Here is a 140,739-nt window from a genome sequence, read left to right as displayed (position 1 = left end):
AAAAGGCAGTTGAAAAATTAAAAACGGGCATCAACAAAAATATAGCACATTATGAAGAGAATTCATAATTCACTGCTGTAGAAAACACAAAGAACTGAAAAGCAAGAAAAAATGGTACAAAATGCCAAATTAAATGATGAAGGGATCAATGAAAGGCAAATGGGGAGGAAGGTGTGAATGTGTGTTAAAATGGAGAAATACACAGTCTTAGGAAGATTGCAATATAATAAAAAAGAGAAGGGACTGTCTTAGTTTGAGTGGTTCTAACAGATAACCACAGACTGGGAAATTTAAACAACAGAAATTCGTTTCTCATAGTTCTGGAGACTGGAAGTTCAAGATCAGGTGCCTGCAGATTCACCTCTTGGTAAGGGCTCTCTTCCTGGTTTGCAGATGGCTGCCTTCTCATTATATCCTCATGTAGCAGAGAGCCTCCTTCTTGTGTGTCTTATAAGGGCGCTAATCCTGTCCAGAGGGCTACACCCTCATGATTTAATTACCTCCCAAAGACCTCTCCTCCTAAATACCATCGCATTGGGGATTAGGGTTTCAACAAATGAATTTTTAGAAGACACAAACATGTAGTCCATAACAGGAATCTAAAGAAGTGATGTAAACAGAATTAAATGGTAATTTTCCTGAAGAATCTGTCCCTGCCACTTTCAGCATGTGGGCAGAGTGGACTTACCTAAGCTAAGTTTGCTGACCACAGCATGCTGGTGATTGGAATTGACAGACTGTCTGGGGCAGGGGTGTGTGTGGTGGCGGTGGGTGGGGGATGACTGTATTTAAGATTACAGGGACCTGGTGAACTAATCTCATTTTATCCTGAAATGTGATTGTCACGTCACCCACAAGGGCCCTGACACTTCCCAGGATGGGCACGAGCCCAAGTGTTTAGCATTCCCTTTCTTTTTCTTTCTCCTCCTTTTGCAGACCCAGAACCTCTGACCACAATGCTCATTAGGGCTCTGATTTTTATTGTTGTTCAAAGGTTCTACCTACATTTTCATCTCTGGTTTGTGCCACATGCGGTAAGGACTTGTCAGGATTCAGTCTCCTCAAGGTCTGCCCAGCCCCTGCCCACCTGACCCCTCTGTTCTCTGGATTGGGAAGAGGTCTGCATCTTTTTTCAAAAGCTGCAAAAGCCTTGCTGTGAGGAATACCTGGCATCTGTTCCTTCTGACGCTCATTTTCACTCGTGTGTTCTGCAAACAGATCTTACTGCTGACAACGCTTTCGTACAGTCACTTCAATTTCCCTTGTCGGCCAGAGTTTTCCAAGCTATCTGAGATTTCCCATAACACTGGGGTCATTGTCTCACAATGTCCTTTGTTCCGGTGATGTGCTCTCCAACAGGATTGGAAGTTGGGTATTTCCTTCTGAAGCCAATGGGGCTCAGCCTGGTGTTTCCTTACTTTTTATTTTCTTTCTTTTTAATGTTTTTTTGTTTTTTTTTTTTTTTTTTTTTTTACTTTTTGAGAGACAGAGTTGGGGGGGGGGCATGGGGAGGGATACAGAGAGAGAGGGAGACACAGAATCCAAAGCAGGCTCCAGGCTCTGAGCTGTCAGCACAGAGCCGGAGGCTGGTTTCGAACCCACCAACACTGAGATCATGACCTGAGTGGAAGTCGGACAACGTAAGTGCAACCGACTGAGCCACCCAGGCACCCCTCCCTACTTTTTCTTTGGCTTCCTCAAGGGTAGAAGAAGTAGATACGGTGAGAAGTGGGAACCTGAGTCTATGCCTGAGACTCAGGAGAGGAGCAGCGGGTCAGAACGGTCACCTCTGTAGAGTCAGCTTTAAAGGGCTCCAGGAAGGAAGGGACCAGCAGGAGGACAAAAGCTGGAGGGCCTCCACTGGGCGCCAAGACTGTGTCCAGTACAGGTCCTGGCGACCGGGGCTTTTATCCCCACCCCTCCACCACCACCACCACCCCCCCCCCCCGCCCCCACACACTCCGCCAATCTTCAGCTGAGGCTCCGGGCACGTCACAATGGGACTTGGTGCTAGTCACCATCCCCACCTGACTCCCGCAGAGAAGTCATCCTCTGCCCGAAGAATAACAAGACTAGAGGGCCGATTTGCTCTTTCGGACTCTCCCGCGCTCCACCGGAATTCTCCATCTTTCCAGGCCTAATACCGGCGCTCCTCCTCCCCACCTTCCCCGCCCGGAAGGCAATGCGGGCACCTTTGAGCCCTGGGGAGACTGGAGGGGCGCCTCCATCCTGCCTCCGCCAGCCAGTGCACTGGCCTTCACCTTCCTTGGTCCTGGCGGTTTTCGTGCAGTGTCTCTAGTGGACCCTTCAAGATTTCAAGCCCGAGGAAGCCTGGCTGGCTCAGTCGGAGGAGTGTGCTACTCTTGATCTCCCGGGTCGTTAGAACCCTACGATGGGTGTAGATATTACAAACAAATAAGCTTTAAAAAATTATTTTTTCAAGACGAGCCAGGTGCGGAGGCGACGTGGGGGCCTCCATCCTCAACAATGGGCGATTGGGGCCCACAGGTGACCGTCTGCTCCCTTCTCCGCCCCGCCTCTGGGGAAAGGGAGATCGGTAGGCCGCTACGCCTTGGGAGCGGCCTCTACCTCCTAGACTTCTGGCCGCCAGCGTCTGGGTTGAGAAGGGAAGTCGATGCGCAAAGTGGGAAGGGGGTTCCCAGTCACTTCGATGTGGCGAACACCCGTGTTCAGGGCCGTATCACTCTCGCCCAGGCAGAGGTGGGCAGCTAACTTCTCTCTTACCCTCCCCTTCCCTGCGCCCAGGCCTCCCCGCCTCCCCAGAGCAGAAGCCTGCGCTCCGCGGGTGGAAGCGCGCCCGGGGCCAGGCTCCGGCCTCACCCCCAGCGGCGTCCGGCCCAATCCCCTGCTCGTCCCAGCCTCGCTCCACTCTTGGCGCCTCCAGCCGGAAAGCGTGGGGGCGTGGGGAGGAAGGCTGGGTAGAGTCCTGCAGGCGGATCGTGTGGACCCCTTCTTTTTTTTTTTTTTTTTTTTTTTTGCATCTAAACGGTTTCGTGCGTCCTTGAACCTTCTCTCCAAGGTTCATTTCAGGTTTTCTTTAGGGTGCTTGCGGACCATGGACGGTGTCTGCGGAGTATAACTGAGCCTCAAACGGTGTTTACCTCCAAGTTGGACTGCTGGTCCCAAGCAACCGGAGTCGGGGATGACCCTGACCTTGCGTCTGGTTCTGTAACTCCCACCTTCCCGGGGTGGGCTTTCCTTGATGGGATCTGAACCCCCACCAGTGGCGCAGGGACCCAATGCTGGGCGGGTGGTCCTTGATACTCTGCCGCTAAATTCCCCGGAGGAAATCCCCTTCCCTTTCACTGAGGTGATTGGCTTGAACTCAGTGGGTGCCACGTAGGGTCCCAGGGTCTGATCCGAGGTCGCATCTGCGAGGGGAGAGCCCGGGGCAGAGCGCTTGGCTTCTGGAGAGGCTCTGAGCGGCTGGAGAGCGTGAATTGGAGAGCAGGGGCTGGCGAGCGGCGGAGACCGCTGTCGGGGCGGGGGGGGGGGGGGGGGGGGCAGCTCACCCGCACGATGGAGGGAGCGATCGGTGGCACCTGCGTCCCCTCCTTTTCCCTTCCCCCCATGCCCGCCACCTGGCACGCGTGGGGGATCAGGCACTGCAGACCTCCGGAGCCTGGAAGGCCACAGAGAAAGGCCGGAGGGGAGCGCCGTGATGACCCCTCCCTCGGGTGGAGGGCCTAGGGGCACAAGCAATGATTTTCAGGTTATGAACGGGGCGGGGGTGGGGTGCAGTTTATTCCAGAGATACTTGTATTCCCCGTGACAGGATCAGCTGCAAGTGCGTTCCCGTGCAGACACTACTGATACATTTTCAGAACCGAGCGACCATGAAGGAAGACGAACCATGAGGTGAGAACCACGTCTTGACCTCAAAGCTCTGTGCTTTTCGTCGTGGGAAGTCTCAGGATTGTTCCTGACAGTTACACTTAAGAGCTCATTACAGATCATTGGGCCGAATTGGCACTGAGCGCTATGTGGGAAATTGATGAAAATTTACATCTATAAAAGAGTGGACCATTTCACAATATATACATATATCAAATCATTCTATTGTTTATCTGAAACGAATGCAGTGTTATATGTCAATAAAAAATAGTACATGTGCAGCGGGCACCTAGCCTCCAACTCTTTTTTATTTTTTCACATTTATTTCTGAGAGACAGAGAGAGACAGAGCACGAGTAGGGGAGGGGCAGAGAGAGAGGGAGACAGAATCTGGAACAGGCTCCAGCTCTGATCTGTCAGCACAGAGCCTGATATGGGGCTCAAACCCATGAGAACCGTGAGATCACGACCTGAGCTGAAGTCAGATGCTTAACCGACTGAGCCACCCAGGCGCCCCTAGCCTCCAACTCTTGATCTCAGCTCAGATATTGATCTCAGGTTCCCGAGTTCAAGCCCTGCCTTGGCCTCCACGCTGGGTGTGGAGCCTACTTAAAATAAAATAAAGCTTTAAAAAAAATCAATACATATGCAGGAAAAAAAAAAGAGTGAACCACCTGTTCTGCCATACTACTTGAACAAATACCTCCACTCTATTTTTTTAATGTTTGTTTATTTTTGAGAGAGAGAGAGACAGAGTGTGAGTAGGGGAGGGGCAGAGAGAGAGGGAGACACAGAATCTGAACCAGGCTACAGGCTCTGAGCTGTCAGCACAAAGCCCAACCCAGGGCTCAACACCAGGCTGGACTCCGGGCTCGAACCCATGAGATCATGACTAGAGCTGAAGTCAGCTGCTCAACAGACTGAGCCACCCAGGCGTCCCAAATAACTCCATTCTAAAACAAGGACTCCTTGGGGTACCTGGGTAGCTCAGTCGGTATAGCCTCTGACTTTTGCTTTCAGCTGAGGTCATGGTCTCAAGATTGGTGAGATAGAGCCCATGGAGCCTCTTGGGATTCTCTCTCTTTCCCTCTCTGCCGCTCTCCTACTCACACACACTCTCTCAAAATAAATGAATAAACTTAAAAAAAATAAAACAAGGCCTCCTCTTAGAGACAATCCCCATGGATGTAATGGAGGGGTTTGGAGTTTTCACTCCCAAGAGTGACCCAGGATAAATGACCCATCCAAGTTGTGAGGGGAACTTGTTCACCCTAGACTCTTCTAACTGGGCAATGATGGAAAAGCTGGAACTGTTCTTGCCGCTTCCTTAGATGAATCACTTTGGGCAATTTGCTTATCTTCTGTTTCTCCATTTCCTCTCCAGAGAAGTGGGACTCATAATAACAATGTCCACGACAGAGAGTATGTAAGAAGATTAACAATATACTTAGAAGGGGCAGGAGGCTTATAGCAAGCATTCCCCTTAAATGTTATATGTTACAATTATCTTAATTCTTTCATTTATCTTTTCACTGAGATCTATTTGACATCCTGCGAGGGCATTTGGTGTTAGAGGTCTCCTTGGGGGAATAGAAATCCACACACCCAGTTTGGAGCTGTGGGAGAATTCCTCATTTCAGACATAGAAATGATCAAGTCCTTGTCCTGGCTGTACTTAGTTTACTGTTGTTACTTCAAATTATTTTTAAAGATTTTATTTTAAAGTAATCTCTACATCCCAGGTGGGGCTTGAACTTACAAGCCCAGTAGAGCACCCTGACTGTTCTAAAGTGGACTCTCATTAGGGGCGCCTTAACTGAGTGGCTCAGTTAAGCATTTGACTTCTGCTCAGGTCACAATCTCACGGTTCGTTTGCCCCAGCCCCACGTAGGGCTCTGTGCTGGCAGCTCAGAGCCTGGAGCCTGCTTCAGATTCGGTGTCTCCCTCTCTCTCTGTGCCTCCCCGACTCACACTCTCTCTTTCAAAAATAAACATTAAAAAAGTAATAAAATGGACTCTCATTGAAAGGACATATATCTATAGATGCTTTACATCTCATAAGTCCCTATCTTCAATTTAAAACTAGAATCATTTGCTGTATTTGAAAAATTAAACCCATTTTTGAAACAACAAAAAGATACTTTTCTTCTTGTTGCAAATTTTAGTGACTCGGTCCAAGCTCTGAGAAATGCTGGCAGAGTGAAGTCTGGTTATTCTGTCGCTGCAGCAAATTCACTGCAGCACGTACAATGGAAGCTTTACTGTGTGTACTCTCTTATAAATGGCATAGGACCTTCTAAATTTCCTCCAGGGGGTCTGGGTATGTGGTAAAAAGTAAGGCCCATGTAGAAAGGCAGCCTAGAACCAGAGACCTCAAATCTTCAGTTTAAAATGTCCCCAACATGGCACAAAAACAGACACTCAGATCAATGGAACAGAATAGAGAACCAGAAATGGACCCACAAACATATGGCAAACTCATCTTTGACAAAGCAGGAAAGAATATCCAGTGGAATAAAGACAGTCTCTTCAGCAAGTGGTGCTGGGAAAACTGGACAGCGACATGCAGAAGAATGAACCTGGACCACTTTCTTACACCATACACAAAAATAAACTCAAAATGGATGAAAGACCTAAATGTAAGACAGGAAGCCATCAAAATCCTCGAGGAGAAAGCAGGTAAAATTTCTTTGATCTTGTCCGCAGCAAATTCTTACTCAATAAGTCACCAGAGGCAAGGGAAACAAAAGCAAAGATGAACTACTGGGACCTCATCAAAATAAAAACCTTCTGCACAGTGAAGGAAACCATCAGCAAAACTAAAAGCAACAGACATAATGGGAGAAGATATTTGCAAATGACATAGCAGATAAAGGGTTAGTATCCCAAATCTATAAAGAACTTATCAAACTTAACACCCCAAAAAACAAATAATCCAGTGAAGAAATGGGCAAAAGACATGAATAGAACTTCTGCAAAGAAGACATCCAGATGGCCAACCGACACATGAAAAAAATGTTCCATGTCACTCATCATCAGGGGAAATACAAATCAAGACCACAATGAGATACCACCTCACACCTGTCAGAATGGCTAACATGAACAACTCAGGCAACAACAGATGTTGGTGAGGACGCGGGGAGAGAGGATCTCTTTTGCACTGCTGGTGGGAATGCAAACTGGTGCAGTCACTCTGGAGAACAGTATGGAGGTTCCTCAAAAAATTAAAAATCTAGAACTACCCTACGACCCAGCAATTGCACTACTAGGTATTTATCCAAGGGATACAGGTATGCTGTTTCCAAGGGGCACATGCACCCCAGTGTTTATAGCAGCACTATCAACAATAGCCAAAGTATGGAAAGAGCCCAAATGTCCATTGATGGATGACTGGATAAAGAAGATGTGATATATATATATATATATATATATATATATATATATATACACACACACACAATGGAGTATTACTCGGCAATCAAAAAGAATGAAATCTTGCCACTTGCAACTACATGGATGGAACTAGAGGGTATTACGCTAAGCAAAATTAGCCAGAGAAAGACAAAATCATATGACTTCATTCATATGAGGACTTTGAGACACAGAACAGATGAACCTAAGGGAAAGGAAGAAAAAATAATATAAAAACAGGAGGGGGACAAAGCATAAAAGACTCTTAAATATGGAGAACAAACAGAGGGTTACTGGAGGGGTTGTGGGAGGGAGGATGGGCTAAATGGGTAAGGGGCATTAAGGAATCTACTCCTGAAATCATTGTTGCACTATATGCTAACTAACTGGGATGTAAAAAAATAAAAATAAATTAAAAAAATAAAATGTCCCCAACAGAGCTAGTCTGACAGGCTGTCTGTGACCCACGAATGAGGAAGTACCTAAACTACTGTTTGTTCCCAGCTCAAAATCATCATTCTGGTCTGGGCGTCCTAAAACGCAGAAGTGGAAGGTTTCCAGTTACACCGGCAAGGATATGGCGAGATCAGTCTTGGTATTTCACTCAGAGAGCCTTTATGATGCCCAAGTCGGGGACACCCGGCTGTCACATGCCTCCTGCGTCCACAATCTCCCTGATGCCGGCTCCTCTCCATTCACTCAGCGCAATCAATGAACGCTGCGCTGCTACGGAAACGTATTACCCGTGGTCACGCCCCACATCCCAACCGCAAAGCATCACTCTCCCCTCCTCGACCCCTGGGTCTTTTGTGTCAGCAGTGCTCAACCTACTTATTGTAGTGTTCCCCCCGCCCCCGCATCTAATAAGACTTCTACAATGAATATGTGGGCTTTTTTTTTTTTTTTTTTTTTTTTTTTTTTTAGCAAAAGAGAAAAAGAAACTTCTAAGTGCCCTCTTTGAGAAACGGAAGTAGTCTCGCTCCTTAGGTGTGACCGGAGCGCAAATCCTCCTGTTGCTCCGCCTGCTGAAGGACTTGGAGAGAAGAGACCCGCGCCCCTGGCTCCGCTCTTGCCTTCCCTGGGAGCTGCGATTGGCATTTCCACAGGCAACGCTCCCTAAAAGCCCTGGGGAGGTGGCTTTCCCGAATTACGAGTATCCTCCCAGCCCTCAGCTCCTCCTTTGCTTCATTTACATTTACATTTTGCTTTGAATAGCCCCGTTATAAAAGGGACAGAGAGCTCACAGCCAGTCCCAAGTCAAAATAAAAGCAGTGTAAAAAAAAAAAAAAAAAAATACCGGACGCTGCACCTGACAACTGCTGAAATGCATGTTGTCCTAAAGGACAAAAACCCGGGCAGCTCTCACGACCTCGTGGCGCAACGGTAGCGCGTCTGACTCCAGATCAGAAGGTTGCGTGTTCAAATCACGTCGGGGTCACAGCTGTGGCTTTTCTGTTTGGCCACCGAATCAATGCCGAAAGCGTCTGTCTGCTACCTCCCAACCTTGGGCTTTCTCTTTTTCTTTAGTCCAAAGGGACTTCTTGGGAACAACTCAGCAATGGACAGGCACTTAAACTGAAGGGTGAGGATGACCTGGAAGGGAAAACCCCCCACAGGAGCAGACATATAGGTCGTTGTGTCCCTATCCTTATCGGGACTATGCTTCAGAGAAGACATTAAAACAGGGCAGACTTTCCTAATGAATTCACTCTGGTGTAAAAGCAGTTTTGCTGGGTCGCTAGCCAGGCATGGCACAATCTCTCTGGTTGCTTTTGTGTCATTTTGAAGAAGATGTCGGTTTTCCAGTTCTCCCACCCTCCCCCAACCCCCACAAGCTCACACACACATACAGTTTTCATGGTTTGAGCTTCCTGTTGAAAGTCTCTGAACATTGTGGTTAAAGAGAAAATACTGTGAGGTTGGTTCAAAATGTATTATGTTGAGGATGCTGTTCTTGAACTTTCTGAGAGTGGAAATTGCCCTGGCATTTACCACCTTTTAATTCAGGATTCATTAAAAATCGTCCTTCCAGTAGAGATTTGAAACTATCAGGTTTCAGATACAAACCAGTTGCCATGACCTGAGAGCAAGGAGAAACCCAGCAGAAAGAGAGATCGAGGTGGACGTATCATGATTAAGCTTTCATTACACCAGCCTCACTTCCCCTTTCAGTTTAAAAGTCTGTCCTTTGCTGAGCTTAAAAAAAATGTTCTAGGTATTTTTTTTTTCCTCTTTCTTTCTTTGGTAATCTCCAAACCCAACGTGGGTCTTGAACTCAAGACCCTGACATCAAGAGTCTCTCACTCTACTGAATGAGCCAGGCAGCGCTCTAGGTATTGGTTCTAAAGTTGTAAATGCCTGATGAAATCTTGGAATCGACAGCATAGCACTTGCTTTGAAGCTAAAGTGATGTGAACACGCAACCTTCTGAGCCAGTGAGATGCATTACCGTGGTGCTGGCACCAGATCCTCTTCGTGTATTTAACATCTGGTAATTTCCTCAGTTCTCAGTTGCAGGGGTTAATATTTGCTATCCATGCACCAGACAGTTTGGGCTTCTCTGGGCTTCTGGTCCTTTCGTTATGGAGATATACAAAGCAAGATGAGAAGGTCCGTAAAGTAGAGGTAAACAGGAGAGGAGGCTGCCTCAGAGAATTCTTGCCTTCACCGTTCAGAAACAGCCTCCCCTCCCTGGAGGTTTGAAGGTACCGCTATCCATCTCCCACAGTGCTGCTGGGCCCGCCTCTTCTGAAGAACTGCAGGTTCTAGCATCCCCTAGAACAAATTTTATTCAGAAGGAATGTGAGGTGAACTGGGGAGAGTTCTTTTGACACAGGAGCGTCCTCAGAAGCGGCAGGCGCTAGGTGAAATTCTACCCACCCAGGGAAAGCGGGCAGGAGCAAATGGAAGGAAATTCACATGAAGGTCAATCATCTTCCTGGGATCTCAGATTGGGAGCATTCTGGGTTCTTAGCTGGAGCCAAGTCCTACTCAGAGGACACAGAAGTGGCGCGGGGACCTGACCTGTCATCCCTGTCCCTCCCTACGTTCACATTCCTGGAAGGGACCTGCAGAACTGACTCCCCAAGTCATATGCCTAGAAACAGTCAACCTTGACCATCCCTCCTTTCCCTAAGTTCAAATGCCTGGACCTGACCTACACCTTCCCCCTCACCCCGCCCCCATCATCCCTTGCCTTCTGTAAAGAGAAACTTAGGCACTGCTGTGGGTGAGTTTCTTTGCTTCTGAAGGTTTCCCCCTCTTTACAGTGACTCAGAGCAGTTTTCCTAATTCATTTCCCAAACATTTGCATAATCATAATAGCATAATGCACACACAAAATGTTCCAGGATATTCAAGCACTGTTGTAGGAGCTGGGGACAGGCCAGAGAACAAAACAGACTGGACTTTCAGGGAAGTACCATTCTCTTTGTATGTCTGGTAAGATTTGTACACGTGACAGAAACGACCCAAGAGGGAGGCAAACACCGAGGCGACCACGTGGTGGGGATGGGGACTCTCTTCCAGCCATTAACACAGAGCGTTCTTGAACTGCACCTTTGACCAAGACTATGTGGTTGGTTCTGTTTTAAAAAGAAGGCAATTGCTACCTTTTTCTTTTAAAGAGTAAAATATGTTTACTTGTTTTTTAAATTTATTTTGAGAGAGAGAGAGAGTATGAGTGGGGGAGGGAGCAGAGAGAGGGAGAATCCCTAAGCAGAGAGCCTGACTTGGGCTTGAACCCATGAACCGTGAGATCATGAACTGAGCCAAAATCAAGAGTTGGATGCTTCACTGAGTCACTCAGGTGCCCCAACAACTGAGTACTTAACTATCATCACACCCTTGTCTCTGAAAGACTAATAGCACCCTACTAAGAAGGCAGAAGAGATATGGTAAATAATGTCACAGAAATCATGGTCTTGGTTGGGACCCAGTTGGGGGAAGAAAACAGCTGGGGAAAATTTGAACACAACAAACAAAAAGAGTAAATGGGAGAACTGTTGACAAAAATCACCAAACGTCATGTGGGAGAAGACACTAAGCTCAAACTCAGTCCCCAGGGTACTGTAGGTACAAGCAGGCTCTGTGCTGTCAGTGCAGAGCCCAACAAGGGGCTCCGTCTTGTCAATCGTGAGCCCAAATCAAGAGTTGGACGCTTAACCGACTGAGTCACCCAGGCGCCCCTTTAATGATATATTCTTTTCTTATACTCACATAAAAAAGGAGAGTAAAATGATGAAGGCATTGCTAGACTCTTCACCTTCAGAATTCTGTTTTTCTGAATCATTTTCCCACTCAATGTTGTCTGTGCCCATGTTTTCCCATGGTATTTTTCTGGCTACTCTTACCAAGTGTATTGGTAATATGGCATCTCTTAAGTACTCTTAAGTATGCTCCACTGTTGTCTCTGGGATTTTCTTCCATGCTGTTGATATCCATGATGTGGTGACTACTCACCAGTGACACCTGACCAACAATTGTAAGGCACTTCTGGATAGCAGAGATATGAAAATGTAAAAGAAACCTGCATGTATTAGAATCAGGGGAAACAGTAAAATCTACTTTTTATGAAAAAACTGTGACAACCACTCCTGGATCATTTCTGTGTATATTGTGTGTTCCTTGTCGTGGTTTTTAAGATTCAAGCTGAGAAGTGCCTTCAGTCAGAGTGTATTCACTGTCTTTGTAAGGCTTTATGAACAGTGGTAGTATCATGAGTATCTGCACATCACACTGCAGAAAGATGTCCTGTTAATTTAATCATCTTTATTAAAATTTTGCAGTTAAGCTTTTATTTGTATTTTGTATTTTAAGTTTAAAGGACCTAAAGCTGCCTGTTATGATTATGTTGGGGAACATGTTGATGGGAAAATTATTTTCCTTCATTATTTAAAACAAAACAAGATAGGTGTGCCTGGGTGGCTCAGTCGGTTGAATGGGTTGGTCTTTTGACTTTGTCTCAAGTCAGGATCTTACAGTTTGTGGTATTGAACCCCAGTTTGGGCTCCATGCTGACAGCATAGAGCCTTCTTGGGATTCTCTCTCTCCCTCTGTCTCTGCCCCTACTCTGCTCTCTCTCTCAAAATAAATAAACTTAAAAAATAAAACAAAACAAGATAAACAAGCATACATTCATTTGAAAAGTATTGCCCAAATAGTGTCAGAAGGCATCTCTGAAGGTATGAGCTAGGTTATGCTATAGAATCAAACAACCTGAAAATTCTCAGTGACAACAAGCAGGGGTGTCTTTCCTACTCATGCTAGGTGTCCATGTCTGCACTCCAGAACCCAGACTGATGGAACAGTCTTATATGAGATATTCTAAGTCTCATGGCAGAGGGAAAAGAAATGGCAGACTAGAATCTGACTCTTAAACAGAAAAGGATGGCTCTCTCTCTCAAAGGAAGGTTATTGCAAGTCACAGATCCAAGCCTGAATTCAACTGGGCAGGAAAGTATGATCCTCTTGCAAGGAGGGGCAGCAAAGATTTTGAACAATAATGTAATAACTCTAGGCGTGGTTAAGATACACCTAAGGAAAGACACCCTTGATGTAATCGGTGCCTCCTTCCACTTCCCAAATGTATATTTTTTAAATTTTTAAACGTTTATTCATTTTTAAGACACAGAGAGAGCAGAGCGTGAGCAGCAGAGGGACAAAGAGAGAGGGAGACAGAATCCAAAGCAGGCTCCAGGCTCTGAGCTGTCAGCACAGAGCCCGACGTAGGGCTAGAACTCACTGACCGAGAGATCATGACCTGAGCCAAAGTCGTACACTCAATGGACTGAGCCACCCAGGCGCCCCATTCCCAAATATTTTAGATACTCCATGACTTTGGGATTGAGTACAGGGAAGTTTTATTAGTCAGAATTCTTCTGTGAAACAGGACCCATAGGAAATATATAGATACATAAAATGTGATTTATGATTAGGGATTGGCTCCTGCAATTGTGGGGCTGAAGTCCCATCTGCAAGCTAGAGATCCAGGAAAGCTGGTAATAGGTTCTAGTCCACGCCTAGAACCAGGAGAGTTAATGGTGTAAATTCCAGTTCAAGTCAGAAGACCCAACAACCAGGGGTGCTAATGTCCAAGGGCAGAAGATGGATGTCTCAGCTCCAGCAGAGAGAGAAAATATGTCCTTCCTCTGTCCTTTTATTCTTTTCAGACCCTTGATGGATTGGATGATGCCCACTAGCATTTATGGGAACATCTTCTTTACTCTGCCTACCAATTCAAATGGATTATAATCTCTTCCAGACACATCCTCACTGACACACCAAGAAATGTTTTACCAACTATCTTGTCACCCCCTAGTCTTAAAGTAGACGCATAAAATTAACCCAAAGTTGGATTTATTCCTACCTGAAAACCTGTCATTGTTCTGTGAAATAAATGGTGGTGAACTCATTGACTAAGAGAGAGGGCTTGGTCATGAAGTAGAGTTTAGTAAAGCAGTATTTGGAATGGCTGCTCAGAATGGAGTCAGAAGGGGAGACAACCACTTATAAAAGGAGATAGCTATGGATAAACAAAGGACTGCTAAATTATGCTAGGACCTAGCTGAAGCTGGGATTCATAATCGTGGAATGACATCTTCTCAGCACTCAACTTTGTTGACAAGGATCTGTGCTTGACACTGGGACAGTGATGCACAAAATATGCATGGTCTCTGTCTTCATGGAGCTTACCGTCAAGTAAGGAAGGTATACATTAAAAATGTAGCAGAAAAAAATAAATGTATAATTACAAATTGTGGCAAGTCTACAAAGAGAATGAACAAGGTTCTGTGAGAAAATCAATTTGAATTAAGGGGAAGGAGTTCAGGGAAAGCTTCCCTGAAGTGACTTTTGAACTGAAATCTGAAGGATGGTAGAGAGAGATTCTAAATAAAGGGAATGTGTAAAGGACAGCAAAGAATTTGGGATGTGTGAGTTACTAAAAAGCCTATGTAATAGAGGAGTTTCGAGAATGAAAGGAAGATAGTAGCAGGTAATTCAGGATTGGCACAGCCAGATTATGTAGGGTTTTATAAATTGTGCTAAGGAGTTTGTCTTATTCCAGAGCAGAGGGAAGTCACTGAAGGGTTCTGAGGAAAGCGACATAAACAGATTTAATTCTCTTCTTTTCTTAAATTTAGAGAGAGAGCAGGGGAGAGGCAGAGAGGAGAGACTGAGAATCCCAAACAGGCCCTACATGATCAGCGCGGAGCCTGATGCGGACTGGAACCCATGAACTTCAAGATCATGACCTGAGCTGAAACCGAGTCAGACCCTTAACCAACTGAGCCACCCAGGCGCCCCCCAGATTTAATTTTTATTTTTTTTAAATTTATTTTTGAGACAGAGAGAGACAGAGCACGAGCAGAGGAGGGGCAGAAAGAGAGAGGGAGACACAGAATCCGAAGCAGGCTCCAGGCTCCGAGCTGTCAGCACACAGCCTGACACCGGGCTTGAACCCACAAACCGCCAGATCATGACCTGAGCCGAAGTCAGACGTTTAACCGACTGAGCCACCCAGGCGCCCCTCCCCAGATTTAATTTTTAAACGTTCATCTTGGCTGTCTTGAATAGCATGGATTGAGAAAGGCACAATTAGATGTGGAGGAACTATTCAGGTGGCTGGTAATTTGGACTGCAAGGACACTTGTGATACAACTGGTTTCTCCTGGTGAAGAACTGGAACTACAGCCTCGAGCCTTTATAAACAGAGAAAAAGAAGTATCTTTCCTCTGGTTGCTCTTTGACTTCCATCCAGTACCAATGTTCATAAACTCCAGGTCGGCACAATCCCCACTTCAAAGCCCAACCTCCCTACTTGCCTTTTTCTCACATCTAACTTTTCCTTGTGAATTCCTTCCTATTCATGTTTATTTTATATCAACCAGGACAATGGCTTCTCACCCCTGCCTGTGGTTTTTACTTATCAGAATGCTTTCAACGAAATCACTAGCAGTGAGTTTGCAGACTCGGGGCTTTATTGTATGAACGAGAAATACTAGGGAAAAAGACTGTGTAACAGGTGTATACCCACACCACCACCAATTAATAATCCAACACTGAAAATACTTGGAGCTTTTAAACGACAGATTCTCACTGTATTCAGAAAGGAGATCTATCAGATGGGGAAATATCTGCATTTTAAGGTTGACGCTGAAGGCCTGCAGTTCTCTCCCCTCGCTCTCCAGAGCGGCCCCCCCCCCCCGCCCCCAGGGCAGGCACCGATGTCCCCGAGCCCTCTGGGAAGTGGAGTCCTTCCGCCTGGACCCCCGACCTGGCGCGGTCGCCTCCAAGTGCGCAGATGCGACTCCAGACGGAGCCTCAGGCTCGAGCCTTTTGTTCCCCCACAGCTCCGTGTGTCCGGAAAGCGACTCTGTCCTCCCCTCCGTCTTTCCCAGAGCGCAGCCCGGCGGGGACCCGCCCTGTGGCCGGAGCCGAGTGGGCAGCGCGTCCAGGGGTAAGAGAAAGCTGGACCCTGAGGCGCGGGCGTCGGCGACCCGCCGGTCCGTGCGCGCGGCTGCAGTGCCTCCCGCAGCAGCCCGGGCCAGGGTCTCAGGTTCCGGTCGGCACATAAAGGGCCGGCCCTGCCCTCGTCCTATGCCCGCTCCCCGGTGCTGTGCGTAACCCTCCCGCTTCTCTCCGGCTGGGAGGCAAGCCGGGTCTGAGGCTTTAGTTCTGAGCCAGGAGGCGTCCGGGAAGCGCGGTTGCCCCTAAGCCCTCTGGGAAGTGGAGTCCGGGAGCGTGGAGGGGGCGTGGCCGAGCGGGGGACTGTGGGAGCGCGACTGCTCCCGCCGTTTTGGGCCTTAAACCTTGCCACTGCACTAAGAGCCTTAACCTGAACTCCTGGGACAGAAAGAAAAAAAGTGGGGTCTGTGTCTTACTCATTCCCCAAAGGACGCAGCCTTTGGCTACAAGCCAAGAGTACGCTTCCAAGGGGAAGGATTGAGCCTGCGGTTAAACAGGCACAAACCGCAAGTTCCGTGCCCTTTACAAAGATTGGTCAGGCTCAAGTCCCAAACCACGCATTTCAAGTGCAAGCAGGATACAGTTAATAAATTATTTCTGGTGGGAGTATCAAGATGTGGCAGCCATTCAACAGGATGTGCTGCAGGTGTCTTTTTTGCAAATTCTGTTGAATTTTGTATCAGCTTGTCCCCTTAGGCTGTACCGACTCGTTTTGTTCTTCCTGGTCATTCAGCCTGGTTTAAAGTTTAGTTTTTCTTCCTTGACATGAGGGAACCCATGTTGTCTGCCAGTTACTGTCTGTCAGTTATTACTGTCAGTAATTACTGAAGTCTTTTGTTCTCGCCCTGACCATGCAAGGGAATCCTGGCCTGTACCTTTTCAGGGTCTTTTAAAAAGGTTAGGAATCAGCTGTATACAGGCCCCATCTATCAACTGCCTGTCTCTATGAATAGTAAGGATGAATGAACTGTGGGAGTCCTGCTTTTATAGTTACCTGATGCTATAATCACAGGCTGTTTTATGGCCAGTTGTGTGCTTTGGGGTCTCCTGGGTATTTCTGCACAGTCTGGAGCCAGGTGTGAGGCTCACAGTTCACTGCACTCACTGATTCTCTCCTGGTTTTGCCCTGGTTTGGCATACAGTGACTGGTATCAGTACTCTAGAGAATGCTCTTCTAGCTGTGGAGACTAATTTAGCCTAAATAATAAAGGTTACAAGCAAAGAAGAATTACTTCTGAGGCCCTAAGACTTAAACACATAGGAATAAGCCTCCTAGGAATAGAGATAGAGAGGAAGATGCCCCAGGGAGCAGGAACCAACTCCACAGGATGGCAAACCTAACTTCAAAATCTCTCTCCAGAGTAGAATTGAATGATTTTCACAAAGAAGCAGATTATGTATTGTTGGAAAGTCCATGTTTATCTCATCTGAAACAGCGAATAAAGGAGAAATCATAGCAATAACAGGACAAAAAAAGAGAATCTAATCATGGATTATCTGACCATTGAAGCGGAGGAAGAAGGTAAGAATTACAGAAATAAACATGAAGTTGAAAGTGGGGACAAGTGGGAAAACACCTTTGATGAGAATTAAAAGGTTAGATGCCCCTGCATGAAAGGAAATGGAAGCAGACATGTCCCCAAGTAGAGAAACTCAGTAAGCGATCAATTTTGGAAATCACTAAGCAGGCTCCTTGTGACACATTCTCCAGTCCCATTTTCCTCTTTCAGCACTCCTGTGCCCATCCACATTCCCTCTGCAGCCATGGAAGAGAGAATATTCCATTTTCCACCCCCTGTTAGGCTATTATAAAAGGTTGATGTATTGTGGGTCTATAAGCTTAGCTTTTTGGGCAACAGACTTTCACTTTATCGTCTTATTGTACGCTCATCCCACCTTTTGGAGTGAAGTCAAGTGGGCCCTGTGTATACAATTTACCTGGCTTGTGATAACTTTTGTCCTAATGAATTTGGAAGTGGGAAAATAGAGCTTACCTCCTTCATAGCTTTTTCTTCTCCCTCTAGTCCTTCCAGCCATTACTACCGAGGATGCTTCTCTGCCCCAAAAACAGAACACGGAAGAAATGGAACCCACTGTTGAGCTCCTTCCTGTTGAGTTCCAGGCAAGTCTTTGATTTCCTCATATGAAATCTTAGCTTGGGGTTCACAGTGTGTCATTTGCTTTTTTCATCTTGCTTTGGAGGTCCACGGCAATCCCAACTAGAGAACTGAACCAAAGTAATTTTTCCTTGAAGACTTGAAGGTCTGGGGAGAGCTCAGGCTTGAGCACTGATTTTGGTAGTAGTCTGTGTGAACAGTATTTTAAATCACAAAACTAAGGGAATAGAAAAGAGATGAGATTTTATGACTGATCTCTCCAACACTGTGAGATCAGGGAGATGAAGAGGAACCAGCAAAGGATACTGAGAAGATGTGGCCAGTGTGGCCAGTGAGGTAGGAAGTCAAAAGTTTGGCATCCTGGTAAACAATTGGAGAAAGTGTTTAAAAGGAGCAGGGAGTGATCAGCTGTTAAATGCTGCTGCTAAGTCAAGTAAGATGAGGCCTGAAAATTGACCATTGGATTTAAAAATATGAAGATCACTGGTCACTGCCAAGAACAATGTCCTGGAGTTGTAGGAATGAAAGCCTGATCGGAAAGGGTTCAGAAGAGAATAGGAGAGAAGTTGGAAGCAGGGATGACTGACAGCCATTTTGGAGAGTTTTACGCTAAAGCAGAGGACAGAAATAGGGTGATAGCGGGAAGCAGTAGCAAGACCAAAGAGGGTTTTTATTTTTTATTTTTTTAAGATGGGAGAAATAACAGGTTGCTTATAGGCATGTAAGAATGGATGGAGAAGAGAAGATGTCTAACAACTGAGCTCTGGGGAACTCTAACATTTAGAGCCACTTTTCAAACATAGCTTCATTTATTTTAAACAAGAAATCATGTGAGTTAGGAGTGATGCTTATTTCACAGTAAAACTGAGGCTCACAGCGGCTCCTGGCTGGCTCAGTCAGTGGAGCATGCGATTCTTAATCTCAGGGATGTAAGTTTGAGACCCACGTTGAGTGTAGAAATTACTTAAACATAAAATCTTGTGGGGGTGCCTGGGTGGCTCAGTTGGTTGGGTGGCCGATTTTGGCTCAGGTCATGATCTCATGCTTTGTGGGTTCGAACCCCACGTCAGGCTCTGTGCTGACAGCTCAGAGCTTGGAGCTTCCTTTGGATTCTGTGTCTCCCTCTCTCTGCCCCTCCCCTGCTCACACTCTGTCTCAAAAAAAAAAAAAACGTTAAAAAAAATTTTTTTTAGGGGCCTCTGGGTGGCTCAGTAGGTTAAGCGTCCAACTTCAGCTCAGATCATGATCTCATGGTTCGTGAATTCGAGCCCTATGTTGGGCTCTGTGCTGACAGCTCAGAGCTTGGAGCCTGATTGGGATTTTGTGTCTCCCTGTCTCTCTGCCCCTCCCCCACTCATGCTCTGTCTCTCAAAAATAAATAAAAAACATTAAAAATTATTTTTAAATCAGTAAATCCAAAATACATACATAAATACATAAATACATACATACATACATACATACATACATACATACATACATAAAAAGTAAATTTCAGGTGCCTGGGTGGCCCAGTTCGTTAAGTATCAGACTCCTGATTTTGACTCAGGTCATGATCTCACAGTTCCTGAGACTGAGCCCTTTGCTGGGCTCTGTGCTGACAGCGTGAAGCTTACTTAGGATTCTCTCTCCCTGTCTCTCTGCCCCTTCCCCATTCATGTGCATATGCTCTTTCTCTCAAAATCAGTAAATAAACTTAAAAAACATAAAATCAGTAAATCCACTCATTCAGAACAACTGCAATTACTAAAAGATAACTAGATAAATCTAAAAGTCATGACCCTAAGTACAGAGAAGGAAGAACAGCATGATTGTCTGTATACATTCAGGATATCAAGCAGAAGCTCTATAAAATCTCAGACTATTTCAGGAATCAGTATAAATTACATATCTGAGACTTACCCCATCTACAACAACTAAGTGCAATTAGTAATTGACATTTGGTTGTCATTCAGTGGTTAAATTTTTTTTATGTTTTTTGTTTTTTGTTTTTTGTTTTTTTTTTGACAGAGAGACAGACAGAACATGAGCAGGGGAGGGGCAGAGAGAGAGGGAGACACAGAATCCGAAGCAGGTTCCAGGCTCTGAGCTGTCAGCACAAAGCCCGATGCGGGGGCTCAAACCCACGAACCACGAGATCATGACCTGAGCTAAAGTCTGATGCTCAACTGACTGAGCCACCCAGACGACCCCCCAGTGGTTAATTTATATTAGATTTATTTAGTAAAATATGTGAGAGACAGAAAAATATAGGAAAGATGATAGCTTTGCTATCAAATCACTATGTTGTACACCTGAAACTAATATACTTTATGTCAACTATACTTGAATTTAAAGAAAGAGTACATGGGGTGCCTGGGTGGCTCAGTTGATTGAGCGTCTGACTCTTGATTTCAGCTCAGGTCATGATCCCAGGGTCGGGGGATTGAGCCCCACATCAGGCTCTGCTCTGAGCATGGATCCTGCCTAAGATTCTTTCCCTCTGCCCCCTCTCCTACTCATGCTCTTCTCTCTAAAGTAAAGTAAAATAAAATAAAATAAAATGAAATGAAATAAAATATGTTGTTCCATTAAAAAAAAAAAAAGAAACAAAAGAGTATAGCTTTGGAGCCAGACTGTCTGGGTCCAGATGTCATATCTGATCCTCACATCTGTAAATACTGTTAATAATAGTACTTATCTCATGAAGTTATCATTACAAGAGGTAGTTCAAAGGGCTCAGCACATAGAAAATATAAGTGTTAGCTGTTACTATTTTCCCTAATACAGACTAATACATAGAAATCTTAGACTGTTCCATTAAAATAAAGGTTTAACCGTCATATTAAAAAATACTGTCTCTTATAGATTGTTCTCCTCCCCAAGTTCTATAAGAATATGCTTGTTCTTGGGGCGCCTGGGTGGCTCAGTCAGTTGAGCGTCTGACTTCGGCTCAGGTCATGATCTCACGGTCCATGGGTTAAAGCCCCTCATCGGGCTCTGTGCTGACAGCTCAGAGCCTGGAGCCTGCTTCCGATTCTGTGTCTCCTTCTCTCTCTGCCCTCCCCCACTTGTGCTCTGTCTCTCTCTATCAAAAATAAATAAACATAAAAAAAATTAAAGAATATGCTTGTTCTTCCAGGAATTGGTGACAGTCAAGGATGAGGAAATGGACTTCAGTCATGTGGAGGAAGAAGAGCTGAATTCTGCCCAAAGGTACATGGGCATTGATATGAAAGTGGAGAATTGTGGGAGCCTGGTATTTTGGGGTAAGGAAATTATTTTGTAATGCAAACTGCTTACTGGGACATAAACTTCCTCTATAACTCATGGCATCTAAAATGCCATAGTTTTGCTTAAAATCCAGAAAGCCCTGATCTCTTAGGAGATCCCTGATCACTCTGGGCTCAGAATTGGGCTTTTTTTCTCTTTTGGCAAGTAAAAGTTTACTATTTCTGGTACTGAAAAAGGATAGCTTTATTACATTGGTTTTAAGATTTATAAAATTATAGTGACCAAAACAGTGTGGTACTGGTATAGATGTAAATCGATAGAACAGAATAGATAGTCCAGAAATAGACCTGCACATATGTGGTCAATTTTTTTTTTTATCTTTTTTTTTTTTTTTTAAGGAATAGAATTTAGTGTCTCTTATGTTTTGTCTTCCTTTCTGTTTTTTATCTTAATTTTCACTTCCTTTTCCCTGTGTTCATCTGTTTTGTTTCTTGAATTCCACATATGAGTGAAATCATATATTTGTCTTTCTCTGACTTATTTTACCTAGCATAATACACTCTATTTCCATCCGTGTTGTTGCAAATGGCAAGATTTCATTCTTTTTGATTGCCAAGTAATATTCCATTGTATATATATACCACATCTTCTTTATCCGTTCGTCATTTGATGGACATTTGGGCTCTTCCCATAATTTTGCTATTGTCAATAGTGTCGCTATAAACATTGGGGTGCATGTGCTCCTTCAAATCAGCATTTTTGTATCCTTTGGATAAATACCTAATAGTGTAATTGCTGGGTTATAGGGTGTTCTATTTTTAATTTTTTGAGGAACCTCCAAACTTTTCCAGAGTGGCTGCACCACGAACTGCAAGATTATGACCTGAGCCGAAGTCAGACGCTTAACCAACTGAACCACCCAGGCACCCCATATAGTTGGATTTAAATCTTACATATAGCTACTTGTCTTCTATTTGTTCCATCTATTCCTTATTCATTTTTCTTTCTTTTTCACTTTTTTGGTTGCATATTTTTTTTACTCTATTTTATATCCACAATTAGCTTACCATTAAACCTTATTTAAAGTTCTTTTAATGGTTGTCCTAGAGTTCCCAAATGCTTCTTTAATTAATCACAGTTATCTATTTTTTTTTTTAATTTTTTTTTAACGTTTTATTTATTTTTGAGACAGAGAGAGACAGAGCATGAACGGGGGAGGGGCAGAGAGAGGGGGAGACACAGAATGGAAGCAGGCTCCAGGCTCTGAGCCATCAGCCCAGAGCCTGACGCGGGGCTCGAACTCACGGACCGCGAGATCGTGACCTGGCTGAAGTCGGACGCTTAACCGACTGCGCCACCCAGGCGCCCCCACAGTTATCTATTTTTAAAATTTATTTATTTTGAGAGAGAGAGAGAGCAGAGGAGGGGCAGAGAGAGAGAGAGAGAGAGAGAGAATTCCAGGCAGGTTCTGTGCTGTCAGCACAGAGCCCAGTGCAGGGCTCGAATTCATAAACCATGGGATCATGACCTGAGCCAAAACCAAGAGTTGGATGCTTAACCAACTGAGCCATGCAGGTACCCCAGTCACAGTATATTTTTATTATTTTTTAATTTTTCTTATTTTTTTAAATTTTTAAAATGTTTATTATTTTTGAGAGAGAGAGAGAGACAGAGAGCAAGCAGGGAAGAGGCAGACGGAATCGGAAGCAGGCTCCAGGCTCTGAGCTGTCAGCATAGAGCCCGATACAGGGCTTGAACTCATAGACCACAAGATCATGACCTGAGCTGTAGTCGGCAGCCCAACTGACTGAGCCACCGAGGCACCCCAATCACAGTATATTTTTAAAGAGTAATATACCAGGGGCACCTGGGGGGCTCAGTCGGTTAAGCGTCCCACTTCAATTCAGGTCATGATCTCACAGTTCCTGAGTTTGAGCCCCACATTGGCCTCTCTACTGTCAGCACAGAGCCTGCTTCAGATCCTCTGTCTCCCTCTCTTTCTGCACCTCCCCTGCCAAAAATAAGTAAACATTTATTAGAAAGAAAAAGAATATTATACCACATCATGTCTGGTATAAGAATCTTACTTCTGGAGACTTCTAATTCCTCTCTCCATCTTTTGTATAATTGTTCTCATGCATTTTACCTTTACATACACTATAAAATCACAATACATTGCTACTATTTTTGTTTGACAGTCAATTATCTCTTAGAGTAATTAAAAATAAGAAAAAAAGGGGGGGTGGACCCTGGGTGGGTCAGTTGGTTAAGCTTCTGACTTTGGCTGAGGTCATGATCTCAAAGTTCATGGGTTTGAGCCCAGTGTCGGGCTCTGGGCTAAAAGGTAAGAGCCTGGAGCCTGCTTCAGATTCTATGTTTCTCTCTCTCTCTGCCCCTCCCCTGCTCATGCTCTGTCTCTCTCAAATAAACATAAAAATTTTTTTTAGTAAGAAAAAAATTAATTTTATATCTATTTCCATTTATGCCATTGCCAGCACTATTCATTTTTTATATTGATCAGGGGTTGGCAAACTTTCTCTATAAAGGACCAGATGGTAAACATTTTCTGCTTTGTGGGCCATATACTCTTTGGCAATTAGTTAACTTTGCCATTGTAGCATGAAGGCAGCCATAAACAATATGTAAACAAGTGAGAGTGGCCAGATTTGGTCTGTGGTGGGTCAGTTTGGCCCATTGATACAAGTTTTTGACTTGTATCAATCACCTTCTGCCTATAAGAGCATTTCTTTCTTTCTTTTTTAATCCGAGTTAGTTAACATATAGTGTAATAATGATTTCAGGAATAGAATTTAGTGACTCATCACTTACATATAATACCCAGTGCTCATCCCAAAAAGTGCCCTCCTTAATGCCTATCACCCATTTAGCCCATCTCCTCACTCACCTCCCCTCCAGCAACCCTCAGTTTATTCTGTGTATTTAAGTGTCTCTTATGGTTTGCTTCCCTGTTTTTATCTTATTTTTGCTTCTTTTCCCCTATGTTCATCTGTTGTGTTTCTTAAATTCCACATATGAGTGAAATCATATGATATTTGTCTTTCTCTGACTTATTTCTGGGGGACTGGAGGGAACTATTTAAAAAGTCAAAAGTGTTGTTTCTGGGTGATTATTATAAATGATTTTTTTTGTCTTGTACTTTTTCAAAACTGTCTAATCTCAACCTGTGTTTTCATCTTTCCACCCTTCTCTAGATGTTTTATATTAACATTTATTCTCATCCCACCTGCTTATATCCTCCTTTCTGGTTAGTCTGCTCAGTTTTCCACTCTCTTAAGTACAGCATCCTCATTGTCCTTTTATTGTGCCTTATATTACTCATTCTCCCATCTCTGTTATTTTCTGACACTTCCTCTGCCACTGCCAGGAAGTGCTTTCTGAAAACATTCTAATAAACATGTTTAATAAGCATCATTTTTGGGGTTGCCTAGGTGGCTCAGTTGGTTGAGCATCTGATTCTTGGTTTCAGCTCAGGTCATGATCTCATGGTTGTGGGATCAAGCCTCACGCTGGGCTCTGCGCTGACAGCAAGGAGCTGTCTCTCCCTCTCTGCCCCTCTCTCTGGATCTCTCTTTCTCTAAAAATAAATAAACACTTTTTTTTTTAAAAAAAAATTTTTTTTTCAACGTTTATTTATTTTTGGGACAGAGAGAGACAGAGCATGAACGGGGGAGGGGCAGAGAGAGAGGGAGACACAGAATCGGAAACAGGCTCCAGGCTCTGAGCCATCAGCCCAGAGCCTGACGCGGGGCTCGAACTCACAGACCGTGAGATCGTGACCTGGCTGAAGTCGGACGCTTAACCGACTGCGCCACCCAGGCGCCCCAATAAACACTTTTTAAAAAGCATCATTTTTGTTTTATTTTCCTCTTGCTAACTCAGCAGTTTTCTTTCTCTCATCACAGAGAAAACAAAAATACGTGTACTTTTTATTTATTTCAGATTCCGAATCTATACCTGAAACTAAAGAATCTTTTTCAAAGCAAGAACTTTATGAAGAAGTGTCCTCCGAAAGAGAGCTGATAATAGAAAGACTTAAAAAGGTTGAGGCCTGGGACTCCAGATTGATAGAAGCCTGGCAATGTGAAGGCACATTAGAAAGGCAGCAAGGAAACCAGAAGAAAGATTTAAGGGAAGCCATAATTAAACACAACAAAACCACTGTGGAGGATTGTAATGAAATTGGGGAAAGTTCAAACCCAATCAAACATCGAAATATTTACTCAGTGAAAAAGCCTTGGAAGTGCAATGAATGTGGGAAGTTCTTCAGTTACTACTCAGCCTTTATCCTACATCAGAGAATTCATACTGGAGAGAAGCCTTATGCATGTACTGAATGTGGAAAGGCCTTCAGTCGGAGCTCATCACTTATTCAGCACCAGAGAATTCACACGGGAGAAAAACCTTACGAGTGTAACAAATGTGGGAAAGCCTTCAGTCATCGGTCAGCCCTCATTCAGCATCATATCATTCACACTGGAGAAAAGCCCTATGAGTGCAATGAATGTGGGAAAGCCTTCAACCAAAGCACATACCTTATTCAACACCACAGAATCCATACTGGAGAGAAACCCTATAAATGCAAGGAATGTGGGAAAGCTTTCAATGATACCTCATCCCTAATTAAACATCAAAGAGTTCATACTGGAGAAAAACCTTATGGATGTAAAGAATGTGGGAAAGCCTTTAGTGACAGGTCGGGCCTCACTCAACATCAGAGAACTCATACAGGGGAAAAGCCATATGAATGCAGTGAATGTGGGAAAGCTTTCAGCTACTGTTCAGCTCTTATTCAACATCAAGGAACCCATACTGGGGAGAAACCTTACAAATGTAACGAATGTGGGAAAGCCTTCAGTGATCGCTCAGCTCTCATAAGACACCAAAGAATTCATACTGGGGAGAAACCTTACAAATGTAAAGAATGTGAGAAAGCCTTCAGCCAGAGCTCATCTCTTACAAAGCATCTGAGAACTCATACTGGAGAGAAACCATATAAATGCAGTGGTTGTGACAAAGCCTTCAGTCAGAGTTCATCTCTTATTCAACATCAGAAAACCCATACAGGAGAAAAACACTACAGATGTAAGAAATGTGAGAAAACCTTCAGTGTGCGTTCAGCCTTTTATCAACATAAAGAAATTCATGATGAATAGAATGCAGTAAATTCATGAAATAGTTATGTATTCTTGGGGCACCCAGCTGGCTCAATAAGGCTGGCTCAATGCAATTCTTGATATTGGGGTCATGAGTTCGAGTCCCATGTTGGGCAGAGTTTACTTAAAAAAAGAAAAAAGAGGGGCACCTGGATGGCTCAGTCGGTTAAGCATCCGACTTCAGCTCAGGTCATGATCTTGCACTCCATGAGATTAAGCCCTACATCAGCTCAGAGCCTAGAGCTTGCTTCAGATTCTGTGTCTCCCTCTCTCTCTGCCCCTTTCCCGCTGGCACTCTTTCTCTCTTAAAAGTAAACATTAAAAAAAGAAAAAAGAATTATGTATGCTCTACTGATCATGTAGACCTGTGTTCTAAATATTACAGGGTACTACAAAAATGTATGAGGCTGCATCATGCAAAAAAATAGCTCTCTTCCTTGAAATGGTATTAGGTATGGGAAGAGGACAAGAGGTATAGTAACAGAACCCAAGAAGCTGAAGAGTGGAGAATTCCTAGGGCAGCACAGAAGGAGAAAGTCTGGTTAAGTCAGAGAAAAGAGAGTCAGGAGCTAAGCATCTAATGTCAGTAGAAAAACTACTCCAAGCAGCAGACTTAACAGTACTTGAGACTGATGGCTCTCTAAATAGTAGTTTCAACCTGAAGCCAAGTGTGGAAGATCAGGATCCCAAAAAGGAAAATCACCAGGATGTTTCTCTAGGAAAATAAAGAGGAAGAAAAATATCTAAGCCTAGGAAATCCTCCTTTTCTCTGTCCCTGAACTCCACTTGTTCACTTGAACATTTGCAAACATTTAAACCATTGCTTATTAATCCTGGGTGTACACTGAAATCATCTGACAAATACCTGGGTCCCAGTCCTAGAGATTCTGATTAAATTTGGCCTGGGGTGTAGCCTGGGCATCAGGAATTTAAAAACTCCTCAGGTAGTTCCAATATGCAGCCAAGATTAAGAACCACTGATTTAGGCTCTTAGTGCACAAGGCTCAAGTCAATAAGGAAGGATAATAACAACCCACGTTCATTCTCGGGAGCTCTCTGTGTCCTTGTTTCTGCCTTTTCTTTCTCTTGCCAATTATATAATGTCATCCTTTCTTTTACCTGACGTTGGATCCTTTTGTTTGGTCCTTTTTTGTTTTCTCTGACTTTGTGTAAATTGAGCTGCCTGACCCTAACTTCTGCTCTGTCCCCTTACCCTTGCTAAATGTGCTCTTTTAAGGCTGCTTACAGCTTTCTCAACCTCTTCTGCCCACAAGGATCATAGATTGTGCTTGCTACCCATGGCCCGATGGTGGCAAATATTAACCATAAGAAACAAGAGGAGACCCTAAAGACCAAAATCAGGAGTGGAGACAGGGTGACTGGAAGGGAACTTCAAAGGGTTAAACTTTTGACTCCAACTGTATAGTTTGTATCTTAGAATTTCCTGAAATTATAATAAAATTTAGTTGTGTGCACGAATTAATACTGAACTTCAAGGGATGTAGGTGGAAGGAAAGGTAATTAAAAAGTGTTTCTACATTTAGTATGACAAACAGTAGTAATGCTAAAGAGATTACGAGAAATTACAGATGATACTGTAATCCCTAAAGAATACCCATTAAGGCGCCTGGGTGGCGCAGTCGGTTAAGCGTCCGACTTCAGCCAGGTCACGATCTCGCGGTCCGTGAGTTCGAGCCCCGCGTCGGGCTCTGGGCTGATGGCTCAAAGCCTGGAGCCTGTTTCCGATTCTGTGTCTCCCTCTCTCTCTGCCCCTCCCCCGTTCGTGCTCTGTCTCTCTCTGTCCCAAAAATAAATAAACGTTGAAAAAAAAAATTTAATAAAAAAAAAAAAGAATACCCATTAAATAATAATGCAAGTAGAGGAATTAAATCACATATTAAAAAAAGTTTAACGCTAGGGGTGCCTGCTGGCTTAGTCAAGGAGCATGCGACTCTTGGGGTTGTGAGTTTGAGTCCTACATTGGGTGTAGAGATTACCTAAATAAATAAAACTTAAAATGTTTAACCCAGAAGAAGGCAGGAAAGGAGGAAGAGAGACACAGATAGAACAAATTGTAAACAGGCAGCAAACTGGGAGACCTAAGTTCAACCATATCAGCAATTGCATTAAACATAAAAGAAACACTCCAAATAAAACTGACAGGTTGTCAGACTGAATAAAGAATGACCCAACTATATCTAAAAGAGGAACACTTTAAATATAGAAACACAGGTGAACATTCAAGAGATAAAGATGCACAATGAAAACACTAATAAGAAAGCTGGATATGTTAATATCAGATATAATAGACTTCAAGAAGGTATCATCATAAACAGAGGACATTTTATAATGATAAAATGGTCAATTCATCAAGGTTGGTAAATCTTATAATGTGTAACTATGTTACAGATGTGACGTGTTAATATTATAAATAAGATCATTTTAAGTTTACTAATATATTATGTGCCTAATATCAGGGCTTCCAAAATCACAAGGTAAAAACTGACAGAACTAAATTTTAAAAAAGAACAATCCACAATTTTATAATTGGAAATTATAACACTCCATTCTCAGCAGTTGATAGAATATCTAGACAACAAATATTAAATATTTAGAAGAGCTGAACAATATGTCTATGTTGTCTACCATCTTGAATTGAGTGGCATATATACTTTATAGAACACACAAGGAACACGCAGCAACTTCAGGGTGCACATTCCCTTCAAGTGCACATGAAATGTTCAAGTTAGATTGTACACTGGGCCTTAGACCAAGGCTCAGTAAATTTAAAGGACTTAGAATATTCTCTACTACATTTGATGAAAGTAGAGATCAATAAAAATAAGAGGAGGGGTGGGGCGCCTGGGTGGCTCAGTCAGTTAAGTATTCGACTTCACCTCAGGTCATGATCTCACGGTCTGTGAGTTCGAGCCCCACGTCGGGTTCTGTGCTGACAGCTCGGAGCCTGGAGCCTGCTTCGGATTCTGTGTCTCCCTCTCTGCCCCTCCCCTGCTCATGCTCTGTCTCTCTCTGTCTCAAAAATAAATTTTAAAAAATCAGCAACAACAACAAAAAAATAGGAGGGGTGCCTGGGTGGCTTAGTGGGTTAAGCATCCAACTTTGGCTCAGGTCATGATCTCACGGTTTGTGGGTTCGAGCCCTGTATCGGGCTCTGTGCTGACAGCTCAGAGCCTGGAGCCTGCTTTGGATTCTGTGTCTCCTTCTCTCTCTTCCCCTCCCCAACCCGTGCTCTGTCTCTCTCTGTCTTTCAAAAATAAATGTTACCAAAAAAAAAAAAAAAAAAAAGGTTGAGGGGCGTCTGGGTGGCTCAGTCAGTTAAGCCTCTGACTCTTGATCTCAGCTCAGGTCATAATCTCACTGTTTGTGAGTTCCAGCCCCGCATCGCATTCTGCATTGATTGCACAGAGCCTGCTTGGGATTCTGTCTCCCCTTCTCTCTAACCCTTGCCTGCTTGTGCTCTCCCTCTCTCAAATAATAAACTTAAAAAAAAAAAAGGTTGAAAGTCCATCCTCTCAGTTTCCATTGAAAGACTAAAAGTGGAAGCAAATTTAAACACAAAGTAAAAGAAAATATATGATAAAGAGAAGAAATTTTAAAATACAAAGCAGATACACAATAAAGAAAACCAACAAAGGCAAAGGTTGGTACTTTTGTATGGCTACTTTTACAAACAACAGAAAACTGGGAGAGTACACAAGAAAATTATATGTAGGCATTGGAGGGAGTGAAGTGAACGGAGCAGGGGTAGAGTGCCACCCTCTACTGTATTTTGTTTTGATTTTTGAGTCACTCAAAAAATTTTAGTATCCATCTAGTACTATTCTAAGCCATATTGGATCCTGAAGCAAAAAGAAACATATATGCCCCTATATACACTTATCAAAATATCTTCCCGTGATTTGAATCAGATTGGAAAAGTTAATAAAAGCTCCATAATTAAGAAAAAATGACTATAGAGGCACCTGGCTGGCTCAGTCAGTAGAGCATGTGATTCTTGATCTTGGGGTTGTGAGTTTGTGCCCCTTGCTGGGCATCAAGTTTACTTAAAAAATAAAAATATAGATAGATAGATAAAAATGACAAAAAAATGACAACCTGTACAGAGTGGGATGTGATGGCTTCATGGTCCAGGAACCATGAGCTGATTAGAAATAACTTCCAAATTCACAATAATCCTGGATTATAAAACAAGCAAACAACAATTTGTCTTATCTAAAAGTCTGATATTTTGTTTTTCATGGACTTTTTTGCATTAATTTTGATTTAGAAAATATTGCATTAAAACATTATTTCTCTTGATTACTGAGTTTTTTGGTGCCCTCTTAAATTTTGCATCCAAGGTGATTGCTTCATTTGCCTCACCCTGATCCCTGCTCTGAACACATTAGACGGGATCATCTGGAACTGGAGAGCTGGAATGGAGGAGATTCAGTGATTTTCATCACGCCCAAAGAAAGCAAAGACTCTTTGTGGACATATTTCTTTAAAGACTCATGGGGCACTTGGGTGGCTCAGTAGAATGGGTGTCTGACTTCGTCTCAGGTCATGATCTCACAGCTGGTGTGTTCGAGCCCCGAGTTGGGCTCTCTGCTGTCAGCGCAGAGCCCTCTTTGATTCCTGTCTCCCCCTCTCTCTCTGCCCCTCCCCAACTCCTGCTTTCTGTCTCAAAAATAAACAAAAACATAAAAAAAAAAAACCCTCATTAAAAGACTGTAAAGATATGGGTAAGTTTTAGGAAATTCTAAAACTTCATTTGTATTTTTGTTGTTGTTGTTGTTGTTGTTGTTGTTGTTGTTGTTTACTAAGAATCACAGCTTGGTGTTACTGGGCAATTTGGGTTTTCTTCTTTGTGACTGAGGAAATCAACAAAGACATCCATCGGTTACCCAATCTCACTCTAGGATTTTCCATCTGGAGGTCTGGAAGCTTCATCTCAGGGGCCCTTCAGGGAACCACATGCCTCCTGACAGGGTCCAAAAACCCAATATCCAACTACAGTTGCTGAGCTCACGCTCCTATCCCTGCTCCAACTGGGGACCTCAGTCGGCGCTGTCCATACCCATGGCAAGATTGCTGGAATTATACAGATTAACTCAGGTGAGTGATTAAAAAGCTCATTTTCATTTTATCACCCTTTACCCACCAATCTGAACAACCTCTTTGCAGTTTCAACCCAAAGTCACAGTGCAGTCCCTCTCAAAATGTAACGGAGCACACAGGCATTCCTCCTCATTCAGCAAACATTTTCCTGTGACCCTGTTTCCTCATCAGTACAATGAGGAAAACAATAGCACCTTCTTCACAGAGTTGTTATGTGGATGCTGTAAATTAATTCATGTAAAGCGCATGAGATAGTCCCTGGAACACAGGGAAATCCTCAATAAATGCAAGATATTACCTATTAGTTTTGGTCATTATATAAACTTTTAATAAAAATACATAGGGGCAGGGCACCTAGGTGGCTCAGTCGGTTAAGTGTCCGACTCTTGATTTCGGCTTCGGTCATGATCCCAGGGTTGTGGGATGGAGCCGTGCGTTGAGCTCCACACTGAGTATGGAGCCTGCTTGAGATTCTCTCTCTCTCTCTCTCTCTCTCTCTCTCTCTCTGCTCCTCTTCCCCCACTTGTGCTCTCCCTCAAGAAAAAAAATAAAATAAAAATACATGAATGATTTTAAGGGATTCTCAACCATTGCTGAAGAAATAAAATGCATCATTCAGATAACCAGAAAAGTGGCTGGTGATAACTTTGTTCACAGTTTCAAGGAAGAAATGAAAAAGTTTTGAGACTCATGGGAATTAACTGAGAGCCATGGGAAAACACCAAAATGAAGTTCAAGGAAATAATTAAACTGTTTTACAAGAGAACAAGATATTGATGAACAGGAAGATGTTCAAGCTAGCAAGAGCCTAGAATCTTCACGTATTTGCTGAAAAGAGCTGAGTAGTAAATAACTTAAATGATTTGAGTATAGTCCCCCTCGAGAATGATATACTGTACATTACTGCATATATTTTACATATATACATATTTGCTGTGTACAAGTGTTCATACAAAATCACATATTTTGGATAAGGTAAAGGATTTTACAGGAATAATTATGAAGTCATTTGATTCATCTCACCATCTAAATTCAGAACCTATCCTCCACCTAAGGTGTGTTTTCACAGTAAATAGAATATTTGGGAAATAATAAGATAACTGGTTTGACTGGATTTTGACAGAAAAGGCATGATTCATACTGAGAGGATCCTGGACATTAGGATAAGAAATAGGGACTTTAGAGGCACTGGGGTGGTTCAGTCGGTTGAGCATCCAACTTCAGCTCAGGTCATGATCTCACAGTTCATGAGTTCGAGTCCTGCACTGGGCTTTGTGCTGACAGCTGGGAGCCTGGAACCTGCTTCAGATTCTGAGTTTCCCTCTCTCTCTACCCCTCCCCTGCTCATGCTCTGTCTCTCTCAAAAATAAACATTAAAAAAATAGGGACTTTATTTGGGGGGCTTGGTTATCTAATGAGTTTTTTTCTTTTTCCTAAGCACGGGGATGACAATGGTGAAATATCATACGGTAGAACACCAGTTGCCCAGAATTTCTGGGGATGTAGCTGTTCCAAATTTATAAAATCATAATCATAATAATTGGTTCAGCTTCAACATCATGTGCACCTACCCTCACTGCTTTAGATCTTGTGAGAAACTACAACAGCCCTGGAAATGCCCTCCCTCTGCACACCTGATTATGACCACCGCTTTCCTCTTAGGCAGGTCTATGGGAGGGATACAATCTGAGGGATATGGAACCACATTAGCTACATGTCTGATTGTCAAGGGGGAAAGGCATTGCTATAGTGCAATAGAAACAATGGGGAAATCTATTGATTCCAATCATGTAGTTTGAATCAAGAGATGACTTTTAAAAAAAATTTTTTTTTCAACGTTTATTTATTTTTGGGACAGAGAGAGACAGAGCATGAATGGGGGAGGGGCAGAGAGAGAGGGAGACACAGAATCGGAAGCAGGCTCCAGGCTCTGAGCCATCAGCCCAGAGCCTGACGCGGGGCTCGAACTCACGGACCGCGAGATCGTGACCTGGCTGAAGTCGGACGCTTAACCGACTGCGCCACCCAGGCGCCCCAAGAGATGACTTTTAATGCAAAGCTGTGTTAGCTGCTCTGAAGCTATTTTAGTCATTTCATAAATGCTCTGGTTTTTTCTTAAACTTTAATTTCTCTGTAAATTGGTTAGTCCATCCCTGGACTATCAAGAATACAAAATAAGATTTATTTACTTTATTATTTTCTTTTTAGATTTGTTTTTACTTTATTTTAGAGAGTGCTAGCAGGGGAGAGGGGCAGCAGGAGAGGGAGAGAGAGATAATGGGAGAGAGAAAGAGAGAGAGAGAGACAAAGAGAATCTCAAGCAGGCTCCATGCCCAGCACAGAGCCTGCGGTGGGGTTCGATCCCTTGACTCTGGGACCATGACCTGAGCTGAAATCAAGAGTTGGACACTCAACTGACTGAGCTACCCAGGCGCCCCTAGATTTATTTACTTTAAATGTGTATTTAAATTAAATACAGAAAGTAGCCAAACAAAAGAACCGGCTGTTCCTTAATATCAGGGATACGTTTGCCTTTAATGTTGGGAATTAAACTCTAAGAGGTCTGCTCTAGTTGAACCTAGATTACATTGCCTCCTCTGCCCAGGAGTTTAGGGAGAAATTATTTCCAAGGGCTGAGAATTGCCCCACCTTTATTTAGAAAGTAAATAAACTGGAGAGAACAATTTACATGTATGTTACGATTTGGTATAGAAACATCATCATACATGTCAAAACTTTAAATGTAAGGATGGGTTTCAGTATTCCTTCTATACGCTTCCGTCAGGATTCGCATCTGATTTATGAAAAAGATGTTCACTTTCTGGGTCAGTTATGTACCCACTGGAGTCTGTCTCAGTAATGAGACTCCTTTTCTGCAGAGGACACTAGTGACCAATCCTGGGCCCAGGGAATGACCCTACTTTAAATGGATCTGAGTGGGCATTGTGACTCAAGATGACAATTTGGGAATCCAGGGGAGGTCTCTGTTGATCACTGAGCTGGACAAAGTGGGAGCCTATAAGAAATTCCTAATTATCATTCCCACCTCCAAGTCCTGGGAGAACATAGAATACAACAAGGAACTGCTCAGGGTATCGACCTCAAAGGTCATTGTGATGTTTCTTAACAGCATGAGGTTTCCCCACATGTATGAGAGACTCCCAGTGAGTGATATAAGGGGGAAGATATGAATTAGAAGCAACGTCCAGGAAAATGAAGTTAACTTGTCCCAGATTATCGGCATCTTTAGATCCAAAATCATAATCCCAGGCTTCTCAGAATCCCTAATCAAATGCATCCTCTCAGGTACAAAGAGAACATGTTCATAAAGACATTTTTTTTTAAGTTTATTTATTTGTTTAAGTAATCTCTATGCCCAATGTGGAGCTTGAACTCATGACCCTGAGATGAAGAATTGCAACATAAAACATCTTGGAAAGAGGATTTTGGATCTAAGTGGCCTGGTCAAGACTAATTAGCATGGACACTGGAGAGGTCAAATTTGGCACACAAACGGAGCATCTACAAAACTGTTCATGAGTGCGTTGGTGCAGACTTACAGTACCTAACACTGCTGTCTATAGCATTGCCCATATTCTTTAAGACCTGAGTTCTTGGGGTAATGGAAGTAGGCCCTCTAAAAATGGGGCATGTGCAAAGGACAGAGCCATCTAACCCTGGCAAGTGAGAAACTGTAAACAATCAGGCTTCAAAGAGATTACTCAATATTAGGAGACAGTATCTGTTCTTTCCAGCATACTCATTGGCTGCTCTTATCCCCTGGTTTGCAAGAGTGTGATGATGGGATTGTAATAGCAAAATTAACCTGAATTCTCATGATGGTAGCAAGTAAGCCAGTTCCCTCTTCTGGTCCGTCAAATTCAACAATATACTACTCCTGGAAGGATAGGAGTCAGTAAATAGTCTTCCCTGCTATGCACTGGCTTGATGGTGCCCGAGGTGAAAGGGGGTGAAACTAGGGGAATAATTCCATCATCCAGGACCAAGAGTTCCTCTTATTATGTGGAAATAGACATTATTCAGCTTTCAGTCTCCCCACAGAGTAGAGAACAGGCTAACGGTACATGAAATAGCTTAGACTTTTCCTTTTGCGAGTGTGGGCTTTTGGAAAATTGCTCTTTCTGTGATGTTAGTCCAGGTCCTCCAAGAAGCAGATGCCAAGAGATGTGATGAAACATGCAAGGATTTTATCAGGAGACACGCCTGTGAGAAAGGAAATAAGGTGGGAGTTTTTAAAGCTGGGGAGAGCCCAAGATGCAAGACGACCCCACGGGAAGGAGAGGGGAATGGTCAGTGGAAGCATGATGCCGCCCTGCAGTTTAAGGAAAATTCAGCAAAGTCCTCGGGGAATCTCGAGCCAATGTCAGCCGAAGAAGAGTCCCATACCTTCCAGGGATGGTCTGCTAGAGGGTCCACACACACTCAGTGCCAGGGAGCAGCGCCTGGGAGGCATGTGTTGAGGCAGTCAGGACCTCAGCCAATTGTTCCCTGTAGCAAAGGTTCACAAGGCATGTCCTCATGGCCACTACATGAGGCATAAGAGAATGTTCCCATGGACACTTAAAAGTGTCAATTTGTAAAAATATGATGACCGAGTGTGTGGAAAAATACATAGGACAGGGGCTCCTGGCTGGTTCAGTCGGTGGAGCATCTGACTCTTGATCCCAGGGTCGCGAGTTCAAGCACCACAATGGGCATGGAGCCTACTTAAAAAAAAAAAAAAAAAAAAAAAAAGATACGTAGCACAAATGACTATCAATCTAGGTAAGGCCATAGCCTCTAGTCCATACTGGATTTTCATTGCTAAGAAAGCTTCATGGTAGGGGCGCCTGGGTGGCTCAGTCGGTTGAGCGGCCGACTTTGGCTCAGGTCATGATCTCTCCATCCGTGAGTTCGAGCCCCGCGTTGGGCTCTGTGCTGACAGCTCAGAGCCTGGAGCCTGTTTCAGATTCTGTGTCTCCCTCTCTCTGACCCTCCCCTGTTCATGCTCTGTCTCTCCCTGTCTCAACAATAAATAAAACGTTAAAAAAAATTAAAAAAAAAGAAATTAAAAAAAGAAAGCTTCATGGTATAGAATTATTGACCTGTCTCATGCAGTTCTATTGGATATTCCTCAAATAATATATTTTCCTTAATAACACACTTTAACTTGGCAGACTGTGTTTTGGATCCAGGCATGTCTTCAGTGTGGGTGATTTCATACATTAAAGAGAAAATAATGGGGCGCCTGGCTGGCACAGTCAGTTAAGCATCAGAGTCTTGATCTCGGCTGAGGTCATGGTCTCACTGTTTGTGAGTTCGAGCCCCGCATCGGGCTCTGCACTGATATTGCAGAGTCTGCTTGGGATTCTGTCTCTACTTCTCTCTGACCCTCCCCTACTTGTGCTCTCTCTCTCTCTCTCTGTCAAAATAAATAAACTTTAAAAAAAGTTTCTTAAAAAAAAGAGAGAAAATAGATAAAGTAGAATCTCTGTTTATCCCAGTTAAGCTCCATTTTTGCCCTCTAATTCCAGGAAAGATTGAGAGTACTGGGGCTATGAATGGTGAGAAGGAGGAACATAGTTGTTGTTGTTTTTTTTTTAAGTTTACTTATTTATTTGCCCTTACCCTACTTTCAATGCCAGTCACAAGTAGTAGGTCCCCAGGTTACCCACAACTTCTGTACAATTTGGCTACAAACTGGAAGTTCCCACAACTTCTTCCTCCGGTTTGTTTAGTTTGTTAGAACAGCTCACAGAATTCAGGGAAGCACTTCCTTACATTTACCAGTTTATTAAAAAAATATGATAGGGGCACCTGGGTAGCTCGGTTGAGTGTCCGACATCAGCTCAGGTCATGATCTCGTGGTTCTTGAGTTTGAGCCTCATACCAGGCTTGCTGCCATTAGCGTGGAGCCCACTTCCGATCCTCTGTCCCCCTCTCTCAGCCCTTCCCCTACTGGCACTCTCTGTCTCAAAAGTAAATAAAACATTTAAATATATATACGATAAAGGATACAGATAAATAGCCAGATGAAGAGGTAGATACACAGGGTGAGGTCTGGGAGGGTTCAGAGCACAGAAGCTTCTGTCCCCAGGGAGTTGGGATATGTCACAATGCTGCTGGCGTGGATGTATTCACCAATTTGGAAGCTCCCAAATCCATACTATTGGGGTTTTATGGGGGCTTCTTCACACAGGTATGATCAATTATCAACTCCATTTCTAGGCCCTCTGCCCTCTCTAGAGAAGTGAGTGGCAGGACTGAAAATTCCAAGCTTCTCATCATGGCCTTGGTCTTCCTGGTGACCGTGGCCCATCCAGGAGGCACCTAAGAACCCACCCAGAGTCACCTCAGTAGATCAAAAGATGCTCCCAGTGCTTTTACCATTAGGAATTTGTGGGGGTTTTAAAAAAAAATTGGTTTTTAGGTTTATTTTGAGAGAGACAGAGTGTGCGAGCAGGGGAGGGGCAGAGACAGAGGGAGAGAGAGAATCCCACCCAGGCTCTATGCTGTCAGTGTACAGCCCAACGTGGGGCTTGAATCCATGAACCACGAGATCATGACCTGAGCCAAAATCAAGAGTCACATGTTTAACCGACTGAACCACCCAGGGCCCCCAGGAATCTACAAGGGTTTTAAAAGTCCTGTGTCAGGGATGAGGTCAAAAACAAATATTAGAATAAGAGATGCTCCTGATGCTATTATCACTCAGGGAATTACAAGGGCTTTACAGTGCCAGGAACTGGCGGACACAGACTGATGTATTTCCTGTCACCTCATACCTGGAGGGTCCAGTCTGAGGGATGGGAGAGAGTCTGGATGAGGCTTTTGTCAAAGTTGCACATAATGAAATGAGATTCTTTCAGATTTCACAAGAGAAATAACATAATGTATATGCCAGCATAGACAGGAAGTGGCTGGCAGGAACCACATAAGGGAGTCAGAACCCCAGAGAACTTGGTTTAAAGCTAGACACAGTGTGTTCCGCCTAGTCCTAGAGATGAATAAGAATGGAAGCAAAAGGCAGAAACAGGGACACAAGTCCTACCAACGCAAGAGACAGGCAGGAAAACTGAGGTCCCAAGGCTCATCCAAGGACCTAATGGAGGAGGAGAACTAGGATATAAACATCCCTAAGTTAATTTACAATGTTAGCATGATACCAGTATAAGTAGTTTTTTTTTTCCCTGCAGCTGTATTTATGAATTCTAGAACTCATGTAAAAAAATAAATAAGCAGGGTCACCTGGGTGGCTCAGTTGGTTAAGCATCCTACTCTTGGTTTTGGCTCAGGTCATGATCTCAGGCTCAAGTCATGATCTCAAGGATCATGAGTTTGATCCTGCATCAGGATCTGCTCTGTCAGTGCGGAGCCTCCTTGGGATTCTCTCCCCCTCTCTCTGCCCCTCCCCCGCTTGCATGTGTTCATATGGTCTCTCTCAAAATAAATAAATAAACTTAAAAAAAAAGAAGTACAAGGGGAGAACAATGAGGAGGAGAAGGATGAGGAGGGGAAGGATGAGGAGGGTGTGGAGAGAAAGAAGAAGAAACCAAAATCATAGTGAATTCATTTTTAATTTGGGAATAGAGAAATATTTCTAATTATGTCTCAAAATCCAAAATACAACGTCTATACACCAAGAGGAAAATATTCACGTACAATCATAGTTCAGTCACAAAATTCAAATGAAACTGTAAGAAGAAATGCAGTGGAATAAATTTAAAGACTGAACTGGCTTTATTGAATGATTCATGAATCAGGTAGCATCCCATCCAGCACTAGAATGGAACTCGAGGGCTACAGAGAAAGGTTTGTGTTTTTATTTATTTTACTTTTTTTTAACATTTATTTATTTTTGAGAGACAGAGAGAAAGCAGGGGAGGGTCAGAGAGAGAAGGAGACAGAGAATCCGAAGCAGACTCCAGGCTCTGAGCTGTCAGCACAGAGCCTGACGCAGGGCTCAAACTCATGGACCGCAAGATCATGACCTGAGTTGAAGTGAGGCACTTAACTGACTGAGCCACCCAGGAGCCCCCAGCAGGAAAGGTTTTTTAAAAAGGCAGAGAGAGTGTACAACAAGGAAGTCATAGATAGAAAAATAAATCATCTGGCAAGGTAACCTTCCTTTGGGGGACAGTAGAGCCATTAGGAGCATTGCCTCAGTGGTGCTGACCAAAAAATTCCGGACTGACCAGTTAGGATTACATACCTAGGGAAGGTCGAAACTGTAATCACGTCACTTATTAAATCTTGGCATGGTGTCATGGGTTTGAGATAGGGAAACTGAAGGACTCCATAGAAATCTGGTTTTTTGCTCCTTTTCCTGCTTCTATTCTTATTAGGACCTGTGCCCCCACCCCACTCTACACATGTGTAAGAATGTCCTCCTTGGATTTTTAAAATTTTATTTATTTATTTATTTATTTATTTATTTATTTATTTATTTATGAGGGGGTGGGGCAAGGGGCAGAGAGAGGGAGAGAGAGAATCCCAAGCAGGCTCTGCGCTGTTAGCGCACAGCCGGGACTCAGGGCTCGATCCTGCCAACTGTGAGATCATGACCTGAGCTGAAATCAAGTCAGACGTTCAACCCACCGAGCCACCCAGGTGCCCCTTGAATGTCCTCCTTGTAAAAGACAAGGAATTAATGATTTATTTAACTTCTAAGCAAAGACCAGGTGAGAATGACCAGAGGAAGCCATTGTAGAGGCTGCTTTTAGGCAAACGGGCTTGAGTGATGAGGTGTGGAAAGGGCCCACAGCGATTCCCTGGCTGAATAGAGACAGGCCCACTGGGTGACCCAAAATATCCATAGGCCCTAACTGACCAATGGGTTACTTACAACCAGGCACAGTTACCAAAAAAGGGAAAATTCCATATATCGCCATAACTCCTCACCTTCCCTGCTTTAAAAACAGCCCCCACCCACTGCCTCATGGCAGACATGACCTGCCTGCTACTCCCTTGCGGTGTGTTCCATAAACTTCTATTGCCTTTGTTCTGCCTCAGGTGAATTCTTTCACCACCTGCACCATTGGCTTCCACCTGATCTTCGCCCCACATTTGGAGGCCCCCATCTGACCAGATAGATACCTCATTTAGATACCACAGCCATCCTATGCACATTCTAGACCATGGCACTAGACATCTTAATGCCAAGGCCCCTTTGTTCCAAGGAATAACACCTGGGTCCTTGTCTTTGCTCTAACCAGTTCCTGGATACCTGAGGGGACACGTGCACCAGATCCCTGTCCTCAGTAAAAATCCCAGACCCCAAACAAAGACGAGACTCCCTCCTTTTCTTTCTGAGTAGCCCGGACACTATCTATATCTGCACTCTCTCTACACCTTCTATAAACTCTGCTCTCACTTCCTGCTGGCTCACGCTCGATTTCCATCCTACACGCAGCCAGGTCCTGTGGGACTCCCTCTGGGTCCCCAGCCCCAGCCCGTGGGCATCAGGTTTAACTCAAGTGACTCCATTTGGGGCCTGTTGCTTCTTTTTAACAATTTAAATACTGAAAATTTTAAGCACATGTGAAGGAAAATAAATGCATGTTAAAACTATACAGAGTTTCCTCTTCTGGCCATGATGTAGTTAGTAAGAGTGGACTTACTGAATTCATGTAAAAAACTATAAAACTAGAGAGAACAGGAGCACCTACCTGGGTGGCTCAGTTGGTTGAGCGTCCAACTTTGGCTCAGGTCATAGTCTGATGGTTCATGAGTTCAAGCCCCATGTTGGGCTCTGTGCTGACTGCATGAAGCCTGCTTGGGATTCTCTGTCCCCCTCTCTTTCCACCCCTCCCCCACTCATGCGCGCTCTCTCTCTCTCTCTCTCTTTCTCTCTCTCTCTCTCAAAAATAAATAAACATTAAAAAAAAACTAGACAACCTATGAAAAATGTTTTCAGACTGGAGACAACAGGCAGTACAGACCTGTGATCCCTGAGAAAAAGGCACCTTTTATGACAGTGCAGGGGAGAAAGAGTCCATACAGACCATAGCAGGTTCTCTAAGATGAGGAGACAGACATTTCAGTTCAAGAAGGCAGAGGCAGCTGGGTTTGGGTGGCAGAATCCTAGGAAGCCAGAAGCTACACAGAGAAAATCTCTAGAAATTTCCATAAAGCGTCCTCTTGAGTCTGTTCCTAATAGAATCAATGCCAGGCAAAGAATGAACAGGAAACAGTAAGGTGAATAGTTCTCAGCGTTCACACAGAGCTGGGAGATGTTCACGTTGAAATCTGAGGACTCTGACCTGAGGCATTCAGCAGAACTCCTAGAAGTACAATAACTAGCCTTAGGGGACATCAAGATTTGCTCAAACTTTCAGGCCAAAGTCACACTCTTTTGGGGGTGACTCATCTTTACAAAGCTTCAAAACAAACCTTGAAAGAGTCAAGCTGATCAGAAAATAATTTGAACTGTCTTAAAGGAAAAAAATATATTTTTATTCTTGTAAAATATATATAACATTTAAAATTTTAATCACTTTTAAAAATAAAAATTTTTTTCCCATTTTAAAATTTATTTTATATATATAGAGAGAGTGAGAGCAGGGGAGAAGGGCAGAGGGAGAGAGAGAATCCCAAGCAGGCCTCACATTCAGCACAGAGCCTGATGCAGGGCTCGATCCCACGGTCCTGGGATCATGACCTGAGCTGAAATCAAGAGTCGGGCACTCAACTGACTCAGCCACTCAGGTGCCCCTAGCTTTTTAATCATTTTTAAGTGGCATTAAGTACATTCACATTGTCTGCAACTATCACCACTGGCCTTCTTCCCAAGCTGAAACTCTGTCCCCATTAAACATCAACTCTCCATTTCCCCCTCCCCTCAGCCCTTCTACTATCTGTCTCTAAGAGTTTGACTACTCTAGGTACTTCACAAAAGTGGAATCATACAATGTTTGTCCTTGCGTGTCAGGCCTTTTTAACTTAGCATAATGTCCTCAAGGTTTTCCCATGTTGTAGCATTTGTCAGCATTTTCTTCCTATTTAAGGCTGAAAAATATTCCATTGTATGGATACACCACAATTTGCTTATCCACTCCTCTGCCCAGGAAACTTGGCTTGCTTCTGCCTTTTGGCTGTTGTGAATAAGGCTATTATGAACATGGGTGTACAAATATCTGTTTGAACCACTGATTTAATTTCTTTGGGGTATTTACAGAAGACGGATTTCTGGATCATATGGTTCCAATGGTTTTAAAGGAAAACAACAGGGGTGCTGGGTGGCTCAGTCAGTTAGGCATCCAACTTCGTCTCAGGTCATGATATCATGGTTCGTGGGTTCAAGCCCCACATCGGGCTCTGTGCTGACAGCTCGGAGCCTGGAGCCTGCTTTGGATTCTGTGTCTCCCTCTCTCTCTGCCCTGCCCTGGCTCATGCTCTGTCTCTCCCTCTCTCTCTCAAAAATAAATAAACATTTTTTTTTAAAAAGGAAAACAACAAACTCTGACACTCAGTGTAAAATTTATAATGTCTAGCATCTGATAAAAAATTAATAGGTACGTAAAGAAGCAGGAAAATGTAATCCAAAACCAGGAAAATAATCAGTCAATAGAAACAGATCCAGAAATGACAGACATTATGGGTTGGGAGACAAGGACTTTAATTATGAATATGCTCAAAGACTTAAAAGAACATAAATGTAGTAACAGAAAAATAAAAGGTAATAAAAAGAAAAAGAGAACTTCTAGAGATAAAAACAACGACAATATGTGCAAGGATCAGTGAGCTTAAAGAGTAGCAATAGAAACTACTGCTTGTAAGACCTACAGTTAGCAATCTCGCCACTGAAGTAGTCTCTGTCTCAAGCACTGGGACATTGAAAATTCTTCTGTTCCTTTCCCAGTATTTTAGTACAGTTCTTTGGCCTCCTGATCCATGTAGCTTCAGCTGTCAGTAAATATCCTGAGAGGGGAAACGACTCCTGAATTTGAGTCTTCCAAGTCTCCAATGTCCTTCCTTTAGCACAGCATAATTTTTCTTTTTTTTTTTTTTTTTTAATTTTTTTTTTTTCAACGTTTTTATTTTTGGGACAGAGAGAGACAGAGCATGAACGGGCGAGGGGCAGAGAGAGAGGGAGACACAGAATCGGAAACAGGCTCCAGGCTCTGAGCCATCAGCCCAGAGCCTGACGCGGGGCTCGAACTCACGGAACGCGAGATCGTGACCTGGCTGAAGTCGGACGCTTAACCGACTGCGCCACCCAGGCGCCCCTTCAAAAGCTCAACTGGTTTTTCCTGTATGAGATCAGCTGCCCTTTGCCTGGACCAAGCCTTAAATACTTTGAATAATGTTTTAATGTGTAATATTTGAAATAAACAGTGCCTGGCACATTATAAGCCCTCAACGAATATTAACTGAATGAATGAATTTCATTGTATTTCCTGATTCTCTTGTCTCTTGGAAGTTCAAACTGCTACAACACTGAGTCAATGAATATGTGTTCATCTAAAGATGTTTAGAATACTGAAGGTTTTTCTCCCTAATGCTTTAGGAACATTTACTGTGGCCAGGCATTGTTATAAGCACCTTACATATATTAACTCATTCAATACAGTAGAGAACAAGCAGAAAGTGGCCCCCCTTTATCTGTATTCCCCCCTTACCTGTGGAGGGATACGTTCTAAGACCCTCAGGTGATGCCTGAAAGGTGTGGATGGTACCAAACCTTATATATACTGTGTTTTTTCCTATACATACATATCTATGATAAAGTTTCACTTGTAAATTAGGTATGGTAAGAGATTAACAACAACAATAAAATAGGACAATTAGAGTAAGTAATGAGTCATGTGAATGTGGTCTCTCTAAAAATATCTCATTGTACTGTACTCACCCTTCTTCTTGTGATGATGTGAGATGATAAAATGCTTCTAGGATGAGACAAAGTGAGGGGTATGATGTAGGCATTGTGAGGTAGCGTTAGGCTACTATCCACCTTCTCAGGCTATGTCAGAAGGATCGTCTGCTTCTGGACCATGATTGACTCAGGGAGCTGAAAATGAGGAGAACAAAACAGAGGATAAGGGGGTACTACTACTCAGAACAACCCTATAAAATTCATGGTACTAATCTCTTCATTTTACATGCATGGAAAGTAACATACAGAGGAGTTATCTAATTTGTCTCTGGTCAAACAACTCGTATGATACTGGTAAAACAAACACCCTGTCCTTCTCTCTCTCTCCCCCCTCTCTCTAATGTTTTGGCCCATGAAAATCAAGACTTAAAGGCAGGATTTCACACAGTACCTCAAAGAGTGTTTTTTTTTTAACTGTTAATTTATTTTTCTTTACTAAACATAGAATCCTATCAAAGATTAGTCCTACTATCAATTACAACTAATTGCCACTGTTAACTAGTCCTATGTTGCTTTGTTTAAATAGCATTCATGTAACAGAAAAGTAAATTCTGAATAACATAATTTCAGATAAATACCTATCTTCATATTTTTATGTTACAGCAATAACACAGATATGTATAATAATTCATTATATTCAACATACTATGTTATTCGTCTGGTAGGACTGTGTCCAGGGTTGTCTCTCTAAAAAGGTGGTCACTCTCCTGGCGCCTGGGTGGCTCAGACGGTTGCGTGACCGACTTTGTCTCAGGTCATGATCTCACGGTCTGTGGGTTCAAGCCCTGTGTTGGGCTCTGTGCTGACAGCTCGGAGCCAGCTTTGGATTCTGTTTCCCTCTTTCTCTGCTCCTCCCCTGCTCGCGCTCTGCCAAAAATAAATAAATATTTTTTAAAAAACAGATTAAAAGGTGGTCACTCTACATTACACTCACAAGGGGAGCTTTTTAAAAATACACAATTTGAGGGCGCCTCAAAGGCTCAGTTAAGCCTGGGACTCTTGATTTCAGCTCGGGTCACGGTCTCAATTTATGGAGCCCGGCATCTGGCTGTGCACCGACAGCATTAAGCCTGCTTGGGATTCTCTCTCCTTCTCTCTCTGCCCTTCCCCCCCTCAAAATAAATGTATAAAACATTTTTTAAAAACCCACGCAATTGCACAAGGGCCCATCTTAAGGCATTCTGGTTCAACTGGTGTGGGAGGGGAAGGTCTCGCCGTTAGAGTTTTCAAAACCTCCTGGGGATTCTTGTTACAGATTCCGAACTGCTTGGCTGGGCGGGAACCGGCTGGGCGGGGCCTGAAAGTCACGTGCCCCAACCGGGACCCTCTGCAGCAGTTGATTGGCCTCGACCAGGGGTGCGTGAGACGGAGGCCCCTTCTCTATTAAACGGACCAGAGAGTTGCGAAGCCTCCGAGCTTCCTAGAAGGTACGCTGGCCGAGAAGCTGGGCTCCCCGCGCAGGAATAAGGGTCGGCGAGTGGCGCGGGCTTCTTCCGCATTCGCGCCCTCAGGTAGGGGCTTAGCGGAGGGGCGGCGACCTGTCACGGGTCTTGACCCGAACCTGGAGAGGGAAGCTCAGCCATGGGGGCCGCCGCAGGTGGACACTGAGGTCTTCCCGGAGGAGATGGCACCGCGGAGGGTCGGAAGCAGGTCTAGGAAGAGAGGAGCTCGTGTGATGGGACGGGTGGGTGCGGCGGCAGAGCCACGGTGTCCCCGCAACGGAAGGTGACAGGGCTCGAGAGACAGTCCTCACCCCCCGCCTTCGGGGCAGGTCGCAGGGACTTAAGGGAGCGTCTTCCTGAAGATGTCAACTTGTGAATATTTTCCGTGGCGTCGGGTCTTCAACATTAAGGAGGAACAAGTCCGATGAATGAACGGCTGGTTAACAGTGTGGTTCGGTTCGGTTTGGTTTGGTTAGGTTATAGACGAAAAGGAGATGTGATCGAACGTTTCCTGAGTTCACATTGTTGCGAAGTGGCGTTTTAGATTCTGACTTCCAATGCACGGTAGACGGGATAGTTAGGTAATGAGAGGGTTGAGGTCCCTTTCCCAGTCTTGAAGCCATCGATCAGGACGTTTCTTTGGAGCGCCTCCATGCTTAAAAGGCAGAGCAGAGGATCTTACAAGCAGTGTTTTTAGGGTACGTGAATGGTGCGAGGGATGTGCTTAAAAACGCACTTAGAGAAAGCAGCATTCACCAGTGGCCAGAGAAGTACAAAAAAAAAAAAAAAAAAGAAAAGAAAAAATCACCTGGATCCCAGTAACTATTGTTACTACTGTAACAATTGTGGAGGGCCACAATTTGGATGTACCCTAGGCCAACCACCCATGGCTGTGGAATCAAAACTTGAACTGCCCTAATTTCGCCAAAGTGCAGACTCTCCTGCAGAACTTAAGCTTTCTTCATGTCAGGGTGACTTGTAGCTTCCTAGCGCGTCAGCTGCAGACCAGTCAACTTGTACAGTGCTTCTATTCTAAAATAGGGTTGTAAGTTTCTAGTAAACGATAGAAAACAAAGCTACTTCCTCATCTCCTGTGTAGGGGGCAGATAAATAACTGTCTTTCTCAGTTCTTAGCTGAGACTCCTGCAATAAAAGATTAAGAAACAGACAAGTCTATTTACATGCATACTTCGTGTATGTGTGGGAAATACCCACAGAAAAATGAGTAACTCCTGGGGTGGCTTAGAATTCAGGCCTAAATACCATCTTTTTTTTTTTTTTTAAGTTTATTTATTTTTGAGAGAGAGAGGGAGACAGAGAATCCCAAGTAGGCTCCTCACTGTCAGCACAGAGCTGGACACGGGGCTCGAACTCACTAAACCGTGAGATCATGACCTGAGCCGAAATCGAGTCTGACGCTTAACTGACGGAGCCACCCAGGCACCCCTAAATACCATCTTAATAGGGAAAGGGGAGAGAGGATGTAGGCCTCTTAGAGGAGAGTAAATGCTTTTTAGGAAAGATGAACGGGCCCGTAGAAGAATAGACAGAAGGTCCAATAGTTTATGACAAAGTTTGTCTGGGTGTTGTGTCAACGTCTAGTCTCCTCTCCTGTGACACAAGTCTATCTTCCCTGGTTGGTGAAACTCCCTGGGAGGGGAATTTATGACACTTGAGTTCTTTTTGGAGGATCTGTCTTTAGGCATACGCAGGGGGTTCAGAGAAGGCCTTTCTCTGCGTTTGCCTCTTTTCAAGTGCCTGAAGCTCGAAATAATCATGGGGCAGCATCTTCTCTCCCCTTCACGTGCTTTCTGAACTGAGCAGTGACTGCCGAGAGCTCTCAGCTTCTTCACGCTTTCGGCTTAGAAGTCTCCTTGTTTGTTTCTCCCTCAAGAAAATATTCATATCAAGTAAAGCTCTCTGAATATCCTTTTGACAGTGATTACCTCTGTGTATATAAAATGTAGCCTGAAATCTCCAACTGCCCTAACGTCATTTTATACTCTCTGAGCTGATTCTGTGTGAGATGCAGAAATAAATGAAGACCGCCCTCCCCACCCACCCCCCAAAATGCGAATGAGCAAAGGCTCTTCATTCAGACCCTCCACAGCAAGGAAGGGAGCCACTGTCACGTGTTTAGCAGAGACTCAAAGCAGGCAGGCGAAAGTGGGGTGAAAAAGGGGGGAGTTTGGATGTACCCACTTTGGAGGCTATTGGTTTGGGAAAGCTGGAGGTGGTAAGTAGAAACGGAACATCCTATGTGGTTGGGGAGGGCTTTCTCTGTTGGTCCTAAGTTGGAAGAAGGAAGTAAAAATTCAGGATAATCTGGCAGTTATTGACCAAATCTGGATGTGGGGCTGATTGCTACACTGGCTGTGGTTTGGGTTCTGGGCTGGTTGCTACAGGTGGTGAGCCAGAGTTCTGTTTTTGTCTATGGTCTTGTCCCTTTGTGTATTTAGTCTTTCAGTGAGAACGTATTCTACAGAACATACTCTAGGGAGAAGGGGAGGGCGGGGCCCTTGGAGAAAGCTTTGGAAATTGAGCTAACTTCAGAAATTCCTGAAAAGACTCTCCTAGCAGCTCCTTTCATGTTATCACCCATTTTGACACCAAACACCGTGACTGGGTATTACCTGAGGTTTGTTGGCCTCGTTGGACTTCCCTGTCCCAGGGCTGCCTGGTGAGAGAGCTTTAAGTTCTGGCCATACTCATGATCGTTTTTCTCCTTCAGTCTAGACTGATGGCTGCAATCCTGCCCCATCTCCAAGACCAGGATGTGGAAGCTGTATTCGTGACAGCTGGGTGGAAGGTGAGCTGGGCGGCTCCTCTCCTTCCTTAGGATACTCCCTGTGGCCCTGCAATGGCCTTGACTCCTTTGTTCACGTTGAGCCATCTTTATTAATTTGGGGACTTTTCTTTCTTGGAAGGTATGCTGTAAAGAGCTTGAACTGTGGGCTCAGGTTCAAGTCCAGGCTTTGTTTTAGTTGTGTTACCTTCAGCAAGTCACATAAGCTCTCTGGGCCTCAGTTTACTTATCTGTAAATGGGACGATGATAGTTCTTATCACAAGGAGTTGTGAGTATTGAGACACTTATGAAAATAAGTAAGTAATACTTACCATAGTATCTGGTTATATTTTAAGCACTCTGCAAGCTTTTTTTTTTTTTTTTAATTTTTTTTTTTTCAACGTTTATTTATTTTTTTGGGACAGAGAGAGACAGAGCATGAACGGGGGAGGGGCAGAGAGAGAGGGAGACACAGAATCGGAAACAGGCTCCAGGCTCCGAGCCATCAGCCCAGAGCCTGACGCGGGGCTCGAACTCCCGGACCGCGAGATCGTGACCTGGCTGAAGTCGGACGCTTAACCGACTGTGCCACCCAGGCGCCCAGCACTCTGCAAGCTTTAGCTACTGTTACAATAGTCATTGATTGTTTCTGTCAGTGAGGGATACTGTGAACCTACTGTGTACCAGATACTATCCTTTGTGCTGGGAGATAAACTCTACCTGAAGGAGTTAACAGTCTTTATGGAAAAGTAGATATGTAAACAGATTCTTGTAATATGGGGATAAATTCTGATCTGCCCGTGTTAAAGGGAACAAGAGCAGCTTAGTTACTGAATTTGTAACATTACGGAGGATGATTATGAAAAGTTGAGTTTAGGGGCATCTGGGTGGCTCAGTCAGTTAAGTGTCCAACTCTTGATTTGGGCTCAGATCATGATCTCATGGTTCCTGAGATCAAGCCCTGTGTCAGGCTCTGCGCTGACAGCTCAGAGCCTGGAGCCTGTTTCCCATTCTGGGTCTCCCTCTCTCTCTGCCCTTCCCCTGCTCATGCTCTGTCTCTCTGTCAAAAATAAACATTAAAAAAAAATTTTTTTTAAGTTGAGTTTAGGGGCACCTGGGTGGCTCAGTCAGTTAAGCGTCTGGCTCTTGATTTCAGCTCAGGTCATGATCTTATGGTTTGTGAGATCGAGCCCTGCGTCAATCAGGCTCTGTGCTGTCCGTGCTTGACATTCTCTCTCTCTCTCTCTCTCTCTCTCTCTCTCTCTCTCTCTCTCTGCCCCTCCCCTGCTGTCACTGTCTCTCTCTCAAAACAAACATTAAAAAAAAGTGTTGAGTTTAAAGTTAAGGAGACAAGTTAGGATGCCATTGCAACAATTTTGAAAGGACAGCTGGACAAGGAGGGAACAAGGAGTCTGTAGCGCTCTTCTGGCTTCATGGCCAGTGCGCCCTGACCGCCAGAGAGTCTGCAGCGCTCTTCTGTTCCTCCGCTCCGTTGCACAGCCCGTTCTCCCCTTCACAGGCAAACTCACATATTTGCATTTTAAGACTGAACTAAAAACTCTTCTCCATGAAACCCTCCCTGACTTCCTTCATTAGCATCACTCTGCCCTGCGATCCCAGGTGCTCCGACATAGGGAGCAGTTGCAGAGGCTTGATGAGGCTTAAACCGGATGGTGGCTTATGGAGTGACAGGAAGTGAGTGTGTGGTTTTCTTCTGGAAGCTGGTCCGGTAAGGGAAGGAGAGAGAGCAGAGAAGGAAAGCACGGAACATCTTCTTAAAGATAGGCGAGATTTTGGCATTTTTGGTGGCGAAGGGGAAGGAGTTAGTGGAGAAGTAAGTGTTTAAGAAAAACATTCCTGTGTCTCTCTGCTTTCTCCTTTCATGCTTTCACTTCACTTCTGACATCAGACATGCTGGTGCTTTCCCGCACATATCGGGCACTTCCTTGACACCAGCCAGGTGCCCTGCAGTTTAGCTCAGTTTTGATGCTCTCTTCAAGGGTTAGCATCGGATGCCACAGGTTAAGGGCTCAGTCCCACAGGACTGCCCCTCCCCCACTTCTGACACCAGCCAATTGCAAGTCCAGGTTGTCACCTGTACCTTGAGTGACTGACTATATATTTGGAGGTTCCCATGACTTCGCTCCTTGGGTTCGATTAATTTGCTAGCGTGACTCAACTCACGAAAACCGTTTACTTACTAGATTACTGGTTTATTACAGGCTGTAACTCGCAAACAGCCACACAGAGGTGCGTAGGGCAAGGTGTGGGGAAGGGGCACAGAGCTTCTGTGCTGAGTGTGCAGCACTCCCAGCACCAACTCAGGCTCGACAGCCCCGAAGCTCTCTGAACCCCATTCTCCTGGGTTTTTATGGAGACTCATTGTGTGGACTCGATTGATTACATCATTGGTCTTTGGTGATTGATTGGATTTCCAGCCCCTCTCCCTCCTCTGAATTGGGGTGGAGGGTTCAAACCCTCTAGTCACCTGGTTGGTTCCCCCTGGCAACCAGCCTCCCAGACTTGGGGCCTTTCCAAAGCTCACCTCTTTAACATTAACTCAGGTGTGGTCAAAGGAATTTGTTGTAAGGTGACATGCCTTTGTGGCTCTGGAGCTATTTCAGAAACCAAGGGCAAAAGACCAACTATTAAGAGATGCTCCTTTGCTCTTATCCCTTAGGAATTCCAGCGGTTTTAGGAGCTCTGTGCCAGAAATGATGAAGATTAAATCTACATTTCTTATTATAAGTCATGGTATGGTAGGGGAGAAGAGGGTAAGGATATAGAAAAGGCAGAGTGCTGTCATTGGATTAAGACCCTGGCGGAGACACGAGGGAATGGAAGCAGAGGTGGAGGCAGAGGGGCAGCGGTTGCTAGAAGAGCCTCTTCTGCTGAGGTGGGGAGGGGGAGGAGTGAGAACACAGGTAATGCCTGGTGGGAGTGTGAGAGGGGTTAGGGAGCCTGTGCCCCGTGGGCTCTTTCCTGGGACATAATGGGCAATGCCTTCCCAAAGGGAGTAGTGGGGGTGAGTCACATGTCCTCCTAGCCCCCTCCGAGTACCTCCCACTGGATCGTTACCATGTTGACTTCCATCTTTCCCCACTGGACAGTTCACTCCCTGAGCAGGGACAAAGGCTGCTACAGAGTCAGACAGATTGTGCATGTAGCAACTCCCCATTCACACAGCTGTGATGTGAACTGTGTTCTGCAGGATTGAACAGTGCACAGCCTGAACAGCTATATCCTGTGGCCTCAGTAGGAACCTTTATTGCTGGCCTACAGCTTGAAGGCTAGCAACTTACTGGTGCCCAATAAATGTTTCTTGAAAGAAAGAGAGTGGTAAAGATATAGAAAACCCTGAGAAGGAACATGAGAGAGCAAGAGTTTGGGGCAACATTAAAGGCCTGACTCTCAAACAGTGTATAGAGATAACTTGGTGGGAGATGAAGCCATTTTATTCCTACCTGTTAGCCTTCATGCAGAGCAGAGAATGTCAGCTGAGGAGACTTGCAGAGCAGCTGTGGTAAAAGGAGGGACATTTGGGATGGGTAGTGAGTGGGAACTTGAAACCATAGTCCTGGAAATCAGGCTTGGTAGGGAGGAAAGAAGGGTCATGCAATTTGGGAGATTCTGGTGTCTGTTTCCTGAGGGGGTGGGGGTGAGTATTTCCTTTTCCTGATCACCCTTTTCATCCACAGATTGCCTCTCATGCTACTCAGTTTGTCCTAATAGAGGGGAGTGTGGTGGGCAGACACTAGGCCTCTGCTCCAAGAGCTCCCGTGGTGGGAGGCACCTTCTGTTCTCAGCCCACATGAGTTGAACATAGTTGCAAATGGAAACTTCTACAAAACTTCTACCCCGTAGTACATTGTACCAACGGTCTCTGTTTGCCCCCCTCTGATATATGTTCCACCCTCCCCCACTTTGGTCTGGGCCCTGGGAGGCTGACCTTCACACACCATCGATGGGTGCTGGCTTTTGGCAATGGGATGGAAGGGGTCAGGGGACCAGAAACCTGGAAGAAAGTGGTGTCAGGTTTTATTCCCACAGCCTCGTGCCTGTTGGGCTGTGGGATGAGAGTGGCCGCAGAGCTCCAGTCTTCTAACAACTTTCTGGATTCCAGTAACCCCTCTCCTTCCGTCTTCCCCTTCAGACATATGGGTGATTGTTCCCCATGAGAGCCAGCCTGGCATGCTTCTGCGTGCCTTGTTGGCTTCCATGAAGCCTGTCCCTTCCTTTGCAAATTGTCTGCATGCCAGCCTATCCTCAGTGACCTCATTTGAATGTGCCATCTCTTTCCCAAGGGAATCTGGGACAGAAATATATTATTTGTTAAAGGTGCTGGTGTATGGAGCAGGGTCAGCAAACTGACCTGGACCCGGTAGTCAAGTTTCACTGGAACACAGCTCTGCCCATTCACTTACCTGTTGTCTCTGGCTGCTTTTGTGTGACAGCAGCAGAGCTGAATAATTGTAGCAGAGACCAAATCACCTGAAAGCCTAAAATGTTTACCATCTGGCCTTCTACAGAATAAGTTTGTCAGGGTGTCTGGGTGGCTCAGTCCCGTTAGGCGTCCGACCCTTGATTTTGGCTCAGGTCAGGATCTCATGGTTTGTGAGGCTGAGCCCCGCATGGGGCTCCACACTGACAGCATAGGGCCTGCTTGGGATTCTCTCTCTCTGCCCCTCCCCCACTCACAAATGCACGTTTTCTCTCTCTCTCAAAATAAATAAACTTTAAAAAAGAAAAAGTTTGTCTATGCTATAGTATAGAGGAAAGAATGAGCTTGGCCAAGTCACTTTACCTCCTCAAGCCTCACCTGTAGAATAATGATAGTTCACAAAGTCGTTTTAAGAACTGAGGTTAGGGGCGCCTGGGTGGCGCAGTCGGTTAAGCGTCCGACTTCAGCCAGGTCACGATCTCGCGGTCTGGGAGTTCGAGCCCCGCGTCAGGCTCTGGGCTGATGGCTCAGAGCCTGGAGCCTGTTTCCGATTCTGTGTCTCCCTCTCTCTCTGCCCCTCCCCCGTTCATGCTCTGTCTCTCTCTGTCGCAAAAATAGATAAACGTTGAAAAAAAATTAAAAAAAAAAAAAAGAACTGAGGTTGGGGGCACCTGGGTGGCCCAGTTGGTGAAGTGTCCAACTCTTGATTTCAGCTCAGGGCATGATCTCACGGTTCATGAGTTCAAGCCCCGTGTCGGGCTCTGTGCTGACAGTGTGGAGCCTGCTTGGGATCCCCTCTGTCTCTCTTTCTCTCTCCCTTTCTTGCTCTCTCTCTCTCAAAAATAAATGAACTTAAAAAAAAAAAAAAGAATTGAGGCTATAATTAGTCTCTGTTTTCAGGAGTCGCTGTCATTTGAGGATGTGGCTGTGTACTTCACTAGAGAAGAGTGGGACAAACTTGACTGGGCTCAGAAGGACCTCTACAGAGACGTGATGCTGGAGAATTACAGGAACATGATCTTGCTGGGTAATGAATAACTTGGCTTGAAGATTTGGCTCCGAGTGTCTACACAAGTGCTCAGCCCCTTATTTGCAATTCTAAAATCAGAAAAGCTTTGCAAACTAGAAGTTTTTTCATAACTCATCTGGCTGTAAGACCCAACCTGAAGTGTTCAGGTGGTAAAACCTGATCTCTTCTACTGGAAGCTGTGTATCATCCTTCTTTTTCCCATGTGGTCATCACATCTATATATTTAGCGTACCAGAAATATCAGCGTGTTTGATTAAGGGTACGGCTCCAACCCCTGTTGGGGGTGGTACATAATAGAAAACATACACACCAAGTCACCTTCCTAAAATCCAGAAAAATTCTGACCTGAAACGCAGCTGGCCTCTACAATGTTTTCAAATAAGGGATTGTGGACAATGAATAGTTGCCTATTGTTTTAGAGGTCAGAGACGCTTAATCCACTCCCCACCCCGATCCGCATCTTCCTTATCTGTTAGACCCATAGGAGCTGAACGGTTTATGGCTGATTTGGATTCCAAAGGTTAGCTTCTTTTTCTCTCGAAAAGTCTTTTTCTTTCTTCCCTCTGGAAATGGGTTCCTTCTTTGTTTGCAGCATCACTGGGTGTCTAGGAAATGATTCCTAACGGACTTCATTTCTGAACCTCCACTGCTTCCCCACTCACAGACCCTGCCTTTGGCTTATTGCAATGCAGAGTCTCCTCCCATGGGCGTTTTCTCAACAAATCTCTTTCTGGGGTCCAGCTTTGACGCCCACACTGACACTCTTGCTACATACAGTCTTGACCACCTCCTGCGGGATTGTCTGCCCACCTCTGGAGTTTCTGATGTTTATTTTCCTTGTAGAAGCATTTACAAGAGCAGACTTGAATACACACAAGGTACAGGAACGGGAGAACATTCAGGGGTAACACTGTTCATATTTTGGAATGTTTCCATCCAGTTTCTCTCTCTCTCTCTCCTTTTAAAAAATGTAGCTGAACAGAGGTGCCTGAGTGGCTCAGTCGGTTAAGCATCCAACTCTTGGTTTCAGCTCAGGTCATGATCTCACAGTTTGTGAGTTCGAGCCCTGCGTTGTACTCTGTGCTGACAGCATGGAGTCTGCTTGAGATTCGCTCTCTCTCCCTCTCTCTGCCCCTCCACTACTCGCACTGTGTCTCTGTCACTCTCAAAATAAATAAATAAGCTTAAAAAAATGTGGCTGAACATATTCTGTGTATAATTTTGTAATTCCTTTAAATCTTAACTAATGTTAAGCTTCAACATTTTCCCTATGTTATTAAAAGCCCCCATAAATACAGTAAATGATCATAATGTAATTCTGTTGTATGATCTGTAATGTTTAATCATTTTCCCATTTAGGGATATTTAGTTTGGCTTCTTGTTGTTGTTGTTGACTTGTTTATGGATTTATCATCTACTATACTTAATGTTCTAATGGATGTTTGTGACCATAAATCCTTATATGAATTTCTGACTGTTCCCAAGATCCAGAATATTGGTGTCAAAGGGTAGTCTCTCTGATTATTGAATGGCCTTTCACTAACAAAGTAGGAAATAAAAATCATCTGCAGGCCTACTGCCCAGAAATTACCCCTGTTAACATGTTGGTTTACTTTTTCCTAGTCTTTTCATATATATTAATACTTAATGTACATATACCCACACATATAGTTTTTAAAAACAAAATTTGGGTCATACTTCATGAGTTTTTCATTCTCCTTTAAGATATATAGGGAACATTTTCCTACTTTAATATTCTTTGAGCACATGGATTTTTAGGATCTAATACTTTTGCCTTCACTGAATTCACGTTACACTGTAGCTGTTCCCATACTGATGTCTACTTTATTTCCAGTTTTGCATAGGTACAACTGTGCTGAACATCTCTGGCACATTAATCTTGTCCTGATTGTTCCTTAGGCTGTATCTCTACGATGACCAAATCTAAGGGTGTGAATATTGTTGAGAATTTACTGAATCTTTCAGTAAAGATTGTTGGAGTTTCAGAAAGATTGTGCCAAATTCTCTTCTCACCAGCCCTTTTGATTATTGCTCTTATCTGTTTGCCACTGTAGACTCAAGGGGGTTAAGGTGAGTGCTGGGACCTCTCTCTGTAACTCACTAACCACATCCCATTTACTTCCCCATGAGTAGGATTTCAGTTTCCCAAACCTGAGGTGATCTGCCTGCTGGAGCAGTGGGAAGAGCCATGGATCCTGGATCTACCAAGAACTGGGACTAGGAAGGCTTCCAGTAGTGCTTGCCCAGGTGGGTGAGGAGAGGACCCAGTCCAAGTGGAAAAATCAGGAAGGGGCAGGAAAGCACCTTAGTGAAGCCCCTCGTGTGCCCCCCAGATCCTGAGCCACATGTTCAACATCCATTATCCCACTTATTCATCCCTGCTGCCCTCTGAAGGTAGTACGTAAGTGTGGCCATTAGACCCATTTTCCAGATGAAGAATCAAAGATTCAGATGTCACACAGATTGACTTATAGTTTTAAAAACTATATCAATCTGTCACACAGATTGATAGTTGAGGTTCGATTTCAAGCCTGCAAAGCTCATGCTCGTTCTACTGCGGTAGAGTGTTTCTCTGAACTCTTTTTCCAAATCAGATACTTCTTTCTTCCATGCTCGTTACTTATCCTTCCCCTCTGTTTTCCTCTCATTCCTTTGCCTTCATCCTGTTTGTCATATTCCCACGGTGTTTCTCAACATACCTACTTTTTCCTACTTACTATGTCCTGATTGCTGCTTTTACCTTTTTTTCACATTCCTGTGTTCCAGAGTTTCTCAGCCTCTGCTCTATTGACATTTGGGGCTAGATAGTTCTTTTTTTTTTTTTTTTTAGTTTTTAAAAATGTTTATTTGAGAGAGAGAGAGAGAGCATGAGTGAGGGAGGGGCAGAAAGGGAGGGAGACACAGAATCCGAAGCAGGCGCCAGGCTCCGAGCTGTCAACACAGAGCCCGATGTGGGGCTTGAACCCACAGACCACGAGATCATGACCTGAACCCACCCAGGCGCCCCCAGGCTGGATAATTCTTTGTTGTGGAGGAGCTGTCCTGTGCGTTGTCAGGTGTTGAGCCATATTAGCCTCTACCCATTAGGTTTTAGTAGCACCATGCCAGTTGGGACAACCAGAAATGTCTCCAGACATTGTCCAGTGTCCCCCAGGAGGCAAAATCACCTCTGATTGAGAACCTCTACTCTATTCCATTGGCCTTTGTACCTACTTCCCTCTGGTTCCTTTTCTCTTGTGTCTTATGCTCTCCGTTTTTAAAGAGTTGTTTCTCTCAGAATTATTAAAAAAATACTAACCTAGAAAGTATAAGATGTCACCTGTCCTATATTTATGTGACTTCACTGAGTACCGAGAGTTTTATTTTTCCAATAGTAGTGATATATTTACTCAGTTCTCACTTCTCTGACACACACTTGTGCATTTTTCAGTCGTTCAGTTTATTTTGAGAACTCTTTCTGGTGTCAAAGCCGTGAGTCCTGTGGAAATCAGAATTTGGGCCTCTTTAGCAGGACAATATAACTAAGCAAGCACTTCGTTTCACTTGAGTGTCTTCCACACACACAGGTGGCTTCTTTTTTTTCCTTCTGTGATGTGGTGGGCAGGTCATTTCTATGTCTTCTTTTTATTTGGTTAGGTTCTGAAGCCAGATGGAAGATGAAAAAGCCAACTCCAGGGCAGAAGATCTTTAAAGATTTAGAGTCGTGTAAGACATCGGCAGTAAAGCAGCAAACAGCCAAGGGATCTTCAGAAAAGTTACGTAAATGTAACGAATTGGTGGACATTTACAGACTTGCCTTTCCCACTATTGGTGATGAATGCAGTAAGAACTTCCTTCAAAACCTTCACCTTATTCAAGGTCAGAATGCTCAAACAGGGAGGAGGCGTGGCCAGTGTGATGAGTATGGAAAGCCTTTCAGTCAGAGATCACTGTTTTTGCAGCATAAGCAAATCCCTCCAAACGCAAAATCTTACAAATGCAGTGAATGTGGAAGAGTCTTCAGACGTCAGGCAAATTTTGTTCGACATCATAGAATTCACACATCAGAGGACCCCTTTGAATGCGACATATGTGGGCAAGCCTTCAAACAGAAGTCCACTCTTGCTGTCCATAAACAGTGTCATCTGCAGAAAAAGCCATATAAATGTCATGACTGTGGAAAATGTTTCCGTCAGATGGCATATCTTATTGAACATAAGAGGATCCATACCAAAGAAAAACCCTATAAATGTAGTGAGTGTGAAAGAACGTTTAGTCAGAATTCAACCCTTATTCGACATCAGCTAATCCATAGTGGAGAAAAACCCCACAAATGTGTCGAGTGTGGAAAAGCCTTTGGTCGGCATTCGACCCTTATGAGCCATCAACAGATTCACACTAAACAGAACACTCATAAATGCAGTGAATGCGGGGAATGCTTCAGTCGGAATGTAGACCTCATTCAGCATCAAAGAACCCATACCAAGGAGGAATTCTTTGAATGTAGAGAATGTGGAAAAACTTTTAGTTTTAAGGCAAATCTTCATCGCCATGAGGTCATTCATACTGGAGAGAGACCTTACAGATGTGAGAAATGTGGAAAATCTTTTATCTGGCGCACAAGCTTTATTAAGCATCAGGGTACTCACAGAGAACAGGCATCTGTGTGATACTAACTGGAAAAAGACCATTTAAAGACCAGAACTGGGACACCTGGCTGGCTGTCGGTGGAGCCTATAACTCTTGATCTCAGGGTTGTGAGTTTGAGCCCCACGTTGGGTGTAGAGATTACTTAAAATCTTAAAAAAAATAAAATAAATGAAGACCAGAACTTACCACTAGTGTAGTTATGTGTAATTACATTGTTTTAAGACAATTACTAACCGGAACTGAAATGGTTTTGCTTTGGGGACCCTCTTTCTGCAGCTAACCTTCTTGCTATAGTTAAGAATTACTTAATAGAGGGGCGCCTGGGTGGCTCCGTCGGTTGAGTGACCGACTTCGGCTCAGGTCAGGATCTCACGGTTTGTGAGTTTGAGCTCGGGCTCTGTGCTGACAGCTTGGAGCCTGGAGCTGCTTCAGATTCTGTGTCTCCCTCTCTCTCTGCCCCTCCCCCACTCATGCTCTGTCTTTCTCTGTCTCAGAAATAAATAAGCATTAAAAAATATTTTTTTAAAAGAATTACTTAATAGAACATGTAATAGGCTGTTATGTACAGTCTCCCTTGAGTCCCTCCCCCGACCATACTTTCATTCCCTCAAGTCAAGGCAGAAGGGAGGCATAAAAACTATGTGGTTCCCTAGGCTGGAGACCATTTGATGATTATGAACGATTTAAGAATGCTCTTCTTATTTCTCAATAAAACTGGAGGAAAAAAAAAAGTTTTTAATTAAAAAAAATAGGTGTAAAGAAATACCTTTCTTGGTTTCATATGGAAAAATCACCTGATATTATATTGAATTTTTAAAAATAAAGTAAGAGCTACTCACCTAAGAATGACTAAAATGTATCCATAAACTAAAATTAGTGTGCCACTAGATTCTACTGAGAGTTCTAAGTCAAGTGTTAACAGAAGCTGTTGGTGCCTCTGCCCCCTGCTTACTCCATCTGCTGGGCTTCATCTGACTTGCACTGTGTGTCTCTTGGTCTGCAGGCTTTTTTTATTTTTATTTTTATTTTTTTAATTTTTTTTTCAATGTTTATTTATTTTTGGGACAGAGAGAGACAGAGCATGAACGGGGGAGGGGCAGAGAGAGAGGGAGACACAGAATCGGAAACAGGCTCCAGGCTCTGAGCCATCAGCCCAGAGCCCGACGCGGGGCTCGAACTCACAGACTGCGAGATCGTGACCTGGCTGAAGTCGGACGCTTAACCGACTGCGCCACCCAGGCGTCCCCTGCAGGCTTTTTTTAAAACCACGAAAAGGCCACTGCTCTGTAGGGTAACTAGCACATTTTGAGAGCAGGCCTCGACTAAAGCTTGATGGGAATTTGACAAATATGATATTCTCCCCTGGGGTGGAATAAGTCTGAAGCATGTGTTTTACATGGTTTTCAGTTTTCCCATGGGAGGATTATGCATTCATTTACCTTGGAAGCTCCTTATCAGCTGTCTTCCCCAGCTATAGTCCTTGGGGAGCCATACCCTTTCTCCATAAGCACATCCTTATGTTCAGGTTATGTAAGTTGAGCTGACCTTACAACTCTTCCCTACAGCTCACCAAGACAAGAACCCCATTTGAAATTCTAGTATCCTAAACAGCATCCTAGGTCTGCATTACAACTTGCTGCTATTTAGACCCTCTCCTATAAATCCCATCTAGTTTCTTCTTGATTTTATTTTCTTGCTCCTACCAATTCTATGACTTCTTACCCAACATATAAAAACAAAGATCACTGAGAAAGGAAGTGGCACCTCAGAAAATTAAGGAATGTTAAGCCTTGCAGGAGGAAAATAATGAAAAGGGATAGATTGTATATTGGGTTCAAAAAGCAGTCATTTTGTAGTGGTCAGTGAATTGGCTAGAAGAACCTACACAAAATTAAGTCGAGACTTCTGACTGAGGGGGAAATAAGCCAGTGAGAGATAAGACCACTTAAAACAACTTTGGGAGATGGGGACCTATGTAAAAGTGCTTCCCTCCACTGCTAAGTGGAAGCCATATAAATCAATACATACATACATACATACATACATACATAGTGATTAGATACATAGGGGCACCTGGCTGGCTCAGTTGGTGGAGCATGCAACTCCTGATCTCGGGGTTTAAGTTTAAGCCCCACGTTGGATGTAGAGATTACTTAAAATCTTTAAAGCAAACGTCCTGATGGCAGCTCTCAGTTGTATGGATGAGAACTGAACTGGAGGTCAGTACTCTGGTGTGGGGAGACTGTTACAGGCAGGACACTTGGCTATATGAAGACCTAGATGCATGCCGTAAAGGTTATTCTTGGGCTGTGGCCAACGGCTAAGACATATAGTCTGGCAAGTGGACCTTGGACAATTAAAAATAAAGTGAGGAGCCCAATTATGATAAGCCCTTTGCTTCCCAGAATAATCCAGGGTGGTTCTGAAGGTAACATATTCTAGGCGGACCATTTGAAATGAAAGTGTGGATATGTGGGCATCCAAGATAAGTGGCCATGGAGGCTCCCAAGCCATGCTGTCAAATCATCCCACATTCCATTGTGACACCTGCTGGGGCACCAATGGTTGTCAGAGAGTGTTTAGAACCTGCCAGGTTAGCACAGTGGGAAGTGGGCTCATCCCACTGCATGTGCCTGGTAGATTGACCTGCCCCACGTCCCTTCCTGGAACCGCAGATACCTCACAACCTCTGGTCCCTCACTCTCTGGTGGGGTTAGTGAGAGGGCCCAGCCATGTGCTGCTGCGGTTCCCACCCTGAGCCCCAGGAACTTCCCTTTTAACTCTATGCCACTGCCCTAGAGACCTCTGAGTCCCAAGCAGGGCACAGGACCTTCCAGAACAGAACTTGGAAATGTTTCAAAGACATGCTAAAGCAATAGATTTAAACGACCATATCACTCTCTCTTCTAGCTCCAGTCAGGAATTCTAACACTTTGTCAACAAATATCTGGACTTCCCATTTTGTAGGACAGGAGATGCTATGTAGGTGCTATGGGAGAATGTGAAGAATGGAAAGATTGTTGCCCTCTGTTATGGACTGAATTGTGTCCCCCAAATTCATACGTTGAAGTCCTAACCCCTGGTGTGACTGTATTTGGAAACAGGGCCTTTAAAGAGGTAATTGAGGTTAAATGAGGTGCTAAGTGTGGGGCGTTTAGTGATAAGACTGGTGTCCTTTTAAGAGGAAGAGATACTAGAGGCCTCTCCATCCACTGCACAGAGGAAAGGCCATGTGAGGACATAGTGAGAAGGAGGCTGTCTACAGGTCAGGAAGGGGTATCAACAGAAACCAACCCTGAGGGCACCTTAGCCTTGGATGTCCTGCTCTAGAACTGTGTGAAAATAAATGTGTTATTTAAGCCACCTAGTCTGTGGTCTTTTGTTTTGGCGTGAGAGCTAATCCACTCACCCTTTATAATCTAGGGTTCAGAGATGGCGTATTCACGTTAACTTACTGGCTATAATAGTTTGCATGGTAAGTGACAAAGCCTACAGATAATGGTAGTTTAGTAAAGGAAATATTTTGGGGTAGGATAATTGAGAAGTGACATTTTAAAATTGTTTTACAAGAGTCGACTTTTCCGTTGTTAATCTGGTGGGCTAGGGTCTGGGAAAAGGGATCTGGGATTAAAAGCATCTTGAACAAAGGCGTGCATATATGTGGAAATATATGGAAAATTCAAGTAGTATGTAAGCAAGAGTCAATGTGTCGAGAGGGTAGAAGAAGGGAAGAATGGAGGGAAAGCTAAAAGTACAGAGAGGACAGTCAGCTCTAAGTCTGTGGTGTTCCTGGGGTGCCTGGGTGGCTCAGTCAGTTAAGCACTGGACTCTTGAATTTGGCTCAGGTCATGATCCCAAAGTTGTGGGCTCGAGCCCCATGTTGGGCTCCACGCTTAAGATTTTTCTCTCCCTCTCCCTCTGCCCCTTCCCTGCTTACACACCTTCCCTCTCTCTCTCAAAAACAAAAACAAAAAAAAGTCTGTGGCGTTCCTCCAGTAAAAAGAACACTGGAATCAGGCTATCACTACTACTCTATTGCTTACTAGCTCTGTGACCCTGGGCAAATAACCTTGATAGGCTTGGGGAGAACAACACCAGGGTGATACAGCTCATGGCCCGCCTAAACAGACACCATGTCCACGCCCTCATTCTCAGCCCCAGTGCTAGATACAAAATCTCATTCATAAGTGACATTCTCCACATGACACACCAGACCCTGAACACACCCAGGCCAGCCCTCTCGCCATCCCTCCTGTCTGGCCATGCGCTACTATTCCACCACGTCCAGGATCAAGCAAGGGAGTTCTGAGAAGCAAGTGACTTAGTTTTGGGTTTTGTACATTTAGGAAAAAAACAAAACAAAACTAAGATGTGGTAAGGTGACAAGGCTCGAGTAGAAGACTCATAACGGAATGTAATTTGGTACTTGCTTTGGGGGAATGTGTATTAGCTCACACACTGATCAAGAAATTCTACTTTTGGGAATCTAGGCTTAGATTCTGAAGAACAATCAAGGGGGCGCCTGGGTGGCCCAGTCAGTTAGGCGTCCAACACTTGATTTTGGATCAGGTCCCAATCCCAGATCCTAGCATCATGGTATCAAGCCCCAGTGTAAGGTTCCACGCTCAGCATGGAGCCTGCTTAAGATTCTCTCTCTCTGGGAATGCAAACTGGTGCAGCCACTCTGTATACAGTGTGGAGGTTCCTCAAAAAACTAAAAATAGAACTACCCTACGACCCAGCAATTGCACTACTAGGTATTTATCCAAGGGATACAGGTGTGCTGTTTCGAAGGGACACATGCACCCCAATGTTTATAGCAGCACTATCAACAACAGCCAAAGGACGGGAAGAGCCCAAATGTCCATTGATGGATGAATGGATAAAGAAGATGTGGTCTAGATATATGTACAAAGGAGTATTACTCGGCAATCAAAAAAGAATGAAATCTTGCCATTTGCAACTATGTGGATGGAACTGGAGGGTATTGTGCTAAGTGAAATTAGTCAGAGAAAGATAAAAATCATATGACTTTACTCATATGAGGACTTTAAGAGACAAAACAGATGAACACAAAGGAAGGGAAGCAAAAATAATAAAAACAGGGAGGGGGACAAAAACATAAGAGACTTAAATATGGGGAACAAACAGAGGGTTACTGGAGGGGTTGTGGGAGGGAGGATGGGCTAAATGGGTAAGGGGCATTAAGGAATCTACTCCTGAAATCATTGTTGCACTATACGCTAACTAACTTGGATGTAAATTTAAAAAATTAGAAAAAAAAAAGAAAATGAAAAGTAATAGCCCCTTCCTAACCATTCCCAGATATCTCACTGAAGAACTCAATATGCTCTGAAAATAATTATTTTTCAAATGGGAGTCTTTCTAAATAGAAAAGACTGGAAATAGTTAGTTTAGCAGATATAATGCTTGGACTGACAGTTACCTGTTTGAGCCACACATTTGTTGTCATCAGTTGATTCTTTTCATCCTAGGAAAATGACAATTAGAAAGATGTAAACTCAAATTAAGTGAACTTTTTGAGATTTTTTTTTTTGTCAGAAAGACCTCCCTGAGTCTTACATTTGAGGTGTTCAAAGTGTAGAGGATTCTCAACTTAAAAACAGTTAAATGGCATGGGATCCTAAAATATTATGCATATTTTGCATAAAATAAAAAATAATAATTAAAGCAACAAAAAAAAAAGATTCTCTCTCTCTCCCCCTCTGCTCCTCTCCCCCATTGGACTATCCCTCTGTAAAAAACATAATAAAGATAAGTAAATAAATTGATTAATTAAAAAAATAAAGAACAATCCAAATTATGTTAAAATTACACTGATATTCACTACAGCATTGCTTGCAACAACAAAAAGGAGTAATGGCTGAAATGACCAGTAAAAGGAAAATGGGACACAATTGTCAAATCTACTCAATGGATAATGATGCAGCCATTAAGCATAAAGGTTATGAAAACCACGTAAAACCCTTAAGACATAATATTAAAAAGATGTAAAATATAAACACTGTGGTTTTCATTACATGAGAAGCATGCAGAGAAAAAAAAAAAAAAACCAGAAGGAAATACAACAAAATGCCTATAACAGGTGATCAGGGTTGTAGGATTATGGGTAATTTCTTTTCCTGTTATTTTTCCAAATATCCAATAGTATGCTTATATTCCCTCGATTTAAAAAAAAAAAAACAACCCTGCGGGGAGGTGTCTGGGTGGCTCAGTCAGTTAAGCACCTGACTTTGGCTTGGGTCATGAACTCATAGTTCGTGGGTTTGAGTCCCGCATTGGGCTTTGTGCTGACAGCTCAGAGCCTGCAGCCTGCTTTGGATTCTGTGTCCCCCTCTCTGCCACTCCCTGGCTCATGCTCTCTCTCTCTCCCTCTCAAAAATACACATTACAGTGAAACAAACAAACAAAAAACCACAGGGGCACCTGGCTGGTTCAGTCAATAGAGCATGTGACTTTTGATCTCAGGCTTGTGAGTTCGAGCCCCATGTTGGGTGTAGAGATGACTTAAATAAATAAAACTTTAAAAATAAAATAAAAATAAAAAATAAATTAAAAAACACACAAAAAACCCCAACCAGGTTAAAAAAAAAAACAACTTACATGCAATACATGTTTGTGTGTAGAAAGATAAGATAGGCTCAGGCTTAGTTTCATTCCTACAGTTTAACCCAACAAGGGCAAAAAAGCAAACCCCATAGCCTTCCCTCACCAGGCACAGGGGTGGAAAGACGGCGCTGGGAAGTTAAATAATGATCGTTTTAACCCCCTTTCTGAGCTAGTGTTTCTTATCTTGAGGCGTGTGCATGCGCCACTGGCCCTCCACCACTACTACTGGGCAGAGGGGAGGAGGGGCAGGGAGAAGCGGCAAGCCATGGTGGGGTGGGAGCCCGTCACTGATGTAAAGGAAAAAACTCACGTTACTGGACAGTCAGATCACCCAAGTTCTAAAGCATCAACTGTGAGCCTCCACTTCCTTTCTACCTGGGAATGACATGGTAGCTTACCTTGTCCACTTTACCTCAGTAGGATTGCTTGGAAGTCAAATGGAAAATGTCTATGGATGCATTTTATGGATGATAGAGTATTACATGTCAGTGAATACCCATTAACAAAACAAGCAAGAGCTGAAGGAGCTTCTTTCTGCCTTTGGTGTCCTCTTCTGGAACACCCCCAAGGATGCACTCCACACCACTTCCTTATGTCCCATACGTTAGGAAGCCTTGACAGGGGTGGCTGGGTGGCTCAGTTGGTTAAGCATCTGATCTTCGGCTCAGGTCATGATCTTGCAGTTCACAAGTTCGAGCCCTGCTTCTGGCTCTGTGCTGACAGTTCAGAGCCTGGAGCCTTCTTCAGATTCTGTGTCTCCCTCTCTCTCTGCCCCTCTCCCTCTCCGTCTCTCTCTTTCTCATAAAGAAAAGAAAAGAAAAGAAAAGAAAAGAAAAGAAAAGAAAAGAAAAGAAAAGAAAAGAAAAGAAAAGAAAAGAAAGAAAAAAGAAAGAAGCCTTGACAGAAAAAACATGTTTTAGGTTATTTGATATCACAAGAGCCTCCCTCCCTCTCCCCTACACAAAGCTTACCAAAAGGTTTAATGCGGACTTTCATCAAAAACCAAAAGTTCTCAAATAAAGTGCCCTTAATTTTTTTTTTTTTTTTTTAAATTTTTTTTCAACGTTTATTTATTTTTGGGACAGAGAGAGACAGAGCATGAACGGGGGAGGGGCAGAGAGAGAGGGAGACACAGAATCGGAAACAGGCTCCAGGCTCTGAGCCCTCAGCCCAGAGCCCGACGCGGGGCTCGAACTCCCGGACCGCGAGATCGTGACCTGGCTGAAGTCGGACGCTTAACCGACTGCGCCACCCAGGCGCCCCAAAGTGCCCTTAATTTAATAAGCTTAGAAAAGGATACAATGATGGGAATTTGTAGGTGTATTTGGGTGGCGTTTCCCTTTGCCTCTCTTTTGAAAAGAAATCAACAAGACGTATAAAATTGAACCCCTAGAATGGGGAAGAAAGAGAAACTCTGCAAAGTTCATTTTTAAAAAAGCAAAAAATATAGAGTGTGTCTTGTATGTACCAAACTTTACACGGTGTTTTGGATCATCATGTATTTGAAATCCTGTCCACCATCAAAGCAGAAAGACAATTCTAAGTGTCACAAATATTTCTCAGGGCAGTGAGTGGAGTGGGCAAGATTTGGTCTGAAAGCAGAGGTAAGAAAAGAGAAGAGACCAGGACAGAACTGTTACAAGTGAGCCCTTGATGTCGTCGGGAGGCCCTTCCATGGGACCCCCTCATCCTTTGGAAGGGCTCTCCGCTTACACATTCCTGCTTCACAGTGATGTTCAGAGTAGGTACTGAGACCTACTGACTGATCTATCTTGGGTGTGATGCCCGTGGAAATACGATCCACAAATGACTGACATACTCCAAATGCCAAAGAATGTCGTTTCTGGACAACAGAAAACACACACACACACACACACACACACACACACACACACACACACCAAAACAGCCCAAGCACCAGCCATGTCAAAATGGTGGGACTTTATTTCTATGGATCCTTTGGTGTCGGATAAGGTGTGGACTCTGTCTAAAGCTTTCCCCGCATTCAAGACATTTGTAAGGTTTTTCTCCAGTGTGAGTCCTCTGGTGCGTAATGAGGGTTGCACTCTGGCTGAAGCGTTTCCCACACACAGAACACCCGTACGGCTTCTCCCCAGTGTGGATCCTCTGGTGTTTAGAGAGGTCTGAGCACCGTTTGAAGCTCTTCTCGCACTCCTCACACGTGTAGGGTCTCTCCCCTTTGTGAATTCTCTGATGTCTAAAACGGTTGGAAATACGGCAGGTCTCCCCGCATTCGTGACACTCGAAGTGTTTCTCTCCTATGTGGATCCTCTGGTGCCGGGTGAGATGGGAGCTCTGCCGGAAGCTGTCCCCACACTTAGGGCAGGTGTAGGGCTTTTCGCCCGTGTGTGTCCTCTGGTGTTTGATCAGGGCAGCGCTCTGACTGAAGCGCTTCCCGCACTCCTGGCATTGGTAGGGTTTCTCCCCCGTGTGGATTCTCTGGTGTTTAAAAAGATCAGAACGCTGTTTGAAACTCTTCTCACAGTTCCCGCATTTATACGGCCTTTCTTCACGGAAGTGTCGCTGGGTCTTAAAGAGGTCTGCACTGTGGAGCTGTTCCTCGCTGTCAAAGGAGTGGGGAGGTTTCACTGTGTGATGCTTTACCGGCTCTGAACTCTGTGTACAACTGTCCCCCAGGTCATTGTGGTCAACGGGCCTCCCTGTGGCCTGCACGTGCTGACAAAGAACAGAGTTTGAACTTTTGGCCCTGTTCCCAAGTTGGTCATGTCTGAAGTCTCCCTCCTCCGTGGGACCATTCTTGAGATCTGCGGTGCGGGGGAGTCCTTCCTCTTCAGGAGAATTTTCCAGCTTCAATGATGAGGGATTTCTTGACTGCTTTTCTACCCCTATCTCACCAGTGTCACTACATCCAGGGGGAGCCTTCCTGTGGGACCCTTCTTGTAGCTGCCCCTGCGGCTCTACTTCTTCTAAAATTTCTTGTTTTGGAATAAAGTCTTTGTTCTCGGTTCTGGTTTCCAAACCTGAAACATTCAAAAATAAAAAGAGGGAGGCAAACCGTAAGAGACTCTTTTTATATATATAATTTATTGTCAGATTGGTTTCCATATAACACCCAGTGCTCATCCCAACAGGTGCCCTCCTCTATGCCCATCACCCACTTTCCCCTCCCCACCCCCATCAATCGTCAGTTTGTTCTCAGTATTTAAGAGTCTTCTATGGTTTGCCTCCTTCCCTCTCTGTAATTTTTCCCCCTTCCCCTCCCCCCTACTCTTCTGTTAAGTTTCTCAGGATCCACATATGAGTGAAAACATACAGTATCTGTCCTTCTCCGCCTGACTTATTTCACTTAGCATAACACTCTCCAGTTCCAGCCATGTTGCTACAAATGGCCAGATTTCATTCTTTCTCATTGCCAAGTAGTATTCCATTGTATATATAAACCACATCTTCTTTATCCATTCGTCAGTTGATGGACATTTAGACTCTCTCCATAATTTGGCTATTGTTGAAAGTGCTGCTATAAACATTGGAGTACCAGTGCCCCTCTGCATCAGCACCCCTGTATCCCTTGGGTAAATTCCTAGCAGTGCTATTGCTGGTCATAGGGTAGATCTATTTTTAATTTTTTGAGGAACCTCCACACTGTTTTCCAGAGCAGCTGCACCAGTTTGCATTCCCACCAACAGTGCAAGAGGGTTCCCATTTCTCCACATCTTCGAAGAGACTCTTAAATAGATAGCAAACTGAGGGTAGCTGGAGGGGAGGTGGGTGGGGGGATGGGCTAAATGGGGGATGGGCATTAAGGAGGGCACTTGTTATGATGAGCACTGGGTGTCATATGTAAGGGATGAATCACTAAATTCTACTCCTGAAACCGTTTTTACGCTACATGTTAAAGAACTTGGATTTAAATACAATAAAAAAAAAAAAAGAAAGAAAAAAGGGTGACATTTCATGCTGGTGCAAGAGTAAAATAAGCAAGTGCCTGCAAAAAAATAAGCACCCTCCCAAACCTTTTTAACATTCTCAATGAACCACTCCTCAAGATAAATGATTTTATTTTTTTTAATTGTAATGTTTATTTATTTTTGAGAGAGGGAGAAAGACAGAGCGAGAGCAGGGAGAGACAGAGAGAGAGGGAGACACAGAATCTGAAACAGGCTCCAGGCTCTGAGCTGTCAGCAGAAAGCCTGACGTGGGGCTCGAACTCACAGACCGCGAGATCATGACCTGAGCCGAAGCCAAACCCTTAACCAACTGAGCCACCCGGGAGCCCTTCAAGTTAAATGATTTTAATTAACCTGCCAAATGTACTCATATTTACCTGTACAAACCCCATTCTTTCCTTTTACACTTGTGCCTATACCCACACACCCATCTCTTTCCCCCTGCCTCACTCCACCGTTGCAGAAGACACAATATCAGGAAGGGGTGTCAAGAAAGGCACGACAGCCTGTACCCCATGAATGGAGGATGGTTTAACAAGAGAAATTGTATTCATGTGATAGGTTATAGTAACAGACACACCCCATGCCTCCAATGTCTGGAGGTGGGGTCTGGGTGGGAGACAAATCTAGGACTGACTGCAAGTCTTTATATAAAGGAGCAGGTAAGCCACCAGATTCCACCCCAAATCCAGAATTTTTGCAGTTTACTCCCCAGGGAGACTGAACCACATAAATTCTGGACTGGGGACACCAGGTACAGCTGAGAACAGGGGACAGGACCACTTTCACATCAGGAGAATCAAGTGAAAACAGACACACAATTGGTAGAACCTCAGTGCTGTTCTCTGCTCATGTCCCAAACCATGAGCTCTAAGAAAGGGCGGGGATTTTTGACAGGGGATTCATAGGTTTTGTTCCCTAATGCGTCCCCAGCACTTAGAATAGCACCTGGCTGGGGTGCCTGGGTGGCTCAGTCAGTTGAGCGTCTGACTTCAGCTCAGGTCATGATCTCTCAGTTCGTGAGTTTGAGCCCTGCATCGGGTTCTGTGCTGTCAGCAGAAAGCCTTCTTCAGATCCTCTGTCCTCCCCTCTCTCTACCCTTCCCCCACTCAGGCTCTCCCTCTCTCTCAAAAATGAATAAACATTAAAAGAAAAAAAAGAACAGCATCTGGCTTATTGCAGACACTCAATAAAAATATTTGTTGAATAAATCTCTCTATGGTAAAATTTGCAAGCCCAGGCCTGACATATGGAAATTCCCCCAAACAGCACCTGATAGCCAAGGCAATCTTGAGAAAGAACAAAGCCAGAGGTATCACAATACCAGTTTCAAGATATACTACAGGGATGCCTGGCAGGCTCAGTTGGTGGAGCATGCAACTCTTAATCTTGGGGCTATTAAGTTCAAGTCCCACACTGGGTGCAAAGAGCACTTAAAAATAAAATTTTAAAAAGAAAAAAAGATATACTATAAATCTATAGTAATCAAAATAGTATGGTACAGGAATAAAAATAGACACAGATCAATGTAACAGAATAGCCCAGAAATAAGCCCACAATTATATGGTCAATCAATGACAAAGGAGGCAAGAATATACAATGGGGAAAATACAGTCTTTTCAATAAACTATGTTGGAAAAACTGGATAGCTACATGTAAAAGAATGAAACCAGATCACTTTCTAACACCATACACAAAAATAAACTGAAAATGGATTAGAAACCTAAATGTGAGACCCGAAACCATAAAACTCCTAGAAGAGAGCATAGGCAGTAATTTCTCTGACATCAGCTATTTTCTACATATGTCTCCTAAGGCAAAAGAAACAAAAGCAAAAATAAGATATTGGGACTACATCAAAATAAAAAAAGCGGGGCACCTGAGTGGCTTGGTCGGTTAAGCATCCGACTTCGGGACTTCGGCTCATGTCATGATCTCACGGTCCGTGAGTTCGAGCCCCGCATCGGGCTCTGTGCTGACCGCTCGGAGCCTGCAGCCTGTTTCAGATTCTGTGTCTCCCTCTGTCTCTGCCCCTCCCCTGTTCATGCTCTGTCTCTCTCTGTCTCAAAAATAAATAAACGTTGAAAAAAAATTAAAAAAAAAAAAGCTTTTGCAGGGGGCATGTGGCTGGCTCAGTTGGTGGAGCGTGTGACTCTTGATCTCAGGATTGTGGGTTCGAGCCCCATGATGGGTGTAGAGTCTAGCTAAAAATAAAATCTTTTGTTTTTAATTTAAAAAAAATATTTGAAACGTTTTATTTATTTTTGAGAGAGAGAGAGACAGAGTGCGAGCAGGGGAGGGGCAAATAGAGAGGGAGACACAGAATCTGAAGCAGGCTCCAGGCTCTGAGCTGGCTCTTGAGATCATAACCTGAGCTGAAGTTGGACGCTTAACCAATTGAGCCACCCAGGCAGCCCAAAAATAAAATCTTAAAAAAAAAAAAAAGCTTCTACATAGCAAAGGAAACCATTAACAACACAAAAAGACAACCTACTTAATAAGAGAAGATATTTGCAAATGATATATCTGATAAGGGATTAATATTCAAAATATATAAAGAACTTATACAACTCAACACCAAAATAAACAATCCAATTTAAAAATAGACAGAGGACCTAGAGGCACCTGGGTGGCTCAGTCGGTTAAGTATCCAACTTCGGCTCAGGTCATGATCTCACGCACGGTTCATGGGTTCAAGCCCCACATCGGGCTCTGTGCAGACAGCTCAGAGCCTGGAGCCTGTTTCAGATTCTGTGTCTCCCTCTCTCTGACCCTCCCCTGTTCATGCTCTGTCTCTCTCTGTCTCAAAAATAAATAAACGTTAAAAAAAATTAAAAAACAAAAACAAAAACAAATGGAAAGTTAAAAGTTACCAACATTTCAGGAAAACCTCGAATATAAGTGCTGAGGAAACATGCAATGTGTAAAACAGAAAATCTAATGATCTACAGTTAACATTCTCAGGTAAACAAGAGAAGATATTGCATCCAGGAAACAAGGAGGCTATAAGAAAAGGAATATTTAAAGAACAAGAAAAGGCTCCTGAAAATATTAATGAGAGCAGAAATATTTCAGTATTAACAGCTGGAAAACAAAGCTAAGGAGATCTCCTAGAATGTGAAACAAAAGATAAAGAAATGAGAAGGGGCAGAGAAGAACCTGATGCGATCAGTCCATGAGTTCCAACATCCAATGAACAGAAATCCCAGAAAGAAAACAGGAAAAAAATAATGAGATAAAAATAGATAGATTGAAAGACAGACAGATAAAACAATACCATAAAAAATTTCTTGGGCACCTGGGTGGCTCAGTCGATTAAGCGTCTGACTCCGGCTCAGGTCGTGATCTCAAGGTTTGTGGGTTCAAGCCCAGGGTCGGGCTTTGTGCTGACAGCTCAGAGCCTGAAGCCTGCTTTGGATTCTGTGTCTCCCTCTCTCTCTGCCCCTCCTCCACTCATGCTCTGTCTCTCTCACTCTCAAAAATCAATAAACATTAAAAAAAATTTTTTTTTTAATTTCTCGGAATTCAAAGTGTGGGTGTCTATATTACAAGGACCCACCTACTACTCAACAATGAATGCAAAAAAACAAAAACAAAAAACAAAAAAAACACCCTCCTTCACACTAAGCTGCACCCATTCTGAAACTTCATACTAGCAGGAATAAAGAAGAGAGCCTAAAGGCTTTCGAACAAACAGATCACACACCAAGGATAAAATATCACAATGGCATCCAATTTCTCAGTAGCAACATGGCAAGCTAACTAGAAACTTCAGTCTTCAAAATTCAATGGTAAAATCATTTCTAATGGGGAAACCGGCCATCCCATGATCTGGATGTAGGAGAGGAATAGAGACATTTTCAGACATTTTCAGGCAAACTTTCAAAAAATTAAGCTCCCAAGAATATGTTCTCTGGAAGATACTGGAAGATGTTCTCCATCAAATCGAAGGGGGTAAACCTAGGAAGAGAATGGTGTGGGGTCCAGGAAAGAGAAAAGGAATTCCAGAGTGATAGTCAAAGAAGGTTCTTAGGACGATAGCCGTGTGGCAGGCCTGGAGGGAAGCCCATTCACACTGGAGCAGAAGTTTCTGGAGGCTTCCTCCAAGGGGACTATGAAACTGATAGCATACCTGATACATTTGAACGTACAGTTTTACATTTCTAACAGGGAGACTGTGGGTAGACTGGTGTTCAATAGGTAGAAAGGCAGCACATGCAAAATGAGGCATTATTAATTCCAGAGAAAATTAGAAGTTGTAAAATAAAAGACATGTAATCATACAGGTTACAGGTAGTATTTACATGGGTAGGATATTGAAATATTGTATCAATATGCAAAAGAACTGATTTAACTATAATGAGAGAATTACAGACTGCTAAATGTGTGCATGGTCCCATCTCCCTCAGGAGACAGTCAAGAGGTAATACCTGAAATCAGGGGAAAATTAGCAGAATAAGCATCCTATTTAGGAATATGAAAATAAATACCAGTGAAAAACACAAAAAAGATATTAAAGTTGCCTCTGCAAAGATGGAATCAAGATTGAGAAGGGCCTTGTATTTTCCAAAGGTTGGAAAAACACAAACCATAAAGTAAAAGATCAAAAAACCTGACTATAGTTGACACTTGAACAAGGGTTTGACCTGTGAAAGCCCAGTCATGCACAGAATTTTTTGGTAAAGTTGGTCCAGCACTGTAAAAGTATTTTCCCTTCCTTACAATTTTCTTAATAACATTTTCTTTTTTCTAGCTTACTTTATAGTAAAATAACAAAGAGTTAATACAGAAAATATAAAGAACTGCCACAAAGCAATAAAAAAAAAATGGAGGAAAGGAAGGGAGATAGGATACAGACAATTCACAGAATGCCTCCCCCACCCAAAAAAAAAAAAAAAAAAAAAAAGAAAATCTGAAAAGATTTAACCCAGAACCAATCAGGGAAATGTAAGTTAAAACAACAAGATACTATTCATTCATTAACCCAACTAGTATTTATTGAGTACCTGCCAAGCACTATCTGTTCCAACTGCTTGGGACATATTAGAACCAAACAAAAACCCCTCCCCTTGTGGAGTTTACATTCTAGAAGAGGTGGTCAGACAATAGATAAACAGAAAGTAAATTCTATAGGACGCCAGAGGGTGATGAATGCTGTGGACCAAGTTGAGGAAGGTAAGGGATGGGACAGTAGTGTGGGAGGAGGGGACAGTGGAAAGGCAAACTGCACTATTAAACATGATAGTCAGGTCAGGCCTCTCTGAAAAGTGAGATCTGAGCACAGACTGGAGACAAGTCAAGGAGTTTGGTTAGTGGAGATCTGAAGGAAGAATGTTCCAGGAAGAGGGGCACTCAGGTGGCTCAGTTGGTTAAATGTCCAACTCTTGGTTTCAGCTCAGGTCATGATCTCACAGTTCGTGGGTTCAAGCCCCACATCGAGCTCTGCACTGACTGTGTGGAACCCACTTTGGGTCCTCTGTAGCCCTCTCTCTCTGCTCCTTCCCCTCTCACACTGTCTCTCTCTCTCAAAAATAAATAAATATATAAAGAATAGTCCAGGTGGAAGGATCAAATAAAGCGAAGAACAGGAGGCAGGATGCCTGCCATGGTCAAGGAACAGCGAGGTCAGTGGGGCTGAAGCACAATGAGCGAGGGGCATCGTAGGAGAGGGGTGTGCAGGGTGACGGGGCCTTGTCACATTAGGCAACACAGGCTTTTCCTTTGCATGAAATAGAGAGCCACTGCAGGTTCTGAGCAGAGGCGTGACGTAACATTTTAAAAGGAACACGTGAGCTACCGTGTTGCGACATCACGCCATCAGCCAGGCACCAAATGTCAGTAAGGATGTAGAGAAGGAAGAATTCTCATGTATTTCTGGTAGGAGTACAAACTGGTTGCACTCCTGCCTTCTGAACAGTAAGATGGGCAAACACGCCTAAGTCTATTCTCTATAGTTCCTATATATGTTCCTATATATGAACACAGAAGGATTCAAGTATGTTCGAGGCAATGCTATTTGTAACAGTGAAAAACTAGAAGCCTTGATGTCCACTGATGGAGGACAGTAGATAAATGAATTTTGGACAAGTCATACAATGAAAGATACAAGTGTTAAAATGAGTGGACTAGAGCTACATGTGCCAACATGGATAAATCCCAAAAATGTAATGGGGAAAAAAAAGAAAGGCAAGGTGCAAAAGAATCATACAGCAATATAATTTATACAGCATCAAAACATTTAAAAATACTATATATGTTTACAAGTATATGTATTTCTGTTCATATACAGTTTATATACACATTTTTGCATATAGAAAGTACACACGTAATGTGCACATGTAGCTACATGTACATGTAGAAAATATAAAACATGCATGGAAATAAGTACCAGAATCAGGATACTGGTTACCTCTGAAGAAAGAGTGAGGGGAACAGCTTCAGGGAGGGTATCCAGAGTTTCATCTACAGTTGTTACATTTTTTTCTCAGCCGGGGGGGGGGGGGGGGGGGGGGGGGGGGGGAAGGGAGGGAGAATGAAGCCATTAGGGCCAAATATTAAAATATGATATGGGGCGCCTGGGTGGCGCAGTCGGTTAAGCGTCCGACTTCAGCCAGGTCACGATCTCGCGGTCAGGGAGTTCGAGCCCCGCGTCAGGCTCTGGGCTGATGGCTCGGAGCCTGGAGCCTGTTTCCGATTCTGTGTCTCCCTCTCTCTCTGCCCCTCCCCCGTTCATGCTCTGTCTCTCTCTGTCCCAAAAATAAATAAATGTTGAAAAAAAAAAATTAAAAAAAAAATATGATAAACCTGGGTGGTAGATATAAGGTGCCTGTTATATTTTCTATATTTTTCTGTATGCATTTTATTTAAAATGAACCAAAATAAAAAGCTGAATCTCTCACCTAACAATACAGAACAGCAAGGTCCCAGTGGGGTCACAAAAGAGACTCCATGGCTCTCAACATGGGTGTGTGACTGGCTCAGAGACAGATCACACACAGCTAGAAACAAAGCCAGCACTTACTCGGCGAGACCAGTGAGACCGAGGTCCTACGATCCTCCTGTGCGCTCTCCCAGCAGAACTCCCTCGGAGCTGGGTCCAGAGGCTCCCACTCCTCACAGTTTAGAGACACAGCCACATTCTCAATCTTCACCAACTCCTGAAACAACACGAGACCTCCACTCAGCACCTGCTGTCCCAGGACAGCATAAGTGACTGTTAATCTCAGGATGAGGCCAGACTCCGGAGGAGTCTGCAAACCCTGAGCAGGAAGCCCTGGGAATCAAGTAATAACCATGGCTGTCGAGTCTGTTCCAGTGAGTGTTGTACTAACTGGAGTTTCAGAGTAACAAAGACAGAGGCTGAAATTCTCTTGCAATCCTGAAAAGCCTTTCTTTCCGTGGACTATCCACACTAATTTGGGGTAAGAGCAAAATCTTCACTTGAGTTATATCACTGTGATTTATCAAAATGGAAATCGGATACAGATTAAAAATGTATAGGGGCGCCTGGGTGGCGCAGTCGGTTAAGCGTCCGACTTCAGCCAGGTCACGATCTCGCGGTCCGTGAGTTCGAGCCCCGCGTCAGGCTCTGGGCTGACGGCTCAGAGCCTGGAGCCTGTTTCGGATTCTGTGTCTCCCTCTCTCTCTGCCCCTCCCCCGTTCATGCTCTGTCTCTCTCTGTCCCAAAAATAAATAAACGTTGAAAAAAAAAAATTAAAAAAAAAATGTACAGGTAACCAGAAAGTGCCAAATTCCAGTGCTGGCTGTGAGATACGGTTACCTCGTGCGTGAAATGGACATAAATTTAAGAAGATGAAGTACCTCCCTGACAGCAGATGCTCAGTAAAATCTACTTTCCCTTCCCTTGAACATTGCACAATAAGATAATTATCTGGCAAGATGACATTTTGAGATAACTTATTTAAATGGAAGTTGACCATTCACAGAAGGTAAAGCCACAGTTCTTAGAAAGGGAAGGTTCTAACATTGGTGTGCGAACATGTTTGTCTAGTGATGGGTCACAAATTGACTTCAAGGATCTCTCACTAAATGACAGGAAAGGGAAATACATTTAAAATTTTTCTGTATGTTAAAAATCTGTCTAGGGAGACTGCCCCTCCCAGGGCTAGCCAATTCTTAGAGCAAAGGGCTCAGCCAAGACTGCTTATCTCAAGCAATACCTCCTCTACCTGGCATATACACTCCAGGATGCCACATTACTCTGCCTTAATCATCCTAGGGCCAGGTTTCAGGGCAACTGGGGACCAGCCCTATAGGTTAGAGCATGCTGAAATTATCCAGAACAACCAATCTTAAACAGATCCCCCTGCCCTGTGTGTTTCCTTGGGAAACCTCAGTAGAGGCGCTGGCCTAAACCTTCCCCTTGCTCCAGTCTTCTGCCTCCTGACCACCCCTGGTGTCCTTCCCAGGAAGTCCTGAGTGTTGTGCTGTGCCTCCTATTTCTAAATCTGAGTATAATAACATTTGTTTTTTAATTGAGCCTCTCCTCTGCTTCCTGGTAAAGGAAAAAGAAAATCACACTTCTGTGTGTCTCTTCTACTGTCAATACTCTGAATACTTTCACTACAATACTTCTTCACTTCTGACACCACATATAGGGGTTTTCCACACATCAAATAATTCTGTGATACCAGCTAGGTGTCTTCAAGTGTAACTCAATTCTGACACTATCTACCTGGATACAGTCAGATCCCACAGGTAAAGGGCTTGGTCCCACAAGACCACTCACGCCTCCCAACTTTGGAAGCCAACCTCAAGTAGTAGGTCTCCAGGTTACCCACAATTTCTGTCCGACTTGGCCACAAATTAAAGGTTCCCATGACCTCCCCCTACCAATTAAATTCTTTGCTTGAACAGCTCACAGTACTGATGGAAACACTTAGGTTTACCAGTTTATTACAAAAAGATATGATAAAGGATACAGTAAACAGCAAAATGGAGAGACACACAATGAGGTCTGGGAGGGTCCTAAGTACAGGAGCTTCTGTCCCGTAGAGTTGGAGTTTGCCACTTTCCAGGTATATGGATGTGTTCACCAATTGGAAGCTGTCTGAATCTCACACTATTGGGATTTTTATGGAGGTTTCATCACACAGGCATGATTAGTTACCTCCATTACAGCCCCACTCCACTCTCCCAGGTACCATTATCAATTGTAGGAGGGGGTCGCCAAACTGTTAAAAAGCAAAAAGGGAACCTCACATTCAAAGTGCTCAGTTATTGCTAAGTAGTTAACGACATGAAGCCACTTTTCCATCCTGACACCTTTCTTCCGCAAATAATCTAGTTACACAAGAGGCGGTCTTACAATGGGTAAACAATACTCCCACGTTGGTTTTGTGCTCAGAAGTCTATTAACTCAAAGATCATTTCCTGGATAGATTTGTCACTACAGAAAGGAAGTTTCATGTACACCCTGAAGCTCAAAAATGTAGCAAGGAAAAAAGGCCTGAAACTCTTAGCATCCCGTGTACCTCTATTCCTCACACCCCTACCACCAGAACACTTTCACTGTTCACCTGGGGTGAGGCCCCATCAAGCGCTCTCTGAAAAGCGCGCACCACGGCCGCAGCTTTCTCCCCGCTCTGCGGGCAGTGCTTCCGCACCCAGGCCTGGAGCTCCTGGGGCAGGATGCTCAGGAACTGCTCCAGCACCAGCAGCTCCAGGATCTGCTCCTTCGTATGCATCTCAGGCCTCAGCCACCGGCGACAAAGTTCCCTGAGCCGGCTTAGCGCCTCTTCGGGTCCAGCCACCTCCTGGTAACGGAACCGCCTAAACTGCTGCCGCGACTTTTCGGAATCCTGACAGTCCGCGGGCAGGTCCGACTCCTGACCTCCGGGTGAGTCTTCCTCCACTTTCACTATCAAAAGTCCATCACGCAGAGACGGCGCGGCGACCCTAGACTTCTCAGCTGCCATCCAGGCTCCTGCCTCGGCGTCACTGACTTGACTCGCGGTCAAGCTCGAACTCATCTTTCTCCAGCACGTGCTGACTTTCCGGAGTTCTGCCTTCAAGTGATAAGACAGCAAACCCTGCAAAAAGCCACGGAACTCATCGGACCTTCCCAGAGCGGCGGGTCCCCGCTGTCCCGTCTCAAGCGGGGCCCTATCCGGCCCGGCCCCCTCCGGTACTCCTCCTACCCGCAGTTAGTCCAACCACGACCCGCGGCGCCAGGTGACCAAAAGTACGAATAAAACCTTGCCGGAAGTGCGTCACCGACTCCCTGCGGTGCCCACCCCTCCCGGGCATTTCCGGAGCCTCTCTAGGCGCCCAGGAGGAGTGAGACCCATCTCGGTGGTTTGCCGTCCTGCCCCTTCCAGAGACGCTCTGGTCCGTGTGTACCGTTCTGGTGGAGCTTATAGTCGTTCAGCTTAACAGAACTAAATGACACTCTTATTTTACAACTTGAATGTCATTTTTTAAACACATCGTCTGTGAAAAAAGTTTTGTAACTTTAGTTGTAGGAAAAAGGTCCAACTATACGATGAGTGGTAAACGGTCATCTATCAATGTGGTATTTATGCAAGAAAGGTTTGTAGAGTTACCTGCAACATGCCAAGGCATCGTGCTCGACTCCATAGGTATTAAACTGAGTAGGAATAGTCTCTATCCTCAGGCTCCTAAGAGAGTTAGACACTTAAATCCTTACAGGACAGGGTGGTGAATGTAATACTTTGCATGTATGCACAGTACATTTGTATGACCCAGAGGTAGACATAATCAGCCATGGCTGATGGGGAGGGTATAGTGAAAGATTTCCCCAGGAGATTAAAACTTAAAATGTCCGTCCATGTGAGCTGAAGAAATGTTCTAATTAAAAAATAGTTTAGGGGCGCCTGGGTGGCTCAGTCGGTTAAGCGTCCGACTTCAGCTCAGGTCACGATCTCGCGGTCCGTGAGTTCGAGCTCGCGTCAGGCTCTGGGCTGATGGCTCAGAGCCTGGAGCCTGCTTCCCATTCTGTGTCCCCTCTCTCTCTGCCCCTCCCCTGTTCATGCTCTGTCTCTCTCTGTCTCAAAAATAAATAAATGTAAAAAAAAAATTAAAAAAATAGTTTAGATAGGGGTGCCTTGGTGGCTCAGTCCGCGGACTCTTGATTTGGCTCACGTCATGACCTTGTAGTTCATGGGTTGGAGCCCTGAGTCAGGCTTATGCTGATGGTGTGGAGTCTGTTTGGGATTCTCTCTTTCTCTCTGTCCCCCCCCCCTCACACACTCGCGCTCTCTCTCTCTCAAAATAAATAAACTTAAAAAAAGTTTTAAAAAAAGGTGTAGATAAGTTTATAGGCAACAAATCCCCAATAGATTAAATAAATTCCAATAAATCCCTCTGACATTAAGCTTTCCTATGCGCAGCTCCCTTGCAATGTCCTACACTCAGGCATCAAAGTTGCCAAGGACTTTGTCCTCTTCGAAGCTCAACCCTTCTGTTCTATCATTTACTCGCTCTCCCTCACTTTTGAATATCAGTATGGACACTGCTGCCACCTTCTCCCTCTTCTTTCCTATGCTTCGCTGGTTTCGATTATATCTGTGTTTGGCATCATATTGACTATATAAATAAAACACTTCCTAAAGAACTTGGAGGTAAAAACCGGCAAAATTTAAAAAAAAAATTTAGTATTTATTTTTGAGAGAGAGAGACAGAGCCTGAGCCGGGGTGGGGGCAGAGAGAGAGGGAGACACAGAAACCCAAGCAGGCTCCAGGCTCTGAGCTGCCAGCACAGAGCCCTATGCGGGGCTCGAACTCATGAACTGTGAGATCATGACCTGAGCTGAAGTCAGACGCTTAACCCACTGAACCACCCAGGCACCCCAGAACAGGGCAGAATTTTAAAGAAAGAGAAAAGCCAAAAGGCCAAACTCTCCATAGTTCCTAAGAAAAAGTACTTTTCCCTGAGGAAGAAAAGGAAGGAGGTGATGGGCACAGTCTATATGTGTACACCCATTTCTTCCTCACGGTTCCAGGGTCTTTGTGTTGTTTTCTTTTCATTAATATTTTTTAAATGTAAGAATATGAGATATCAAAAAAGGAACATAATGAGGAGAAATGAAGACAGAGATAATTGTTTGAGGTTGAGGCAGAAGAAATAGAAGGCAGCTTGCTCCCTGCCTTGAGTTCAAACAATACAAATTAGTTTCCTTTTATTATTGCTACAAGGATAAAGACCAAAGAAAACAGCTGGTGTATAGAGTTGTAGAGAATTATTCATTGTAAACAGACTAATCAAGGGCTCTTACTGTAGACTGAGTTATGGAATGCAGAAACAGCTTTACAGCCTTGTTGAAAAGAGCTTGTCCTCATGAATGGAATTCCCTATAAGGAGTTTCACCCATAATCTGCATCATAAAACATGTTAATGTTCAGGGGTGCCTGGGTGGCTCAGTTGGTTAAGCATCAGACTCTTGATTTTAGCTCAGGTCATAATGTCACCATGTGGGGAGCCTGCTTGAGATTTTCATTCTCTCCCTCTCTCTGTCACTTCCCTGCACGCTCAAAAAAAATGTTCATTTCTAATGAAACTTCACCCTCTTCCTTAGTCATAAAAAATTTCCATGAAGCATTTATATCAGAAATTGGGTAGCATGATGACTTAATTTTCACCTCATCCAAGAAAAGGTTTCCTTCCTTCCTTCCTTCCTTCCTTCCTTCCTTCCTTCCTTCCTTCCTTCCCCTCTTTCTTTTTCTTTCTCTTTCTTTCTTTCTTTCTTTCTTTCTTTCTTTCTTTCTTTCTTTCTTTCTTTTCTTTCTCTCTTTCTCTCTTTCTTCTTTTCCTTTTTTTTATCTTTTCTGCTATGGCACCAAGTCACACACCCACAGGTGACAGGGTTACATGCGGCCTTGTTTCTCCAAGCATGGAGACAGCACTGGCACTGGCACTTCTGGGAAGCTTGTTAGAAATGCAGAATTTCAAGCCTTGCTCCAGACCTACTGAATCAGAATCTGTATTTTGGAAAGATCCACAGGTAATTTGTGTACACACGAATTGAAAAGCAGCAATCAGATGAACCTTTCTGACCAGTACAAAATTTATTTCTTTTCCTTTTTATTTGTCAGGAGGAGAGGGGCAGAGGGAATAGAGAGAGAATCTGAAGCAGACTCTGCACTGAGCATGACCCCATGACCCTGGGATCATGACCTGAGCTGATATCAAGAGTCAGAAGTTCGGGCCACCTGGGTGGCTCAGTCAGTTAAGTGGCTGACTTTGGCTCAGGTCATGATCTCCTGGTCCATGGGATCTAGCCCCACATCAGGCTCTGCACTGACAGCTCAGAACCTGGAGGCTGCTTCAGATTCTGTGTCTCTCTCTTTCTCTGCCTCTCTCCCACTCATGCTCTGTCTCTCTCGCTCTCAAAAATAACTAAACATAAAAAAATTTTTTTTTTTAAAGAGTCAGAAGCTCAACCGAATGAGCCACTTAGGTGCCCCAGTACAGAATTTAAATATTGTGTATAAATAGATTATCTATGTCCTTATAAGGACACATAAACATTTTGTGTGAGATGACAATGTGAAGCAGAGTTGTATCTCAGGGGAAACTGTGGAAGGAATGAGGGTCTACCACAAGCATCTTGCCTCCAAGCATTTGAAACTAAGCTTGAATTCAGTCTGCAATAGGAGTAAATGACAAATTGGAATTTTCGTCATTTTTTAAACTTCATTAAAAAATATTTTATGATGATATGATTTGACCGTGGGACTCTATTATATGACTATAACTTTTAAAAAATCTCTAACCCAACATGGGGCTCAAACTCACAACCCTGAGATTGAGTCACACACTCTACCGACTGAGCCAACCAGCCGTCCCTACGTGACTGTAAACTCTTAATTATAGTATGTTTGAAAATATAAATACCAAAGACTTATTTAAGTATCATGGGAATAGCTGAATCTCTGGACCCCATGTACTCAGAAAAGTCGGAAGCAGAAAATAATCTAGCTATTTAATAGTGGAAATTTTTTTCTAGTGCTTTTTTTTTCTTGCTTCAAGAAACAGAATATATAATAAAAATACAGTAATCATGTTTTACATGTTTCATATTCATTTATATTTCAACAATGTTCAGAAAATAAATCATACAATTGAAATGAGAAATACGGTACATTAGTTTAACATTTACATTAAATCATCTGCATTATTTATTTAACAAGTGAGGAATTATACAAGTTATATATTATAAGTGAATTCATTTAAAAATTCATTTATTTAGGGGCGCCTGGGTGGCTCAGTCGGTTAAGCGTCCGACTTCAGCTCAGGTCACGATCTCACGGTCCGTGAGTTCGAGCCCTGCGTTGGGCTCTGTGCTGACTGCTCAGAGCCTGGAGCCTGTTTCAGATTCTGTGCTCCCTCTCTCTCTGCCCCTCCCCTGTTCATGCTCTGTCTCTCTCTGTCTCAAAAATAAATAAATGTTAAAAAAATTTTTTTTAAATTCATTTATTTAAACGAGTACAATTAATATCCTGCTTTATGAATGCAAAGTCTCACTCAAGGTCAGAATTCCATGACATCTCTATGGGCTAAAGTTTAAATTATAAACTAATGATTTATTCAAAAGTTGTGCACAAGCATAGGGAGTCAACCCCTACTTTTGGTCTAGCAGCTAAGTGGTTGTACTAGTCTGTTTGTGATTTGTTTTGGTTAGACATTAACAGGGTGTGAAAGAGGTGAAGGCAGATTTTTCAGGATTAATCTTCATGACAAATCCACTTCTGGAGAAACAACTTCACTATTCTCAAGGCTCAGGTTTGTCATTCTAATAATTTGGAGCAATATATAACAATTTAATGACATAACTGGTCCCATGTTTATATCTGAAGGCACACACTGTGTACAAGTCACTTATTCATCTCTATGGGAATGTTATCACAATCTGGCAGGAAGTCAGAAGTTCTTTTCCAGTATTGCAGGGCAAGGCTTCCACTAGGGTCAGGTGGCCAAGGATGGGCAAGGGAATTAAGGACAGAATGCAAATCCCTAAGTACAGACAAAGCTAGCTTCAGAAAATATCCACTTATATAATTAATTATGGAATCTATAAGTAAATAGCAAGTACTATGAGGGCAATACAAGCATTAAATTTTTTTAATGTTTATTTTTGAGAAAGAGAGAGAAAAAGAGACAGAGCATAAATGGGGGAGAGGCAAAGCGAGAGGGAGACACAGAATCCAAAGCAGGCTCCAGGCTCCAAGCTGTCAGCCCAGAGCCCAATGTGGGACTTGAACTCACAAACCTGAGTTTGTGACCTGGGCTCATGACCTGAGCCCAAGTCCTATACTTAACCCACTGAGCCACCCAGGTGCCCCAATAGAAGCATTTTTCCCAATAAGGTTGTCTGCTCACCAGCTGATTACCAGTCAAGTTCTACCAACTCCTGCTTCTGGGTTGTGTGACTATGGGCTCTAATCATGATACACTGCCTCACCTTTAAAAAATAATTGAGAAAAGGAAAATAGTGCAAGGATAAATAAGATGGGGCCAGGGATAAAATGAGATTACAAGTTGTCTACTGTAAGTTCCTATGTATTGGCAAAATGTAGCTCACAATTTGGCTCTGAAAAGCCTCAGCAGCCAATGCAAGAGGAAAACAAGATCAGTTACATGATATGCAGTGTAACTTGGGTAAAATCAAACTGTTAATAGTAGCTTAGGAGAAATCCAGCTATTCTTGATACTAAGTGGGAAGAGAAATTTCCCCTGAGTACCCTAGGAAAGGGCTATGTGACATAGTGGATGGTATTTTAAGATCTCTATAATAAATAAAATTAATGGATTTTAATTCCTTTTAATGTTAGCTGATGGCAGGTACCAAAGCACAATTCAAAAGAGCCAATTCTTTAAGAAGTAAAACGGATGAACATAGGGGAAAGGGAAAAAAGAGAGAGAGGGAGGCAAACCATAAGAGACTCTTGACTCTAGAGAACAAAGGAAGGGTTGCTGAAGGGGAGGTGGGTGGGGGATGGGCTAAATGGGTAATGGGTATTAAGAAGGGCACTGGTGATGAACACTGGGTGCTGCGTCTAAGTGATGAATCACTAAGTTCTACTCCTGAAACTAACATTACACTATATGTTAACTAACTAAATTTTAAATAAAAATTTGAAATATTAAAAATAGCTAATTCTATGAAGGAAGAAAAGAGTATATAGTTTAAGTATTCAGCTCTCTGAAGGTCTAGTTTAAAATAAAGACAAAATTCAAAGTGCCTAACGCAGCACTTTCTAGACCTTTTACTGTGCCATGCAGGCTGATCGTTATGTAAAAAGTCCATTTCCAGTACTAACTGGATCATCACCCTTTTCTCTCTTCATAGTATCTTATTGTGGTATATGGCAAAAATGGCCAAAAAAGTAAAACAAAACGTATAGGAATAGACTTTGCAGTTTCTCCCTTCTAGAAGTGGAGTCTATTTCCCCACCCTTTGGATTTGGACTGCTCTTGTGGTTTGCTTTGACCAACAGAAGTGACACCGTGTGAGTTTCAAGCCTGGATATCAAGAACTTTTGCAACTTCTGGTTTCTTGCTTTTGTAACCTGCCACCACCAAGTGAGGAAGTATGAGCTATACTGCTGGGTGATGGGAAATGTGTGGCCTAAATGCCTCCTAGCACTCCAAGTGACAATCATCTAATCCCCAGGAAAACTGCTTAGCTCACACTGGCAGCTGAACACAGACAAAAAGAAGGAGCCCAGCAGAAAAGCCAGCCAGGTAAGTCTGGACCAAATCGTCAGCCCACAGAGTCATAAGCAAAATAAGTGGTTCCTTTTTTAGGTTGCTAAGTTTGGGGTTGTTTGTTACACAGCAAAAACTAACAGACAAACTTTTAAAAGCCAGTGCAACCCAATTCACAATATTAACAACAACAACAAAAAAGATAAAACACTTAAGAATAAACATAACAAACTATGTGCAAAATCATGAAGAAAACTTTAAAACACTCCAAAAGGATCCACAATTAGGCTTTTTTCCACAAATGGAAAAACATACCATGTTCTTGGATAGAAAAACCAACTTTATAAGAATGTCAATTCTCCCTGGGGTACCTGGGTGGCTCAGTTGGTTAAGTGCCTGACTCTTGATTTTGGCTCAGGTCATGATTTCATGGTTCGTGAGATGGAGCCCCTTATAGGGCTCTGTGCTGAAAACACGGAGCCTACTTGGAATTCTCTCTCTCCCTCTCTCTCTGCCCCTCTCCTGCTTGTGCTCACACACTTGCTCTCTCTAAAAAATAAATAATTTTTTTTAAAAAAGGGAAAAAAAGGAACGTCAACTCTTCCTAAGTGAATACATATTAAAAATGATCCCAATACAGATTTATTTCTGGAACTAGGAAAATTGAATCTATGGTTAATTTGGACAAGAACTAAAGAAGCAAAAATACTTTGAAGAAGAAACACAGCAGGGGGCGTTCTCTGTAAGAAATAGTAAAACCAATTATTAATGCTCAATAAATTGAAACCGCATATTATCACATGCATTGACAAATAGACCAATGCGACAGAATAGAAAATCTAGAAAGAGACCACAAAACATGAGGATTTGGTATATGATAAAGGCAGCATCACAGATCAATGGGAGGTAAAGATAGCCTTTTTCATAAATGTTGAGACAACTGGGTAATGGCTTGGAAAAAGATGAAGTTAGATCTTTACTTCACACCATACACTATAATTTTGAACAGACCAAAAGGCTCGATGTTCAAGAGTACTCAATGTAAACGTAAAAAGTGAAGCCATGCAAATACTACAATCCACCAAACATACCACAGGGTCAATTTAAGCCTGATACAAAAATGAGAGATTATTAAGAAGGGCATCCTCTGGCTAGAGAAGCCCTGCATGGACGACTCCCCTTCTTCACAGGAATGAGGCGCTTCCGACGTCACGCTCCCAGCCGGGAGAGCAACCTGCTCCGCTACAACCCTCCTTCTGGGCAGAGGAGCTCAAGGAAACGCCTCCCTGCCCTCCCGCACTCTGATAAGCCCTGGAGACCAAGGCTGCAAAGAGATCCGCGGCCCTATTGGCTAGCGGGCGTGGCCCGCGCGGGGCTTCTGGGAGTTGTAGGCTCCTGGGACTCCCGGGTCTGACGTCGGAGACAGGCCCTGTGAGCTCTCCGCGGTGGTGAAGAGGTGGGTGTGTCTGGAGACCGGGTGTGGGCAGAGTCGAGGAATCAGGTGAAGAAAACGAAGGACTTAAAATTAAAGAGAAATTAGGGTTGTGGGCTCTCAGGAAGGGACGAACCTACCTCGAAGTAGGGCGCAGGGCGTTGGGGGTGGGGGAGCGCAAGTTCCACGGCCAATCAGACATTAGCAACTGTTGCCGTAGCAACCACTCTGGACAGCTAAGGCCCGGTCCCTTGCCCAGACTCCCAAGCAAAGGGGAGGAGCCCGGGCTGTTTAAATGGCTTTAGGCACAGGTGGGGAGCAGCTGGCTCCGTTTCCTCCCCGGCTCTAGCGACGCTGAACCTGCGGTTGGGTGGGCGGGGAACGGCCCCGTCCGGGGAGGTGCCCCAACTCCCCGCCGATTGGCCCACAGCCGCTCCGGGGCGGGGCCTGGGGCGGGCAGCTCCCGCCTGCTGCGAGGCGAGGACCTCCGGGATTCCTAGAGAGGACTCGGAAGTGCTCTCGGCGGTGGGATTGATGGCTCGACTCCGTTGGACAGGGAACGCTTGGACTTGCTTACTTCCGGCGAGGAAGTGTTGCGAAGTGTAGGCTTCGGTTTTCTCTCCGTTTGTAGGAAGAACCCTATCTTCCCAACCTGCTGCGAGAGCTTGGTCTTCCAGGAGAGCTCCCTGGGACTGGTGCCTTGAGGGAAGAGAATGGGTTTTGTATCCAGACGGGTATCCTGTTGTCTAACCTTGACCGGCCCGTTTTCCGTGTCTTTGGGGTCAGGGGCGATTCAGAGGAATACAGGTCCCAATCTGTACTTGTAACTCAGCTTCTCTTCGGAACCAATGAAGTCTCCTGTTGGTCCGTCATGCTCTTGTGGCATGAAGGACAGGACCAGTTTTGACCATTGTAATATTTTTGACCCGTGTTGTAAGTTTGGCTTGTAGTCAAAAGGAAAGACTGCGTCTGGACTACTTAGTAGTAAGTCTTGTCCTGTTATTTATATGAAATTTAATGCTCTTCACCATTAAAATTGTATTTGGTTAGACCTGATGTCAGAGTTTTGTTGCTCTTTACGTTTTTAAAAAATGTTTACTTGTTTATTTTGAGAGAGAGCGAGTGCATGAGCAGAGGAGGGCCAGAGAGAGAGGGAGTGAGAGAATCCCAAGCAGGCTCCACTCAGCTCGGAGCCGGTCGTCAGGCTCCATCTCACAACTGTGAGATCATGACCTGAACTGGAATCAAGAGTTGACACCTAACCGCTGAGCCCCCCGGGGGCCCCTCTTATTTAAATTTTTTAAACTTTGGAAATGTTCTGTATTAGTAGTTATTTTATGGGTGGAATGACAGCTATCTTGTCTATATTTTATTTTATTTAACATTTTTTTTTAACGTTTATTTATTTTTGAGACAGAGAGCATGAACAGGGGAGGGGCAGAGAGAGAGGGAGACACAGAATCTGAAACAGGCTTCAGGCTCTGAGCTGTCAGCACAGAGCCCGATGCGGGACTTGAACTCATGGACCGTGAGATCATGACCTGAGCCGAAGTCGGACGCTTAACCGACTGAGCCACCCAGGCGCCCCATATCTTGTCTATATTTTAAAGTAAATTACTCTGTTGAGTGGTCATCTTTAGTAGAGATGACCTCTTTGTCATCTCTTTGCTAATAATGCTTTCTAATGTATCAGTAGGTTGCACGCTAATGAAACTGCCCTTCAGAAGATTTTAAAGAGCAGAAACCAGATTTGATCTGTGTGACACAGCTAACCTGGAGAGACATCCCTCTGAGTTGGAATGATAATGACAGAGTCTGGGGAAGTTATAGACTTAGACCCTCCTGCTGAGACTTCACAGGAGCAAGAAGACCTTCTAATAGTGAAGGTGGAAGAAGAAGACTGTACCTGGATGCAACAGTACAACCCTCCAGTGTTTGAGACTTTTTACCAGCGCTTCAGGCACTTCCAGTACCATGAGGCATCAGGCCCCCGGGAGGCCCTGAGCCAGCTCCGGGTGCTGTGCTGCGAGTGGCTGAGGCCCGAGCTGCACACCAAGGAGCAGATCCTGGAGCTTCTGGTGCTGGAGCAGTTCCTGACCATCCTACCGGAAGAGTTCCAGACCTGGGTGAGAGACCATCACCCGGAAAGTGGAGAAGAGGCCGTGGCTGTGGTAGAAAATATACAGAGAGAGCTAGAGGAACGCAGACAACAGGTGAGTGGAAGAGGAGACATTAGAGCAATGAGGAAGGAGAGGAAGAGAGTTAAGTTGCTGCTGAGCAGGGGTGAGATTCTTAGCGCTCTGGTGCTTCATTCATATTCTTTTGTTCTCCTGGGATTAGGTACACTGTGGAGATTTCCTGCCACTCCAGCAAAGAGAAGCAGTATCCAGTGTGTTAACCTGGAGAAGACAGTCTGCGATTTAACTTATTTTTAAAATTACTGTATTTATCTTTTGATTGACATGATACAAAATTCAAAAGGTGCATAAGTTTGTTATGAAAAGTAAGTTTCCTCCCGCCTCTCCTTCTCTGGCTGCCTAGTTCTCTTCAGAGGCAACCACTGTCACCTGATACCTGTATATCCTTCCAGAGATCTACTTTCTTCTGTATGTATAAGTGGACGTGTGGATAATATGCTTTAAAAAGCCACAGATGTGGTTTAAATCACTGTGTACTTCTGCCTCTTGCTATTTGTTTATATCTTGGTTTGTTCCATGTTGGTGCAAACAGACCTGCCTCACTCCCGGAGACTGCTTATATTCCATCGTGTGGATGGATGTACCATAATCAAACTCCTGGTGAAGGCCATTTAAGTCATTCCTTTAGATTGTTTCTGAACGTAAATTTTGCTACAATGACTGTCCTTTATGTTCATCCTTAAGTGTAGAATAATAAATGCTTAGAAGTCAGATTGTTGGCTCAGAGACTATGTGCATTTGTAATTTTGACAGCTGTTGAGAAGTTGCCCTTCAGAGAGGTTATACCAGTTTTTAGTCCCAGCTGCAGGGTGTGAGAGAAATTTTTTGCTCACAGCCTGATCACATGATGTTGCCCAACTTTTTGTCATCACCAGTCTGAAAGATGCAACATTCTACTTCTGTTAAATTTTAATATGCATTTCTCATATTATGAGTGAGTTTGACCACAGAATATGTATATGTATATACACATATATATGTTTCTTAATTTTTTAAAGTTTATTCATTTTTCAGAGAGAGAGAGAGCCCAAGCAGGGGAGGGGCAGAGAGAGAGAGAGGGGCAAAGAATCCGAAGCAGGTTCCAAGCTCTGAGCTGTCAGCACAGGGCCTGATGTGGGGCTTGAACTCAAGAGCCATGAGATCGTGACCTGAGCCAACGTCGGTCACTTAACTGACTGAGCCGCCCAGGAGCCCCAACCACAGTATATATTTTAAAGGGTTACATGTGTACCCTTGTTTTTCCTTCTTGAAAATTAAGCTCTACAACAAATGTGGGGTTTGAATATGAACTTACAATGCCCAGTTCAAGAGTCACATGTTCCCCGACTGAGCCAGCCAGGCGCCCTGTGTGTGTCCCCTTTTTTGTGATTTATCTGTTTACATTATTTGCCTATTTGAAAAGTAAGCACTGTGTCTGTCATCTGAGGTGCAAGTTTATTTCTCCACCTTGTTTATCTTTGCTTATGGAGACTTTTGCATGGTTTTTTTATTTTTATGTGGTCTGTTTATATCTTTTAATTTATGGTTTCTGAGTTTTGTGCCATACTTAGAAAGGCCTTCTCCACTAAAACATCATAAGAAAATTTTCTAATAGCCTCTTCTCAAGTTAAAAAAAATTTTTTTTGGTGCATGGTGTTTGGTATGGTTACAACTTTTTTCTCCCAGATGTCTGTCCAGTTGCCCCAGCAACTTGTAGAGAAATCCCTTTTTTCCTCACTCTAATTAAAATGCTGTCTTTATTACATACCAGATTTCTGCATGCATTTGGGTCTACTCACGGCCCTTTTTTCTTTTAATGTTCATTTATTTTTGAGAGAGAGAGAGCACGAGCGTGTGTGGGCACGTGTGAACAGGGGAGAGGCAGAGAGAGAAGAATGCAGAGAATCCCAAGCAGGCTCCATGCTGTCAATGCAAAGCCCTATGCAGGGCTTGAACCCATGAACCATGAGATCACAACCTGAGCCAAAATCAAGAGTTGGATGCTTAACCGACTGAGCCACCCAGGCGCCCCTGAATTTACTTATGTTCTTTTAATTGTTTTGTTGATCTTATTATCTGTTCACCTATCAGTATTTTAATTACTTGAGCTCTGTAAAGGGTTTTGATATGTGGTAGGGCTACTCTTCCTCCTTCCAAATATTTTCAATATTTTTTTTTTCCTTATAAACTTTAGAATTACTAATGTAGTTTTCACCACTCCAAAAATCCTGTTGGGTTTTTTTGTTGTTGTTGTTGGGGTTGCAGTAAATCCTATGTTAATTTAGGGAAAATCAATATCTTTATTTAAATTTTTTTCTTACATTTTTGTTTTACATTTATTTATTTTTGAGAGACAGAGTGTGAGCAGGGGAGGGGTAGAGAGAGAGGGAGACACAGAATCCGAAGCAGGCTCCAGGCTCCTAGCTGTCAGCACAGAGTCCAGTGCGGGGCTCGAACCCACGAACCATGAGATCATGACCTGAGCTGAAGTTGGACGTTTAACCGACTGAGCCACCCAGGCACCCCTAAAATATTTTTTTAATATTTATTTATTTTGAAAGTGAGAGAGAGGGAGCATAAGTGGGAAGGGGCACAGAGAGAGAGAGGGAGACACAGAATCTGAAGCAAGCTCCAGGCTCTGCACTGTTAGCACAGAGCCCGACGTGGGGCTCGAACCCACGAACCGTGAGACCCAAACCCGCGAATGGTGAGACCATGACCTGAGTGGAAGTCGGACACTTAACTGAAGGAGCCACCCAGGTGCCCCTAGGGAGAATCAATACCTTTATGTTGTTACCTCTTCTTGTCTTTTCTTACTCATTTAACTTGACCCTCTACCTTCTTGTTGCTAGGGTCACACTCTCTTAAGCTTTAATGTTGTTGTTGTTGTTGTTGTTGTTGTTATTGTTGTTAGAACAAAGAAACAAAATCATGAGGTCCCAAGAGTTTGAAGCTAATTAAATTTCCATCATTCTTTAGAGCCACGGTGCTTCGGTGTAAGGTCTCAATCTCATTACTCTTTATCTCTGGGTAAGGGGTACGTTAACATTCCAGGACATTCTCAAGCTCTTCAAGTGGTTCAGCGCACTCCATGAGGGAAGTGGGCAGCAGAGGGACTTGCTCCTGACTCTCAGCCAGACCCTTGGCTGTACCGAATGTCCTCCAGATGGGAATGTCTGAATCTTTCTGTTCTGTCAGGACAGAAAGTAAAAGTTCATGGTGACATCTAGTTGCTTCTTTTTTAAGCCTAATTTGGGATATTAATAAAGAAACTTTGCCCTGCTTTTTTATAGTAATAAATACTCAAAAGTACGCTTAAAAACAAGAAGTATTTTTTAAGTAGAAGATTTGCAGCAGATATATGCATTTACCTCTAATTGTGATATACAGCCTATCTTTGGAAGGACACAGAGAAAAAAAAAATTCTTATTGGTATCAGGGATTTGAGGCCCATAGAGGGGATTTTCTTAAGGACTTCCATGGCTTGCTTTGTTTGCCTTTCTCTTTGTCTGCTGTCTGTGTCCCCAACATTGTTCCTCAACTTTATCTCCAGGCAGTTACTGTCTCTGGCAGGCCCTTTTCCCAAGCTTTAAACTTTACCCTTCTCCTTGGTTTCTGTGTCCCAGTCTCAGGGGACCTGAAGGGCTGCTTTGCTTCTTTGGTGCTGACGTGCCCTGCGACATGCTTGGCATCATCTTAACTCTTATTCTGAGCGGCTCCACAAGGACACACACACTTCCACGCAGAGTGATCTTTGCCACAACTGTTTTGCAGCCGCCTCTTAATGTAACTCCCGTACTACATTTCGCCAGTGCCAAGAGGGTTAAAATTTAAAGTGCTTTGAAACCTAAGGGAGGGGGAGAGGGGGGTGGCAATTCTGTCTCAATGCAGGATCTTATTACCTGCTAGGATGCTGCTGAGTTAGTAACTTCCAGAAAAGATGGATTGTGGAGACGGGTTGTGGCAGAGTAACTGCGTGTCCCCTAGGGTCGAGCAAGAGCCCAGAACAGAAACAAGGAGTACTTACTTAGCATGCTGGACAGGAACCAGCTCTTGTCTTAGTGTTGGTCTGTCTTGAACCTGGTCTGCTACGGAACTGAGTGTGGCTTCTTGAGCTCTATATTGACCTTGACAACTTGACTTCTCACTTCTCTCCCCTCTTCAGTAAACTTGACCTACCCTGGCCTTCTTACGGTTCCTTGACCACATCACACACCTATCTTCTACTTGAGAGTCTTTGCTTATGTTGTTCTCTTTGCCCAGAGCACTTCTTACTTTTCCCCCCGGCAGGCTTCTTTTGCCCTGGAGCTGTTTACTTCAGTGACACTTTGTCGGACAAGCCTTCCTTGTCCACCTTCTCTAAAGTAGGTTCTCATCTGTTATGTATTAGGGCACTACTTTCTTCTCCTTTCTAACATGTAACAGTCTGCAATCATGCATTTATTTGTGCGTTGATATGTTTAATGGAAGTCATCTTTGACTGGAAAGAAACTGTGTTTGTTAAGCCACTGTCATGGCTTAAGCCATCAGTGTCTGGCTCGTTGTAAATGCACATTGTATATTTGGCAAAGGAGTGAATGGAAGAATAGTGTGAATTTACTGGATTCTTTCTTAGCCTTCTCTACAGTGTGCTGATTGGTGTGATTGTGCTTGTCAGATCGTGGTGTGTCCTGAAGTGCTTCCTCAGAAGATGGTACCACCTGGAGTTGTTCAGGAGTCCCCCAGCCACCAGCTCCTGTCTGTGGACCCCCCATCTGAACAGGAGCCTCAGAAGCCTCATCTTCTGGAGGAAAATGGTGAGGACCTACGATTCAGTGGAACAGATGGGGCTAGAGAGCGGGCATCCTGGTCTTATGGGTAAGCGGTATCTGTATGAGCGAGACTTTGGGCGGGTGGCCTTTCTGCATCTGGCAGCACTGTGAGGTTGGGAAGGGCTGGGGACCCAGAACTGAGTCCCTGGCATGCAGAGAGAGTGAGCTTGCAGGACGGCTAGCATGCGGTTCTGTTTGAAAGCCGTAATGCAGATGACGACAGTTCGAAGTACAGGCACTGTCAGAAGATCTACAGAAGTCTTTTACAAAAGTGTCATACTTGTTTTACAGCAGTTTTCCAACTCTGCACACGTTTTGTTATCTCACTGCTTATGTAAGAACGGCTCTCCAGTTTCTAATTGCATCCATTCATTTCTGGCTGCGCATTCACCCACCTTGAAGTCTTACTTCAAGCAGTTGCTTACCGTGACCTGTAGAGCGTTTGTTCTCTCCTTCTCTTTCTCTCCTTCCCTCCCCCCCTCTCAATTTTATCAACTTGTATTAAACATGTGAAGAAAGAAAAGTGAACTGCCAAGTATCTTATTTATGGTATGTGTCCACAGGTCTATAACCCTAACCAAACCCTTGCTATGAGATATATTTTAGGATTCAGAAATTTTCCGATTTAGTAAGGGAATATGACTTATATACCGTACATTACAGTACCAGCGGGATTTGAGGTGGGACTCCACAGTCACGCACATTAGTATTTCGCTAGTGAAATGTGTATGTATTTACAGTAAGGGGATTAAATCAAGACTTTAAATAGCTTCACATCAGTTCTGGTCAGGTTTTTCTGTCAAATTAGTTCAGTGTCTGCCTTACTGAAAGGAAGGCTTTTGGTATTTGGAGCTTTGGGATTTCAGAATTGTGGAGAAAAGTGTCATGAACCTGTATTTCCAGGTTTGGCCCCTGGCTTTTTTCTCGGCTCCCTCTAGTGGTCAGGCCTTTCACTTTACATGCTCCAGGGCCCTGACCTTTTCCAGCTTTTCTTTCACTGTGGGAGTGATGATAGAAACAGCAGCAGCAGGAATCACTTACGTTAGTGTTTACTACGTGTCCGCAAGTGTTCCAACTGCTTTACCTTTGGGAACTCATTAAACCTTCTGTTTACCAGAAAAAGTAGTCTTCACCGTTTACCATCTGGGGCCAATGGATCCTTTATATTATATATACATACACACACACACCTGTATACACACGCTTACGTACATACGTATATATGTCATTTTACAGATCGTTTACAGAAGAATCAAAGGCTAATAAAAAATAATTTTAAGGAACTTTTAATGAGAACTGAACCTTTTTATATCAAGTACATTTTGGTAATAGAAACATAAAAAAATGAAAGACCACTGTCACACAATACTATCCCTTTAGCAAAATGAATACTGTCGCTTTAGCAAAGTGGGATGGTCCAGGGTCTTGTTGCAAAATCTTGGCCTGATGAAGTCCTTCCTGTTGAATAATTCGCTTGGTGAGAATGTCATATTTCCTTTTCAAAATCTAGTGTTTATTGTTAATTCTTATGTTTGAGAAAAGTTACCTCTGATAGTATTTGTAGACTCCTTCGAAGATTTCCCCTCTGGGTTCAGTTTCGTCATTATTGTGTAGCATGTACTTCTCTGTTCTTCATATTGTCTTCTTACTTCATCTATTAAAAGTGCAATGTTATCTGCTGCACATTTTCTTCTCTTTGCTGATATGGGTGGAAAATGAAAAATTCTGAATTTTCAGTCATCCTCAGTGAGAGCTAAAAACAGGCGTCAAAGTCTTATACCTTCTTGATGATGATGCAAAGCCCTGGGCAGTGAATTTAATACTTGGAGAATAGTGAAGAATGATGATTTATTTCACTATTACATCATCCTAAGTATTTCTTTTATTCTCCTCTATTTTCTCATTATTTTAGTTTTTTTGCTATCATTGGGAATAATTAATGAGTAATATTTAGTAAACATGTGGTAATTCATAGGATGATGAATTAGAAAAATGTTTTATGATATAAGGAAAATAAGATCACTCAGATCTCAAAATCTACCCTAAATGTGTAGAAGAGTCCAATGGATCCATATAGAAATTACAAGACAGAATGAAGTTTATTCTGTTTTTTTTAATGTGTATTTATTTTTGGGAGAGAAAGACACAGAACATGAACAGAGGAAGGGCAGAGAGAGAGGGAGAGGCAGAATCTGAAGCAGGCTCCAGGCTCTGAGCTGTCAGCACAGAGTCCTACGTGGGGCTCGAACCCATGAACTGCAAGATCATGACTTGAGTTGAAGTCTGACGCTTAACCAACTGAGCCACCCAGGCGCCCCAGGTTTATTCTCTTTTTTAATAATACTAAGATAAATTTTCATTTTGTTCTTTAGTAGACCTCTAAAGGAATAAGTCATGTAATTCTAGTCTTTAAAAATAGTTAAAACTGTTCAAAAAAGAAACCCCCAATCCCAAATTGTGTCTAATACACCTAGTTGGCATATCAAGGGTTAATGCTCGCACTAACCCAGTGGAATAGCTACGACTGTTATACTCATGTTAGAAATGAAGCAGCTGAAGCCTAGAAAGGTGAGGTAATTCTTTCAAGGTCACAAAGCTGTTAAGTGGCAGAGCTGGGGTTCTAACCCCAGCAGTCAGCTCCAAATTTATACTTGTACCTTTCTGAGCTGGGCTGCCCTTGCCTTTCCACGAGTCCCTCCCAGGTGCAGACTCCTGTCCTCCGAAAATACTGTTCTCTTCCTTCTACTGGCAGCGTCTCATCATACCTTCTGTTCTAGGAGCTGCTTCTCTCCTCTGCCCTGTTAGCCAGACCCAGTGTCTTTTTTTTTTTTTTTTTTTTTGGCCAGTGTCTGCCTTCTGACAAAATTGCTGTGTTTGTTTTGTGTTTGTTTTGGTTTTTGATTTTTACACACTGGATTCCTTATGCCTTTGAGAGCACCAAGGGCTGGTTTCCAGGCCCTGGGACTAAGTTGAGCTTGAGAGGGGCAAAGTCATTTGCTTAAAAGCTAAAGAAACAGAAGCTTTCATAGAAACTTCATAAAATCGGTGTATTTGTTTGGAATGTAATTATTATAATTATTCCAATTGTAATACTTAAAATCAAAATTGCTGTTTGAGTATAGACTACATTCATCCCTTTCTTCAAGTCTTACTTTGACTCTTTAGCCACACTTCTGGTTTCAGATGCCATCTTGGTTTCTGGCTTTCATCTCTTAACCATTATGTCCTTTTTGTGTCATTGCCTATTACTTCCTAGTTCTTGGACGGAAGCAAGCTACATAAGCACATACATCTTTGGGATCAGGGAAACCATAGCAATGTCCAAACTGTCAGGCTGAAGGTTTATACTAGGTGAGTCTGTCCAAATCAGGGCATACATAGACAATGAGATCGTATGCACCATGAATCTTGGACAAAGAACAAGCAGAGGTGACAGCAGGGGGTCAGAAGGTCACCACCATCTAGAGATCAAATCCTCCAGGCATTGCACATGCAGTTCACTCTGCCTGGAAAGCACCCTCAACACCCTAACCATCCCCCCCCCCCTGCCCCCGCTACTTCCCAGAGTCACTTCTGTGGAAAGGCTTTCCTGATGCTCCCACCTCCCACTCTCCACTCCGTAGGTGCCCTGCCTCTGTGCTTCTATAGGAACTTGGGTGAATTTCAAGTATAACACTTTTACCCTGAGGAGGAAGTAAGTAAGGTTTATGTGTCTGCATTCCCTGCTAGACAGTGAAGTTTTTGGAAGGCAAGAATTGTTTTCTGCCTATTCTTATAACACATGACTTAGTGCACACTAAATGGCTATCAATCGACCATGGTAACTTCTTGAAGGAAGAGAATGTGGGCTAAGGCCTTGCTGATGAAAGCGTGGCCCAGGAAGCAGCGCCAGCATCACCTGGCTTTGTTAAAAGCGTAGAATATGGGGGCCATTCCAGAACTTTTGAGCCAATCTGCCCTGTACCAAGACCTCCAGGTGATTTTGTTTGCACATTAAAATTTGAGAAGCCCTGGGCTCTCACTAGTGTTTCAGCTTCACAAAGATGTGGGACAGGTTATTCTTTGAGATGACCAGATTTGATCTTGGCAGAGCAGATTGAATCCCTTATAGGTGAACGGCACAGTCTGAGGTCACCAGCAGGGATTAGCCTGACCAGAGCAGGGAGTCTAGTTTTTTTGGGGGAAGGGTCAGTGTCGTTAGGTGTGGGAGGAGCCACAATGTAGAGGGTCTTGAGAGCCAAGTAGAAACATTTGGCCTTGCTGCAGCAGGGCCCCATTGTGGATTCTTGAGCAAAAGTGGAACATGCTGGCAATTGGAACTGGGTAAAGATATTCTGACACCTCTTTTTCTCCCCCCTCAGCCCTACCTGCTCTCCAAGTTCCTCCCCTTCCCCTGAAGGACAGCCAGGAGCTGACAGCCTCACTTCTCTCAGCTGGGTCCCAGGTGAGCCGGCGTCCCAGTGCCCGCAGTGAGGACCCGTGTCTGTTCTTGGACGAGGAGCTGCCCTAATCCTGACTCTTTATCAGGAGTTCTGTCTCTCACTACAGACTGGGCCCATCTTGGGTTCCTACTTGAATGTCTCTTCCTGTTCCACCCCATGTGCCCCTCTCCTCTTTGAAGCACAGTCCCTCCTCTGTTTTTTCCCTTCATGCTCCCACTTCTTCCCCTCACGCCAAATTTGCACATAGGGAATGGGAATTTAGTGGAGATCTCATGTTTCAGAAGTTGGTGAAAATTGAAGATGTGGCTGATGTGGCTGTATCCTTCATCCTGGAGGAATGGGGACATTTGGACCAGTCTCAGAAGTCACTCTATAGGGATGACAGGAAGGAGAATTATGGGAGTATTCCTTCCATGGGTAAGAATTATTTCATCTGCATGGATTAGGACATCTTCATTTTGTTACAAAGAGTATTTCTGGCACATCGTATAAAAGCATGTATGTTTTAATTACTATGACTTTGTTTATTTATTTATTTTTTTCTGTGAAAGAGTAAATCAGTGTTCCTGGTTTTTTGTTTTTTCTTATTCAGCTTATTCTGATTATTTCCATCTTAATTAGGGTATGATTGAAGTCTGATGATACTTAGGGGATAGTATTTAGAATCCAGCAAATGTTCTCTTTTTAGTGCTTTAAAATAAAAGAGCTCAATGCTAACAGGTTTTGCGTTTTAACAAATTTGTAGTAGTCATTGTACTCTATTCCTTGACAAATTGAATAATTCTAACTGAATACTTCTCACTTGCAAAAACATCTCAGACTTTGCTGAATGGCCATTTATTAGAGTATATTTGACCCTTGAACAACATGGGGTTAGGTCCACCCCCCATGCAGTTGAAAGTCTGAATATAACTTCTGACTCCCCCAAAACTTAACTACTCAAGAGCCTGTTGCTGACCTGAAGCCTTACTGCATAGTTTATGTATCATATACCATGTTTACTTATGTGAAAGTGAGCCAGAGAAAAGAAAATGTTATTAAAATCATAAGGAAGAAGAAATACATTCAGGGTCTGTTTTTATCAAGAGAAATCCATGTATAAGTAGACCTGCACGGTTCAAACGTGTGTTGTTCAAGGCTCTTCTGTAGGTATTACAGTGACTTTTCTCCAAGGCACAGGTGGCTAGTTGTTCACTCCATTTCCATTCTCAGATCACTGGTGCCCATTTCATGATGTTCACCTTGGCATCTACATTTTACATGTCCCATCCCTTCGTGAATTTGTGTCCCAAATGAGATTTTGAACCTGTTCCTAAATGACGATCCTGGAAACTGATCCTCTTTTATGCTGCCTAGAGCAATTATAAAAGTCTCAGCACTGTGGCAAGCATTTTGAAACTAACAGCTTTTCTGCTTTCGAATGAATTCTTTTAGAAGAACCACTATATATCAAGCACTCTAGTAGACTTTAGATGAAAGACATATATAATGCCAAATTTCCTTTTTTTTTTTTAAAGTTTATTATTTATTTAAGTAATCTTTACATCCAGCGTGGGGCTCACGCCCATGACCCTGAGATCAAGAGTCACACCATCCTCTGAGCCAGCCGGGTGCTGCATATAATGCCAAGTTTCTTTTGAAAAGCATTATACCAGTTTATGTTGTCATAAGGGTTTTAGTTCACTTACAGGTTTTTATTTAAAAAGTAAAACTGGGGTGCCCGGGTGGCTCAGTTAGGCGTCTCCTTTCAGCTCCGGTCATGATCTCATGGTTTGTGGGTTCGAGCCCCACATCAGGCTCTCTGCTGTCCACACAGAGCCTGCTTCAGACCTTCTGTCTCCCCCCACAATCCTCCCCCGCGCCTCCCCTGCTCACACGCATGTTCTCTCTCTCTCTCAAAAATAAAAACTTTTTAAAACATAAGCAAAATTGACTTCTGCTCTTTTAAATTTTACATTTCTTCTAATGCTCTTTTAAATTTTACATTTCTTCTAATACTAGTGATATATATTTGTATTTTGACTTATTTGTACTGGCCCTCTGTGGCTTTATCTGTTCACATCTTGGGGGTTTTCATCTCAAGGAATTATTTATGCGGCACATATGTTATATGTAATGCAAATACTTTTTCAGTCTCTTTAAATTAAATGCCTCACTTGTCTAATTTCAGTCTGGTAGTATCATTTTATCTTTTTCAGTTACTTTGCAGGGATTTAATGGGTTTTAGGATTTCAGAACTTGGTACAGTTATTTTTTTTTTTAAATATTTTCAATGTATGTTTATTTTTGAAGGCAAGAGAGAGACAGAGCGTGAGTGGGGGAGAGGTAAAGAGAGAGGGAGACACAGAATCTGAAGCAGGCTGTAGGCTCTGAGCTGTCAGTACAGAGCCTGACGCGGGGCTTGAATTCACGAGCCGTGAGATCGTGACCTGAGCTGAAGTTGGACGCCCAACCAACTGAGACACCCAGGCGCCCCTATATAGTTCTTTTTTATACCATTCTCCAAGCAATTTTAAATTTGTACTTTCTGATTTTTTAAAAAATCTATTTGTTCATTACAACATATTTATAACTCTAGTATCTTCTTCTACATTAAGAACATGTTTGATGACTTCTGCCCCCTTAATAACATCTCTGGGAAGGCCGCATTAGATTATTTTCACACCAGTGTGTTCCTGATACCCTTGAGAAGGTCAAGGTTTTTTTTGCTTAATTTTTTAACGTTTATTATTTTTGAGAGACAGAGCATGAGCAGAGGAGGGGCAGAGAGAGAGAAAGGGAGACAAAAAATGTGAAGCAGGCTCCAGGCTCTGAGCTGTCAGCACGGAGCCCAATGTGGGGCTTGAACTCATAGACTGTGAGATCATGACCTGAGCTGAAGTCGGTTGCTTAACTGACTGAGCCACCTAGGCACCCAGAGAAGGTCAAGGTTTTAAAAGTATCCATCAGATCCAGAAATGAGATTTAAAAAAATAGATGTATCTTGGAAACAGCCATTTTGAGGAGTGTCAGGACATTGGGGAACAAAAGACAGTTTCTTTGTAGGTTGCAAAGGAATTTGAGAAAGCTATCATAAATAAACTTCCAAAAACATTGTGAAGGAAATGGGAACGAGGGCTGATCAGTGCAAGAGTACACGCTTAGATGGATACATTAGTTTTGTATGTTTTCTTTGTCAATGGCAGATTTTTTTAATGTTTATTTTTTAATGTTTATTTATTTTTGAGAGAGAGAGACACACAGAGTACAAGTGGGGGAAGGGCAGAGAGAGAGGGAGACAGAATCCGAAGCAGGCTCCAGGCTCCCAAGTGATCAGTACAGAGCCCGATATGGGGCTTGAACCCACGAACCGTGAGATCATGACCTGAGCCAAAGTCGGACGCTTAACTGAGCCACCCAGGTGCCCCTTTAATGTTTATTTTTGAGAGAGAGTGTACAAGTGGGGGAGGGGCAGAGAGAGAGGGGGGGACACAGGATCTGAAGGGGGCTTTGCACTGACAGCAGTGAGCCCAGCAGGAGGCTCAAACTCACAAACCATGAGATCACGACCTGAGCCAAAGTTGGACGTTCAGCTGACTGAGCCACCTAGGTGCCCCTCAATGGAAAAGTTTTAAGCATACTTAAATGCAACTGGAAAAGAACTAGGAAGGAGTGAGTTTGAAACATTGAGACAAGGAAGAACAGATCATTGATGAGGGCAGTCCCTGGAAAACAGGATGGCATGAGGAGGTCCAAGATCCAGAAGGAAGGCTTGGCCTCGGCCAGGGAGAGAGAGACACCTCTTCTACCAAGAGGCAATGGGAGGATGACAGAGGAAGGCTGCCAGCAAGTTTTTGATTGCGGCTGTAGGATGTTCAAGGAGCACTGGAGTGGATAGCTTTGACTCTGAAATAGGAGACAGTCACCTGTTGAGAATGAGCAGGTGATGGAGGAAGTGGTGAAGTAGAGGTTCGTGTGCAGTGGAGAACTTTGGTTTGGAAAAGGGTGTACATGCACGTACTAAAACATTCTGCAATAGTATGAATGGGTATAAGGTGAAAAGTGAGTCACCTACTCCGATCCTCAATCTTTTGGTTTCCCTCAAAGAGGCAATGACTGTTGCCAGTTTCTGGATTGTATCTCTAAACATAGTCTGTGTATATGTGAGTTTTTGCAAAAATGATAGCATACCATACACACTACTTTTTAAGTAACAGTGATATATCTTGGGGGCCACGGTGGAGAGAGATTTTGATGTAGCTGAAGAGAAAAATGATCAGGGAAAGGAGCCATCCTTAGGAATGTAGAATGCCAGACAGGGCACTGGTAAGGTTGAAGAATCTGTAAAGCACCAAATCTGCCTGATTGGGTGTTTTTGTCTACACCCCACCCCCCACCATTGCATTACTTACCAGCTGGGCATAGCACTGAGCGAGGAGCACAGTTCTCTGTCAAATACAGAAATAAATCAGGAGAATCAACAGAAAGCTTATCATGTATGTGGAGAAGAAATGGGGAAAGAGGAAAAAAGCAAACCTAAACCCATTTATGTACCAACCCGTATAATCGCCTTCTCTGGAAAAGGGCAGTTAATAGTACCAAAGAGGTGTGTTGGGCTAGTCTGATTTTTCAAATTTGCCACTGGAAAAAGAAAGCCATGAGCTTTTTTGACTTGTTGGAAGGGAGAGAATTCTAATAATACAGTTAGCCTAAGCAGATGTGAATAAAAGAAAAAGTATTACTGGGATGATGGAGATTACCTGCCTATTTAAGTGGGCAGGAAAAAAACGTGTCGAAGGTCTGGTTTTGTGATAGAATTTGTTTTGATTATATGTTTGTTTCTACTATTAATGTTTTTTTTTAGGAAGAGAATTAAGTAAAAGGAGTTATAAGAAATTAAAATCAAAATTTTCTTTATGGTATAAGAATTATAACTTCTCACTGTGTCAAAAAAGGATAGTGATAGTATCTACCTCAAAAGGTCATTGTAAGGATTAAGTGCCATAACATTGAAAAGCACTTAAAGGCACAGTGCCTGGTCCACAGTATGCATTCAGCAAATATTAGCTCTTATTACCATCATTCTGTAATATTTGAACACAACTTTTCTGTTTATAAAAAAAAATCTTAGGGGCGCCTGGGTGGCGCAGTCGGTTAAGCGTCCGACTTCAGCCAGGTCACGATCTCGCGGTCCGGGAGTTCGAGCCCCGCGTCAGGCTCCGGGCTGACGGCTCGGAGCCTGGAGCCTGTTTCCGATTCTGTGTCTCCCTCTCTCTCTGCCCCTCCCCCGTTCATGCTCTGTCTCTCTCTGTCCCCAAAATAAATAAACGTTGAAAAAAAAAAAATTTAAAAAAAAAATCTTATTAGAAAGCTCTTAATAGGCTATGATCTCTCTCTCTCTCTCTCTCTAGCATATAAAGAATAATATTCCCTGTTTTTTAATGATGGAAGATTTGTCTGTGCAAAGCATATTAAATGTCGGTGCTTCAAGTGAAGTGTGGGTTGCTCATCCAGTTGCCCAGGGACATGACTGCCATGTGTTCAGCATCTGTACTCACTAATGACTATTGGATGTTAAGCTAGCTTTTGACAGTAGTAGATTCTTCTCTGGGTATAGAAAGAATATCTTTTTTCCTTTATACTAATTCATACCAAACTGAGATTCTTTGGGGATTAAAAAAGCTGGAAATATCTTTCTTCTCCAGGCTATGAAGAAACAGGAAGAGGAAGGTGAATTTTGGGTTTGCTGCATAACCCAATAATCACATTTTATTAGGAATATTTATTTATTGGGGCGCTGGGTGGCTCAGTCGGTTAAGCGTCCGACTTTGGCTTAGGTTATGATCTCATGGCTTGTGAGTTTGAGCCCTGCGTCGGGCTCTGTACTGACAGCTCAGAGCCTGGAGCCTCCTTCTGATTCTGTGTCTCCATCTCTCTTTCTGCCCCTCTCCCACTCACGGGCTCTCTCTCAAAAATAAACATAAAAAATTTTTATTTATGTATTTATGTATGTATGTATGTATGTATTTATTTATTTATTTATTCATTCTTGAGAGAGAGAGGCAGGGTGTGAGCAGGGGAGGAGCATAGAGAGAGGGAGACACAGAATCTGAAGCAAGCTCCAGGCTCTGAGCTGTCAGGACAGAGCCTGATGTGGGGCTCGAACTCACGAACTGCGAGATCATGACCTGAGCCGAAGTTGGACACTCAACCAACTGAGCCACCCAGGCGCCCCTAAAAAAAATGTTGTTAAAGGAATATTTATTTATTTATTTCTAAGTTTATTTATTTATTTTAAGAGAGAGAGTGTGAGAGGGGGAGGAGCAGAGAGGGAGAAAGAGAATCCTAAGCAGGCTTTGTGCTCTCAGCATGGAACCTGACACAGGGCTCAATCTCACAACCCTGGGATCATGACCTGAGCCGAATTCAAGAATCGGATATTAACTGACTGAGCCACCCAGGCACCCCTTATTAGGAATATTTAATACTGCACAGATATGCACAAACAGGTACTGTAAATACCACACCAAGAGGATATCACCTTCATTAAATAGAATGACTGGTCTCCCAGTCATCTGTTTGATGCAACTCTTCGTCCCCCGCCTGTTTCTTCTTGAGGAATCTTCATCCCATCTCTGTGGCATAAGGCTGCCTTTACCAAGTCATGCATTGCTAGCATGTGTTGCTTTCGTAATTACCTGTATCTCTCATTTTCTTTCTTCCAGTATGGAAAATAGCTAATTTTTCCATTTTCCTTCTATCATTTCAGATTATGAGTCTAGGAATGACAACGTGGAACTCACGGTAAAGCAGATTTCTGATGATGCTGAAGCCCACTGGATGACGTCGGCAAGCACCGAAAGAAATGTTCCCCAGAGTCAAGGGTTTGGAGAAGTTAGTGACCTTCACGGCATGGTAGAAAGGTGGCAGGTAAACCCCACTGTGGGGAAATCAAGGCAGAACTCTTCCCAGAAAAGAGATCTTGGTGCCATCACAGATGCTAACCGTAAGCAAAATACAAGCACAAGTGGCGAGAGAGGTCACAAATGTAACGATTGTGGTAAATTTTTCCTTCAAGCCTCAAACTTCATTCAACATCGGCGAATCCACACTGGAGAAAAACCGTTTAAGTGTGGTGAATGTGGGAAAAGCTACAATCAGCGTGTGCACCTGACACAGCATCAGCGTGTCCACACTGGCGAGAAACCGTACAAGTGTCAGGTGTGCGGAAAAGCCTTCCGCGTGAGCTCGCACCTTGTCCAGCATCACAGTGTGCACAGTGGGGAGAGACCCTACGGATGTACCGAGTGTGGGAAAAACTTTGGCCGGCACTCCCATCTGATTGAGCACCTGAAGCGCCACTTCAGAGAGAAATCCCAAAGATGTATGTAATCAGCACTTGGTGTTTGGAGAATAAATGCAGGCAAAAATGGTTTTCTTAGCTTAGAGCAGCAGGACAGATGGGTTGTGTACTGGGGACAGTAGCTAAGGGGCAGAGATCATCGTCCATTTTGTTACGATTTATGTTGTAACTCATTGTCCAATTAGTACGCAAAATTCTATGTCCTCTCCACCGTCCCCACAACTTCCCTCTTCCCAGAAGTACCTGCTTTCAGCTCTCTTGCCTGTTTCTTAATTCTGTATTTGCAAAAATACGGCTATTGCCTGACTCACCAATTTTATTTTTTTTTTAATTTTTTAAAAACATTTATTTACTATTGAGAGAGAGAGACACAGAGCATGAGCATGGGAGGGACAGAGAGAAGGGAGACACAGAATCCGAAGCAGGCTCTAGGCTCTGAGCTGTCAGCACAGAGCCTGATGTGGGGCTTGAACTCACAAACTGCGCGATCATGACCTGAGCCGAAGTTGGGCGCTTAACCGACTGGGCCACTCAGGCGCCCCTGACTCACCAATTTTAAATGTTATCTTTTTCCTTTCTGTTGTAGTAAATGAGGGTTTTGGCTCTCTTGCATGCTTCCTTCCCTCTTTCCCTTTTTCCCAATTTAGACTATTTTACTTATTTTAAAACAATAAAGTAATCCTAGAATAGGAAGTTTGGAGGAAAAAAAGCAGGAGGAAAAAAAAATCACTCATAATCCCACCATCCTAACTAATATAACTGGTATTCTCTAGCATGTTTCCTTCTATTTTTTCATAAGCTTATCATTTTAATTTTTTTAATGTTTTTATTTATTTTTGAGAGAGAGAGCACAAGTGGGGAGGGGCAGAGAGAGAGGGAGACACAGAATCTGAAGCAGGCCCCAGGCTCTGAGCTGTCAGCACAGAGCCCGACACGGGGCTTGAACTCACGAATTGCGAAATCATTACCTGAGCCAAAGTTGGACACTTAACCGACTGAGCTACCTAGGCACCCCTCATAAGCTTATTTTTATGTAGGTGTACTTGTAGAGTACAGTTAAATATTAGACACACATTGTTCCGTGTGGCTCAGCCCTCGTTTGTTATTTCTTTTTTTTTTTAATTTATTTTGAGAGAGAGAGAGAGAGAGAACACACGTGCATGTGCGTGCATGTACCAGCACGGTAGGGACAGAGAGAGAGGGAGAGAGAGAATCCTAAGCAGGCTGCGTGCTGTCAGCGCAGAGCCTGATGTAGGGCTCAATTCCAGGAACTGTGAGATTATGACCCAAACTAAAATCAAGAGTTGGACGCTTAACCAACTGAACCACCCAGGTGCCCCACCTGTTTGTTATTTCTGACAAGCTGCCACTCTGTGGGCACATCAACACTTAATTGTTCCTCAGTTGAACTTTTAATTTTTTCTCTTTTGTCCTGATAACTGTACCTGTGCCTTTTTTTAAATATTTAAGATTATTTCCTTATAGTAGATGCCCAGAAGTGGAATTAGTGGATGAAAGGCCAAAAACATTTTTATGGGTCTTGATAAATATTGCCAAATTGCTTTTTCAAATAGTGACCCCTATGAGAGTGTCAGTTTTACTAAATTTCTCCCAGCGTTATCAGAAAAAGAAGTTTTTTTTTTTTAACAAAAACACAAATTGAGTAAGCAAAAGAGAAGTCTTTGCTGTTTTCATTTTCATTAATTTGGTTATCAGTAAGGTTGAGCAATTTTTCCTATTTATTTTTTTTTTTTGTTAACTATTCAAGTGACATTAAACTTATATGAGATCACTGTCACCTATGCTGTGAACTTAAAGGCTCCTCTTAATATTTGTCACATGACTCTTAAAACTGTCTTATAAGTATTTATTTTTAAATTCTGCCTTTGGGGTGCCTGGGTGGCTCAGTCAGTTAGGTGTCTGACTCTTGATCTCAGCTCAGGTCTTGATCTCAGGGTCGTGAGTCCAAGCCCTGCATTGGGCTCTGCGCTGGGTGTGAAACCTACCTAAAAAAAAAAAAAAAAAAAAAAGTAATAATAATAAATGAGTGAATGAATGAATGAAAGAATTCTGCTTCTGATGTCCCCAAGCCCAGCTACCTGTCATTCACATTAACAGTCACCACCACCTTTTCCATCATGCAGTAGAAGTTTATGAAGTTCACAATGTCTTTAAAGTTGAGTTGACCTTAGCTATCTCCTCGGCTGGTTCTATCCCTTCTGCTTGGTGGATTCCTCATTGGGGGAATCCATCCAGTAGCACTCCAGACCTGGAAAGCATTTATTTTAAAATAGTCTCTTTTCAGGGTGCGTGGGTGCCTCGGTTGAGCGTCCAACTTTAACTCAGGTCATGGTCTCATGGTTTGTGAGTTCAGCCCCACATTGGGTTTTCTGCTATCAGCATGGTGCCCACTCCGGATCCTCTGTCCCCATCTCTCTGCACCTTCCCTGCTTGTGCGGTCTCTCTCTCTCTCCCTGTCAAAAATAAATATAAACACTAAAATACAATAATAGAGTCTCTTTCCTTTTGTATCTTTTCTGCAGTTGTTCTTATGACTAATTTCCTATTAACACTCCCTACCCCTGCCCCCAACATTTTTTTTTTTTAACGTTTATTTATTTTTGAGACAGAGAGAGAGCATGCACGGGGGAGGGTCAGAGAGAGGGAGACACAGAATCTGAAACAGGCTCCAGGCTCCGAGCTGTCAGCACAGAGCCCGACGTGGGGCTCGAACTCACGGACCGCGAGATCATGACCTGAGCCAAAGTTGGCCACTTAACCGACTGAGCCACCCAGGTGCCCCTCCCCCAGCATTTTTTGATCAAAAGAGGATATTTTGCGTGCTCATTCAGCCATAATTATGGAGGCCTGTAGTGCTGGTCTCGGTGGGGGGGGGGGGGGCGGGGGCAGGCAGGAGCGGACAAGAAAGGCAGTGAGCATTCACAGGTTCAAGCTGTGGGGGAGGGGGAAACTGCAGATGTAGTGACGGCTAAGGGCGAAGAGAGTGGAGATTGATGTCTCACCTACCCTCTTGACAGTAGTTTTTCCTGACTCGTTTCTCTTTTGCCCTGGCTCCTATTCAGGTGTTCTTTCCAATTCTATATCCCCCTCATAATCCTTTGCTCCCCATTCCTCCAGTTTTTGTCTGCTTGCTCCATCCAGTTGTGTTTTGTTCTGTCTCATTCTGTCTGCCTGACCCATGTTTGCATTTCAGAATGCCTCTCTCTCCTTCCTGTATAGTCAAAGTGTGGTACTCACGTTAGCGATAGCCTAGCCTTGGCCATCCTCACCACCCTGCTTAGTGAGCCCCTTCATCTCCTTCTTTTCAGTGGACAAATACCAAAAGTTCTTTCACTCCCGCTGGCTGAGGCATATACACGTATCCCCTTTTGTCACTGCCCTTCCATCGTGGTTTCACCTGATTATCCTCTTTTTCCTGGCAGCGTATCCTTCTTCTATAAAAGAACTGGTGCCATCTGCATTTCCTCTTTATTCTTTCAGGCAGTGACAAAAGAAGTAAGAATACAAAATTGAATGTTAAGAAGAAAATTTCAGAATTTTCAGAAGCAGACGTGGAACTATCAGGAAGAATCCAAAGGAATGCTTCTCAAGTGCAAGATTTTGGAGAAGGCCATGAACATGCAGGCAAGTTGGATAGAAAGCAGGGAGTTCCCATGAAAGAGATACTAGGACAGCCTTCTTCAAAGAGGATAAATTTCAGCGAAGTCACATACGTGCACAAAAAATCATCCACAGGAGAGAGACCACATAAATGTAATGAATGTGGAAAAAGCTTCATTCAGAGTGCACATCTGATTCAACATCAGCGAATACACACGGGGGAGAAGCCATTTAGGTGTGACGAATGTGGGAAAAGCTACAATCAGCGTGTGCATCTGACTCAGCATCAGCGGGTCCACACTGGTGAGAAACCCTACACCTGTCATTTATGTGGGAAAGCATTTAGAGTGAGGTCTCATCTTGTTCAGCATCAGAGTGTGCACAGCGGGGAGAGACCCTTTAAGTGTAATGAGTGCGGCAAGGGCTTTGGGAGGCGGTCACACCTTGCTGGGCATCTGAGACTCCACTCTAGAGAGAAATCCCATCAGTGCCATGAATGTGGAGAAATCTTTTTTCAGTATGTTAGCCTCATTGAACATCAGGTGCTCCACATGGGTCAGAGAAATGAAAAAAATGGCATTTGTGAGGAAGCATATAGTTGGAACTTGACAGTGATTGAAGATAAGAAGATTGAGTTACAAGAGCAGCCTTATAAGTGTGATATCTGTGGCAAAGCCTATAGTTATAGTTCAGACCTTATTCAGCATTACCGAACTCACACTGCAGAGAAAACCTATAAATGTGATATATGTAGAGACAACGTTGGCCAGTGTTCCCACATAAAACATCAAAAACCCTACTCCAGTGTGAAATCCCATCAATGTCATGAATGTGGCAGAGCCTTCACTCTGAAGTCCCATCTTAATCAGCATCAGAGAATCCATACTGGTGAGAAACCCTTTCAGTGTAAAGAGTGCGGAATGAGTTTCGGTTGGAGTTGCAGCCTCTTTAAACATCTGAGAAGTCATGAGAGGACAAATCCCATAAATACCTTAAGTGTCTAGATGTTTCTGGTGTAGAACAGCTCTTACTCAAGTTTAGGAAAGCCTTCCTAAGGGAAACCTTACTTCTATATTGAATGTAATAACAACAACTTCAAACATTTTCTCCAGCATAACCGTCAAACCTACTGATATGTTGAAATCCTTCAGTTAGAACTTAGGGACGCTGGAGAATCCACAATAAATAGGTATGTTTGCTTTCCCCATCAAGAAATGCTTTTGTTAGCAGCTTCATGCTTAAGGATCTAGGCAAGAGAGCACCCATGGATAATGGTGGATGAAGGAAAGCCTTGAGATGACATTCATTCTTCTGTTGAATCTCAGAACGTTGACACTGAGAAAAGCCTCATGAATGCAGTAGAAATAAGCTTTATTTGTAGTTTCTGCCTTGTTTGACAGCTTCTTCAGGGAAGAACACAGTGAAGGGAAGAGAGAACTCTAAAGCATGATAGCTATTCTGGTACCTCAGCAACCAACCTTTTCTAGAAATGATTATCCCAGCCACTAGAATGCTCCAGCCATTGTTCTCATCTTGAGTATTAAAGCCTTTGAAAAGAAATCGACTTAAGGTATTTATATTCTGGCAAAATTGGGGTTCAGAGGCTGGATGGTATGTGTTCCTGCTGCATTATTTAGTCTCAGACTTCTCCATGAAACCTCTATCTTGTTTTTGTTTTGATTCTACTAGTGTCAGTTGGCTAGGAGTTAAGTGTGTAAATTCAGGAGAGAAACTGTGTTGGTTGGTCACATCTTGAGGAGAAGGGAGAGGGACCTTAGGGGAATAGAGAAGAGAAGACAGGCCAAACTGTGGGCTGTTTTTTATTATGTTACCCACAAGAAAGAGGGCAGCTGTATCCAGGGAAGGAATTGGACCAAGCTGAATTAAGAATCTTGGGTGCAAGCAGTATGTGTAGCAATTCCCAGTTGCCCTGGAGATAGACCTGCAGAAGATAACAGTGTGCAGAATAAGTGTCAGTTTGAGTTGCAGTTGGGTTGGAAAGTAAACAGTAATTAGGAGAAGAAAGGTACATGGTCTGGTCAGCCCTGCCTTGTGGGAAGGTCTAGGGGAAAGAAGATGACATGGGATAAGTTAATTTGAGCCTCTTTGCTAGAGACAGGAAGAGAGTCTGCCTCTGGGCACTGCTTCTGCTGACTGCTGGGCTTACAAGAAACACCCAGTAGATCCTGTTGACTGTGTATGTTGTACGCTGGTGCCCTGCCCAGATCCTTACCAAATTGGCCTGCCTGTCCCCCAATTACTCTGAGTTTTAGCTGCTGGGGGCTCACCACTCTCCTCCTTCTCCAGACACTCTGGAGAATTGTCCTCAGATGATGGGAGCTGCCTCGCTGGAGTTGTCTGCCCTCCACACCCCCTAGTCAGTGGCATTAATATGGGGTCCAAAAGGCTGATTCACTAGGTCTCAGTGGGGGATGGGAGAACCCATGGTTCAGTTTATGCTCCAGAACCCTCTCTTTGTGGGTCAGGCCAGACTTTATCTGAGACTACCTACATCCATGTGTGAGTATCACAGGGTCTCATTAGTAGCATTTAAGGAGTCCCCTGCAAACAGAATCACAAATGAAGGTCCAGGTGTAAGACTTAATTGAGAACGAAAACTGCAGTGAAGACTATCGTTAATGTTTATTGAGGATTTACCATGTTCTAAACATCATGTGCTTTACGTGGATCATCTTGAATCCTCATATTAATGAGGTGGTTTTACTTAGCACCCTCATTTTACAGTTGGGAAAAACTGAAGTTTCGAATAGTTCATTCAGTTGCCCAAAGTCATGCAGCCAGTATATGGCAGAACTAGCATTTGAACCCAGCCAGACCACTTTGCTTCCAAAAGCTAAGCTCGTAAGCACTAACCTGTATTATGTCTTACATTATTAAACATCAAACATTACAAAGTGGTGAAACTGTTTTTGTTACCTGTGTGAAAAACTTTTGATCCAAATTAATGATAAAATCATAAAGTTAAAGCACCTTGAAAAATTGTGCTGGGTCCCATGCGATCATCAAACCCAACCTCCCACCTGATGGAGGAAGCCCCAGTTTTCTGGCACGTGTATGTAATAGATGCTTAATAACTGTTAAACTGGAGGAGACATTGGCCTGGCAATTGGTTATCCAGTTTCTGCATGAAACCCTTTCAGTATTAGGGAGTTCATTGCCTCCTAAGGCAGGCTCTTACATTTTAAAACTACTCTGCTCACCAAAAATGTCTTTCTCAGCTGAAACTATATTGATCTATAGTCTTACAGCTTTCTCTCATTGCTCCTAGTTGCAAAAAAACAAAAAAAACCCACCCAAAAAACACAAAAAAACAAAACAAAAAATTTAAGACCTTATGATTTGAATGTTTGAAAAGTTTTTTGCTGTTACTCAGTCACCACATCCATCATAGCCTTCTCTTCCAAACCTCCAAACTCCTAAACAAAGTATTAGAGTTATACATTTTATTTCCTTAAGTTTGGACAATTTAGAGCAAGATTTGTTTACTTGAGGTGCTACTTCCTTGTCCTTGTTAACATTAAAATATTGGAAAGGACTAAGGCAAAAAAGGAACAGAACAGAATCTGTGTTCCAATTACATCAGTAAATGGGTGCTTGGAGCATGTTGGTTGAATTGTATAGAAGTGTTTGCTACGGTGCTGGGGCCAGAGACAAAGCCTATGATTGATTCTATAAAAAATTTGTGTTGTTTTTGCAAAAGTACCAGAACCATCTGAGTGAGTGCAACTAGGCCCCGGTCATTAGCTTGAGGTACTTTCCCTGCAGAAGGAGCTTGTGACCTGCACCTCACACCCAAGAGGCTAGATGCCCCATCGGTTTCCTATTTCTTTCTCATTGGCGAGGAAAGGCTTCTAAACCTTAGTCTTTTCCCCACCCTGAGGAGGAAGCGAAATTCCCCTAGATGTGTAGAGGAGGGCTCAGGGAGTCACCAAGACCACCGAGACCTCCACGAATCAGGGGGAGTGGGAGGGTGGGACTGTGAGGCACTTCCAGTGGGCTTCCGGGATGTGTAGGGGTCCTGAAGGCCTGGTGTTCTGCTCACACTTTCGGAGCTCTGGTCTTCAGGTAGCAAAGGGGTCACGAGATGGCCCCAGCAGGATATGGAGAGAAGCGCCTCTTCCCCTGCCCCCACCCAGCCCAGCTTTGTGCTTTGACAAACCTAAACGATGGGATCTTCCAGGAAAGGCATTGGAAACAAAACATAAGACCTTAGCATTTTTGTGCCCTTGTACAGAATCCTAGAAAGACTTCACCAGTAAGTGCAGTTCTGGTGGCTTGGACCTAAGGAGAAAGATCATAACCTAGAGAAGGTCCAGAAGAAGGAAACTACACAAACTAGGGGGGACCACAGATCTGAATCTGTCAGCTCACATGTAGTAGAACTAAAGAGATACTAGGGGTGCCTGGGTGGCTCAGTCGGCTGAGCGTCCGACTTCGGCTCAGGTCATGATCTCACAGTTCATGAGTTCGAGTCCTGCGTTGGGCTCTGTGCTGGCAGCTCACAGCCTGGAGCCTGCTTTGGATTCTGTGTCTCCCTCTCTCTGCTCTGCTCTCCCTTGCTCACACTCAGTCTCTCTTTCAAAAATAAATAAAGATTAAAAAAATTAAAAGAACTAAGAGATACTATTCAAAATCAGAATGATACAGGGAGAAAAACTAAGGGTAATAAAGAAGTACCTACAGAGATACAGAAGATATAGCACATAAAAAATTACGGATATTCAAGGATAAATACTAAAATGGAGGCACTAGCATGTTTTAGAATTGATGTCAAGGACAGTTTTACCTCTTTACTTCTGTCTCTTGGTACCTCTGAGCATAATAAATCATGAGTTTGGTGCAGTATAGCAACTGTTCTATCCTTGGTGGGAAATAATACAAGTACAGTATGTATCACTGATTATAAGTGTGACCAGGAGAAAATAGGACCGCATTAGCACAAACCAGTCACCGTCTAGATAAATTTTCAGCTTAATCCATTGGGGTTAAAATCTTGTTTCTAAAAGAAACACAAAAGTTACATTTGTTGTACATCTGAGGATGTGCTTCTTTCTGTGCTCAGTACTTTAGGAGGTATGCTGGTATACTCCAGCTGAGGTGACAAAATGCTGCAGACTGGGTGGCTTAAACAGAAATTTATTTTCTCACATTTCTGGAGGCTGGAAATACGAGATCAGGGTGACAGCAGAGTTGGTCTACGGAGCCCTCTGTCTCCTTGGCTTGCTGACAGCTGTCTTCTTGCTGTGTCCTCATACAGCCTCTCCTTTGTGTGTGTGCACTCCTGGTAGCCCTTCCTCCTCTTACAGGGACATCAGTCCTATGGATGAGGGCCAACCCTATGACCTCATTTAACTTTAATTACTCCCTTGAAGGCCTCTTCTCCAAATGCAGTACAGTCCTCATCTGACAGATGAAGACGTGGAGGCACAGAGATATTTGACCGTGACTTGTTATCTCTGAAATGGAGCCTGGAGCCCGGGGTCTCTTAAATCCTAGCCTAGATAGTGCTCTACACTACAGTGAGAGAAAAGGTCTGCTTCTGATGTTTTCATAGCTTTCTAATTATCTTTCTGGCAGCAAGCTATGTGAACTTCACTCCCCATTTCAACACCTTCCTAGATAAATATGGGTGACTGGGATGTGGAAACTTGTTTTCCCAAAGTGGTCAATGCAATTCCAAATTGTCTCTGGTTAAATGGTGGTGGTGAGATACATGTATTAGTTATATCATCATGAGGAGACACAAAGGAAGCAGGTATTTGATCCAGAAGCGGCAGGATTTTAGATAGACTCCTCCTAACCTGCCACGGCCCACAAGGATGGTGCTGCTGTAAACTTGTATCTTGGAATTTGGCCAAAGGCCACTTGTCACTAATCAAAAGCCAGAGACCTTGATTGTAGGCAGGAGAAACCACACAAAGCAATCCTTATGGACAAAGAGAGAAGACTTGGTCTCTCCTGTCCCTTACTCAATTTGGATTCTATCACAAGGCCACCCTGCTGCCAGACTTTACCACCAACCCCTAAAACTCACCCTATACTGAAGTGGGTGAACTCACTGTTTAAGCTGTTCTCAGTGTAACTCACTGAAATTTTGCATGATTACCTGTTGATTACTTTGCAGTTTTCAAATCTATCAGACACTTGTTGCTTCTCTCTGCTTCCTTTTTACACAATAGCTTGAAACCTTGTTAGTTTTTTAACTGTTGGTGGTACCCTGTCACCTGGTTTTGCTGTAGTGATGTCCCTGAGTTTTCAGTTTTGCTGTCCTAGTTTTTAAGGAGGGATTTGGGAAAGTCAAAAACTATGCCCCATCACGGTCTTCTCTCTTGTGTCCCTTTGAAAGCAAGCGATACCTTCACCAAAATATCCTGACAGAGTGCCGTACATATGTATCTCATTGGCTAGAATTATAACACATGGCCATGCTTTAAAAAAAAAACAAAACAAAACAGTTTGAGAATGGTGTTAAACTATGATTAGTATCAAAGAGTCACTTCCTGGAATTAGAGCAAAAAAGGAAGAGCACATAAGCACAGAGAGATGGAGAAACTGAACCTGAATGGGGCTCTGCCTGAAAGGAAGAAGCAAGGCACCAGTGGTGGACAGGGGCACAGATCTAAGTAGAAGACTATGTACTAAGAGGGTTTTCAAAACTTACAGTAATCCCCAGAAAAACATTTCACATCATTATTCTGGATACACAGTCACATAACCCCTGTAACAGAAACAAGTTTCATGAAATGATACTACATAGAAAATGAAATGTAAATTCCAAATATAATTTTATTAATAAATACCATCTACGAAAGAAACCCTTAAAAAGTACAAAAACCACATTTCATAGCACTTTTCATTAAGTGCATCTCATCACACTTAATGCGATGGGTGTGCTTGCCTGTTCATAAGTTCATTCCAGTCAGGAACACATGAGGATAGGGCCACACGCATGTCAGGTGCACTGTTGAGCCTATGTCTTTGTTTTTAATCGTGTCAAGATGGAAAATCCTAGTTCACACAAATAGGTAGTTGTGAATGGTAATAGCAGCAATATACTCTTTCTACTTAGCAGTGGAAATTCATCTTTAATTTTAATCCAGAATGCTGATAGACTTAATGTCTTATAATAATTCCTCAGTGTGAAGGATGAACTGAGCTGCAATAATTCATTCTCTTCTTCGGGCACCAAGTTTAACTCAATGATTGATTCTGGGGTTTGAAATACAAAGGGATCTTTCATCCAAATATTTTCCTTTATTGATTCAAATTTCTCTTCTGGGAAGTAATGATGAAAGGTTTGAGACAAAGAAGTGAGATGCATCAATATCTCTGATTTTATTTCTTTTAAGCAGTCTTCATTAATAACGTTCTCTTCAATATGCTGCAACAGCGTTGGGAACATATAGTAGCTAGGGCGATTGCTTTTAAGTCTTGCTTGCCACAACAATAATGTCTTTTGGAATCCTAGAATACATTCAAGATACTGAAATATATCATTGTTCTTCCCCGGTACTTTAAAATGTAATTCATTAAGAATGCCAAAAATATCACTCAAATATGCCAATTTTGTTACCCATAGGTCATCTTCAAGAATATTTGCCAAATGAGATTGCTTTTCAGTGAGAAAAATGTAAATCTCATTCCTGAGTTCATATACTCTGCTCAATACTTTTCCTTGAGACAGCCAACGGACTTCTGTATGAAACAGTAAGTGGGTATGGTTAACTCCAATCTCTGAACAAAATATTTCGAGAAGTCGGCTGTTTAAGGAGCTTCCTTTAATAAAATTAACAATTTTCACTGCGTTTTTCAATACATCCATTAGACCTGGTGGAATTCCTTTGGACACCAAAGCTTCTTGATGAATAAAACAATGATTCCAAAGAGCCTTGTTATGTGTTACTTCTAACAATTTTTCAATAACCCTGCTGTGTTTCCCAGTCATATTTGCTGCTCCATCACTTGAAATTCCTTTACAATTTTTCCAGTTCAATTTATATTGACCAACAATGCACTTTTCTAATTCGGTAAATAAATCTAATCCCGTTATAAGTGAATTTAAACTTAAACAACACAACAGGTCCTCTGTAAAGTCATCTTGCCACACATACCTGACATAAATCAAGAGTGTTGGGCAGTTTGCAATATCCATGCTCTCGTCCAGTTGGATTGCAAAATCTACACCAGACTGCAACCGTGTAATAAGCATTGCCTCTAAATGGTTTGCAATTGTACAGATTCGACGAGATATTGTATTATCACTAAGGGGTATAGTTCTTAATTTATCAGCTGATTTATCATCAAAAATTGTACGTACCATATCCATACATGCTGGAAGAATAATTTTTTCAGCAGCCGTGTGAGCCATTTTCTCTTTTGCCACTCGATAGGCAACCAAATATGATGATAATAAGGCTCTCTCATTCATGGTTGTGGACCGACTAATAAATTGTGGGGATAATTCTATGCTATTTCTTCCCCTTTGAAAATGGCCTTCCTCATCTTCATCTTCCGCCTCCACTGTCACTATCACTATGCCTTCCACCTCCTGGGTGGCCTGTGGAGACAAATCTGCGGTATCCCTTGATTCAGCAGTCATTGTTCAGGTTGGAAGAACTGGCTCACTTGATCCAAATAAGGTCCTAGATGTTTTATGAGGCCAGTTTTTGCTATCCTGCTGAGCAGAAAAAATTTAAAATAGCAGTATGAAAAAGTAACATTGTATTGCCATGCTGCTAACATCTCATCCAAGTAGCATGAAGACAATTCACTAAATCCAATGGCATGCCACAGTAGATGCCGGATAACTGCCATTCATGTTAGCTGTGTGTAGGCAGATTCAGTACATCACATTATTTTATGTATACAGCCCATTTAATACCCACGGGAACCTTATGAAAGATACCAGTACCCCTATTTTAAGAAGCTGAGAAAGATTAATGTGCTAACAACATAGCGAAACAGATTCACTACTCAAACCCAAGTCTGAAGCCCAGGGTCCTGTGCTGCCACACTGCCACCTAGTCACTATAAAAAAAGCTATCAGGGGGCGACTGGGTGGCTCAGTCAGTTAAGCGTCCGACTTCGGCTCAGGTCATGATTTCATGGTTCGTGGGTTTGAGCCCGTTTTGGGCTCTGTGCTGACAGCTCAGAGTCTGGAGTCTGTTTTGGATTCTGTGCCTCCCTCTCTCTCTGCCCCTCCCCCATTTGTGCTCTGTCTCTCTCAAAAATAATCATTAAAAAACATTTTTTTTTAAAAAAAGCAATCTGGTCACTCTTAAAGTGACCAAGTATGGTAGACAGAATTACCCACTGGGGCACAGAGGAAAAAAAAGTTAAAACATGTATTTATATTTTAAAAATACTGAAACCCATTTAGCCTTTCCTGATAGCCCCATTTTTTGGTCCCCATCTCATAGCACTTATATTGTTAGCACTTGTGTTGCTGTTCTTATCTTTACCTTCCAACTATTAAATTTTCTTTCCTCATTTCTCTCCATTTTTAGTGATAGATCTGAAAATTCCATCTGTCTCTGCCATTTAAAGATGAGGGAAAAGGTATCTTGGTCTTTGCCATCTGGGTCAAAGTTCTAAAAGCAGGGACGGGGGAAAGCACACGTTCCTAGACATGTTCCCTCCTGGTGGAAGTATGAATCAAAATGAAGTGAAACTCCAAGAAGTGAAACTCAAAGATAGAGGGCTGAGGTCAGGAACAGAGTCACTCCTCCCTTGAACAGACCTGCATGGAGTGGTAGTGCTCATATTCTGGGCAGAGCAACAGAAAGACTGGGTTTTATTTTACATTTCTTGAATGATCCCAGCACTTAGTCCTCTTTCGACTTTAGACTCACTGAATTGTCTCCATTTCTAGTTTGATAGATGTAATTTTTTGATAGCTTTTACCCTGAAATTTAATTTGTAATGCTTTCATGCCTTATCTCACCTAGACTGCCCCTCAAGAGTAGACTTGTCTTTTGCTGTCATGGTTGCCCTTCAGTCACTTTATGTAGTTCCTTGCAACCCATAGACATTTAAAATATATGTCTGAATACAATGTCAATTTTGTGTTCATTTGTAGAAAGTTCAACAAATTCATTTTAAGCCTGGTATTTCAACACTTGGCAGGGCATGCCATTTATAAATTGAGACTGTGAAGTTATTTGTAAAACATCTGAGTAAGAACGGGAGGAATATTATAACAGTACAACCTTAAGGTACATAAATAAATTATGTGTCTATGGGTAAGTTACTTATATATCTCCCAGCAAACAATAAGGTTTCATTGATCTGCTTTCCATGTATTCTCCACAACTTGGGTTGACTGCATAGGATCTCTTCAACACTGATCTCTAAGTGTTTCCTTTGGTCCTCTGACACCTTCTCTCAATAATGTAAGTATCTTTCTGGTGGCAGTGTGGGAAATGGAGATGGGGCATTAGGTTTGGCCCAGCTGGATCTTTCAGTTAAATTCATTTATCAATGAATTTACAAGTTGGAAGGGCCCTTTGAGATAATTTAGTTAATTTTACGTAGGAAAAAATGAATGAACCCCACTTGGTGGGGTTTTATTCAAAATCATCCTAATCAGTGTCATACACAGCACTGGAAATGGCCTTCTAGTAGCCAAAACATTTTCCACTGCATCCTCACGACCCCCTTCATTACTCACCACTTCAAGTCAAGCACAATTACCTCCCACAACTGAAAAATCCACCTGATGTCTAAAATCATACATTTAAAATTCATAAAGTTCAGGGGAGCCTGGGTGACTCAGTTCAGTGTCCGACTCTTGGTTTCCGCTCAGGTCATTTTACCCTTCCTCAGTTTGGGACCCACATTTGGGCTCTGCGCTGTCAGTGCGTGGGCATTGTCAGTGCAGAGCCTGCTTGGGATTCTCGCTCCTCCTCTCTGCCCTCCCCTCCTCTGGCCCTCCCCCACTGGTGCTGTCTCCGTCTCTCTCAAAATAAATACACTATAAAAAAATTAATAAAGCTCAGAAACTGCAAGGGAAAAGAGTGAGGTGTGTGTAATCTTTCCTACTGCATCCAAATCACTTTACTCACTAGGTTTCAAACACTACCACCGTTAATGGTGGTGGGCTTGGAGGTGAGCAAGTGACCTGCACACATTTACGAAGCTTAACAAATTGGTAAAAACCCGAGGAGCTTGATAGCTTCGAGAGTCTTCCTCATTTTACATTCAGGATCTCTAGGAATGAGGGTGGGGGTGGGGAAGCCCTCACCAGAAGGAATGCAAATACGGACAACTGGGGAAACAGAGAAATTGGCCTCGGATCCTGTCTTCCACTATCCCCTGGGGTGAAAACCGAGGAAAGAAGGCCCAGGAAGAGCCCTCAGCGGACTGCCTCTTCCCGGTCCCAGAGGCATCTCAACCTGGCCCAGAAAACAAAACGCGTGCCTTTTCCGCTTGGATCCAGAGCTGTCTCTGCAGAGAGAGACGGCGTTCCCTACGGACGAGGCCGGAACACAGGGCAGGGACATGGACCCTCCACCCCGTCGGGGGGCGGTGATGGCGCGAGGGGGCGGTGATGGCGCGAGGAGCCGCGGAACACAGCTGTACACATCCACCTCTGTCCCCACCCGTCCACCCTGGCCGGACCCACGTCTCACCGTGAACCCCGGAGACGTCTGGGGGTGCTGGGGCAGAAAAGGGAGGTGACTCTTGGGGGGAGGTGGCAAAGGGCGGCGCACTTGGACCCACACCCTCTGCTCATCACAACCTTGATTGCGCGCACATCTGTGAGTCCCACAGAAGCCGGAAGTGCGTCAACACTTGTCTTTCAGAAGAGGGGTCCTCTCTAGGAACGCGGGAGGACTGTGGCCTTGTTCTCCACTTGACGGCCTTGTCCGGCTTTGGAGATCTCTCCCCTTAGCTCAGCTTTTCCCAGCCTGGTGAAGGGGGCTTAAGTTTCCTTTGCTACCATTCTTCTCAGATACTTCTGTTTCTCCTTTTTCTTACTGATGGCAATAATCCTAAGAATTCTAGTTATTAAACCGTATGACTACTTAGTGATTCTGTGTGTCAGAGGAACGGAAACAAAAATGTAGAGAGAAATATCAAAGTGAAGTCAAGAATGAATGGTTTCACAAAACCAAAGTCGTTGCTTCTCTGGAGACCGTGATTACGTACTGTCATTTGAATGGGTAGTAGTTTCAAAAATTTCATCTATGGGCAATAGACATTCTTTCCAGTACTAGACAGTTAAGATTCTGAGCTTGGCTAAAATTACCAGGGAGTTTTCGGCGTAATAATAATGGAATTGCTACAGTTCATCGAATTTTTTAAATTAAATTTTTAAAATGTTTATTTATTTTGAAAGACAGAGAAAGTGCACACGTGCGAGCAGGGGAGGGGCAGAGAGGAAGACAGAGAGAATTCCAAGCAGACTCTGCACTGCCAGTGCTGAGCCAAACACGGCGCTGGAACTCACCAACCATGAGATCATGACCTAAGCCGAAATCGAGTCCAGATGCTTAACCACCTGAAGTCACCCAGGCATCCCCAGTAAGTCGAATTTTGCTGTCAAAATGTTATCACAATAATTATGGCTTTTACGATTACTTTAAGAGTAGGTCAAGATACCTCACCTTTTATAAAACCGTAACTGAGACCTTGAAAGACTGACACACTCTAAATTCCAAGACAAGTCTGAGCACAACGGAAGACCCACAAAAGGAATAGCCACATGCTACAGAGGGTACCAATGACTAGGTGATACTCTGAGTAACCTTCCAAGCCCTAAATAATATCCCATTCTCTTTGATCTTGCTGATATTGTCACTGTTTTCTTTCTACTTCCCCATGACTCTTCAATAAACCACTCGAGTAAATCTTTGCTCCTTCATCACTGACTGGCTCACTAAACTATGGTCCTCCTTAAAGACCTCTTGGTCCTAGAACTTCTACATACTTCCTCAAATCTCCTTCCAGTGTTCCAAGTTGTCTCTAAGAGCCATTACATGGTTATACATTGTTTTTCTTTTGTCTAAACCCTGCCCTTTCCCCTTTGCCCCCAAGCCCCATTCCTACACTAAAGTACTTACAAGGTTCAGGAAGATAGGTTATTGAATGCAGACAGCTGGGTATGTTTTTGTATTTATGTAGTGTGTGTGGCAGGGACTGTGGGACCTTTATAATTACTCCATTCGTTGCCTACTGATCTACTGGCACAAGGAACTCAAAGTCGCCTGGCTTCCAGTTCACTGGAACATTTAATATATCTTCTAGAAATGTTCTTCCTGAGAATCAGAACCATAACCCAGAAGACTCTAGGTTTGAAGAAAGCACAAATTCCACCAGTGAGTTACTGAATATTATAGTAATAGGGGCCACTCCTGTTTCAACCTGTTGGTTTCTATACCCAAGTAGTCTTTCTATTGAAGACACAACACCATATATGTTATTGGTTCAATGCATATCATTGCATATACTGTACCCTGGAGGACAGCTCCCCAATTTTCCAAGGTGTAATTTAGCTGTGTCTTCAACATGCCATTCCATAGTTCTATCAGGCTAGCTGCTTCTGGGTGATGAGTAAGAACCATGAATTCTGTGATTACAAGTTCATTGTCAGACCTCCTTGACTATAAACCGGATTCCTTGATTTAAGGTAGGTCTAATGGATAAGGCATTCTACAAACCCTCAGATGATGGTGCCTATGGAGACAAAGCAGTCAGAGAAGACAAACCCATATTTAGAACATGTATCAGTTCTACTGTAATATTTTGCTTCTTTTGTATCTATTCATGCCTACTGTAATGGTGGACATATGGGAAAAATTAATGAAGTGCTCGACCCTTGGGAACCCTAGTAATAGGGGCGCCTGGGTGGCTTATTTGGTTAAGTGTCTGACTTAGGCTCAGGTCATGATCTCACAGTCCGTGGGTTCAAACCCCACATCAGGCTCTGTGCTGACAGCTCGGAGACTGAAGCCTGCTTTGGATTCTGTGTTTCCCTCTCCCTCTGACCCTCCCCCACTCATGCTCTGTCTCTCTCTTTCAAAAAAAATAAACATTAACAAAAAAGTAACATAGCGTAAGATAAAAATTACAAATTTTGTAAGTTGGTTAATTGTTGCCACCTCTGTCATCTGAAGAACTGCTGAAAGAAAATTTTGCTCAAAAGCAAAATAATAGTCTTAAAAAAAATTTTTTTTTAAGTTTGAGAGAGACCATGAGCAGGGAAGGGGCAGAGAGGGAGAGAATCCCAAGCAGGCTCTGTACTGTCAGTGCAGAGCCTGACATGAGGCTCGAACTCACAAATTTTGAGATCATGACCTTAGCCAAAACCAAGAGTTGGACGCTTAACTGACTGAGTCACCCAGGCACCCTGCAAAATAATAGTCTTACCACTCTTTGTTAGGGATTGATGCCTACTGGAGAGAAATGGACTTCTAAGAGAGTGCCTCTTATTGTCCTCTTACTGGAGCAAACTGCCTGAGTCAGCTAAAACTCAAGACACAAATGCACCACTGCCATAATTTGCTAATAAGGTACAACTTGTGGGGAAATGGCAACTCAGGAAAGAACTCCAAACTTATAGCTATCCTAGAATATTAGAAGAGATGTTAATGAAAAGGAGAAATAATGTGTCATCTATTTTCCCAGGGACCTCAACAGGAACAACAGGTATCACTAGGGAGTATATTTCTGTTCAACGCAAGAAGTTTCTAACTTGCTGTACAGCAAGCAATTGACTAAGCAGTGCATCTTCTGTGATGCTGACTCCCTTGCACCGGATACCGTAGACTAGAGAGATTGTGTCACAGTAGAAAGCTGCATTAGGTCAATGACACTCAAAAAGGAAAGAAAGGGTAAGCAGATCAGAACATCCCAGAGACTGATGTAATTTGAAAAAGCATATACGATGCCACACTTTTTTGTGTGTGGATTTTCTTATATTTAATTTGAAATGTCAAATATCACTGAAGGATAATACTTGATTTGTAATCTTAAAGAAGTCATATCTAAAGGCCCTTGCGAATCCCCTTTTTTATTCTTTAAGAGCCTTGCCAGGGGCACCTGGGTAGCTCAATCGGTTAAGTATCAGACTCCTGCTTTCAGCTCAGGTCATGATCTCAGGATTCATGAGATGGAGCCGTGAGATGATGAGCTCTGACCACGTGGAGCCTGCTTGCAATTCTCTCTCCCTTTCTCTCTAAATAAATATTTTTTAAAAAAGAAGAAAACTAAGAGCCTTGCCAGTCCCTAGCAGATCCAGTTCCACCAAAAGACATCACATTCTGTAAGGATCCAGAAGGTCACGATGCCCTCGGTACTTCTGTTCTAGCGCCTGGCCTGCCTGTCCGTGGGCTCCGCGCTTTACTTACCCCAGTTTCTGCACAGTCCCGTCCCTCTCCCCGCCCCCCCCCCCCCAGGAACGCAGCTCTCTTCCAGTCTCAATTTCTCTAAGAAACTCCCAACTTGCTCAATGCCCTGTCCCTCGGCCCAAAACATTAATGGACTCCGATCCCACGGTTTTCTGTGGTCCTCATACCACCCAAGAGCCTTCCATTCTCGCTTTAATCAGTGTATTTCGTACCCCTGTACTAGTTCCCCACCTGCTGACTTACAGAAGCGGGACCATTACGTCTGCCCCTCCACTCCCGGAACACGCACGACGTGAGCGGGCCACTACCCCGCGAGGACGCTTTCCCAAACCCGGGGCTGTCCTGGTCATTACTGGTACAATGGCTACAGAGGTTGCCGGCGGGGTCAGCACGGACGAAGCTCAGGGCCAGAGAAGTAAAACGAAGAGCCCTGCACTCGCACGTCACTGGTACTTACTCCACATCCGGGGCTCTCATCCGGGGCCCTCACCCAGGGGGCCCTCATCCGGGGCCCACCTTCCGCCCACGGCCACGGGACTCCGCCTCCGGAAGTGCCACTGAGAAGCGCCGGCCTCCAAGCGGTCTAGAGCGACCCCGGAAAGCCCAGGGCTGCCCCTAGAGCGAGGGTGTCCGCGACGGGACGGCCGCTCGGCCTGCCCCTCCTTTCGGGTGAGTTCCCGGTAGCAGTCCTGGGGTCGCGGCTAGGTTAGGCTCCCGGGGAGGAGGAGGAAGCGCCCGGGAACTCGGTCGACGGCGGTTCCCGTCCCCAGAGCTCTCCAGGGCGGGCGGGCGAGGGCCTGTTTTCCTTCAGTCAGGGTTCGCCCTGACGCCCAGCGAACCGATAGCCCCGCCGCCAGGACCCGGTGACTCTGCCCTGGTGTGAGCTGGGTTTCTGTGGCCCGCCCTCGCCCTTTTGGGATCGCGTCTTCTCCTGACAGGGAAGCGAGAGGAGGGCAGCGCCGGGCGAGGCCTTCTGAGGACTGGGCGCGAGGGCCCTTTCTGAGGGTTGTGGAAGCGGGACGGAAGCCTGTCGCGTCCTTGGCTTTGAAGGACGCCGGCCAAACCTGTTTGAAAACCGCAGCTCTTCCCAGGGTTACTGTCGGGCCAGTGGGAAGCGGCCTGCCCACCTAGTCTGTTGGCGAAGGGTCTGACCCCCCTGAGTGGAATTTTGTTATTAGTCAAGCCCATTTAGTAATTCAAAGTGCGATGACCGAGCGTTTACCAAATAATTTCTCAGGGGTCTGCTGAAAAAATAATAAATAATCATCACTGGCATACTTTTCTAGGTACAGACTTGAGCCTTGAAAGAAGTTTGCGTATTTCAAATATTTTAAACTTTCCACAGAACTCTATTAAGTTGTACTTCCTTGTTTGTTTGTTTTTTTCTTGAAATATCACAAATTCTGAATTGGTGGAGAGTTTAAATAAACCATACTTGGACCATATGGTTTGGTTCATAGCTATTTGAAACGGAAATTTTTCCATTTTTTCTTTCTGTTGTTTTGTTTAGGTGGGTAAATCATTTGTAGCTGTTTTTGTGGAGTATCTACAGCGTGTCAGATATTTTGCTCAGTCCGGAGGATGTAAAATAATGGGCCGTCTTAACTTGTTACAATAATTTTTCCCACTCTCACCCAGCAGTGATGATCGTTGTCCTCCAGAACAGGGATGGAGGAAATACCGGCCCAGGAAGCAGCAGGATCAGCACTTGTCCAGTTCCAGTCTTTGGGGAGCCAGTCTGAGGGTCTGTCCCCAGAGCCTCAGTTCGCGCAGGACACCGACATGGAGCAGGAGCTCAACGGGGGTAAGGCAGAGAGAGCCCTTCAGTCCAATTGAATGGGAGTTGCAGTGGGGCTCCCGGGCCTGGTACTTAGGAGGCCAAGAACTTCGATAAGAAGATGGCCCCCAGGGTGTCTGGAAGGGAAGGACAGATGTGACTCAGTTCAGTCCTGGTCTTGGGCTCTTATATTAAGGACAGCCTTTCTTTCTTTAAGAGGCAGAGTGGTGGCATTCACTCTGCTTTAGCTATTTTTCATTCGTGCAACCTTTACTTTATCCCAGACTCATTTCTAGGATAACGCTGCTTTTACTGCATCTCACAATCCTCGCCTCCTCGCTTTTACTTCCTCTTAGGTTGAGGGCCCATCTCTCCCCCTGTTCCTTTCACTTAGTTTCTTCCTTCCTTGATGACTTTGCGAGCTTTGCCACCTGCCATTCTGTTGCAGCTGCAGTGTTTGTGACTAATCTGATTTTGGCCAAAAAAACCAACCATTTAATTCCTTGGTTGAGCACAATGCGTGTACACATATCACATATTGACTCTACAGTAACATCTTTATGTAAAATCGTATAGATAGGTTGATATGTCTGGTACGTTTTTTTGTTTTGTAAGAACCTCCTCTGAGATTACATGTGGCCAACTGCAGTGCCTGAAATAACTTACGTGTCAGCAACTCACACTGCGAGTGCCACGGTGTGTAGAGTGTTGTGGAAAGGATGGTGAGGAAACAGGTGACCATTCTTTATTCTTGGGAGCCTTACATGCTGGTCGTAGAGACAGTGCCAGTTCACATAAAGGCTTAATGAAATTTACAGAACAGGGTCTGGGAGAGCGTCAGAAGCTGACTAAATAACCACTGCCCTGGACAAGTCACTGCAAGTCTTTATGCTTTGCTTTGCCCATCTGCAAAACAGGTATAGTGCTTACCCTTCTGTTAGGGGAATGTCCTGTCATGAGAATAAAGTGAGATATCAGATTTCTTAAGAAAATCCTGTATCAGGTCTAAATGTGGGTAAGGAGGGCATGCCAGTGCTGAGAAGGAGCAGAGTAGACGCACTCAGTACCTGATAAATGTTGATTGGTGTTACTAGAATGTTGATGTACAGAAGGGTCCCACTGACTCCCTCTTCTGTCAGGGAGCCCTGGGGAAGGGCTGCTCTCACTCTTGGCTCCTTTCTCCTCCCTCAGCTCCACCTGTTCCCCAGGTGCCTGCTCTTCCCCATGAGGGAAGCCCAGGAGACCAGGCAGCCACGCTCCTGCCAGCCAGGTACCAGGTGAGCTGAGGAACCCTCTGCTTTTCCTCAGGGACTGTTGCTACTGATTGAGTGTGGCCCTTCCCTCAACCCATCCGTAAACCCTGCCTGAATTTTTTTTTCAATAGCAGACCCCCAATTTGGAAATTGATCCTCTTCAGAGACCTGGACTTCACACAAACCACCTTCCCATCTCCCCACCACCACCAGTAAACACTGTTCCTTCTCTATCCCTGGTGCTGTGATGGGCGTTTATTAGATATTAAAGGTTAAGGAACTTATTCCCTAGATTCTAGTCTCTTCTCCCTCCTCCCCAGCTTTGCTACACAGTGGACACCCTCTTTGTGTCATCTCCTTCATTTTCTGGCCATGATGCTCTAGTGGCCTCATTCCCCAGCGCAGCCAGGCTGTATTATTTCAGGAGTTTGTGACATTCGAGGATGTGGCTGTGCACCTTACTCGAGAGGAATGGGGATGCCTGGACCCTGTTCAGAGGAATCTCTACAGAGAAGTGATGTTAGAGAATTATGGGAACGTGGTCTCAGTGGGTAAGGACTTTCTTATTATTCAGTTTACCTTTTAGGATTTCTTTACTTCCTTGGTTTCTGAGGAGGTGTGAGGTCTCTGAGAACGTAGAGTGTGGCTCAGATTCCAGGTCTTAGAACCTCTGAATCCTCCATCTTCAAGGTCATCTCCTCTGGGAGTGGGTTTTCTTTGGGGGTTTCAAGATGAGACGTTTTATTCCTTATTTGTAATTAATGATTGCTGCTTTTGTGGGACATCTGTTCCCTGTTAGAAAAGGGAAACTTGCTTGTGCTTGGCTTAAATTCTTGACTTCCCTATCTTTTCTTTTTTTATGAGAGGGACCCTAGAGCCTCCCAATCCACAACCACTTTCTTTCTTGGTAATTCATTGTCTCTGTATCTGAAAGCTTTCCATTTTCTTTGGAAAAAGAAATGCTTTTTTTTTTAAGATAGGCTAAAATCCTTGTTGAATAATCCCTCACCTCTTAACATCCCTAAATTCACCTCTAAGCAGGCAGAGTTGGAGAGATTTCATTTAAAGACCTGACTCACTGTGAGTCTATTTCAGTGAGTCATCCAGATGGTAGTTCTAAGTAACCTCACCCTGGGCAGAAGTATCAGCTTTAAACTGAGTCTCTCCTGGGTCATTTGGATGGTACAGTAGGCTGCTGGGCTTAGGCAACCTGTAGGGCTATTGGCAGCCCACTTGATTTGAACATCCCCCCTTTCCTCCTTTTTTGCCTGTCTCTGCTGCTTTTTTTTTTTTTTTTTAATGTATGAATATATTTAATCACACTCTTCTTTTCTCTCTCTCTCTCTCTCTCTCTCTCTCTCTCTCTCTCCCCCCCCCCCCCCCCTTTTTTGGCTTTGCCTATGCTGGTGCCATCCAGGGTGTTCCTTTGTCTCCTTGATTACACTCAGGATTAAAGAAGTCTTGTTATCTGTGGGGAGGCAGTCTGCCCACTGGAAGGTTTTTAGTGTGTTTCCCATTCCTGGCTCTTTGATCTTTGTAGGCATACTTCTCCGCCTTCCTACCACCCGGATTCATAGTGTGAATTCCTGCCCGGCCCTGAGTCATACCCAGGCAAGTGCTTTCTCTGGAGAAACACTTGCAGTTCTTTCAGCAGGAATCTCCAAGAGATGGCCCAGGTATCGGCTTCCCATCGATATTGCTCGGCCCCGCTCGGAAACTCCTTTTCCACGATTGTAAGATATTAACACTTGATCGATGCTCTCAGGATGCCATCACTATGTAAAATTGCAGCTCCTCAGATGACCTTTGTTAAATTTCTGAAGGGCCGAGGAGGCCCTCCGTTGCAGCCAGATGCATTTTGAACCTGAGTTATGAGTTCATTCATAAGCCACGGTTGGGGGTCATCTATTTGTGTTCTGTGAAACCACAAAGTTCAACTCCAGCTCTTCAGTTATGATCTTTTCATGTTATTTTAGAATGTGGGACATATGCTGTGCACTGTTCTTTTCTGAGTGAACGTGACCCTGCCATTTCTGTAGCCTAATTTTCCTGCAACTCCTGGCCTTTCCTCATATTTAACACTCTAGTCTTCTCCTTTACGTCCCTGTGGCCCCTTCCAAGGCCCTGCCTTTGTCTCCTTTACTCTTTGTGGTGCTATACAGATTGACGCATTTATATGACTTTTCCGGATCAAGTTTTCCTTAGCTCTGTCCTTCACGGATGGGAGATGGGAGGGCAAAAGAATTGAATTTCCTTATTTCAGGGTATTAAACTGAATGTATATTTAACAATTTTGTAAACTGTAAAGTGATATGTAATTGTAAACTACTGTTAATTTTATCTAATAATTACATAATTTCCAACAGTTAACCTGTCTACTTTTTGGAGTAAAAAAAAAAAACTTCTTAGCACTTTAATCAGCCTAATAGCACAACATGCTGTTGGACTGAATTTTTTTCTCTGTCATCTCTGCACATATACAGGACGTGCATGCACACTCACACCTAATGGGTACAAATGCACACAAGAAGCCCTCCTATTCAACTTGCTTTGGTGACCAAGTCAGCAGCATCTTTTTAGTAATTTTTAAAAATTTTTTTAAATCTTTTTTTTGAGAGAGAGACAGTGCAAGCAGGGGAGGAACAGAGAGACAGGGAGACACAGAATCTGAAGCAGGCTCCAGGCTCCGAGCTGTCAGTACAGAGCCTGACGCGAGGTTTGAACCCACGAACCATGAGATCATGACCCGAGCTGAAGTCGGCCACTTAACTGATTGAGCCACCCAGGTGCCCCAGTAATTATTTTTTACAAAAATTAGGAGATGCTTTTCATTTTTGTGGGCTCGGCAAACTTCACCTGAAGTTTAAGATTTTACACTTAATTAGCTTAATGTTTGGTGTTGTAGAATAAGGACATTATAATTCAGTCCCTGACTTAGCAACCCCACTATCAAGTTCTTTTTCCCATGGCAGTAGCTCAGAGTTGTATTTGCAGCAGACATCAAAACTTTGTTCCTTTTGGATAAGTGCTTCTACTATAAAGTAGTAAATATACAAAGTATGAACAGCTGAGCTATAAAAAAGTAAGTAAAAAAATCAGACTTTTCATTACCAAATCTAAAAAGAACCATATTCTATTGACAACGAGTGGATTACTGGCTTGAGGGTCACCAAAGGGGAGTCATTTGTGACTTAGTTCAGGAGACCAGGAAAGTGGTCTGGATTCCATTTCACACAGAGGCAGTGTGGGCAGGTGCCTTTTTAGATAACATCATTGGAAACATGCTTATCAAAATTCTGGTTGTTGATAAGTTGATAAATCAGGAAGTGTTTGACACATACCTTTTACTTTTTGAAGTTGATGTCATGAGGACAAAAATGATTTTCTATAGAATATCTTTTACTGCCAGTCTACTATTTATTGAGGAGTCAGCGTGTTACGAGGTACTGTACATATCTCATTTAATTCACCATAACCCTGTAAAGTAGTTATTATTCTATTTTATACGTGAGGAAACTGAGGCTCAGAAAAGTCAAGTGATCCACTCAAGGTCACAGCTAGGCTTAGGACTCAGATCTGACTCTGACACTTAGGCTCTTTTTCACTATTTTACCCCTTAGAACAGTTAGTCCAACCGTATATAGAGTGCTTGTGTGTGTGTGTGTGTGTGTGTGTGTGTGTGTGTGTGTGTGTGTTTAATGTTTATTTATATTGAGAGGTAGAGAGAGAGAGAGCCTGAGCTGGGGAGGGGCAAAGAGAGGAAGAGAGAGAATCCCAAGCAGGTTCTGCACTGATAGTGCAGAGCCCGATGCAGGGCTCGAACTCACGAACTGTGAGATCTTGACCTGAGCCGAAATCAAGAGTTGGAGCGTAACTGCCTGAGCTACCCAGGCGCCCCTGTAGTGTTTTTTATATTCTTATGGCTCTAATACTCTGATGACAATTAGAAGTAGCCATGAAAAATTGTACAGAAGTGCATAAGGCTGTACAGTTTGGGAACAGAAAGAGCATGCATTCAAAAGGAAACTGTGTTAGGGGTACATTCCACTAAAATAGGTATCTATGCAAGAACAATACTGCTAAGGAGAGATTTTATTTGTGTATTTATTAAGGACCAAGAAGAAAGGCATAAAGCTTCCATGTGGCAAAAATCTTAGCATAACTGGTTCAGGCAACAAACCAAATAATGAGGTAAATTTTAAATGTTATTTATTTATCCAAGGTTCTGTTTAAATTCAAGTTAGTTAACATATAGTGTAGTACTGGATTCAGTTAAATGTTATTTTTAAAGACCAAATTAAGTTAAAAATAAATCTAATTGGAGAACTGTAAAGGTTTAAATATAATTAATCAAAAGGCTTTAATAAAATAATTTTAGATAGGAAAAATTTAAAGTAAATGCATATTTTTGAAAGCATAGAGTTTTGACTTTAAAATTTAGGATAAAGGCATTCAGATCAATGACAAGAAAACCTGCCTTCATGCTTCCTGTGATCTTTAAAATGGTAGATTTGGAAAGAATGTAAATTGTGAAATCAGACTTGGGTTTATCTTCCCAACTGTGATATATTGAACAAATTATTTAAACTGATAATGTTTATCTTCATCTATAAAACATGAAAAATAACGTATGCCTTTCTGGGTTTGTGCCAGGGATTAAATTAGATTAAATTACGTGTATAAGTACCTGGCTGATAGTTACTTAAATGCTTTTTTGGAAAGGACTGCAAGTGATAATGAGATATAGACCAGATTTTTATATATTTTTTTATTTAACGTTTATTTATTATTGAGAGACAGAGAGAGACAGAGCATGAGCAGGGGAGGGGCAGAGAGAGGAGGAGATGCAGAATCCGAAGCAGGCTCCAGGCTCTGAGCAGTCAGCACAGAGCCCGACGCAGGCTCGAACTCATAAACCGTGAGATCATGATCTGAGCTGAAGTCAGATGCTTAACCGACTGAGCCATCCAGGTGCCCCATAGACCAGATTTTTAAATACAAACAAATTTCAGGAGCGTGTTTGAATTATTTCTTGATAGGGGAATTTCCTCAAATTGAATATTGCTCATACTGTTGCCAAGGAGTTAGGATTTTTATTATAAGGAGAGTTTTATTTCTTTGACATTAAGTGATCTTTTTAGTTTCCTTTTAATTGGAACATCCACGACTCCAAATCTGTTGGATCTTGGCTCTCCATGTATTATTCTAATAACTTTCTCTGTTGTTTTTATTGTTTTCACCCTTTACTCCATCGTCAACGTGTTGGTCCTCTGTTCTCTTTCTGTACGAATTTTGGAGGAAGGGTTTCATTCATAGTCATTGTTTTTTTACTAGTAGATTATGTAAAAGCCAGGCTCTGAAGTAAGACTGGCTTTGAGCCCTAGCTTCACCTGTCATTGTGACCTTGGGCAAGTTACTTAACCTCTCAGTCTTCATTTTTTTTATTTGGGAAATGGGTATGACAATAGTTTCTACTTTGTAAAGGTAGGATGAGTATTAAGTTAGTGAAAATTTGTAAAGTTCTTTGTGTGGTACTTTGCACCTACGAAATGAGCAGTAAACCTTAGCTTAATATTTTAATGATACTGATGATACAGGTGACTTTAAGTCTATTTCAAACCCTGTTCTCTCATCTAAACTGTGGTCTTGTATTTCTAGTTGCCCAGCAGGCATTTTCTTTTATACCTGACTGCATTACATTGGACACAGTCTAAAATCAAATCCTTCTGGGGTCCCTGGGTGGCTCAGTCAGTTAAGTATCTGACTTTGGCTGAGGTCGTGATCTCACGGTTTGTGAGTTCAAGCCCTTCATCAGGCTGTCTGCTGTCAGTGCAGAACCCTCTTCAGATCTTCTGCCCACTTCCCCACCCCTCCCCCATTCATGCTCATGCTCTCTCTCAAAAATAAATAAACGTTAAAAAAAAGTTAAAAAATCAGGGGTGCCTGGGTGGCTCAGTTGGTTAAGCATCCGACTTCGGCTCAGGTCATGATCTCAGGTTCGTGCGTTCGAGCCCTGTGTCGGGCTCTGTGCTGACAGCTCAGAGCCTGGACTGTGGTTTGGATTCTGTGTCTCCCTCTCTCTCTGCCCCTCCCCTGCTCACACTCTGTCTCTCTCTCTCAAAAATAAACATTAAACACATTTTTTTTTAAATAAATAAAATCAAACCCTTTTTTCCACATTGTTGTGTGTAGGTGACGTAGGTGTATAGAGTAAATAACCAAAATTTGCTTCAGTTATCAAATACTTAGAAACACCTTAGTTAATACTGAGTTAAAGTTGCAAATTATGTTGTCAGAATTCTGAGCAAAATATTTGCTGCTTCATGCCACACTAACTTTTTAATTTGAAAAATTATTTCATTTGGTATGGAGGACCTTAACTAAATAAGCATCCAGAAGGGGAATAGACTATTAATGCTCAGCAGGAATTCAGAAACATAGTAAAGCCTTTCTTGTATCTGTTCGCATCTGCCTGCTCATAGGCTCTCACATGGAATCTCAAGAGGACAGCTGTTGGTTTGTAATATTTTCCAGGCCCAGTGCCCTTTTAGAAACACTGGTTACCTGTTACATGTTAACACTAGGACACAAAATTGGCATTCAATAAGTAGCTTTTAAGTAAATGAGTCAAAAGAAATGCAAGATAGAAGATATATTGTCACTGCTAATGAGAGTTTATAAATAAAGTAGGGATGATAATTCCTGAAACCAATTAAATAAAAGTCCATAAACTACATTTTATAGTGACATGTCAGGATAAGAGAACAATAACAAATTGTGTAGATATTCAGTAAGTGGAGAGGAAGGCTTTTGGATTTGAGGGGCTTGAGCTAGACCACCTCGTATGTGTGCCACAAGAAGCTTTCTCGGCTGAACATGTATAAAAACTGCCCCTTTAGTACTATAATAGTTCTGCCCCTCAGGATCAGACTGCTTCTTGCTTTTACTTTGAAAGAGATTAGATCCTAGCAATTCATTATATAAGCCAGAAAAAGACCGTTTTTATGTGGAAGTGCACTTTTATTGCACTTTCTTCTTTATACCGCATTATAGTTAGTTTGTATCTGTCTCTAGGTACTTTGCTTATAGGAGACACCCCATAGATGTTTGTCGAATAAACAAGAGTGTAAGCTCCTAACGGATAAGAATGTGTTATTTTTTTGTTTCCTCATGTGCCCTGAAGCAAATTGAGATTGGTTCTTAGAGCATTTATTCAGTCTTCACTAATTTTGTTGCTGTAGTTTAGCACACCACATAATAGGTGCTTGAGTATTCACTTTCTTCCAGTCCAGCAGAGTTATATTTTGATGACTTCCCTTTTGACCAGGTCTCATATTTGTAGACCAGGTCTAATACAAAGGTTGATCTATAGGCAACAGCTAAAGAGTGAAAATGATCACTTCTGTGAAAACACATAAACACCCTTGCACAGATTCCCTTGTCTGAGTACTATTTAAATGAAAACCTCTCCCAAAGTCATCAACTTGCCCTGTAATACACCCCTTTCTGGAGCACCAATAGGAGATCCTTGTAGAGGATCTTTGCCCTTCTCACTCTCCAGGCCTTCCCTACTGTCTTCTGAGAATTTACTTTCTCTCCATTAGCCATTAGTTAAGAGAAAAAGTGGCTGGTGTAGTATCTGGGGATAAATTGCCACATCCCATTTCCTTCTCTATGAGCAGGATTTCCATTTCCCAAGCCTGATGGGATCTCCCAGCTGGAACAAGATCTACAGGTCTTTGATCTGGAAACTAAGAATAGAGAAGTCTTAAGAGATGACTGCTCAGGTGAGTAAGGTAGAATCAATCAGATGGAATTAGTAGGGAAATAAGAGTCCAGTTGTGGAGCCAAGTTGTAGCCGCTTTGGCAATCAGAATGAAGAGCTCGGCCTGTATACCAGATGGAGAGAGCTCCTTCCTTTTCCCTTCAGTTTTGATGACTTCTTTGCATTTATTTTATCCCTTGTCATCCACAAGTTGTACTGGGTCCCTACTCAAGTTGCTTATCTATAATTCTTTTTGAACTATTTCCCTTCTATCTCCTTTGAAACACCTTAATTGACTACCTTCTTGCTCTGCTGAAAACCCTGTTTGCACCATACCCTGAACCATTTGGATACTACATCACTGCTCTTAGTCATGCCCTTGTATCTGCTGTTGAGATTCTGTACCAGTACTTCTGAGTAAATAAACTTCTCTCATTTTAGTAAATTTTAGATTAGTTTTCTCATCTCTGAGGGTTTTTTTTTGTTGTTGTTGTTGTTGTTTGTTTGTTTTCCCCTAAGCATAGGGTACAGATTACATTTGCATTTTCTATTTATATATTGAATCAGATGGAGAGACCAGAGAAGAGAACAAGCTGTTGATTCCTAAGCAGGAAATTTTGGAAGAAGTACATTCATACAAAGTGAGAGTAGGAAGACTCAAAAAGGATATTGCCCAAGTTCCTGGGACTAGAGAAATGTCTAAACCTGAGGACAGATTAGAAAGGCTTCAGGAAATCCTAAGGAAATTTCTCTTCCTGGAGAGAGAGTTTAGGCAAATAACAATCAGCAAGAAAACCTTCACCAGTGAGAACAATGAATGTAATGAACCTGAAAAAAGCTTCAGTCTGGACTCTACCCTTGATACAGATCAGAGAGTTCTTAGAATACAGAATATTGATGACATTGATAAGTATGATATGGGCGTAAACCAGAATTCAGCTGCTGGTAAACATGAACAAATAAATCTAATACAGGATATTCAGAGTAGTGAATATAAGGAAAGCTTAATGGATCTCTCCCACCTTAGTAAATGTGAGAGCATTTCTGCCACTGAGAAATCCTATAAATGTGATACATGTGAGAAAGTCTTCCATCAGAGCTCTGCCCTTTCTAGACATCAGAGAATTCATACCAGAGAGAAACCCTACAAATGTAAAGAATGTGAAAAATCTTTCAGTCAGAGTTCAAGTCTTAGTCGACATAAAAGAATACACACTAGAGAAAAGCCCTATAAATGTGAACCATCTGATAAATCCTGTGAAGCATCTGATAAATCCTGTAGTCAGAGCTCAGACATAACTCCACATAAGAGGATTCACACTAGAGCAAAATCTTATAAATGTAGTAATTGTGAAAGGGTCTTCAGTCGTAGTATACATCTTACTCAACATCAGAAAATTCACAGAGAGATGCCCTGTAAGTGTACTATATGTGGCAGTGACTTCTATAATACCTCATACCTTGTTGAACATCAGAAAGTCCACTGTGAAGAGAAAGCCTATGAATACAATGATTGTGGGTTGACCTTTGTTAAACATCAAGGAAGTCATCTCAGAGAAAAGCCCTATACGTGTAATGAATGTGGAAAAGACTTCAGATTGAGTTCCCATCTTATTCAGCATCAAAGAATTCACACAGGAGAGAAACCACACAAATGTAATGAATGTGGAAAAGCTTTCAGTCAAACTTCATGCCTTATTCAGCATCACAAAATTCATGGGAAAGAGAAATCCTATGAGTGTAATGATTATGAGGAAAGTTTCAATCATAGCTCAGATCTTGTTCTTCAACAAGAAGTCCTCTCTAGAGAAAAGGCCTTTGATTGTGATGCATGGGAAAAGAACCTCAGTCAGAGAGCACACCTTGTTCAACATCCAAGAATTCATACCAAAGAGAAACCTTATGAATGTGATGAACGTGGGAAGACCTTCAGTCAAATTCAGGCCTCCTTCAATATCTGAGAGTTCATACCAGGGAGAAATCATATATGTGGTGAAGACTTCAGTCACAGCTCAACCTTTATTCATCAGAGAATCCACACCAGAGAGAAACCGTCTGAATGTGATGAATGTAGGAAAACTTCATCAACATCTGCAAATCCATACCAATGAGAAAACCTACCAATATATTGAATGTGGTAAATGCTTCATGCTGTTTTCATACCTTAGTCACCATTGGAGAATTCATACTGGAATAAAATTCTGCCACTGTAATGAATGTGAAATAGCCTTCAAGGAAACTACCTTGTTCAGCATCAAATTCATTCCATGCAGAAAGCCTATGAATGTAATAAACATATGCACATGGGAAGATTCAGTCATATTCTACCCCTCATTCAACATCATTCCATACCCAGGAGAAGCCATTCGAGTGTAGTAAATATGACAAATCTTTCAGTGAGAGTTCAAGTTTTTTTTTTTTTTTTTTTTTTTTATCCTTAGAAAGTCCAGACTAGAATCTAATCTAATGCAAATGGAAAAATTTACCATATTTCAGGCTTTACTCCACATCAAAATACTGGAGTGAAAATTTTATATAAAATTTTAATATATAGCCCTGATCTTTTTCATTGCAGAAGAATATAGTCTGAGAAGTGACTTGGTGAATGCAGTGCTGTTTCCTCATGGCATTCTTTTATTTAATAGGTGGTGTACGTAGGTATATAAACTTTATTTATGGAACTCATTTAAGCTATTTTTAAAAATATGGCCTATAAATAATTTTATTTTTCCTCAAATTGGTTCCTGTTATAGCTTCTCTAAGATATTGTTAATACACCAATGTACAAACATACTTCTGGAAAGTAGCTCGTTTAGCTTTTTCTGCTGTCCTCAGCCCAAGATTTTTTCAAAACAGACTCTTAGGTCTGCTGTTTCCTGAGCATCCTACTTCCTATTCCTTTCCAGCCACAACACTTGGATTCCTGTTGATTTCTCCATTCTCTTAGCACCTTCAAATGATGGTTTTCTAGTGTTAAGCTTTTCACCAGCAGGTATACCGTGATGTTGCTGTCTTCTTTCCTAAAGTTGAAGCATCTTCCTTTAAAAAGAATTGGATTTCCACGTCCTGTCCATCCAAGAGTTTGAAGGATTCTATCTCCCATGTATTTGGGGCAGGCAGCTAATAAATACTTTCAAATGACACCCACATTCTTAGCTGCCTTGTCTGCATCCACGGCCCTCTAATAAGAGATGATAAGAACATCAGGGAGCCAACAACACGCCTGGTGGTCTAGCTGCATTCATTCAGCGCCTAATCTGCATGGTGAAGTTTAGAACTATCTTATATACTTCTGTTGAAGGCCAGCAAAATGCTCAGGTCTGCTTTTGATAGAGCAAAATATAAAGAACCTATACAAAAAAGTCTGAGAACTTCATAAGGGAATGCAACTTTTCAAAAAAGATATTGCTGCTCTTAGGTAATATCTCTAGAGAGAGTATTTCAAGAGAGTGTCAGGTCTGTTCCTGGTAAAATTTTAATTACTACGCTTGCTTCTTTATCTGTTTGAATTTTTGCCCCCCAGTCTCCCTCATCAATGCAAGACAGTATTTGAAGTGTGGGAGCTTTGTGTATAATTGTTTATTCATCATCACGTTTTCTGTATTATACCAGAGTCCACAGACCATATAAAAGAACTTGGGTTTTTTGATCACAGATGTCGGGATGTCCAGAGTTCAGGGTCACTGTTAACACTTCGCCAAGAATTCATGACTCTTCAGGTGATGTCAAAGCATTTTATTATATTTTGTTATATGTTTCCATCTTAAGCTTCATAACATTTTGTGAATTAGACAAGTGTTATTTAACATTCTTTCTGTCATTCCAGCAAGTGAGGCCTTTGTGATTCAGATGTTACAATATTCACTAGAGATCCTCAACAAATATATAAAAATCTATTGCTTATTCTATTAGCCTCTTATGGCTAACCTCTAGGATAGTTCTACGACTATATTTTGCCGCTTAGCCATCAGCAAGCATAGGATCTTATCAGGGCAAAGTAGAGAACTAAATGAATTGATTTAAATGTAAAAGCAAATGAAAATGCATGTTACTTTCCTTGTCTATGAATGTGTATCCCTTTATGTACAGAGACCAGTGGTCACTTCTGTTAATTATGAAACAGATTAATCCCTAAATAGCAGAATATGTAAAAAATCACATGTATGCAATTGGTTTAGGAATGTGCTTTTGTACTTCCACTTGAATAAAGGTGTGTTTGATACTCAGAATCTGTTTCAAAAATATCTAAAGGCCTCAGCCAGAAGCATTTGAAAATCTTGGAGTCACCTTCCTGGCTGCAACTTACTTCCTTCCAGAAACCTGCTTCACAACAAGAGTGGATCACTCTTCTTCATACTGATACAAAGCTTGCTCTTCCACAGACTTCTGGAACAAAGTCTGAATGTTTAGGGTCTTAAAGGTTTTTCGATTGGGATGTTGTTGGCACATAAATAGATTGAGGTTTCAGAGAGCTAGGCAGAATAAGTAAAACGTTTAAAAAATGAGAAACCAAAATAATCCTCAAGGAGAATTAACTTGTCTCTTTAAGCTTGCAATATTTAATCAGTCCAGTATGAGTTTGTGTTCTTATTCTTTTAATCTTGAAGACTGGGGAAGGAAGAGACAAAATCTAATAGTTAAGGTACATCTAATTTTATCTGTCTTCCATCTGTCCACCTACCTACATGTATGTGTATGTGCATTCATATTCCAACTTAACTGTCACAACAACTCTGCAAGGGAACTAGCTCTGTATTCCAGAGGAACTGAGGTATAGAGAGGTTGAAGAACCTGCTAGGGTCAGTCAGCAAGTTAATGGCTCAAAGGCCTGACTCCTAAGCTTCCCATCATCATGATGTTGGTATTAGACATCCCAGAACCTGGAGGAGTTTTCTTTGGTAGCTTTTCATTCCCTGTTAC

General features: G+C 43.3%; 6 protein-coding genes, 1 long non-coding RNA gene and 1 other non-coding gene across 36 annotated transcripts; 5 read left to right on the top strand and 3 right to left on the bottom strand.

The window, feature by feature from the left end:
• The first annotated feature begins 8,631 nt into the window (after positions 1-8,631).
• On the top strand, positions 8,632-8,703 carry TRNAW-CCA. The gene has a single exon. It is a non-coding gene; the product is annotated as a tRNA-Trp (tRNA).
• A 12,269-nt stretch (positions 8,704-20,972) lies between these two features.
• LOC115503874 (zinc finger protein 501-like) lies at positions 20,973-26,346 on the top strand. Its single transcript, XM_032591580.1, has 2 exons — positions 20,973-21,096; positions 25,022-26,346. The coding sequence occupies exons 1-2, from the start codon at positions 20,997-20,999 to the stop codon at positions 26,233-26,235; spliced, it is 1,314 nt and encodes a 437-aa protein (XP_032447471.1). The 5' UTR covers positions 20,973-20,996; the 3' UTR covers positions 26,236-26,346.
• Positions 26,347-45,594: 19,248 nt separating this feature from the next.
• ZNF789 (zinc finger protein 789) lies at positions 45,595-58,926 on the top strand. 5 transcript variants are annotated; one of them, XM_030300426.1, is made up of 5 exons: positions 45,595-45,657; positions 48,404-48,481; positions 53,800-53,926; positions 56,084-56,197; positions 57,587-58,926. In XM_030300426.1, exons 2-5 carry the CDS (start codon positions 48,413-48,415, stop codon positions 58,597-58,599), a joined length of 1,323 nt encoding a protein of 440 aa, XP_030156286.1. In that variant the 5' UTR covers positions 45,595-45,657; positions 48,404-48,412; the 3' UTR covers positions 58,600-58,926. The 5 variants fall into 5 exon arrangements, with proteins under 5 accessions (XP_030156286.1, XP_030156285.1, XP_030156287.1 ...); XM_030300425.1 differs by lacking the exon at positions 45,595-45,657 and adding an exon at positions 45,658-45,741; XM_030300427.1 differs by lacking the exon at positions 45,595-45,657 and adding an exon at positions 45,758-45,880.
• LOC115503893 lies at positions 57,280-65,903 on the bottom strand. 2 transcript variants are annotated; one of them, XR_003965531.1, is made up of 3 exons: positions 65,622-65,903; positions 64,026-64,070; positions 57,280-58,074 (listed from the first exon to the last, which is right to left on the bottom strand). It is a non-coding gene; the product is annotated as an uncharacterized LOC115503893 (long non-coding RNA). The 2 variants fall into 2 exon arrangements; XR_003965530.1 differs by lacking the exon at positions 65,622-65,903 and having other exon boundaries at positions 64,026-64,280.
• A 1,227-nt stretch (positions 65,904-67,130) lies between these two features.
• On the bottom strand, positions 67,131-87,596 carry ZNF394 (zinc finger protein 394). 4 transcript variants are annotated; one of them, XM_030300385.1, is made up of 4 exons: positions 87,401-87,596; positions 78,678-79,190; positions 76,160-76,295; positions 67,131-68,211 (listed from the first exon to the last, which is right to left on the bottom strand). In XM_030300385.1, the coding sequence occupies exons 2-4, from the start codon at positions 79,128-79,130 to the stop codon at positions 67,136-67,138; spliced, it is 1,665 nt and encodes a 554-aa protein (XP_030156245.1). In that variant the 5' UTR covers positions 79,131-79,190; positions 87,401-87,596; the 3' UTR covers positions 67,131-67,135. The 4 variants fall into 4 exon arrangements, with proteins under 4 accessions (XP_030156245.1, XP_032447450.1, XP_030156247.1 ...); XM_032591559.1 differs by lacking the exon at positions 87,401-87,596 and having other exon boundaries at positions 78,678-79,442; XM_030300386.1 differs by lacking the exons at positions 67,131-68,211; positions 87,401-87,596 and adding an exon at positions 75,331-75,626 and having other exon boundaries at positions 78,678-79,472.
• On the top strand, positions 87,252-117,560 carry ZKSCAN5 (zinc finger with KRAB and SCAN domains 5). 7 transcript variants are annotated; one of them, XM_030300361.1, is made up of 8 exons: positions 87,765-88,244; positions 88,954-89,473; positions 94,095-94,233; positions 98,610-98,692; positions 98,972-99,107; positions 105,439-106,053; positions 109,534-109,956; positions 117,254-117,560. In XM_030300361.1, the coding sequence occupies exons 2-8, from the start codon at positions 89,060-89,062 to the stop codon at positions 117,295-117,297; spliced, it is 1,854 nt and encodes a 617-aa protein (XP_030156221.1). In that variant the 5' UTR covers positions 87,765-88,244; positions 88,954-89,059; the 3' UTR covers positions 117,298-117,560. The 7 variants fall into 7 exon arrangements, with proteins under 7 accessions (XP_030156215.1, XP_030156221.1, XP_030156214.1 ...); XM_030300355.1 differs by lacking the exons at positions 87,765-88,244; positions 117,254-117,560 and adding an exon at positions 87,252-87,284 and having other exon boundaries at positions 88,957-89,473; positions 109,534-112,961; XM_030300354.1 differs by lacking the exon at positions 117,254-117,560 and having other exon boundaries at positions 88,957-89,473; positions 109,534-112,961.
• FAM200A (family with sequence similarity 200 member A) lies at positions 116,443-125,563 on the bottom strand. 5 transcript variants are annotated; one of them, XM_030300395.1, is made up of 2 exons: positions 125,482-125,563; positions 116,443-118,348 (listed from the first exon to the last, which is right to left on the bottom strand). In XM_030300395.1, exon 2 carries the CDS (start codon positions 118,271-118,273, stop codon positions 116,645-116,647), a length of 1,629 nt encoding a protein of 542 aa, XP_030156255.1. In that variant the 5' UTR covers positions 118,274-118,348; positions 125,482-125,563; the 3' UTR covers positions 116,443-116,644. The 5 variants fall into 5 exon arrangements, with proteins under 5 accessions (XP_030156255.1, XP_030156257.1, XP_030156254.1 ...); XM_030300397.1 differs by having other exon boundaries at positions 116,443-118,351; positions 125,482-125,554; XM_030300394.1 differs by lacking the exon at positions 125,482-125,563 and adding an exon at positions 125,268-125,454.
• Positions 125,564-125,587: 24 nt separating this feature from the next.
• On the top strand, positions 125,588-140,048 carry ZNF655 (zinc finger protein 655). 11 transcript variants are annotated; one of them, XM_030300378.1, is made up of 7 exons: positions 125,588-125,693; positions 126,666-126,828; positions 127,993-128,078; positions 128,189-128,266; positions 128,479-128,605; positions 135,737-135,841; positions 136,387-140,048. In XM_030300378.1, exons 2-7 carry the CDS (start codon positions 126,693-126,695, stop codon positions 137,778-137,780), a joined length of 1,926 nt encoding a protein of 641 aa, XP_030156238.1. In that variant the 5' UTR covers positions 125,588-125,693; positions 126,666-126,692; the 3' UTR covers positions 137,781-140,048. The 11 variants fall into 11 exon arrangements, with proteins under 11 accessions (XP_030156238.1, XP_030156234.1, XP_030156239.1 ...); XM_030300374.1 differs by having other exon boundaries at positions 128,186-128,266; XM_030300375.1 differs by having other exon boundaries at positions 125,595-125,693; positions 126,663-126,828; positions 128,186-128,266.
• Positions 140,049-140,739: the final 691 nt, after the last annotated feature.

Source organism: Lynx canadensis, chromosome E3 (assembly GCF_007474595.2).
Source record: "Lynx canadensis isolate LIC74 chromosome E3, mLynCan4.pri.v2, whole genome shotgun sequence".
In the NCBI taxonomy this organism is placed as follows: domain Eukaryota; kingdom Metazoa; phylum Chordata; class Mammalia; order Carnivora; family Felidae; genus Lynx; species Lynx canadensis.
The sequence above is the reverse complement of the archived record's forward strand: the minus strand, read 5'-3'. Positions and strand labels throughout refer to the sequence as shown.

What these genes read in the sequence shown, in the direction of transcription:
- LOC115503874 (XM_032591580.1), top strand. Translation starts at nt 20,997, where the DNA reads ATGGACTTCAGTCATGTGGAGGAAGAAGAGCTGAATTCTGCCCAAAGG. An exon ending in TGGGAGCCTGGTATTTTGGG is followed by an intron (nt 21,097 to 25,021) that starts GTAAGGAAATTA and finishes TATTTATTTCAG; the next exon opens with ATTCCGAATCTATACCTGAA.
- ZNF789 (XM_030300423.1), top strand. Translation starts at nt 45,855, where the DNA reads ATGGCACCGCGGAGGGTCGGAAGCAGGTCTAGGAAGAGAGGAGCTCGT. An exon ending in GAGCTCGTGTGATGGGACGG is followed by an intron (nt 45,915 to 48,403) that starts GTGGGTGCGGCG and finishes TTTCTCCTTCAG; the next exon opens with TCTAGACTGATGGCTGCAAT. An exon ending in TCGTGACAGCTGGGTGGAAG is followed by an intron (nt 48,482 to 53,799) that starts GTGAGCTGGGCG and finishes CTCTGTTTTCAG; the next exon opens with GAGTCGCTGTCATTTGAGGA.
- ZNF394 (XM_030300385.1), bottom strand. Translation starts at nt 79,130, where the DNA reads ATGAGTTCGAGCTTGACCGCGAGTCAAGTCAGTGACGCCGAGGCAGGA. An exon ending in TTGATGGGGCCTCACCCCAG is followed by an intron (nt 76,296 to 78,677) that starts GTGAACAGTGAA and finishes GTGTTGTTTCAG; the next exon opens with GAGTTGGTGAAGATTGAGAA. An exon ending in GGTCTCACTGGTCTCGCCGA is followed by an intron (nt 68,212 to 76,159) that starts GTAAGTGCTGGC and finishes TGAATGTTTCAG; the next exon opens with GTTTGGAAACCAGAACCGAG.
- ZKSCAN5 (XM_030300355.1), top strand. Translation starts at nt 89,060, where the DNA reads ATGATAATGACAGAGTCTGGGGAAGTTATAGACTTAGACCCTCCTGCT. An exon ending in TAGAGGAACGCAGACAACAG is followed by an intron (nt 89,474 to 94,094) that starts GTGAGTGGAAGA and finishes TGTGCTTGTCAG; the next exon opens with ATCGTGGTGTGTCCTGAAGT. An exon ending in TGGGAGTATTCCTTCCATGG is followed by an intron (nt 99,108 to 105,438) that starts GTAAGAATTATT and finishes CTATCATTTCAG; the next exon opens with ATTATGAGTCTAGGAATGAC.
- FAM200A (XM_030300395.1), bottom strand. Translation starts at nt 118,273, where the DNA reads ATGACTGCTGAATCAAGGGATACCGCAGATTTGTCTCCACAGGCCACC.
- ZNF655 (XM_030300374.1), top strand. Translation starts at nt 126,693, where the DNA reads ATGGAGGAAATACCGGCCCAGGAAGCAGCAGGATCAGCACTTGTCCAG. An exon ending in TGGGAACGTGGTCTCAGTGG is followed by an intron (nt 128,606 to 135,736) that starts GTAAGGACTTTC and finishes CTCTATGAGCAG; the next exon opens with GATTTCCATTTCCCAAGCCT. An exon ending in CTTAAGAGATGACTGCTCAG is followed by an intron (nt 135,842 to 136,386) that starts GTGAGTAAGGTA and finishes ATATTGAATCAG; the next exon opens with ATGGAGAGACCAGAGAAGAG.